General features: G+C 47.8%; 7 protein-coding genes and 1 pseudogene across 8 annotated transcripts in view; 7 read left to right on the forward strand and 1 right to left on the reverse strand.

The window, feature by feature from the left end:
* Positions 1-8,487: 8,487 nt before the first annotated feature.
* On the forward strand, positions 8,488-13,738 carry LOC147371547 (keratin, type II cytoskeletal 6A-like). The gene is made up of 9 exons (XM_086403838.1): positions 8,488-9,097; positions 9,982-10,196; positions 10,538-10,598; positions 10,739-10,834; positions 10,961-11,125; positions 11,556-11,681; positions 12,497-12,717; positions 12,935-12,969; positions 13,081-13,738. The coding sequence occupies exons 1-9, from the start codon at positions 8,558-8,560 to the stop codon at positions 13,335-13,337; spliced, it is 1,716 nt and encodes a 571-aa protein (XP_086259964.1). The 5' UTR covers positions 8,488-8,557; the 3' UTR covers positions 13,338-13,738.
* An 8,880-nt stretch (positions 13,739-22,618) lies between these two features.
* On the forward strand, positions 22,619-26,019 carry LOC147371548 (keratin, type II cytoskeletal 6A pseudogene; annotated as a pseudogene).
* Positions 26,020-44,544: 18,525 nt separating this feature from the next.
* Positions 44,545-54,978, forward strand: LOC147371549 (keratin, type II cytoskeletal 75). The gene is made up of 9 exons (XM_086403836.1): positions 44,545-45,279; positions 45,813-46,027; positions 46,946-47,006; positions 47,358-47,453; positions 48,253-48,417; positions 50,355-50,480; positions 50,622-50,842; positions 52,391-52,425; positions 54,303-54,978. Exons 1-9 carry the CDS (start codon positions 44,545-44,547, stop codon positions 54,527-54,529), a joined length of 1,881 nt encoding a protein of 626 aa, XP_086259962.1. The 3' UTR covers positions 54,530-54,978.
* A 1,659-nt stretch (positions 54,979-56,637) lies between these two features.
* On the forward strand, positions 56,638-69,716 carry LOC147371550 (keratin, type II cytoskeletal 75-like). The gene is made up of 9 exons (XM_086403839.1): positions 56,638-57,132; positions 59,475-59,683; positions 62,297-62,357; positions 63,188-63,283; positions 65,498-65,662; positions 66,439-66,564; positions 67,011-67,231; positions 67,834-67,868; positions 69,050-69,716. The coding sequence occupies exons 1-9, from the start codon at positions 56,653-56,655 to the stop codon at positions 69,250-69,252; spliced, it is 1,596 nt and encodes a 531-aa protein (XP_086259965.1). The 5' UTR covers positions 56,638-56,652; the 3' UTR covers positions 69,253-69,716.
* A 4,115-nt stretch (positions 69,717-73,831) lies between these two features.
* On the forward strand, positions 73,832-88,769 carry KRT82 (keratin 82). Its single transcript, XM_086403831.1, has 9 exons — positions 73,832-74,236; positions 75,882-76,090; positions 78,653-78,713; positions 79,281-79,376; positions 79,744-79,908; positions 82,417-82,542; positions 84,304-84,524; positions 84,734-84,765; positions 85,731-88,769. Exons 1-9 carry the CDS (start codon positions 73,832-73,834, stop codon positions 85,958-85,960), a joined length of 1,545 nt encoding a protein of 514 aa, XP_086259957.1. The 3' UTR covers positions 85,961-88,769.
* Positions 88,770-93,688: 4,919 nt separating this feature from the next.
* Positions 93,689-102,433, forward strand: KRT84 (keratin 84). 2 transcript variants are annotated; one of them, XM_086403833.1, is made up of 10 exons: positions 93,689-93,867; positions 94,856-95,357; positions 96,563-96,771; positions 97,375-97,435; positions 97,902-97,997; positions 98,923-99,087; positions 99,205-99,330; positions 99,829-100,049; positions 100,478-100,509; positions 101,293-102,433. In XM_086403833.1, the coding sequence occupies exons 1-10, from the start codon at positions 93,689-93,691 to the stop codon at positions 101,637-101,639; spliced, it is 1,938 nt and encodes a 645-aa protein (XP_086259959.1). In that variant the 3' UTR covers positions 101,640-102,433. The 2 variants fall into 2 exon arrangements, with proteins under 2 accessions (XP_086259959.1, XP_086259958.1); XM_086403832.1 differs by lacking the exon at positions 93,689-93,867 and having other exon boundaries at positions 94,821-95,357.
* A 10,711-nt stretch (positions 102,434-113,144) lies between these two features.
* LOC147371553 (keratin, type II microfibrillar, component 5) lies at positions 113,145-120,706 on the forward strand. Its single transcript, XM_086403834.1, has 9 exons — positions 113,145-113,639; positions 115,357-115,565; positions 116,139-116,199; positions 116,343-116,438; positions 117,096-117,260; positions 117,523-117,648; positions 118,040-118,260; positions 118,989-119,020; positions 119,709-120,706. Exons 1-9 carry the CDS (start codon positions 113,220-113,222, stop codon positions 119,900-119,902), a joined length of 1,524 nt encoding a protein of 507 aa, XP_086259960.1. The 5' UTR covers positions 113,145-113,219; the 3' UTR covers positions 119,903-120,706.
* Positions 120,707-126,205: 5,499 nt separating this feature from the next.
* The window catches only part of LOC147371554 (keratin, type II cuticular Hb5-like), an 18,055-nt gene continuing 3,417 nt past the window's right edge, over positions 126,206-140,843 (reverse strand). Inside the window, exons 3-9 of the mRNA XM_086403835.1 lie at positions 138,650-138,710; positions 137,635-137,730; positions 136,555-136,719; positions 136,195-136,320; positions 130,138-130,358; positions 127,067-127,098; positions 126,206-126,357 (exon numbers count right to left, since the gene is read on the reverse strand). Coding sequence (XP_086259961.1) covers positions 126,206-126,357; positions 127,067-127,098; positions 130,138-130,358; positions 136,195-136,320; positions 136,555-136,719; positions 137,635-137,730; positions 138,650-138,710 — 853 coding nt within the window. The remainder of the gene's footprint in view (positions 126,358-127,066; positions 127,099-130,137; positions 130,359-136,194; positions 136,321-136,554; positions 136,720-137,634; positions 137,731-138,649; positions 138,711-140,843) is intronic.

The raw sequence follows: 140,843 nt of genomic DNA on the forward strand, positions 1-140,843 counted from the left end.
GCTTCAGCATCAGCCCTTCCAATGAACCCCAGGACTGATCTCCTTTAGGATGGACTGGTTGGATCTCCTTGCAGTCCAAGGGACTCTCAAGAGTCTTCTCCAACACCACAGTTCAAAAGCATCAATTCTTCAGCGCTCAGCTTTCTTCACAGTCTAACTCACATCCATACATGACCACTGGAAAAGCCATAGCTTTGACTAGACAGACCTTTGTTGGCAAAGTAATATCTCTGCTTTTGAATATGCTATCTAGGTTGGTCATAACTTTCCTTCCAAGGAGTAAGCGTCTTTTAATTTCATGGCTGAAATCACCATCTGCAGTGATTTTGGAGCCCAGAAAAATAAAGTCTGACACTGTTTCCACTGTTTTTCCATCTATCTGCCATGAAGTGATGGGACCAGATGCCATGATCTTAGTTTTCTGAAAGTTGAGATTTAAGGAATTTTTTCACTTTCCTCTTTCACTTTCATCAAGAGGCTTTTTAGTTCCTCTTCACTTTCTGCCATAAGGGTGGTGTCATCTACATATCTGAGGTTATTGATATTTCTTCCAGCAATCTTGAGTCCAGCTTGTGCTTCTTCCAGTCCAGTGTTTCTCATGATGTACTCTGCATAGAAGTTAAATAAGCAGGGTGACAATATACAGCCTTGACATACTCCTTTTCCTATTTGGAACCAGTCTGTTGTTCCATGTCCAGTTCTAACTGTTGCTTCCTGACCTGCATACAGGTTTCTCAAGAGGCAGGTCAGGTGGTCTGGTATTCCCATCTCTTTCAGAATTTTCCACAGTTTATTGTGATCCACACAGTCAAAGGCTTTGGCATAGTAAATAAAGCAGAAATAGATGTTTTTATGGAACTCTCTTGCTTTTTTGATGATCCAGCAGATGTTGGCAATTTGATCTCTGGTTCCTCTGCCTTTCCTAAAACCAGCTTGAACATCTGGAAGTTTGCGGTTCACATACTGCTGAAGCCTGGCTTGGAGAATTTTGAGCATTACTTTACTAGCGTGTGAGATGAGTGCAATTGTGTGGTAGTTTGAGCATTCTTTGGCATTGCCTTTCTTTGGGACTGGAATGAAAGCTGACCTTTTCCAGTCCTGTGGCCACTGCTGAGTTTTCCAAATTTGCTGGCATATTGAGTGCAGCACTTTCACAGCATCTTTCCGGATTTGAAATAGCTCAACTGGGATTCCATCCCCTCCACTAGCTTTGTTCGTAGTGATGCTTTCTAAGGCCCACTTGACTTCAAATTCCAGGATGTCTGGCTCTAGGTGAGTGATCACACCATCGTCATTATCTGGGTCATGAAGATCTTTTTTTGTACAGTTCTGTGTATTCTTGCCACCTTTTCTTAATATCTTCTGCTTCTGTTAGGTCCATACCATTCCTGTCCTTTATCGAGCCCATCTTTGCATGAAATGTTCCCTTGGGATCTCTAATTTTCCTGAAGAGATCTCTAGTCTTTCCCATTCTGTTGTTTTCCTCTATTTCTTTGCATTGATTGCTGAGGAAGGCTTTCTTATCTCTCCTTGCTATTCTTTGGAACTCTGCATTCAGATGTTTATATCTTTCCTTTTCTCCTTTGCTTTTTGCTTCTTCTTTTCACAGCTATTTGTAAGGCCTCCTCAGACAGCCATTTTGATTTTTTGTATTTCTTTTCCATGGGGATGGTCTTGATCCCTGTCTCCTGTACAATGTCGTGAACCTCCATTCATAGTTCATCAGGCACTCTGTCTATCAGATCTAGTCCCTTAAATCTATTTCTCACTTCCACTGTATAATCATAAGGGATTTGATTTAGGTCAAACCTGAATGGTCTAGTGGTTTTCCCCACTTTCTTCAATTTTAGTCTGAATTTGGCAATAAGGAGTTCATGATCTGAGCCACAGTCAGCTCCAGGTCTTGTTTTTGCTGACTGTATAGAGCTTCTCCATCTTTGACTGCAAAGAATGTAATCAATCTGATTTTGATGTTGACCATCTGGTGATGTCCATGTGTAGAGTCTTCTCTTGTGTTGTTGGAAGAGGGTGTTTGCTATGACCAGTGCGTTCTCTTGGCAAAACTCTATTAGCCTTTGTCCTGCTTCATTCCGTACTCCAAGGCCAAATTTGCCTGTTACTCCAGGTGTTTCTTGACTTCCTACTTTTGCATTCCAGTCCCCTGTAATGAAAAGGACATCTTTTTTGGGTGTTAGTTCTAAAAGGTCTTGTAGGTCTTCATAGAACAGTTCAACTTTAGCTTCTTCAGCGTTACTGGTCGGGGCATAGGCTTGGATTACCGTGATATTGAATGGTTTGCCTTGAAAACAAACAGAGATAATTCTGTCGTTTTTGAGATTGCATCCAAGTACTGCATTTCAGACTCTTTTGTTGACCATAATGGCTACTCCATTTCTTCCATTTCTTCCAAGGGATTCCTGCCCACTATATCTATATAGTAGATATAATGGTCATCTGAATTAAATTCACCCATTCCAGTCCATTTTAGTTCGCTGATTCCTAGAATGTCAACATTCACTCTTGCCATCTCCTGTTTGACCACTTTCAATTTGCCTTGACTCATGGACCTGACATTCCAGGTTCCTATGCAATACTGCTCTTTACAGCATTGGACCTTGCTTCTATCACCAGTCCCATCCACAACTGGGTATTGTTTTTGCTTTGGCTCCATCCCTTCGTTCTTTCTGGAGTTATTTCTCTACTGATCTCCAGTAGCATATTGGGCACCTAGCGAGCCGGGGAGTTCCCCTTTCAGTATCCTATCATTTTGCCTTTTCATATTGTTCATGGGGTTCTCAAGACAAGAATACTGAAGCGGTTTTCCATTCCCTTCTCCAGCGGACCACATTCTGTCAGACCTCTCCACCATGACCTGCCCATCTCGGGTGGCCCCACGGGCATGGCTTAGTTTCATTGAGTTAGACAAGGCTGTGGTCCGTGTGATCAGATTAGCTAGTTTTCTGTGATTATGGTCTCAGTGTGTCTGCCATCTGATGCCCTCTCACAACACCTACCGTCTTACTTGGGTTTTTCTTACCTTGGACATGGGGTATCTCTTCACGGCTGCTCCAGCAAAGTGCAGCCGCTGCTTCTTACCTTGCATGAGAGTTATCTCCTCACAGCCACCCCTCCTGACCTTGGACATGGGGTTGCTCCTCTCGGCCGCCTCCCCTGACCTCAAATGTGGGGTAGCTCTTCTTGGCTGCCGCCCCTGACTTCAGACATGGGGTAGCTCCTCTCAGCTGCTCCTGTGCCGATACAGCAGAAAGGAAGTAGCAGTGGGAAATCATCCTCTTTTGTCTTACAGGCAGGTCCACTCAAATGTGCCATTTTCTCCAATACTCTTATTGTCCCCAGTCTTCTCATGTAACGGTAGCAACCCCTTTTTGAAGTGCATTGCCATCCATATCTGTACTTCCTCACTTAAGAAACTTCTCTCCAACCAATGTAATCATGGAAAATCTGTTTTTCCTGCTTCTATTTGGAACCACAAGGCTAGAGTTAATCTGGAATCTCATATTGTTGTGAAAGGGAAAGATACTCAGCTGTGTCCAACTCTTTGCAACCCCATGGACTACACAGTCCATGGAATTCTCCATTCTGGAATACTGGAGTGAGTAGCCTTTCCCTTCTCCAGGGGAATCTTCCCAACCCAGGGATAGAACCCAGGTCTCCTACATTGCAGGCAGATTCTTCACCAGTTGAGCCACAAGGGAAGCCCAAGAATACTGGCGTGGGTACCCTATCCTTTTTCCAGTGGATCTTCCTGACCCAAGAATCAAAATGGGTCTCCTGCACTGCAGGCCAATTCTTTACCAACTGAGCTATCAGGGAAGCCCAGATATCAGGTTTGTTGTATGATAGAGCGAATAAGGAATATGCCATTCAGAGCTAAGCTTTTCAGATATAGTAAAAAGAAATATAGTTATAAAATCATCCTATATTCTCCCATTTGAATTTGAAATATATCTAAAAACTTCTGATTTAAGTATTTTCTAATATGTTTTCACATATTTCTAGATCTGTATTTTGAAAAGACTTCAAACCTAGAAGAACCCAGTAACAATGAACATCCATAACATACAAATTCTAGCTTATAAATATCATTTCCCAATAAAAGGCACCTTAGCTACTCACAGAAATGACTGATTCCATGTCTGCTGCAAGGTAAGTACAAGGTAACTTGAGACTTCTCGTCCTTATCAACAAAGAAGCTTTCAGAACCCAATGGGGCCCTGTCAAAAGGACCCAGAAGAAAATCTGAACTGAAGTGGCATAAAATGGGACAGTTTAAGTACCCCAAAGGTTTAATGGCTGCATTGGACAGAAACATATTGAATATATTTTTTGAACTATGGATTTACAACCATACAAAACCAAAATAACATTATATTTGGAAATTATGGTGGTCCCAATTCACTGTTATGAAAATTACAAAATTATAAGAAAGAAGCACTTATTCTGCCTTTCCTGTCTGAATAAAATACATATTACTATCTAAAAAATAAACAATAAAGATTTCTTCTTTATAGATGACTCCCAACTGATAAATGAGGAGGAGAGATGTTAAATTCAAAATTACAAATTTGCAACCTCTAATGAATAATCAATGTGGGACTTGACCAATGAATGGTAAAATATTAGATGACAAATTTATTTGGCACTTTTTAATGGAGGGATAAGGATGGACCTACTACAGCTCTACTACAGATCAGTCTTAACATCACTAAACTGGACAGCTAGTATTATGTTCCTCACAAACTGAGGCAATATGGGCTCACAGGACCAACTGGGACATAATCTTACCTGAAACAATGGGAAAAGTCTAATTAACTCATGTAACTACTATATATGGAGAAGGCAATGGCACCCCACTCCAGTACTCTTGCCTGGAAAATCCCATGGACGGAGAAGCCTGGTGGGCTGCAGTCCACGGGGTCACAAAGAGTTGGACACGACTGAGCAACTTCACCTTCACTTTTCACTTTCATGCATTGGAGAAGGAAATGGCAACCCACTCCACTGTTCTTGCTTGGAGAATCCCAGGGACAGGGGAGCCTGGTGGGCTACCGTCTATGGGGTCGCACAGAGTCGGACATGACTGAAGCGACTTAGCAGTAGCAGCAGCAGCAGCAACTACTATATAGGAAAAACTGGGGTTAGAAGTTATGTGGCACCAACAGGAAACAACGAACCAAATCAAGTGTAGACATACTAGAGAAAAAAACAATTTTTCTACAAATCAGTGGTGTTAAAAAGGGATCTATTACAGTATGAAAGAATCTTAAGAGACCCAAGAATCTAGTTAGGATGTTGCTTCTAGTAAACCAGCATAAAAAGACATCTTGAAATAATCAGAGAAGTGTGGACATAAATGGACATTCAGTTTCATTATGAAGCAACTGTTGCTACAGATACAAAACTGTTATACAGTTAGATTAAAAAGTCATCCTTTCTTAGGCATGCTTGCAAATACTGACAACTGAAATGACTTAATGTCTTAATTTTCTTGACAATACATCAACAAAAAGGTAGAAGATTTCAATAAGAGAAGTAGGGGGATTAGATGAGACAATACTGAGAAATATGGATAAGTGTTTAACCTGGGAGATTGGTGCATGGCTGTTTACATACTATTCTCTCTCATTGTATCCACTGGACTTTCAATGATACAAATTTTGATTAAGTAGTAAAGGAGGTTGTTTCACTGAGAAGAACACTAATATATTTGGGAATGAAATTTCTGATGATGGTAAATCTGATGTATCATAGACAACTTTCAGGTGACCCCATCAGGCTCAGGAGGGGGGCCCTGAGCAATGATGTCTTCATTGAACCCAATAGTTTCCATGCAGTGCAAGAAAGGAAAAGTAATATTTCTAGCAGCAATTATTACTTAATATTTTAAATGCTATGTGTTTTAAATATAAATATATGAATGGGAAACTTCTGAATATAGCTGAAATGGAGGCATCTTTCTTTCTTAGAAATTGCCTTAAACCAAACAAGGAGAACAAGAATCATAAAAGTAATCTCCACCCTCAGCCACCAAAAGGAAAACATCTTAAATTCCTTCAATTAAAAAAAAAAGAATACAAAATCCTTCCTACAGAAAAAGAGAAAACAATCACAGATGTTGGGAAAATTCAGAGAGAAGACGTCTTCAATGCACATCTCAGAAAATCCAGTGAAGAACACTCTCGAAAACAGACGGATCAAAACTAAACAATGTGGGAAACATAGAAGAACAGTACACAAAGCTAACCCTGAGGTCTCCCGTTGCCAGGCACCTATGACTCATGCAACTCCTACTGCGTGAATGTGAAGAACACGTCCTCAGGTGCATATCCAAGAATTGAAGAATCAGTCTTTGCAACAGTCAGAAGTGGGTGTGTGGGCTATAGGCAGAGCCTATTTGCGCTGAAGTTTCAAGACACAGGGAAGGCAGGGTTGGGTAAGGAATCAGAGGCAATGCCTATTGGCAGCTTGTTGTTGGAGAAGCAAAGAAAACAGACTGAACTGTGAGCCACTCTGCAGACATCTTCCTTGGCTTGGAAGAATTAAAATTAAAAGAACTATTTATACAGCCTGTGTCCTACTGAGAATTCCTGTTATTCTGGTTGTGGCCTGGCCTCTCCTCCCAGAAGACTGTCTGTAAAGGCAAGTCCAGAAGGATCTCAAATCATTCAGAGATGAGCCCTCATTAGGAAGGAACCATTCCAGGACCCACAAAGGACACTTCACATGAAAGCAAACAAATAAACAAGCAAACAAAAAACACAAGGAAAAGGAAAAGCAAGAGGCACTCAGAAAACATTCAATAGCAAGAAGTCACGGTAAAATATTTCCTAAGAGGCAATGAAACAAACATAATGAAATAATAAAGCCAAGGGGCAATAGAGTGAGAAATAGAAGATTAAAATATTAGCTGGCAAACTGCAGATAAGTAGTAGAGAAAAAATAAAGGCATTGTGGAAATGAAGGCCAGGCTGAAAACAGCACAAGACCTTGCTGATGCACAACGATGGATCACAGATAAAAGTGAAGAAAACAACCCATAGGAAATAGTACTCAGAGAATGTTGCATGAGAACCGAGAGAGAACAGAGATGTGGGAGACAAAGTGCATATACCATAACTGTAAAAGAGTATATATATATATCTCATATATATGTGTATATTCAATATATATTCTCACGTGCTTCACACATGCCCTAGGAGAAGCACAGAAATATTTAAGTGAGGTGACTACAAGGATACACAGGGAATGGTAACATCTTTACCTGTCTTACTATATAGGGCTGGGAATGGCCTTGAGCATGTAAGTCGTGTATTACTTATTTGATATTTTAAAATGAATAAGTCGATGTGTAAATATCAATATTATGTATATAAATAGGCATTCTGACATTTATAACTGTAATGTTTAAAGAGATAGCATATTAAGCTTCTAGTTTGAACTGTCAGTTATAGGATACAAGAAAGACTTGAGACCACCTTAAAGAAGATGACATGATGATGCAAATTAACACTCCCACATTGGACAACAGGAAAACATAAATAAAACCATTTCTCTCTTTTTTTTTTTTTCACAAATAAACTGCAAGTGGAAAGATGGAGGCAGATTTAATGACCTTCAATATTATAAAAATATAATACATTAAATACATCACCCAAACACAAGATTTATGGAACTTGTTAGAATCCTGATTTGGAAAAGCAAGACACAAAATATAAATAACAAAAACAGAGTTTTCCAAGATTAAATAAATACTTCTGGATGTTAATGAACATCTAAGTATTAAGGATATATAAAGGGTGTGTGCAAAAGAGCAACTCATTTACAGATAAATATTGAATTGTATTCTAAAGATGAAAGAAGATATTTGGGAACTGCTTTTCAGTATATTAGAGTTGATAGGGAATTCCATGAGAGTGTAGAGGATATAAAACTGATCATGAGAAATTAATTTTTATAAAATCCAATGATAGGCATACAGAGACCCATTTATATTGCAAATCTACATACCTACCTGTGGGAAATTTTGAGGAAAGCAAAAAAAAAGTCATGTTTAGCTTCTGTAATTAATGACAAACATAATAATTATTATTATAAGAAAAGCTAGGCTATTTTGCTCTCCAGGATTTCTGGCTGGTGGGTAAAACACCAGGGCAAATGAGCCTCAGTACATTTCACACACGAGCATTACATGGAGAACCTTTGTGTGAGTTGCTGACTAACTCCCAGCTCAGTGAGTTGAGACTAGTCTTACTGTACTCAGAGCTGTCAAAGCTGGAAGGCAGGAGAAATTTTCCCTGACTAAAGGAAACCAAATATGCAATCTTCACATTTCATAACTTTTCTAATAAACCAGATGTGATCTCACTCTTTGTAAAGCCTGGCCCTTCCCAACCTGCAGGCTCACCTTCCAGGACTGAGCCCAGCCCATTTTCTCCATATATAAGCTGCTGCTGGGAAGCTCCTCTTACAGACCTGCTCCTCTCAGCTCTGCACTGCACCCCTCGCTCCTTCCTCAGTCTCTGCTTCTTCAGGAACCATGTCTTGCAAATCCACAGTGAAGACCCAAAGCATCAGCCGCAGGGGCTTCAGTGCCGGCTCAGCCAGAGTCCCTGGGGTGTGCCGCTCTGGCTTCAGCAGCGTGTCCCTGTCCCGCTCCAGGGGCAGTGGTGGCCTCGCTGGAGTGTGTGGAGGAGCTGGCTTTGGCAGCCGCAGCCTCTATGGCCTGGGGGGCTCCAAGAGGATCTCCATCGCAGGGGGCAGCTGTGTCATTGGTGGTGGCTATGGCGGCAGAATTGGAGTTGGCTATGGCTTCGGGGGTGGAGCCGGGAGTGGATTTGGTTTTGGTGCTGGGGCTGGTAGTGGCTTTGGGCTTGGTGGTGGAGCTGGCTTCGGAGGTGGCTTCGGTGGTCCTGGCTTCCCTGTGTGCCCCCCTGGAGGCATCCAAGAGGTCACCGTCAACCAGAGTCTCCTGACTCCCCTCAACCTGCAAATCGACCCCACCATCCAGCGGGTGAGGACTGAGGAGCGGGAGCAGATCAAGACCCTCAACAACAAGTTTGCCTCCTTCATCGACAAGGTGAGCTGGGAGCATCTGCCCTAGTGGGGATTGCAGAGTGCCCAAGAGAGCCAACTAAGACACCTGTTCTACCGGAGGGGAGACTCGGGGGAGAGGAGGGTGGGACTCAGGCGAGCTCTCCACTGGGATACAGGACAGGTTACATGTGGACCCCATGTAGAAGGTGATGGAAATCATTTATAATTACTCATGGCCCCATTCCTGCCAAAGAAATAGTCACAGTTCTTGATAATCCTGAAGGAAAGAACAGGAAATGAGAGAATGCAATGAGATGGCTTGATCTTCTGGATGGTCTAAGAAGTTAAAAGGGTATTGCAGTGGAAACTGCATTTGAGTCATAGATGGATGCTGGATGGAGGAAAGAAAGCAAAAAACAAAAGGGAGTTTGAGGAAAAACAACTCAAGTATATATCCATAGAAATACTCACCTGTAGAACCAGAAAATGAGCCTTAAGGGGCTTTGTATCAGCCGGATTCATGCACTATATGGGAAACAAGATTAAATTCAATCATTATAGAATTGGAATCTAATCATTAGATTATAAACATCTGATATCCCTTTAACTGAGGCATGTGCTTTGTAAAAGCTCTGTGCAATAGGAGAAAAATGCTATGATAAAGTACATTTGTGCTTGTTCTTGTCACGAGGAAGACAGGAAGGGTTGAAAGTCACTGACTGACAGTCTCCATAAGTGAGAGGGAGGGAACATCTGACAGCTCCCTGGGGAAACTTGGCCATGAGATCTGTGTGGTGTGAAGCTAAAGCGTCAGGGGAGCAGAACTGTCAGCCTCTGTACAGGCTCTGGAGCAGCCCAGCACCACCAGACCACCAGATCGGCCTGGGGACTTGTCAACTCACAGATAACCATCTTGTTTCCCTGCAGGTCCGATTCCTAGAGCAGCAGAACAAGGTCCTGGACACCAAGTGGACCTTGCTGCAGGAGCAGGGCACCAGGACTGTGAGGCAGAACCTGGAGCCTTTGTTCGAGCAGTACATCAACAACCTCAGGAGACAGCTGGATAGTATCCTTGGGGAGAGAGGCCGCCTGGACTCGGAGCTCAGGGGGATGCAGGACACGGTGGAGGACTTCAAGAACAAGTGAGTGACAGGAGAGAAAACACCTTAGATTCCTGAAGCCCACACTTCAGTCTGTTAGATGACCAGGTCCAAATGAGGGCATGATTCTTAATAAAACATGTCAGTAGACATGACATTACAGTTGTTACTAAACACAAACCCTGAAGAACAAAAGGGCCATAAAAGTTGAATGGGAAGAGTAATGGAGTAAAGAAATTAGAAACCACAAATTACAACCTTCAGGCTTATTGACAGAAGTCTCATTTGTATATATCCATTCTGGGAAGCGGAGATCCCAGGCTGCTTTTTCTTGTATCATCTTCACCCCTGACTCAATTGGATTTTATTCCTTTTAATTCCAGATACGAAGATGAAATCAACAAACGCACAGCAGCAGAGAATGAGTTTGTGAAACTGAAGAAGGTGAGATTGAGTCAGATCAGGGGTTCATGGCCCTTTCCTGAAGGAGAGGGTTCTGAGAAAAGAATCACTGAGGAGACTAAAACAGGAGCAGACTGTGTAGGGGGGCTCATCTGATCCCAGGCTGTTTGCTTCTTCCCCAGGATGTGGATATTGCCTACATGAACAAGGTTGAACTACAAACCAAGGTAGACGCTCTCACAGATGAGATAAACTTCCTAAGAACCTTCTATGATGCTGTAAGTATCTCTCCACATTCTGTTTTATTGCCTTTAAAGAGATTTGTGAAGAGTGGAATATCTTTGCTCTAGGTACCTCTCTAAACATCATGACCAAAGATGATCGGATGATCTCTTGTTCTGCAGGAACTGGCTCAGATGCAAACCCACATCTCAGACACTTCTGTGGTCCTCTCCATGGACAACAACCGCAACCTGGACCTGGACAGCATCATCGCTGAAGTCAAAGCCCAATATGAGGAGATCGCTCAGAGGAGCCGGGCTGAGGCTGAGTCCTGGTACCAGTCCAAGGTGAGTGGTGAGGAATTCCTGTGCCTCCTCTGTGATCATCAGGGAGGCTGTAGTCTTCAGTGGGGAAACTACAACTAAGAAGTGGGGGCCTCTCAGGGTAGACCTTTTGGGTAATTATGCCCAAGTCTCATAGGTCAAAGAACCCAAGTTAAGATGAAAGCTAATGTAGATCAAGGTGAATGACTTTTGTTTTAGCTTTATTTCAATGTTGACTCTCAGCAAGAGTACAGAATATTGCTTGTCCTGAAGAGAACCAGTCAGTCAGTAGTCTCACCAAGGATGGTGTGTGATGGGTGAAGAGCGTCAATGACCTAGTAACACTAGTTTTCTTTAAATGTCTTATGGAAAACCATTAGATTCTATTTTGAAAACCTTGATTAGTGTCCTGTGAAGCCCATGGACAGCCCCCTTGTCTCCCTCTGGTTCACAGTACGAGGAGCTGCGGGTGACGGCGGGCAGACACGGGGATGACCTGCGCAACACCAAGCAGGAGATCTCTGAGATCAACCGCGTGATCCAGAGGCTGAGATCTGAGATTGACCACGTCAAGAAGCAGGTACAGTGGGGACCATGGAAGAGAAAAGCATTCTTTCCTTTCTAGACCATCAGGTATCATCAACCATCATGTGGGAAATTCTTGGGCACTGAGGAAAAAGCAGAGGGAGGAGGACATGTCATGGTTGAGTTTCCCCAGGTTAGAGAGATGGAGCCCAACTCAAGAGCAGGAAACAAACTCAGGATAGGACAAATCTCAGCTGGTCAGCGGTTCATACACAGAGTCTAGAGGCATCGAAATGAGATTCCATAAGGAGAATGATTGAGTTGGGGATGCAAGACACACGTTGGCAAAGAAAAGCTCAGGCTAGAAAGTGTGGGGGAAGAATGCTGAAAATATGCTCATACTCAATGTGAAAAAGAATCTGAGAAAAGACACAGGACAAATGAGGTTGTTCAAAAAAATCTGTGAAGTGAAACGAAGGTGAGGTCTCAAGAGTTTGAGATAAAATTCTTTCAGGGAGGATGTTTGTGGTTTTGTAGAAGTTATTGTACATCCATGTGAACTTATCCAAAGTTCAACATTCAAAACTAGGCAGTAGGTCTATATCTTCCCATGTCCCCTGGTCTTCAGTCTTCTGTGGTATCTTCCAGCCCCATCATCATTAGGGTGGTTAACACAGAAGGGAATAAATTTTCTTAAAGGACTCCAAGACTAGTTAAGGTTTGTAGAAAGGAGAAAAACTGGACAAAACGAATCAAACCTCCTTTTCCACGAGATCTGGGCTCTAGAGCTCTTCCTCACTGGGAAAGTAGAACTATGTTTCCTCTCCCCTGGAGTCCAGATTCAGGTTCCTCTGCCCTCCTCTCCTCTAGTGTGCCAGCCTGCAATCTGCCATCGCCGACGCCGAGCAGCGTGGGGAGCTGGCCCTCAAGGATGCCAGGAACAAGCTGGCTGACCTGGAGGACGCCCTGCAGAAGGCCAAGCAGGACATGGCCCGGCTGCTGAAGGAGTACCAGGAGCTCATGAATGTCAAGCTGGCCCTGGACGTGGAGATTGCCACCTACAGAAAGCTGCTGGAAGGCGAGGAGTGCAGGTGAGTAACTCACACAGCCTCCACAATCATCTGGCTCCATCTCCAAGAAGTCCTGCCAATGAGCCCAAGTGGAAGGCGCTCTAGCGGTGGTCATAGTGCTACTCCCAGGAGAGCACTGAGAAGGCAGGGTCCAGGGGACTCCCCTCACACGGAGGTTTCCCATGCGGGGCCAGCTGTGGCTCTGGGTCTCATTGTGGCTGTGTCTTCTCTCTCCTAGGCTGAGTGGGGAAGGCGTTGGACAAGTCAACATCTGTAAGTACCTTCACCTGCCCCCATCCCTTGCCCCTGTGTCCCTCTGACTGGACTCTGTGTGGCAGAGTGAGCTCACCATCTTGTCCTGACCTTGTCCCTTTGCCTCCACAGCCGTGGTGCAGTCCACTGTCTCTGGTGGCTATGGTGGTGCTGGTGGCTATGGTGGTGCCAGTGGTCTCGGCAGTGGCTTAGGCGTGAGTGGAGGAAGTGGCTACTCCTACAGCAGCGGTCACAGCCTTGGAGGTGGCTTCAGTTCTGGCAGCGGCAGAGCCATAGGGTGTGGCTTCGGCTCCTCTGGGGGCAGCAGTTCCACCATCAAATACACCACCACCACCTCCTCCTCCAGCAGGAAGGGCTACAAGCACTGAAGTCCTGTCATGGGCTCAAGCTCCCACAATGTCTCAGGCTCCCTCTGTTGCTTTGCACTCTCCTCCAGTTGCTTTATCTTTCCTGCTTCCTTTTCTTACTTCTTGAATTAAAACTGAAGTTGCTGAGTGTCCTCATCTCCTCTCTCCCAAAACCTGTTGCAACTGAGCTTCCACTGTTCACCATTGGAAGGTCGTTACTTGGGTCCTAGTCCAGACAGGGTAATCCCACTTACTTTCTACTGGCCCAGGAGATCCCATCTCAGAGATGTTGTGTTCCTCCCTTGCAGTGATTGTGAAAGCACAAGTGACTAGTTCTATGATGTACAGGATTTGTATCCCTGTGTTCCTTCCTCTGCTCTTTGCTCACTTGTATTGCTAAATAAAGCAGATTTATCATATAATGTGTGGTTTCACATAGCCTTTCTTTGTCACAAATGGTTCCTGAGGTTTTCACGTGACAGATGAAGCATACTTCTCAGGCATGAAGCACACTCCCCACCCCCATATGCCTCACTCGCTTCCTGTAGAGAACTTCAACAAACAGCAGCTTCGGATACTGATAATCAGCTTTCTCTCACAGATACAATTTAATCCAAATGTTTGGCAAGTGTAATGGGAGGACTCTGGTCCAGCATCACGTATACTCTGCTTTTTATTGTTGGGGCCAAGTGTAATCTTAGTCTCTCCTCCTAGGACCACTCAACCCACACTCAAGGGGTCAAGTCTTAATGTTCATTACAGGAATCATGTTTCTGGCCCATCAGAGCAGAACAACATTTAGCAATTAAATAGGATATTTGATTTTTACTTAGAGTTAACTTCCTAACAACAAACTTGCCTGAGAAAGTATATCAAGGATAATTAAAGTGTATGTACTTTTGAACCAAAATTCTATTTCTGTACATGTATCCTGAAGAAATAGTACAAACACAGGAAGAAGTATATACATGGATGTGAATTCCAACCATCTTCCCAGCATGGAAAAACTGAAAGTGGGAGAGTTGATCACATTCAGCAGAAAACTCAGATGCTGGTTTCTCAAAGTGTGAAGGCAAAATAAGAATGGTACTTTCCACCTTCTCACACCTTAACACTCTCTAGGAGGTGGATGAAGCTGAGTCTTTCCTCTCTCCGGTGTGATCTGGCTGCTGTGACTGCTCTGAATGGGGATAATTTAAACTCAGGATATGGTGCAAGGCTCCTCACTCACTGGTGCTGTCTTTTGGCCATGCCAGCCCCTATTTCCTCATGAGTGACCATTATCTCCTTTGCCCCCAGGCTCTTACATCACGAGAGAAAGTTCCTTGGTTTCAATAGCATGGAGAGGGTGCCTCAGGATCCCCTTATCAGTACACTGCTGTGTTCATCTATAACCATTCCCCCAGCGAGGTGGGCAGCCTCTCACACTGGTATCTTCTCACTCTCCCCAGAATTCCCCAACAGCAGGTATGTGCTGACTGGGTTCCAAAATCCATGCCCACTTAGTGTCTGTATTATTATGTACCTATCAGAAGTAATGGAAAGAAAATACTGACTAGGAAAAATACATAGAATACAATAATTAATAATAAGCAGATTGCAAAATAATATGTAGACATAGATTTGTCTAATGAAAATCTTAGGGTGCAGATGTTGATAGCAAAATAGCAGACTGGAAAGCCCCAAACTCTCCTTTTGCTAAAGAAACATTGAAAAAACAACCAGAAGCTGTCTGAACATTGTAGGGGCTCTGGAAAACACTCAAAATTTGCAATAGCCAAGCAAATGCCCTCTCAAGAAAATCCATCTTCCATATTACAGCAAAATGTCATGACAATGTTCCTAGCGCTTTCCCTCCCCTATATGCGGTGCAGTTGTGGCCTTGAGCAGACAGCAACCTTGTTCGTCAACTTTTTTTCCAATCCCCCTCCCACACTCCAGTTGCCCCTCAAACCCATTTGCTCCTCTTGGTCACCCTTCACCCACCAGCACATGCATCTTGAATCGAAGATGCAGATGCAGACTATTTGAAAATGATTGTGCAAATCTCTTCAAACACATCTGGGGGGCATTCCTGAAGAAATGTTGCAAGGGTCCCATCTTCGTTTCCCATAAATTCAGATGCAGGCAAGAAAAGTAGCAGGAAGACTCAGTAAAAACTACAGGGCAAACTACAAAGACATCGACACCTGGGGCAAAAGATTACGGGAGAAGACACACAATAGACCCTCTGCCCATCCAAGGTCCACAGGCTAAGCTGCAGCGAGACCCTGGGAAATGAGGCAGCTGTGCACAGGAGAACATTTAGAAAACTGTGTCTAGGTCCAGGCAAAACACACGTACAGAAATGTCTTGAGTAGTCTTAAGCATTCATCTGGGACTGCTCTCTAGGTTCAGAGCAAGCCCTGTTATGTGGTGAAGGAGCGTCCCATCACAGGGAGAAGTGGTTGTTCTCAGTCTGCTGTTTTGGCTTTTTTATTGTTGTTGTTTTTCAGCTCCTGGTATACAAAAACATCTTCATCAAAAACAGTAGCTGAACACAAGCTATAGGAGCAGCCTGATGTTGAGGTGTTCAGCATGCCAGGCGCGGTTGACTCATTTAACACTACTAGTCAATGTGAAGCATAGGTCCTCAGGCACAAACCCAAGAATCTCTTGTGTGCAAAAGTCACGGGGTGCATGCATGACCTGAGGCAGGACCCTGTTAGTCATGAACTTTCTAGAAACTGGGAAGTAGAATTGGATAAAAAATCAGAGACATTTGATTGCCTCTTGGCAGCATTTTGTTAAACAAGAGGGAAAAAAAGCAGAGACTGTGAATTGTAAGTTATTCTGCAATGATTCATTGGGCAAGGTTTTTAAGGAATAATAGAATTATTCACATAGCCTGTTAGCCTAAATATGCCCCCAGCTCACTCCCCATAATATTTTCTGCCAACAACTCATCTAGACGGAGTTCACATCTTTCAAAGATGAGCACTAGTCAGAAGGGAACCATTCCAGGACCAACAAGAGATACACATTCAAAAATGAAATGAATAGGAAAATAAAAAGGCAGATAACGAGCACTCATCAGAACAAAGTCATCATAAAATATTGCCAAAATAAAATAAATCCTCTATAAAATTCAAGGAAAAAAAGCATATAATGAGAGAGTAAGATAGAAAACATTACTTAGAGAAGTCAGATATGAGGCAGAGAGAAAAATAAAACTAGCAGGGAGATGAAGGTCAAGTTGATGTCAGTACAAAGGGCAATACACACGTTGAATGCACAGCAAAGAGCATATGGGATAATATTGAGGAAAGAGAATCAGGGTCTTCAGTTCAGTTCAGTTCAGTCGCTCAGTCGTGTCCGACTCTTTGTGACCCCATGAATCACAGCACGCCAGGCCTCCCTGTCCATCACCAACTCCCGGAGTTCACCCAGACTCACGTCCATCAAGTCAGTGATGCCATCCAGCCATCTCATCCTCTGGCGTCCCCTTCTCCTCCTGCCCCCAATCCCTCCCAGCATCAGAGTCTTTTCCAATGAGTCAACTCTTCGCATGAGGTGGCCGAAGTACTGGAGTTTCAGCTTTAGCATCATTCCTTCCAAAGAAATCCCAGGGCTGATCTCCTTCAGAATGGACTGGTTGGATCTCCTTACAGTCCAAGGGACTCTCAAGAGTCTTCTCCAACACCACAGTTCAAAACCATCAATTCTTCGGCACTCAGCCTTCTTCACAGTCCAACTCTCACATCCATACATGACCACAGGAAAAACCATAGCCTTGACTAGACAAACCTTTGTTGGCAAAGTAATGTCTCTGCTTTTGAATATGCTATCTAGGTTGGTCATAACTTTCCTTCCAAGGAGTAAGCATCTTTTAATTTCATGGCTGCAGTCACCATCTGTAGTGATTTTGCAGGGGTCTTAGTGGGAGTTAATAAGAGGTTAAAGAAAGGTCAAGAGGCTATAGGATAGACAAAGAATACAAAGGAGATTCAACACAAGCGTAATTTGAACAACTAACAGAAAAGAATGTACACACACACACACAACCTCACACATACAAATGGTCCCTCCCAAAGCACAGAAACATCTTCAATTAGGTGATTAGGGATTTGTGCTGAGATTCATTTTGACAAATAAATATAGGCAAATGTGTGTAATTTAGTCATTTTAAAATATGTAAAACCTAGACAGCATATTAAAAAGCAAAGACATCATTTTGCTAACAAAAATCCATCTAGTTAAATGGTTTTTCCAGTAGTCATGTACAGATGTGATAGTTGGACCATAAGGAAAGCTGAGCACCGAAGAACTGATGTTTTCAAATTGTGGTGTTGGAGAAGACTCCTTACGGTCCCTTGGACTGCAAGGAGATCAAACCAGTCAATCCTAAAGGAAATCAATCCTGAATAGTCATTGGAAAGACTGATGCTGAAACTCTAATATTTTGACTAGCTGATGCAAAAAGCCAACTCATTAGAAAAGACCCTGATGCTTGGAAAGATTGAGGGCAGGAGGAGAAGGGGAAGACAGAGGATGAGATGGTTGGATGGTGTCACTGACTCAATGGACATGAGCTTGAGCAAACTTCGGGTGAGAGTGAAGGACAGGCAAGCCTGGCGTGCTGCAGTCCATGGAGTTGCAAAGAGTTGGACATGACTTAGTAACTGAACAACAACAACAAATATCATATATGGGTATAAAGAGTGAAGTCTTGCAGCTTGTGACAACATGGATGGATCTCTAGGGCTTTACCTTAAGTGACATAAGTCAGAGAAAAACAAGTATTGCAAATCTCTCATATGTGAAATCCAAAAAGCATATGCATTTTCAAAAATTTAAAAACTAAACTCATAGATGTAGAGACCAGACTGGTGGTTACCAGAGGTGGGGAGAGGCGGGAGAGGTGAGAGAAATGGGTGAAATGATTTTGCAGGTTTTAAGTTTAAATAAATTAAATTTTTTAAAAAACCCCACAGAGATACAATCATATATTCTTGGAATGTGATGGCTAACATCACAATAATTGAGGATACCAAGGCAACAATATGGAGCAACTGGAGCACTCATACACTTCTGTGGAAACACAAAATGATGCAAGTATTCTGCAAATATATATACATATAAATTTATACATTTGCCTATACCTATATATCTATATAGGGCTTTTTTGGTGGCTCAGGTGATAGAGAATCTGCCTGCATGGAGAAGGAAATGGCAATCCACTCCAGTACTATTGCCTGGAAAATCCCATGGACAGAGGAGCCTGGTAGGCTACGGTCCATGGGGTCACAAAGAGTTGGGCATGACTGAGTGACTTCACTTTCACTTTCTTTGGGACAGGAGTGAAAACTGACCTCTTCCAGTCCTGTGGCCACTGCTGCATTTTCCAAATTTGCTGGCATATTGAGTGCAGCACTTTCACAGCATCATCTTTTAGGATTTGAAATAGCTCATCTGGAATTTCATCACCTCCACTAGCTTTGTTCATAGTGATGCTTCCTAAGGCCCAATTGACTTTACATTCCAGGAACAAAAAGAATTAAATATCTTTAATTCTCAAAACACCATTGCAACAACAAAAAAAATTAAATATCTAGGAATAGACATACCTAACTAAGATAAAGCTGAAATTCCAGTACTTCACCCACCTCGTGTGAAGAGTTGACTCACTGGAAAAGACTGATGCTGGGAGGGATTAGGGGTGGGAGGAGAAGGGGACGACAGAGGATGAGATGGCTGGATGGCATCACTGACTCAATGGACGTGAGTCTGAGTGAACTCTGGGAGTTGGTGACAGACAGGGAGGCCTGGCGTGCTGTGATTCATGGGGTCACAAAGAGTCGGACATGACTGAGCAACTGAACTGAACTGAACTAAGATCATGGCATCTGGTCCCATCACTTCATGGGAAATAGATGGGGAAACAATGGAAACAGTGTCAGCCTTTATTTTGGGGTGCTCCAAAATCACTGCAGATGGTGATTGCAGCCATGAAATTAAAAGATGCTTACTCCTTGGAGGGAAAGTTACGACCAACCTAGATTGCATATTGAAAAGCAGAGATATTACTTTCTCAACAAAGGTCCATCTAGTCAAGGCTATGGTTTTTCCAATGGTCATGTATGGATGTGAGTTGCACTATGAAGAAAGCTGAGTGCCGAAGAATTGATGGTTTTGAACTGTGGTGTTGGAGAAGACTCTTGAGAGTCCCTTGGACTGCAAGGAGATCCAACCAATCCATTCTAAAGGAGATTAATCCTGGGATTTCTTTGGAAGGACTGATGCTAAAGCTGAAACTCCAATACTTTGGCCACCTCATGTGAAAAGTTGACTGATTGGAAAAGACTCTGATGCTGGGAGGGGTTGGGAGCAGGAGGAGAAGGGGATGACAGAGGATAAGATGGCTGGATGGCATCACTGACTCAATGGACAAGAGTTTGGGTGAACTCTGGGAGTTGGTGATGGACAAGGAGGCCTGGCGTGCTGCAATTCACGGGATCTCAAAGAGTCGGACACGACTGAGTGACTGAACTGAACTGAAGGAGACAAAAGAACCGTACACAGAAAATTATAAGACAGTGATGAAAGAAATCAAAGATGACATAAACAGATGGAGAGATGTTCCATGTTCCTGGGTAGGAAGAATCAATATTGTGAAAATGACTATACTACCAAATGCAATCTACAGATTCAATGCAACCCCTATTAAATTACCAACAGCATTTTTCACAGAACTAGAACAAAAAATTTCACAATTCATATGGAAACACAAAAGACCCCAAATAGCCAAAGCAGCCTTGAGAAAGAATACTGGAGCTGGAGAAATCAACCTTCCTGACTTCAGATTATACTACAAAGCTACAGTCATCAAGACAGTATGCTACTGGCACAAAAAACAGAAATATAGACCAATGGAACAGATAGAAAGCCCAGAAATAAACCTTTGCACCTCTGGTTACCTTATTTTTGACAAAGGAGGCAAGAATATACAATGGGGCAAAGACAGCCTCTTCAATAAATGGTGCTGGGAAAACTGGACAGCTACATGTAAAAGAATGAAATTAGAACACTTCCTAACACCATACTCAGAGATAAACTCAAAATGGATTAAAGATCTAAATGTAAGACCAGAAAGTATAAAACTCTTAGAGGATAACATAGGCAGAACACTCGATGACATAAATCAAAACAAGATCCTCTGTGACCCACCTCCTAGAGTAAGGGAAATAAAAACAAAAGTATACAAGTGGGACCTGATTAAACTTAAAAGCTTTTGCACAGCAAAGGAAACTATAAGCAAGGTGAAAAGACAACCCTCAGAATGGGAGAAAATAATAGCAAGTGAAAAAATTGACAACGGATTAATTTCCAAAATATACAAGCATCTCATACAACTCAATACCAGAAAAGCAAACAACCAATCAAAAAGTGGGGAAAAGACGTAAACAGGCATTTCTCCAAAGAAGACATACAGATGGCTAACACACACATGAAAAGATGCACAACATCACTCAGTATATTACAGAAATGGAAATCAAAACCACAATGAGATATCACCTCACACCAGTCAGAATGGCCATCATCAAAAAGTCTACAAACAATACATGCTGGAGAGGGTGTGGAGAAAAGGGAATGCTATTTATTGCATTGTTGGTGGGAATGTAAATTGATACAGCTACTATGGAAGACGGTATGCAGATTCCTTAAAAAACTAGTAATAAAACCATCATATGACACAGCAATCCCACTCCTAGGCATATACCACAAGGAAACCAAAATTGAAAAAGTCACATGTCCCATCATTTATTGCATCACTATTTACAATAGCTAGAACATGGAAGCAACCTAGATGTCCATCAACAGATGAATATATAAAGAAATTGTGGTACATATACACAATGGAATATTACTCAGCCATAAAAAGGAATGCATTTGAGTCAATTCTGATGAGGTGGATGAATCTAGAATCTGTTATGCAGGGTGAAGTGAGTCAGAAAGAGAAAGATAAATATCATTCTAATGCACATATACAGAAATTAGAAAAATTGCACTGAAGAGTTTATTTACAGGGAAGCAGTAGAGAAACAGACATAGAGAATAGACTTATGGACATGGGGAGAGGGGAGGAGAAGGTGAGATGTATGGAAAGAGTAACGTGGAAACTTACATTACCGTGTGTAAATTAGATAGCCAATAGGAATTTGGTGTATGGCTCAGGAAACTCAAACAGGGGCTCTGTATCAACCTAGAGGAATGGGATGGGGAGGGAAATGGGAGGGAGGTTCAAAAGGGAGGGGACATATGTATACCTATGGCTGATTTATATTGAGGTTTGACAAAAAACAACAAAATTCTGTAAAGCAATTATCCTTCAATAAAAAAAAATTAATTAAAAAAAAAAAAAAAGAATTTGCCTGCAGTGCAGGAGACCTGGGTTCATATGGAATGATATCAGAGAAGGCAATCACAAAAGCCAAAGAGTGGAAAACTCTATAGGATAGGTTGTTGTTGTTGCTTGGTCACTAAGTTATGTCTGACTCTTTGTAACCCCATGGACTTAAGCATGCCAGGCTTCCCTGTCCTTCACTCTCTCCTAGAGTTTTCTCAATCATGTCCATTGACTTGGTCATGCTATCTAACCACCTCATCATCTGTTGTGCTCTTCTCCTTCTGCCTTCAATCTTTCCCAGCATCAGGGTCTTTTCTAATGAGTCAGCTCCTCACATCAGGTGGCCAAAGTACTGGAGTTTCAGCTTCAGCATCAGTCCTTCCAATGAATATTCAGGGTTGATTTCCTTTAGGATTGACTTGTTTGATCTCCTTGCTGTTGAAGGGACTCTCTAGAGTCTTCTCCAGCACCACAATTTGAAGGCATCAGTTCTTTGGCACTCAGCTTTCCTTATGGTCCAACTCTCACATCCATATGTGACTATTGGAAAAACCATAGGTTTGACTGTATGGACCTTTGTAAATAGGCAACCTAGTTTATTTAATAAATAAATGGCCAAAAAATTAAGATCAAAATGATATAAAGGATGTATTATTTAAAGGATATATCACCCAAATATACATGCATGGACATTATTTAGACCCTGAGTTGAACAAATTATGAAAATAAATAAGAATGAAGGGAAATTTGAATGTTCACTAAACTTCTTGATGTTAAAGAATTATTGTTAAATTTTTAAGGTATAAAAATAGCATTTTGGTCATTTTCTAAAAAGTCTATCATTTAGACATAAACACTGAATTGAATATGAAACTCTATGACCTTCCTTCTGGAATTTCCTTTCAAATAATTTAAGATGGATGAAGAAAGTGGGTGGAGTTAAGGATGAAATAAAGTTGACCTTGAGATAATAATCACAAAATCTGGATAATGGGCACCCATCCATGATAGATCAATAAGAACCTATTATGTTGTTCTTATACTTTTCTATCTGTTAATTTTTACATAATGGGAAGAGCAAGTCAAATTTAATGTATTTATAATCATTGGGAAAATGGTAATCTTTCTGTTAGAGCATAAACAATAGACTGCTCTTAGATTTCCAAGTTCTCAGCTATTACAAAAGATCAGATTGGAATTACGGATGAAGCAAAGCTAGCCTTGACATGATAATTGCAAAATCAAGGTAATGGGCATGTACATTCTGATACTAAAGCATATTCAATGCATAAATTCATAAAATCCATAAAATCCATAATTCAATGCATATTAAACCTTTGTTTGAGACAAAGTCTAACTCCTCAGTTCAGTTCAGTCACTCAGTTGTGTCCGACCCTTTGCGACCCCATGAATCGCAGCACGCCAGGCCTCCCTGTCCATCACAAACTCCCGGAGTTCACTCAGACTCAAGTCCATCAAGTCAGTGATGCCATCCAGCCATCTCATCCTCTGGCGTCCCCTTCTCCTCCTGCCCTCAATCCCTCCCAGCATCAGAGTCTTTTCCAATGAGTCAGCTCTTCGCATGAGGTGGCCAAAGTACTGGAGTTTCAGCTTCAGCATCATTCCTTCCAAAGAAATCCCAGGGCTGATCTCCATCAGAATGGACTGGTTGGATCTCCTTGCAGTCCAAGGGACTCTCAAGAGTCTTCTCCAACACCACAGTTTAAAAGCATCAATTCTTCGGCACTCAGCTTTCTTCACAGTCCAACTCACATCCATACATGACCACAGGAAAAACCATAGCCTTGACTAGATGGACCTTTGTTGGCAAAGTAATATCTCTGCTTTTGAATATGCTATCTAGGTTGGTCATAACTTTCCTTCCAAGGAGTAAGTGTCTTTTAATTTCATGGCTGCAGTCACCATCTGCAGTGATTTTGGAGCCCAAAAAAATAAAGTCTGACACTGGTTCCACTGTTTCCCCATCTATTTCCCATGAAGTGATGGGACCAGATGCCATGATCTTCGTTTTCTGAATGTTGAGCTTTAAGCCAACTTTTTCACTCTCCTCTTTCACTTTCATCAAGAGGCTTTTTAGTTCCTCTTCACTTTCTGCCATAAGGGTGGTGTCATCTGCATATCTGAGGTTATTGATATTTCTCCCAGCAATCTTGATTCCAGCTTGTGTTTCTTCCAGTCCAGTGTTTCTCATGATGTACTCTGCATATAAGTTAAATAAGCAGGGTGACAATACACAGCCTTGATGTACTCCTTTTCCTACTTGGAACCAGTCTGTTGTTCCATGTCCAGTTCTAACTGTTGCTTCCTGACCTGCATTCAGATTTCTCAAGAGGCAGGTCAGGTGGTCTGGTATTCCCATCTCTTTCAGAATTTTCCACAGTTTATTGTGATCCACACAGTCAAAGGCTTTGGCATAGTCAATAAAGCAGAAATAGATGTTTTTCTAACTCCTAGCCTCAGTTAATTGAGGAGAGTCTCGTACTGATATCAAAGGTCAAATGCAGGAGAATTTTTTCCTTTGTTAAAGGAAGCCAAGAAGCAGCCTTCTTATTTCTTATCCTTTCTAATAACCAAAGTATCATCTCATTGTTTATAAAGCCCAGTCCTTCCCAGTCTCAGGCTCACCTTCCAGGGCTGAGCCCAGCCCATTCTTCCTTTCACTCTAGCTACTGGAAGCCCATCTCATACTTTTCCTTTCATGCCCTTCTTAACCTCTTCTTCCTCAGGAACCAAATCCACCGTGAAGACCCAAAGCAGCAGCTGCAGGGGCTTCAGTGCCAGCTCAGCCAGAGTCCCTGGGGTCTGCCACTCTGGCTTCAGCAGCGTGTCCCTGTCCCACTCCAAGGGCAGTGGTGGCCTCGCTGGAGTGTGTGGAGGAGCTGGCTTTGGCAGCCACAACCTCTATAACCTGGGAGGCTCCAAGAGGATCTCCATCACAGGGGGCAGCTGTGTCATCGGTGGTGGCTATGGCGGCAGAATTGGAGTTGGCTATGGCTTCAGGGGTGGAGCCGGAAGTGGATTTGGTTTTGGTACTAGGGCTGGTAGCGGCTTTGGGCTCGGTGGGGAAGCTGACTTTGGAGGTGGCTATGGAGGCTCTGGCTTCCCTGTGTTTCCCCCTGGAGGCATCCAAGAGGTCACCGTCAACCAGAGTCTCCTGACTCCCGTCAACCTGCAAATCGACCCCACCATCCAGCGGGTGAGGACTGAGGAGCGGGAGCAGATCAAGGCCCTTAACAACAAGTTTGCCTCCTTCATCGACAAGGTGAGCTGGGAGTATCTGCCCCAATGGGGATTGCAGAGCGCCCAAGAGAGCCAACTAATGTCCTATCCGGGGAGACTTGGGGAAAAGAGAGGAGGGGACTCAGAGGGGCTCTCTACAGGCATGCAGGACAGGTTCCATGTGTATCACAGGCAGGAGATGATGGAAATTATTTAGATCCTGCAAATTTCTCTCATCCCTGCCTAGGAAACATTGTCAACTCTTGATAACCCTGAAGCAGAGAAAAAGAAAGGAAAGAATGAAATAGATTAACACTTACCACTAATAGGTCTACAATGGGATACAAAGAAAAGGCCAGTCACCACCTACTCTGAGGTTCTGGCCCACCTTTCTAGTAGGAAGGGAAAAAAAAGAGAAGAAAAGTAAAAAAAAAAAAAATTCCATACAGATGAGAAGAAGAAATGTTTGAGATGTGTAAATATTTATAATTTGCTTTTAAAAAGAAGCTATTCTAGAAACAGAGCATGGCCACCTATAACAATGCTTTAGAAGAGATACAAGCACTAAATGTGAGTTTAGATTAGTAGTTAATCATTAGACAACATTTAACATCCCTTTGACTGAAATCCACTAGAAAATAAAAGCTTTGTATATTATATAGGATAGAAACCATTTTAAACTGAAATTTTGATTCTGCTTGCCAAAATAAAGAGAGGAAGTGATGAAAATTCACTGATATAGGCACACTTACTTATAGGGCAGGAACAGCTCAAAAATCCATGGGGGAATTTCATCAGCGAGATCTGTCAGTTTAGAAGGAAGAAGATTAGGGGAGCATACCTCCCAATCTGAGTCTCTGTATTCTCTTAATAGCCCAGCACCATGGACACCACTGCAGCCTTCTTGGAAACCTAGTAATACGGACGCTTGTTGCTCTCTATCTCCAAGAAATGGCTCTCTTGCCTTCCTCCAGATGTAGTTCCTGGAGAAACAAGCGCCTGGACACCAAGAGGACCCTGCCTCAGGAGCAGGGACCCAAGCCCGTGAGGCTGACCCTAGTGACTATGTTTGAGTAGTACATCAGCAACCTCAGGGAGTGGAAGGATTATCTTCTCTTTTTTTAGTGACTGCCCAGATTCAGAGCTCATGCAGGATCTGGTGGAGAACTTCAGGAACAAGTAGATTACAGGAAATACTTAAGCTTTCTGAAATCCACACTTAGTCTACTGAGTGACTAGGTTCAGTTGTGGCCATGATGGCTTAAAAAAATATCCAGTGGAAATGAAAATTGTAAATTGTTGTCTAAACAGGAACAGACTCACAGACTTAGAGAAAGAAATTTTGGTTCCTGGGGTTGGGGGGGAAGATGGCGGAAGGGACAGCAAGAAAGTACGGGAAGGTCGTATTGTAATACTGCTATATTTAAAATGGATAACTGACAAGGACCTACTGCATAGCACATGTAACTCTGCTCAATGTTATGTGGCAACCTGGATGGGAGGGGAGTTTGGGGGAGAATGGATATATGTATATGTATGGCTAAGTCCCTTCACTGCTCACCTGAAATTATCACAGCATTGTCAATCAGCTATACTCCAATACAAAATAAAAAGTTTTTTAAAAAATAGATAACTAATGAAAGCCTACAGTGCAGCACAGGGAACTCTACTCAGTGCTCTGTGGTAACCTAAATGGGAAAGAAATCCAGAAAAGAGGGGATATATGTATACATATAACTGATTCACTTGGCAGTAGTAGAAACTAACACAACATTGTAAAGCAACTTTATTCCAATAAAAATTAATTAAAAATAAATACATTGCCTAAGAAAAATACGAATGAACAAAATGGGCAATAGACTTCATTATCAAGTACATATCCCCAATACTAGGGGAAAAGATGAGAGAATAGTCACTTCTTAGGCTCCTTGGACTGATAGTTCCACTCAACAATTATCCATTTTAATGAAAAAATGTTGGGTCAGAACAGGTTTTTTCAAAATCCTTTATGAATTGGCTCAAGCATCTCTCCTCATCCTCTCTTTCTGGAAATGAAGAAATAAATAAGCACCGAATCAATTTGTAACACTGAAGAAACTGAGCTTAGCAAGGTTAGGTGTCCCCAACCTTTTGTTGAAGGCTAGAAGAGCCCACATCTGGGAAGAGAAGATGTTGGGTGGGCTGGGAGTGGGGGTCAGCTGAGTCTGAGTTGTTTCTCCTCTCCCAGGAGGTAGACGCTGCATGAATGAGGCTGAAGTGCACACCAAGATAAGTACCTTTATCGATCAAGTTGTTCTCTTACATTCCTACTTTGAGATGGTGAGCTCCTCACCCTGTTTGTTTTTCTACTTAAGGGTCTGAGTGCATGGAATGCTGGGGGGTGGATCTCATAGATGTATCACTGGGAGCAGAGGTACTGACAATCCATATCTCGTAGGAGTTCCCTCAGATGCAATCTCAGAACTTAGACCTTTTCATAGTCCTCTTCATGGACAACCAGCATAATCTGGACCCAGATAGCATCATCTCTGAGGGCGAAAGCCTATAGGGAAGATTGCTCAAATGAGGCCAAGTCCTTATACCAAAAAGAGTGAGCAGTTTCCAGCAATGGGAGAGGAATTCTGTGCCCCTCACTCCCTGCTCACAGTTGGTTACACTCAGCTGCACCAGCTTAACTGCAGTTTTTTGTGTGGAGTCTGAAATACAAAGACACTGGGTGATCTCATAGGGTGTCTGTCATTGCTCCATTCAAGTAGACAATTAAAGAATTTGCAATAAGGCCTATTGAACAAAAAGAAAAAAGTTTAATGACATTGCCCTACTGAGTTTTGCTTTCAACCTCTTTCTGATTATGAAATCCCTTAGATATCACAAAGAACATCACAGGTAATTGAAAAACTGGATGCTCGGTGATCAAACAGAACTATTCAATTGTGAAGCAGCAAACACTCTTGTACCACCTATTTTTTTCTAGAAAAGAAGTCACATCATTTGGTATGAGTTTATTAGAGGGCTGGGGATCGAAAGCCACTGTTGGCACATGAAAGGCCAGAAACACTGCATCTCCCCCTGTGCACACGGCTTCTCTGTCCTTCTGGATACAGTATAAGTCGCTGCAGGTCAAGATAGACACACAAAGGGATGAACTGCACGAAATCAAGCAGGAGACTGCTGAGCTTAACCCACATAATCCGGAGACCGATCTGAGACAGACAACGGCCACGTGCACTTCACCGTCTCCAGTGGCTATGGCAGTGTCAATGGTGTCAGCAGCGGCTGAGGCCTGCGCAGTGGCAGTGGCAAGCCTTACAGCAGCACTCACAGTCTTGGAAGTGGCTTCAGTTCTGGCAGTGGCAGAGCCATAGGGGGCTGGTTTCAGCTCCTCTGGGGGCAGCAGTTCCACCATCAAATATACCACCACCACCGTCTCCTCCAGCAGGAAGATCTAAAAGCGCCGAAGTCATCCTATTGGTATTTGGTCCCACATTGTCTCAGGTCCCCTGTCCAGCTGCATTGCTCATTCCTTAGGATGCCGCCTCTCTCCTGCCTCCGACTTCTCTTGGCCTATGAGTTAGAGCTGAAATCGCAAAGTTCTCATTTCCTCTCTCTATACCAACTTCATCTGAGCTTCCCTTATTCACCATCAGAAGGTCAACAGTCAGTGTCGTGGAGATATGTAGACATCCTATTGATGTTCCCATCTTATCATCATTTTCGTCAGTCTACCATGATTCTGGGAAGAAAATGACTTATGCCCGCCTTGAAAACTGAAACTCAATCTACATCGTGCTATCAGAGCAGGGACTCTTCCCTTTAATTTTAATTATCCTATCCATTCTAACAAGACTCAAGAGTTCCTCACAAGAATGAATAAGTTATTTTCTTCTGCAGTGTCTCTACATGGTATTGACGCCACCCTCTCAGATATCCCTGCGATGCTTTGCTCTCTTTGCTTTCTTTTGTTGTGTTGAAGAAAGCAGATTTATAATAAAAAGATTCTGTGTTAGACTGTATTTATGCTCATGTACTGGTCCTGAAATTTTCTTATCCCACTCAGAGATCCTCATCTTTGTAGAACCACCTCTTAGCCCCACTGATGACTTAACCTGTCTCATACCCAGCTCTGTTGGTTAACATCATGTGATACTCAGTCCTGTGGGTGGATGAGTATCCACCCACAGGGTATTTGGCTCTCTGCCAAATATTTGGCTCTCTGCCATTCAGCTTTTTCTCAAAATGGAGTTTTTGAAGCAGTCTCTTCAGCAAGTGGTGTTGACAAAGTTGGACACCTATGTGTAAATCAATGAATTTAGAACATGCCCTCTCACCATACACAAAAATACACTCAAAATAGCTTGAAGACTGAAACACAGGACATGACATCATAAAGCCCCTAAAAGAGAACACAGGCAAAACATCCTCTGACATAAATAGTACTAATATTTTCTTGGGTCAGTCTCCCAAGGCAATAGAAACAAAAACAAAAGGAACCTAATCAGACTTATAAGCTTTTGTACAGCAAAGGAAGCCATAAACAAAATATAAAGAAAATCTACCAAATGAGAGAAAATATTTGCAAATGCTGTGTCTGACAAGGGCTTAGTTTTCAAAATATACAAACAGCTCATACAAAAAAAACAACAAAAACAGTCCAATCGGAAAATGAGAGAAGACCCAAAGAAACATTTCTCCAAGGAAGAAATAGAGATGGCCCATAGGCAAATGAAAAGATCAGCATCACTAATAGTTAGAGAAATGCGAATCAAAGTTATCAGTACAATGAGGTACCACCTCAGAATGGTCCAAATGGTCATCATTAAAAAGTCTACAAATAACAAATGCTGGAGAGGGAGTGGAAAAAGGGAACCCTCCCTACACTGTTGGTGGTTCAACCACCATGGAAAACAGTATGGAGGTTCCTCAGAAAACTAAAAATAGAATTACCATATGACCCAGCAATCCAACTCCCAGGCATATATCCAGACAAAACTATACTTAAAAAAGATATGTACATCCCTACATTCATAGTGGCACTATTCACAATAGCCAAAACATGGAAGCAATCTCAATGTCCAACAACAAATGAATGGATAAAGAAGATGTGGTACATATACATAATGGAATACCACTCAGTCATAAAAAATAATAAAATAATGCCATTTGCAGCAACATGCATGCAACTAGAGATTATCATACTGAGTGAAATAAGTCAGAAAGACAAAGCCAAACCCCATATGATGTCACTTGTATGTGGAATCTAAAATATGACTAAATATTTTAGAAATATTAATATCTAAAATATGAATCTAAAAAATGAACTTATCTTTGAAACAGAAGCAAAATCAGGGACATACAGAATAGACTGGTGGTTGCCAAGAGGGTGGGTGGGTGGTGGCAGAGGGTAGGAGTGGGAGTTTGGGATTAGTAAATGCAAACTTCATGGCAAATAGATGGGGAAACAATGGAAACAATGACAGACTTTATTTTCTTAGGCTCCAAAATCACTGCAGATGGTGACTGCAGCCATGAAATTAAAAAACGCTTGTTCCTTGGAAGAAAAGCTATGACAAACCTAGACAGCAATCCTAAAAAGCAGAGACATTACTTAGCCAACAAAGGCCCATATAGTCAAAGCTATGGTTTTGCCAGTAGTCACATATAGATGTGAGAGTTGGACCATGAAGAAGCCTGAGCACCAAATAATTGATGCTTTTGAACTGTGGTGTTGAAGAAGACTCTTGAAAATCCCTTGGACTGTAAGAAGATCAAACCAGTCAATCCTAAAGAAAATCAACCCTGAATATTCATTGGAAGGACTGATGCTGAAGCTGAAGCTCCAATACTTTGGCCACCTGATACAAAGAGCTGACTGATTAGAAAATACCCAGATGCTGGGAAAGATTGAAGACAGGAGGAGAAGGGAATGACAGAGGACAAGATGCTTGGATGGCATCACTGACTCAATGAACATGAGTTTGAGCAAGCTCTGGGAGATGGTGAAGGACAGGGAGGCCTGGCGTGCTGCAGTCCATGGGGTCACAAAGAGCCGGACACGACTGAGTGACTGAACAACAACAACAATAACAAGGGTCTACTGTGTAGCACAGGGAAGTATATTCAATATCCTGTGATAAGCCATAATGGAGAAGAATATGCAAAAGAATGTATACGTATGCATACAAAGCCAAATCAGTGCTGTGTAGCAGTAATTAACAGAACTTGTAATTTAACTATATTTCAGTAAAAAATAAGTTTTAAAATGAAGTCTTTGAAAATACATTAGCTGGGTTCCTGCAAACTGGATCAGCATGATCTGCTAACTGAGATGTTTGTTTTTCCATCTCCACTTGGTCCCCATCTGATCTCTGAGACTTTCTCAGAGATACCCTTCACAGCCCCCACCCATCACTGGAAAATCTCTGCACTGATCCAGTGGAACAGAGGATAGTTGGTAGGAAGGTGAAATGTTTGATCCCTCTCTGTGATAATACCAATTTTTGCCATAAAGCTATCACTTTGTTACAACATCTAATATGCATCAGTCAAGCTGATGGGTACAGAAAAGGAATATTCCAGATCTTGGTGGATGGGCTTAAAACCATGTGGTGCTTAATGAGTTGGAATGGATTTCCTTTCACCCAAAGATATTTGGTATCAACTGAAGAACTTTCAACAAATGCTGGTTAAAATTCATAAAACTGTACCCTGAGGGGTACAGTGAATTTGACTGTCTGTAAATTATATCTCCATAATGTTGAAATAAAATGATGCTATCAAAAAAATCAATGAAATAAATTAATAAAACCTCTGAACAGTGTTGTTTAGAGACTTTGCTTTGAAATGCTATTGGCGAAAAAAAGAAAAAAGAGATTGAAAAACGGTCCAAGTTGACAGATGACATCAGATTAGCATGAAGGTGGTTCTGGTTGGGAACATTTTCCTTTTGTGACAGGATATCCAAAAACCATTTTCACCGTAAAATTCTTTACAAGCAAGATCAGTGTTAGAGGTTTATTCAGATCTTCCCATATATCTGTGTCAAGGTTATGATTTTTTTTTTGAAAAGTTAATTTAACGTTTTCTTTTTTTTTAATTTTATTTTATTTTTAAACTTTACAATATTGTATTAGTTTTGCCAAATATCGAAATGAATCCACCACAGGTATACCTGTGTTCCCCATCCTGAACCCTCCTCCCTCCTCCCTCCCCATACCCTCCCTCTGGATCGTCCCAGTGCACCAGCCCCAAGCATCCAGTATCGTGCATCAAACCTGGACTGGCGACTCGTTTCATACATGATATTATACATGTTTCAATGCCATTCTCCCAAATCTCCCCACCCTCTCCTTCTCCAACAGAGTCCATAAGACTGTTCTATACATCAGTGTCTCTTTTGCTGTCTCGTACACAGGGTTATTGTTACCATCTTTCTAAATTCCATATATATGCGTTAGTATACTGTATTGGTGTTTTTCTTTCTGGCTTACTTCACTCTGTATAATAGGCTCCAGTTTCATCCACCTCATTAGAACTGATTCAAATGTATTCTTTTTAATGGCTGAGTAATACTCCATTGTGTATATGTACCACAGCTTTCTTATCCATTCATCTGCTGATGGACATCTAGGTTGCTTCCATGTCCTGGCTATTATAAACAGTGCTGCGATGAACATTGGGGTACACGTGTCTCTTTCCCTTCTGGTTTCCTCAGTGTGTATGCCCAGCAGTGGGATTGCTGGATCATAAGGCAGTTCTATTTCCAGTTTTTTAAGGAATCTCCACACTGTTCTCCATAGTGGCTGTACTAGTTTGCATTCCCACCAACAGTGTAAGAGGGTTCCCTTTTCTCCACACCCTCTCCAGGATTTATTGCTTGTAGACTTTTGGATCGCAGCCATTCTGACTGGTGTGAAATGGTACCTCATAGTGGTTTTGATTTGCATTTCTCTGATAATGAGTGATGTTGAGCATCTTTTCATGTGTTTGTTAGCCATCTGTATGTCTTCTTTGGAGGTTATGATTTTTTACTTTTAAACAGAAACAGCCAAGTTTACACAAGCTTATTCTAGAATTTGGCTAGTCAGGCTTTTCAACCAGGTCCTATCTATATGCAAAAGAATAAAAAATAAAGGAAAATTCCCTAAGAACAACAAGAGCCAATTCTGTTACAATAATTTGCTACTTTGAAGCCACGGCAGGAACCCTCTGCCCTGGGTCATGGATCAAGTGGCAATCTAGCCTTGTTCTGTGGTTGTCTACAGGTGGGCAAGGGTCTTTCAGCTGAGCAGGTCACTAGGCAGAAACTTTGGAGCTAGGGGGGACTTCTTGTCAACTGCAAATTGGCACTTGCCATGGGCACTTGCCATCTACCTCTACAAGGGTTAAGTCGTGTGCTGCTGACCTTCAACACTCCCTGAAAGGAGTTTAGGGTGGAGAGCAGAAACAAGGCACCCTGTGCTTGGGGAGAAACTGGCAGGGCAGGTCATCAGGGAGTTAAATATTTTCAGGAGCTGATTTTATGCGCCCAATTACTGTATCTCCTCATATCTAGAAAAGCACTAAAATCCTTCACAGTGATGACTGTTTCTCATGATGAGCAGAAAGCTTCATGAGACTAGAGAAACCTTCTGGAAAAATATGTGTTTGATTGCACATATTATTCCCCCTTGACCAAAATCACATATATACTGGCCTTCCACCCTGCTTCTTTGGAACAGTTTCTCAGCTGAGGTGCTGTCTCCTGGGCTATAGTCCTCATTTTGCCCCCAAATAAAACTTAACTCACAGCTCACGTTGTGCAATTTTATTTTTTTATTTTTTGTGTGTGTGGAATTTTTTTAAATTAACACTTCTGAGGATTAGTGACCTCTTTACCCTGCCAAAATGCAGCTGTAGGGTTTGAGTCAAGGGATGGAAGTAGAGGTTAGGAACTTCCAAGCAGCATAAAATCCCAAAAGCTGGTGGGGAAACTTACTAATGAGCCAGGCACAGACTCTGCTTCCCCTCCCCACGTGAAGCTCTCCGTGACAGCAGTTAACTTACAGGCCTTCCTCACCACCCTGGAATGAGGGTCAGGTATGTCCCCAGTTCTGGGGAAGCCAACTACATACCAGCAGCTTGCCACTGGGGGTAGCATCACTATCCCTGTCAGCTGTGAATAGGGCCACCAGACAAAACAGAGGCTGCCTGGTGAAACCTGAATTTCATACAAACAACAAAAACATTTTAGCATAAGTTTGTCCGCAGTGGGGCTTCCCAGATGGCTCTAGTGGTAAAGAACCTGCCTGCCAATGCAGGAGACATAAGAGACAGGTTCAATCCCTAGGTCGGGGAGATCCCCTGGAGGAGAGTATGGCAATCCGCTCCAGTATTCTTGCCTGGAGAATCCCATAGACAGAGAAGACTGGCAGGCTACGGTCCATGGGGTCGCAGAGTCATACATGACTGAAGCAGCTTAGCACACATGCACACATGTCCTCAATATTGTACAGAACTTACCTATACTAAAAAAATAATTTGCTGTTTCTCTGAACTTAAAATTGAACTGCGTATCTTTTATTTTTATTTATTAAATAGGGCAATCCTACCTGTGAACTACAGACATATTGAACCACAGACAAGGACACAGGTGGTTGAGCTGCTGCTCCAAATTCCCACTGGGAAGAGACAGACAATAGGTAAAGACCAAACTCCCACACAGATCAGTTCAAACAGCCTTGGGCTTTCCTGGGTTTCTCACGGTTATGTGTCACCATTGGTGATCCCTAGCATCAGGACTTCCATTTGTTTCTGTAATTGCTTAGACTTGATCCTGGAGGAGGGAAACAGCCAGCTGTTTGGCCATTTTAGCCAGAACTGTAGCCATAGATTTTTCTAAAGGATGTTGTGCTTATTTACTATGTATGTGATTTATTAAATGATGTTAATGAGGATAAAGGGTGAAGGCAAACATAAGTCAAAATATTGATAGTGATAGATTCCAATGAGTAGAAATTTGAGTAAATGTTCTTTTCCTTTTTGAACTTTCTTGCTACATTATTATATATATGTGTGTATATATATATGCTCCTTTACTACACTGAAATACTACTTTTATTACATGTTGAATTCATACTTTTTCTGTAGTGTCCCATTTACCTCTTTGTGCAATCACACCATTGTCGTTACTAAGGCTTTCTATTCCACGATGGCTTTTGATACACTGATTTCTACTCATTGCTTGCTTTCACTGTTCTTTTTGTAATTATTATGTGTTTTGTTTCGTGGTTGCTGTTGCTAATAAGTTTCCCTAGGGATTTTACAGTTTCTAACAACACACTTATGTGCGTGCGTGCTTGAGTCCAAGCACATATTGGATTCAACTGAATTATGTGCCTTCTCTTGGAAAAAAAAAACCTTTTCACCTGGCAGAGCCAGAACTACACCCATAAACACACACACACACACACACACACACACACACACACTCACACAACATAGGAATTAAAAGGCAAAGGTTGTGCATACAAAGTATGAATGTACATGAACAATGGCAGGTCCAACTTCAGAGAGGCTGCGCGAGCGTCAGTTCCTTTCACAGTTGTGAATTAGAACCTCTTCTTTTCCGTCATGTTTTCTAATCACTGGAAGGTAGTGAATGAGAGTTACTAATTCCTGTACCCGACCACCTTGCTAAACTTTTCCCCAGTTCTAATGATGACGTGCAAGAAAGAGACAGAGCCAGGATCCAAGAACTGACCTGTCCCTTGGCATAAACTGTGCTCTTCCCCAGTGCTAGGGTGGTGCAGTCTTGCCCACGGACTCTGGCTCCATCAGTGCCCCCTCTGGCTGTGGGGAGAGGTGCAGGTGTGGACTAGGAGGGACTTCCTTCCCACGGCTCCAGCCCCTCCTGACTTTGCTTGCTGCCATTGCTTAGTTGGGGTGCTAAGAGCAGACCCGGGAGTGGGCTCCTCACCTCAATGCGATGTCTGCTGGCTCATGACATCAGCTGGTGACATACCCCACCCCGACAGCAAAAACCAAGCTGGATTGCCCTTGAGCCTGAGACTGCCAGCCCACACTGGCAAGATGAGGAATGACTGCTTTTGCCCAAGCTGGCACAATGCCCTGCTCGCTCCTCCCCTGGATATGAACTTCATCCAAGCTTTATTTTGTCTTTCCTCCTCCTGAGAGCCTTAGCAGTTTCTGCAGCCTATTTTCTCCACTTTGACTTCTCACTTATTCTTCAGTGATGGGGCAGTGATGACTGCAGTGTGACTATCTTTAGCCTGTATTACCCTTATCTCAAAACATGTTTTTGAAACCTCATTATTTTCTCATAAATGCTCTGTGTCACTCAGCAACCCAGCAAAGTCGCTCAGCAGTACAGTGTAAGGTTACCTGTGGTTGAGCTAGCTTCTGGACGCTATAGATAATTTAAAGGCAGGGAAGCGCATTGTTAGACTTCCCTAGTGGCTCAGTGGTAAAGAATTCACCTGCAATGCAAGAGCCCCAGGAGACATGGGCTAGATCCCTGGGTTGGGAAGATCCCCTGAAGGAGGGCGTGGCAAGCCCCTCCTATATTCTTGCCTGGAGAATCCCACGGACAGAGAAGCCTGGTAAGCTACAGTTCATGAGGTCATGAAGAGTGGGACACATCTGAAGTGACTTAGCACACACATGCAAGTTCATTATTAAATATATGTTGGATTCAACTGAATTATGTGCCTACTCTTGAAAAAAAAACCCTCTCATCTGGCAGAGCCAGAACTATACCCATAAACACACACATATACTATACAACATGAGAACTAAAAGGCAAAAGTGGTGAATGCAAAATATGAAGGTACATGAACAATGGCGGGTCCAGCTTCTGAGAGGCTGCATGAGTGTCAATTCCTTCGAGTGAAGGGCAAGTTTTTAAAAATAATGATAGGCTACATTTTAGAACTAAATCCATAAAATGCCACAATATCTAAACAACCTTATCAAGGTGAAGCATATAGGTACTGATGTCAAAGAGACTAATGTCCAGAAAAACAAAACAAGCAAACAAAAAGAACTCCATTTATTATAGAATCACACCCTCTCAATCATTCCTGAAACAATCTCCGGAAATCGCACGATTTCTCTGGAGAGAGGATGTCTGTGTTTACCATTAGATCATAGAAGCCCTTTGATTCTGAGTTGAATTCGTCCTGTTGAGTTGAAGTGTATTCCCTGGTGGCTCTAACAGAGTCCAAGAAGCAGACGGCCTCCTCACATCCTGCCTTTTCCCTCTCCTCACAACTCCTATTTCCCAACACTTTCATCATGTGCGTTGGTCTCTGGGCTCACTCCAGGTTGGCCAACTCTTGCTTAACAAACCAGTGCCTGGGGCAAATGGAAAGCACTTTGAAGCCTTCCTTTAAAAGGAATGAGTGTCTCTCATTGGCCTGATGGGAGCATATTCAGAATATCCCCCAGGGAGAATCACAGAGGGTGCTGGGGCATCTGCCAGTGGGGTCACACACCATTTTAGCCCTTTTCCAGGGAGGGAGGTGAGAGCGATGTTCTGGGCACTCAGTGAAACTTGTATCACAAATATGGTGCTGGTATGTTCTGTGGAAACTATTTCATCCCATCATATTCCAGAAAAACATGGGGTTTTGCAGTGGGCTTTTTCCTAGAAGCCCTCCTGGGTGGTTGTGTATCAACCAATCACACTTTGGGTGTACACGGGGAGAGCCGACCAGCTGGCGGTGTCTTCTGCTGAGTCCTTCAAAAAGAAAACTTGTTTTGCAGTAACAAATCACAGGTCCTATATTTCATCCCTTTGTGTCTGGGTTTTCGGAAATTTACTATCTTTAGGCAGAGCACGGAGAGCTACCTGTTCCCCTGTTACCTGGAGGCAGTCGCTCCTAGTTTAATGGCTCTTGGTTTCCCAATGCCATCCTCATCATCAGGGTGTACTCACTCAGTGCCAGCAAGTCAGTTGGGTATCAGAGAGTTCAGAATGAGGCAGAGACTCCAAGGCCCAGTCTGGATGTCCACGTACCCAGCCCTCCAGGGGATGGTGAATACACAGCCCCACATCCAGAAGCTCCTGCTCATGGCAATATCCAGGTAAATAATGGGACACCGAGATGTCTCAGACAGGAACACAGCTTTACAGACCAGGTGGGTATGCGTTCAGCAGATCGTTGCAATCCCATCTCGAGGATCCATGGATGGATTCACTCTACAATTTCTTTGTGAGAAATGTTAAGTCAAGGCAGCTCCCCCAGCCTCCCCTCGAGTGCTCAGGAGGCTCCTCTGCATCCCTCAGCATCCAGCCTGCCTTCAGCCATGCTGCTCAGAATTGCATCTTTTTAAATTCTATGTGCCACTTTGTATGACTTTTATTGTTTCATATGCATACACCAATTTTATCTTCCTCACAGCCCAGTAAGCACCTGGGGGTAGGAATCATGCAGAACTTCTTATCCAGCTTGGGTTAGGGTGGCAGGGGCACAAACCCTATGCTAAGGGACAGGGGACAAGAGTGCCAGCTCCAGATTTACTCTCAGCTTCCAATGGGATGTTGGCCCCACTCCCCTCATCCATAAAATAGGGACCTCTGTAACCATACCTTGTGAAGTTTTCTGGGTCCCAGGCAAACATCAGGGGCCTGGGGTCTATACCCCAGGGACGTGACTTGGCCTCCTAGACACCTGGCAGGTCTGTCAGAGCTCCCCAGACATGTCCTGTGCCTTCTCCTGTCCATACAGTGACACTATCATAGTGGTCTGTCCCCTGGATGCAGTGTGAGTGATGGGACCCTCTTCACTCTCATATCCCAGTGCTGAGTACATTGTAAGTTCCACAAATATTTGTTGAATGAATAAATAAATGAACAACTACACCTTGTCTGATGGCTCACTTCAGAATAACTGGGGCTGAGAGGATGAGGCTAGAAAGCAGGAAGGAGGAGAGTGTTTCTGTGATGTTCAAGTTCACAAGACACTGAGGTGGTAGCGAACTCAGTGCGGGGGTAAGGCTGACACTTTTGGCTATCACTTCCCAGCTGGTGACACACACACCCACCCTCGACAGCAAGCCCCAAGCCCCGTAATGAGGCAAAGGGATGGTGTAAAGAGTCTCCCTTGGTGCTCAAGTATCACCCAGCCCACCCAGCTTGTGCCCACAGGCCATGGCAACGAGCCATGATTCCCTCGCCAAAGTGCCGTCCTACGTAGTATGTTTCTCTCTTCACAGAGAGCCCAGGAAAAGCTACAGGGGCTCTCCCCCACCACTTTCCTCTCACAACAGGGCCCTTGTTTGGCAGCTCCTCCTCAGCACCAACCAGAGAGACTTGGTGAAGGGCCCCCTCCTGGGGACAAGGGCGGCCATTAGTGTGGTCGGGGCAGATGGCCAAGACACATGGGAATCCTTCCAGAGGCTTCCTATAGGCTTGCACTGCAACAGCCCTTGAGACACTGGTGTCATACCACCCCCTTCCTCCAGGAAGAACCCCCGCTCTGTGGCCCAGGCAACAGGGAGCTTTTCTCACAGGCACTGTGATATGAAGGAGGCTCAGGCCAAATGTGGCATCAGAAGGGAGCAGGAGCTCTGGCTGGTCTACCAGATGGCTGTGTGGCCTTTGATGGTTCCTGCCCTTGGTTTCCTCCTCCCTAAGTCTTCTGCAGCTCTAAACATTGCCTCTGTTCCTTTGCTTCACCTCTTGATCCTGACACACTCAGTATACACTACATCATGTGTAGATCATTGTTTTGTGGATGTTCTTAGGACGTGAGTATCTTTGTGTCCATCTGTGCCTTGTACAGGCACATCTGTTGGGTGTGTCTGAAGCACTTGATCAAAGAGGGAAGGGACTGCTCCATCTTGCCTCTGTTAAGCACAAGTTTGAATGGGAAAACACCTTAATTTGTGCTAAAAATTGGTGAAGGGACCTTGAGGGCCACCTGCTTACTTACACTAGACTCTACCTGCCCATCAAATCTGGGCCCAAGTGAAAGCCTGGTTATGTGGGCAGTGGAGGGGAACAGATCAGGTGAGGTCTGGCTGTGCACAAGTACATGTTTCAAGCCCTGAATCTTGGTAGTTTCTTGAAGTCAACTGGCAAGTTTCATCCTTGCATTGTTTCCACAGAATGTGAGAGCAAAGGTGCCATGCACTGGAGGGTTTGACACCTGTAAAGGGAAGCTGGGTGGTGCCAGAGGCGGAGGAAGTCAGCTGCACAGGCAAGAACAGTCAAGGTTGAAGAGTGTTTCCATTGGGATATCTCAGGTACCATCCAACAGAATTATCTTCCCTACTCTCAGTCCCAGGAGACACTGTGCCCAAGGACCCTGGGCTCTAAGCACCAGGCAGCCTGCTCTAGAGAATGGCCCAATCCCCTCTGCCCCCTCCAGCCTGCCCTCCTCTGGCTCTGGCCTGGATGGAAGCCCAAGCTCCTTGCTGTGTTCTATACTCCCATAGCATTGGGAGTCATGCCTCCATGCCTTCCTCCCCTGCTCCACCAGCCTCAAGCCCTGTTGCCACTACAGGTCAGTCTCCTTGAAATCTACCACAGCCAAGAGTGACAGCATCCCTCTGAGGATAGGAGAGACCACCCTGAGCAGAGGTGCAGGAACCAGGGAGTAGAGGAGTTTGTCGCCCCCAGCCTCAGGCACCAGAGCCCATACCATATCTTTTGAATCCACCCCTCCCCAAACCTCAAGAGAACTCCTCCCAGACAAACCCAACAACACAGGGTTGGAGAGATTCAGGAGTTTCAGGGAACAGAAAGGAATGTGTTCCTTAAAGCTCTTTTTTAAAACTAGATAACCGGGCGGCGGCTCCTTGTCGCCCGAACCGGAGCGCGCAGGCCCGTCCCGGTGGTCGGGGGCGGGCGGGATAAAAAAAAAAAAAAAAAAAAAAACTAGATAACCTACCTCAAGTGAACTGCAGTCACAATTCCCTGTAGGGGGCTAGGAGACAGGGCAAGGGAAGGGGACACACCCCACCCCTCCAGAGACCACCAGGAAGCCAAAGCAAGCGAAAAACATGCCAATGTGCAAGCCAAGCACAAGCACAGGCCTGCTCTGGGAACAGGTGTGAAGGGGCAGTCCTTGGGCGCAGTTTACTAGGAAGTCTTCTCGGGGGAAGGTTCAAAGCAGAATTATAAAGGAGGTTAAAAACCAAAACAAAAAAAACTCATTGGCAGGAAGGAAAGCAGAGGTGTTAGTAGTCTCTAAGTTCTGAAGTTTGCACAGGCTGTTGTGGGGCCAGGGTGTCCTACGCATTCATATAGACATTGTCCATCAGAGTTAAGGTCACAGTGGAGGTCAATGGTTACAGGAGAGGGAATGAGGAGGAAGAGGGGTAAGTCTCATCTATTTCCATTTTCTTCACCAAAGTCAGCACCTAAGACAAACTAGCTTTGGAAACAATGGTCCAGGTGGGAGAATTAGAGAGAGAAAGGAGGGAAGGAAGGAAGTGGGCAACCCCAGACAAGAGGTGATGGCCAAGGGAAACAAGATTGGAAATGGGATGAATAGCAACACCTGGAATAGGCTCCCAGGAGAGGGTTTGGCCAGTAAAGGCATGACCCAGGAGGCAGGCAGCCTGGAGCAGCTTCCAGATGGAAAGCTCAATGGGCAAGGGCTGTGGTGACCCCATTCTCATGGATGGGTCAGTGAAAGCCCTTCCAGCCTTGACCCTTTACCAGCTTTTATTCCATGGAAAGCTCTGAAGAGCTTACTCAGCATGGGTCAGTGAAAGCCCTTCCAGCCTTGACCCTTTACCAGCTTTTATTCCATGGAAAGCTCTGAAGAGCTTACTCAGCATGGCTCAGAAAACAAGTATCCTTTCTTTTGGGAGAAAGATTATCATGCCATGAGTACAGAAAACAAAGACATTTTTTTTCTTTCTTCCACAGACACATGCACCACCCCAGCTGGGACCTGGACACTTTGGCAACCAAGCGAGAAAACTCCTGCACTCCTCCTGGCCTGTATCAACAAAAGCTATGATTCACCGGTTCCCCGTGGAAACTGAGACTCTCAAACACTCTCTCAATAGAGGAGAGGCCCACTCCCTGGCCTCAGCCCCAATAAGGAAATAGTACAGAGAACAGAGAACCACTGCTCCGAGTGCCAAGTTGCCATTTCAGGCTGGGGAGAATCTGCCAAGCCACAGGCTGCACCTCTGAAAGGACCCCTGCATGGAGAGACCACAGAATGTGGCTCTGCTTCTCTCTAGCTAGACAATGCTGATCTCTTTCATTTACCACATGGGGACTTGGCTTCTCATGCACAAAACACAAACAGAATACATTTCAGCTCCTCTCTCCCTCTCCCATCCTTTAAAGCCACTGCAAGAGGCAAGAAGTCAGCAAGACAAAAGAAGATCTAACAATTTTTGTCTGACTTCACCTCCACCCTCCATGGGGAGATGAGATGCAGAAGAAAGGGAACCAGGAGCTTTCTTATCAATTGAAATTTATGGAGGTTGGAGACACAGTCAACAAGACCAGCGGGGATGCTATAAACTGCCCCCTTATAACTGCTTTTGCAGTTACAAAACTGAATCACTTTGCTATACATCTGAAACACTGTAAATCAACTCTACTGCAATTTTTAAAGCATGTAAAAAAACTACTTTTACTGCATCCCAAAGGGTTTGAATCAGCTTATTTTCATTTTCATTCAACTCTAGGAATTTTTTGATTTCCTCTTTAATTTTTTCCATGATCCATTGATTGCTTTTTGTTTAGTAACATATTGTTTAGGCTCCACATGTTTATGCTCATAGCACTATCTCCAAATGCCAAGATATGAAAGCAATCTAAGTGTACATCAACAGATTAATGAATAAAGAAGATGTGGAAGATAAAGAATGTATATATATACACAATGGAATACTACTCAGCCATAAAGAAGAACAGAATTCTGCCATTTGCAGCAATACTTATGGACTTGGAGGACACTATGCTGAACTGAAATAAGTCAGACAGAGAAAGACAAATACCATACGATACCACTTATATGTGGAATATAAAAAACTCAACAAACTAGTGGCTATGAAAAAAAAAAAAGAAACTGACTCACACATACAGAAAACAAACCAGTGACCACCAGTGGGAAGAGGCAATATAGCTGTTGGGAAGTGGGAGGTACAAACTATTGCGTGTAAGATAGGCTACAAGGATGTGTTGTACAACGTGAGGAATATAGCCAATATTTTGTCATAAGTGCAAATGCAAAGCAACCTTTTAAAATTGTATAAAAGTTTTCAATTTAAAAAAATGTTAAGACTAACGGGGGAAAATAAACAAGCCCTCTATTCAGTGTAGCCATGGGACTTTCTGATGAAGGATTAAAGAATCAGGATCCTTGGCCATCAACAGGAGGAGTGGCTGGTCAAGGAGACTTCTGGGATGCTGCTGCTGCTGCTGCTAAGTCGCTTCAGTCATGTCCGACTCTGTGCGACCCTATAGACGGCAGCCCACCAGGCTCCCCCGTCCCTGGGATTCTCCAGGCAAGAACACTGGAGTGGGTTGCCATTTCCTTCTCCAACACATGAAAGTGAAAAGTGAAAGTGAAGTCGCTCAGTCGTGTCCAACTCTTCACTACCCCCTGGGCTGCAGACTCCCAGGCTCCTCCGTCCATGGGATTTTCCAGGCAAAAGTACTGGAGTGGGTTGCCATTGCCTTCTCCACTTCAGGGATGAGGCGGCTTCAAACAGAGACAAGAGTCAGTGTTTTATGGAGCATCACCGTTTTATAAGTTCCTCAATGTGTCTCAATTTAGTCTTCCCAACAGGACCATAAGCCTGTTAATAAAGAAAAAAGAATGTGTATTGTGCTGCTTTCAAATACTGAGTACTTGTCTCAGGATGGGCACCTTGCTGGCATTTCCTTCACAAACATGTGATTATATCAGGAGAGAAGACTCTGTTGAGTTGGCTCAGCATCTGCATGTCCTTGGCATTACAAAATCCATTTTCCCATGAATAGTCATCACAAACCCCACTTTACAGACACTCAAATTGAGGCCTGGAGATGTTTCATGACTGGGCCCATGTCTCACCTTTAGGCAGTGGCAGGGCTGGGATTCAAACCCATCTTCCTATTCTTGCAGCTTCTCTCCACATAGGCAGAGGACCTGACCTTAAGGGTCACGTTACACTGGAGTGGACAGGACATATGTGCTCACACGAACACACACTCACACCCCAGAATGTCAGTGTGACCCGCACAATACAGATGGCAGCTTTAGAGTAAAGCAAAGGGGCCATGAAAATGGGGTGGATTCCTGAGAAAGATGGGTGGAGAGCAGGATTTTCAAGATCTGGAGGGACTGCTTGGGCCAGGGTTGGGGTTGGGAGAGGGGGCTCTGAGAGTTAATAGCCTAGAAAGAGTTCAGGAGTAAGACGCACACCTAAGGGTAAGAAGGAACAGGGAACAGTGAACCACCATCACTGGGGCTGACACAAGATGTTTGCACAGGAGGGAGTTGGTCCCAGGCCCAAGAGAGCGGTTTGGAAATGAGGCAGTGTTTTCTGAGTCCATTTTAAAATGCATGATTAGGACATGACTGAAGGCAATTAATGTGCTTCTCATTCGTCTGCTGATCAAGTTGCAACTGGAAAGGAGTTTCCATGTGGGGGAGGGATGCCAGGGAACAAGCGCGTGGCTTTTACACCTTTTTCGGAGGGGAGCCGAGTGTGGGCTCAGGGTTGGTGGATGCCGAGAAAATGCCATCAGAGGCCTGCAGGAGCGTGCCCCGCCCCCCTCCCGGAGCCCATAAAAGCCCAGGGGGCCGGGGCACCCCAGACGCCCTGTCTTCTCCATCCCCCTCCACACGTACCCACAGCAGGAGCGCTCCTCACCGGCCTCTCCCAGACACCATGTCCAGACAGTCCACTATCACCTTCCAGACCAGCAGCCGCAGGGGTTTCAGCACAGCCTCAGCCACCACCCCAGCCACCAGCCGCTCTCGCTTCAGCTCCGCGTCCGTGACCCACTCCCCGGTGGGCAGTGGAGGACTGGGAAGGATCAGCGGCTTCGGCAGCCGTAGCCTCTACAACCTGGGGGGAACCAAGCGGGTCTCCATCAGTGGGTGTGGCAGCAACTTCCGAAGTGGCTTTGGTGGAAGGGCCAGCAGCGGGTTTGGGGTCAGCGGTGGATTCAGCTATGGGGGTGGAATTGGAGGGGGCCACGGGGGTTGCGGCTTCTCCGTCTGTCCCCCTGGAGGCATCCAAGAGGTCACCGTCAACCAGAGTCTCCTGACTCCCCTCAACCTGCAAATCGACCCCAACATCCAACGGGTGCGGAAAGAGGAGCGGGAGCAGATCAAGACCCTCAACAACAAGTTCGCCTCCTTCATCGACAAGGTGAGTTGGGAGCTGCCTCTGGTCCACGGGGTTGGGTGCCAGGAACTCTTGGGGAGGCCCCAGTCCAGAGAGCAGCCATGGCCCAACAGCTTCTCTGCGGGAAAGCACATTCACTCAGCAAGCACCCCTCAGGGGCAGAAGTATTTGCAGGTGGGGCCAGCTTGCCCCACAGGACTTGTGGGTATTTCCCTTCATTCTCCTTGGGAGCCATGCTGGCTGGTTCAGTCAACACAGAGGGAAATGTGAAGTTCTTAAGTTCCCTGAGAAAACCAACCTAACCCAGAGCAGGGCTGGTAGAGACACCCTAAGAATGGCGGCTCCCCATCAAGGAGCCACTACACTAGTTCTCTGGAGCCCCAGAGAATGTCAGGGTAACTTGATGGGCTTTTCCATTTCGACAGGGGTTGTCAGTTATATCATTGGCAGACGGGTATCAGGTGGAAAGTACTTTTCCTCTCCTATATTCATTGGGGTGGTGTCTGGCTCTGCCTCCCCAGTTTCTCCAGAATTTCTTCTCTTCTTCTCCCATCCAGGTGCGGTTCTTGGAGCAGCAGAACAAGGTCCTGGAGACCAAATGGAGCCTCCTGCAGGAGCAGGGCACCAGGACTGTGAGGCAGAGCCTGGAGCCCTTCTTCGAAGCCTACATCACCGACCTCCGGCGGCAGTTGGACAGCATCACCACCGAGCGAGGCAGGCTGGATGCTGAACTGAGAACCATGCAGGATGTCGTGGAGGATTTCAAAGTCAGGTGAGAGTGAGAGACCCTTCTGATCACATGCAGTCATCCCAAAACTCCTCTTGATGAGGGCCAGAGGAGAACAAAGGAGCAGATGCCCGTGTCAGAGAGGTTTGGACCTGTGGTCATCATCTCATGAGAAGAAGAGAGCAAGGTATAGAGTAACAAAGGGACTCTCATCTCATGCATCACTACCAACAAGAAGCTGACTCTTATATGTGTCCATGGCTGCAAAGGGACATCTGTGTCATCTAACAAAACATTATAGTTCTGAAAGCAATATACTATTTTACAGTTTATTATTTAATTACACTGGACATGGGCTCTATTATTGAGATGCCTGCATTGCCAAGGTGTACCCTAGAGTATGAACCAGGCAATCTGATCCTCCTGAGGGAGTCAATTTTGACTTGCCATCACCCGGGCTGCAACAGGTGAGGTATCCAACAGAAAAGATGGTCCTCGCCAACCCCTTAGGTGGCTCACCCTTGGTTTCTATTTTAAAGCAACACCTACTTACTAAGAAAAACACACTATTTAAATGGCTACCCTGAGGTTCAGTGGAAATACATCAAAATCAACCGAAGCAGTGTCCTGAACAAAGTTTATCCCACAGTTCCAGCAGGCACTTAAGACAGCAAAAAGTTTTTCAAGATTGAAATTGTGCATCTCTACGAGGATGGAGTTGCATAAATATGTTTTACTATCCCTGTCAGCTCCATGCCCACTTTCCAGTCTTACAAAAGCAAAAAAAGGAAAAAGAAACTGGCAGAAGAAATTATTCTCCTTTTATAGGGGGAGAAATAGAGGTTAAGTGAATCACCTGAAGTCACACAGAGGTCTCTTGCTACACAAGTAGTCCACCCCAGCCTGAGAAGAGTTCAATCAAACCCTCACTCACCGCTCGCCCCCTCTCCTCTGTACTTACAGGTATGAGGATGAAATTAACAAGCGCACAGCTGCTGAGAATGAGTTTGTGGCTCTAAAGAAGGTGAGTGGAAATGTCTCTCAGGGGAGAAGATTCAAAACCAAATCTGGGAGTGTGGGGTGACAGACCCTTGGGCCACCCAAGAAAAGTGACTTCAGCCCTTGGGATATCTAGAGAGCTCAAACCTGCCAAAATTCTCCCTCCATGTTTATGGCTCCAATGACCTTGCTGGTTTTCTGTTAGCCCAGGAGATTCAAGCCACAGTTCCCAGCAATTACCCATCCCCAGCCCCAAACCCCAGATACAGAGTTTGCTAAAATCCAAACTAGAAGGGTCAGGGAGTCTACCCAGCTTCTTCTGGGCTTGTTGCCTGGGGCCAGGGTCTCAGAGGAGCATCTTGTGCTGTCCTTTCAGGATGTGGATGCTGCCTACTTGAACAAGGTGGACCTGGAGGCCAAGGCCAACTCTCTGACCGATGAGATCAACTTCCTCCAGATGCTCTTTGAGGCAGTAAGATCATGCATGTGTGTTTGTCCCCCGCTATGTCTAAAGCCTGACAGAGAAGGATGTTGCAGAGTGTTATCCATATAGTGTCTCTCCCTGGGATGGAGGGTTGGAGAGGTCATGGAGATTGGGAAGAATTGCTTGAAATCCTGCCACACTTAACCCTACCCCAGCTCTGAGTATTCTCCCTGCAATCCCATGGCCGAGCAAGGAGCAAGTGTTGATTCCTAAACTCGCATGTCACTGGGTAACATCCCCAAGGAATCAAGACCCATCTCTCTCTTCCCCGTCTCAGAGAAATTCAGAAAGCAAGCTGCCTCTCAGCCCATTGGTCAGGGTGCTTCCTGGCCCCTGAAGATGCCTCTTTCTGGGCATCTCCACTCTGATGGCAGACACCTGGGCCTGTGGAAGGGGACAGAGAGGTAGAGAGCAATGAAGTCACACTGTGTGGCGGGGAGGGGTCCTAAAAATCACCCCATCCTGAAGAAACCTTTAATGCTGGCATATGAATCACATATGTCATATTCAACGTGATCTAATTTGGATTCAGAGAACACTTGCTAATCCTTCATATTCAGAGAAAAAGCACAGAGGGGAGCTTTGAGAATGGATACTGAGGACACACTCCCATTCCACTGATCTATGACCCAGAAACTCCTCAGGGGTCGGCTGGCATAGCAAGAGCTGGGCACTCCCTGCTGGGGATGCCAAAGAAGGATTCCTGACTTAGATGGGTGGTCAATTGCATAATTTCGAGACTCCTTCTTTTTTTGTGGCGGTGACGCTGAGTTAACTGGCTCTGCAGGAATTGTGTCAGATGCAGACGCGGGTCAGCGACACGTCCGTGGTCCTGTCCATGGACAACAACCGCAGCCTGGACCTGGATAGTATCATTGCTGAGGTCAAAGCTCAGTACGAGGAGATCGCCAACCGCAGCCGGGCGGAGGCTGAGTCCTGGTACCAGACCAAGGTGAGCATGGGCACCTCCGTGATAGGCTGTGGGTCTAGTGTTCTCTGAAGCCTTAGATCATTGTTTAACTACTAGCCACAAGCCTCAGGAGCCATGTGAGCATTCCCGTTTCTTTCAACTTGGCAGAAGTGTCTTGGAGGCTATGAAAACTTAGCTTGAAATGGATGTGGAAATCCCAATACACCCATATGCTGATAAGCGGTCAGGCAATGCTGGATGCTCAGAAGGACAGCCACAGTACCCCCACCACTTACCAACTGACAGGGAGCTGGATGAGACTCAAACAAACAAGAAATGCTCATAAAACTGTTTCCAAAGGGCTTGTTTATTTACAGAACTCCTACTGTATGCCAAGCAAGATTACAAAGTTATAAATGAACAAAATACAAAAGGAATCCAAGGTCTGGGGAGGGCATGAGATGAGTGAACAGTCATAGAAGGGGAAAAGCATTAATAAAACACTTCCAAGAAGAGGTGGGCTTTAGTCTGTTTTGGAAGTGGTGGGAAACAAAAGATTGCCAAGGAGCAGGGAGGGCCTGAAAGGCTGAGCAAGCAGTCCTGGGGGGTTGGGGGGCAGAAATGAGCACTTTGCTGAACAAGAGAGCTTGCCCTGGGAAGAGGGGGGTTGGCATGACTGCAGAGAACTATTGTCCAAAGGTGCAGATGGACAGAAGGTTTGGGTTTGGAGGGGTGTAGCAGCTTGAATGGTCCAACCCATGAGATCAGTTATCGGCCAAATGCAGATGCTTTTCCAGGGCAGCTGCTCACCTACAAGCTGGCTCTCATTCCTTGCCTTGGTCTTTGCACTGCATTAGTCGCTGCCACTGCAAGTGGTAGAAAAGAAGCAGGTGTCAGGTGCCAGGGGTACAAGAGTGGAGGTAGCTCCTTGGTAGTGAGTGGAGGTGGGATGCACTTAACTCCAAGTCGGGTGGTTGCAATGTGTAGAGTTGGCGAAGACTGTTGTTGCCTTTAACCATGTGTGTCCAGAAACGAAGAAGCCGAACCATTCAGCACTTTCTAAATTGGACAGATCTTCGCTCAGGCATGGGCTCTTCCACTGGGCAAGGTGTGAGTTTCCTCCAGTCTGCTGGAGGACACAGGGTGCGTTTGTTTCTCCTAAATGATGGTGTCCTAGACCCACACCATTAGACAGAGAGCCACCTGAGATGGAGGATTCTGTTACAAAGTCTTCAGAACGGGGTCCTCTATAGCCTGAGCTCCTTCCAATGGTGTTTCTCTGCAGTGCCTCCATTTCCCCAGCATTGGCATCAGGAGGGCCACCAAACTTCATGGTCACAGTTGGTCTTTGACGTATGCCCCATAACCAAGAACTCCCCAAGGACAGTGCCAAATCATCTCTCCCTCCTCATGCTCTGCATGCTCTGGGGGCTTCATGTACAGGTTGTTTCCCTTGTCTGGAATATTCTCCCCTGAGCCAGTCAATCCTTCCCAGCCTTCAGTGCCCAGTGTCAATATCTCCATCTCTAGAGGGACATCCCTGTCCATTCCCTACCCCATCCCTCACTTCCATATCTAAGTCAGATTCCTTTATCACAGCCCCATAGGACTCAGTTTATTTCCTAAGGGACACTCATCTCAATTTGAAGCTATAAATTCAATAATATGCAGGCTGGTAAGGAAAGGAGTAAACCATGAGTCTTACTGATAACTGCTGGTATCAAATGCCAGCCTGGTTCAATTATTTTCCATCTCAAAACAAAAAAATTGTAGGCAGGAGTCTGATTGTTCTCTTCATGATATTCCCAGAGCCCAGGACATGCCTGGTGAGTAGATGTGGTCAAGTAACAAGCAAGGGGATGGGTGAATGATGAGTGCATGGATGGGCTTGCTCAGAGCACCGAGGGCCAGGCTGGGCATGCAGGTAGTGCCCAGGCCAGGGTTTGATGGGGTGACTGACTCTGCTCTGGTTCTGTCAGTATGAGGAGCTGCAGGTCACAGCCGGCCGGCACGGTGATGATCTCCGCAACACCAAACAAGAGATCTCCGAGACAAATCGGATGATCCAGAGGCTGAGAGCTGAGATAGACAACGTCAAGAAGCAGGTACATTCTGGCAGGACCCAGAGCTCCCCACACACTTATGTCTTCCAGGTCATTCTGCCTCACTTACAGGACTCCTACCCAAGAAGCACCAGATTTCCAGGGGTTATCAGTAAGGTTCATGGCTTCCTCCTTTCCTTACAGTGTGCCAGCCTGCAAACAGCCATCGCCGATGCAGAACAGCACGGGGAGCTGGCCCTCAAGGATGCACGGGCCAAGCTGGTGGACCTGGAGGAGGCCCTGCAAAAGTCCAAGCAGGACATGGCCCGGCTGCTGCGCGAGTACCAAGAGCTCATGAACATCAAACTGGCCCTGGATGTGGAGATTGCCACCTACAGGAAGCTGCTAGAGGGCGAGGAGTGCAGGTGAGGGCAGATCACCCATCCCACCAACCTGGGCATTCCTAGGGGCTCAGGTTGGACATGACTGAAGGGACTTAGCATGCATGCATGCACGCAGGTTGATACAGGCCCTTCCTTGCCTGGAAAAGGGAGCAAAATGCTGGTAGAACTGGACTCTGACAAAGAATACAGGTGCAGTTTCTTTCCAGGGAAATCATAATCAACAATCCCAAATTTGAGGTGCAACTGCTTTTAGCACCCTATAGAAATCTAGAAGCTGATTGGATCTAGGTAAAATCAAATCAAAGGAGAAATTTGGTCACACAATGGGTCTGGATATGTAATATGAATGACTCTGAATTGAGAATAAATTGTCCTAGGATTTGGGCCAACAGGTCTACCACTAATAGCTACATGCTGCTGCTGCTGCTGCTAAGTTGCTTCAGTCATGTCCGACTCTGTGCGACCCCATAGACAGCAGCCCACCAGTTTCTGCACTCCCTGGGATTCTCCAGGCAAGAGTACTGGAGTGGCTTGCCATTGCCTTCTCCAAACTAGCTACATAAGCTTAGGAAATTCAGCATCTTCCTCCCACCAATGCTCCCCACTCCCGCTTTCTATGTCTTTAGTGATGGAATAAAGAGGCCAGGTCACATGATCCCCAAAGCACAGTGGGGGCTTTGTACTCCAGTACCACTTGTGTGACCAGCTGTGTGATTTCTCCAGTCCTCATCTGTAAAATGGGACAGCCAGAGTTTCTATCTTCTATGTTATTAAGAGGGCTAAAGTGAGGGGCTACCAGTGAAGTTCTCAGAACAATGGATGGGACACGGCAAATGATTAGCTCCCCCTGATTTTAATGGCCAAAGATGTGAGCTTTGGAGTCAAATTAATTTGGCCTCAAATCCAGCTTTGTGATCATGAGCAAGTTAGTTAACCTCTCTGATCTTCAATTTCCCCATCTGTAAAACCGAGATTGTAATACCTACTTAGGGGTTGTTGAGAGAATTAAGTGGCATAATGTGGGTAATAGGTAGGTAGCCCTTTTCAAGGGCTAGGTCTGCATTTATGATGAATGCCACTTCTGTCCTCAAAATGCTAAAGCAAAACTACTCTAGTTGTTACAACAAGGCTAGGCCGATGATTGCTATTGTTACATTTATGACTCAGACTCCTCTCCACACCTGTAATAACCTCCGTACCTGACAATAGGCCATTGTTGAAAGAGCGATCTTATTGTTCTATGACAGCCCTGCCTTTCCAGCTGACTCTAACATATGATTCGCTTTAATTTTAATTTTCTTAAGGTGTTTATCTCGTTTACACTAAAAATTCTGAGATTACAGATTTGACTCCTATGAACCCCAACTCTGCATTATTTCATTCATTAGATTATTATTATTTTTTTAATACTACTGGTATTTAAATAATTTCAACCTCCATTACTTCTGCAATAAAAATAATTGAAGGCTTTCTCAGTGAATTTAAAACAATTGCACAAATGTCATTTCAAATGACCACAAGCTGCTGGACACCACAGTAACCTTCCTTCTCCCCCCTCCTCCCCATCAGGCTGAGTGGAGAGGGCGTTTCTCCAGTTAATATCTGTGAGTATGACATCCTTTCATGTCATCTGGAATGTATGTGGCTGGGGACTGGGGAGATGGTGGGCATGTCAGAGGGTGCCAGGGATGTATGGGGCATTGGAGGGGATCCTACCTATGGGAGGTTCATTTTGAGAAGGTTTGAGATTCTGAGTTTCTATTAGGAGAGACCTTACAGTCATCGACTTTACCTCTTTGCAAGTGAGAGGGCACCACGAAGGGAGTAACGGGAAGTTTGTGCTCATCCTTCTACATGGGTTGCAGGATCCTCAGGCCACACCTTCCCCTGCCCAGACTGGATCACACTAGAGAGATACTGTCTGCTCTCAAGCATTAGAGAGAGCCTTCATGCTGGGCACTAGGGCATTGCCAGTTAGGCAGCCTCTTCCAGAACAGTCTTGGAGAAGCCCCACTGCTCGGCTTAACTCTATGGAGTGTAACACAGAAAGCTACCAAGGGGTTTCAAGGCAGTGAGAGTTCTAAGAGGCCTGGCAGTTGGGCGCCACTTCCCAGAAGCAGGAGAGGCATTCGTTAGCAAGCTTGCACAGCCCGCACTGGTAAGCACAGAAGTCACCGTTTACAGAGCTCAGTGCTGGCATCGTGAGGCCAAGAGACGATTCTTACAACTTACACTCTGCAAGTGAGTTCAGTTTTCTTGACGTGACAGTCACCTTAGCGATTGATGATATTAACCAATGACTCAATGAGGCAGATCCCTCTGAACCACCCAGAGGTCCTCCTTCCCTAAGGTCCTTGTCCAGTGGCTCCAGAGACCCTCAAAGCTAATTTGGGGACTGGCTGGCATGACGTCTAAAGTTTCCTTTCTTGAAAGCACCTAAAGTCTGTGCTTATTTCCTAAGGTTACCATAACATAGTACCACAGACTGGGTGGTGAGAAACAACAGAAATATACTGTCTCGTGGTTCTGGAGGCTAGAGATTACAAACAGAGGTGTCAGCAGGGCCGTGTGTCCCTAAACCTGTAGGGAGGACCTTCCTTGCCTCTTCCTGGCTTCTGGTGGTAGCTGTCCAGCCTTGGTGTTGCTTGCCTCACTCCAGCCTCTGTCTCTATGATCATGTGGCCATTTCGGTGTGTCTGTCTTCACTTGGACATCTTGCCTCGTCTTAAAAGGACACTAATCATAATGGACCAGGGCCCACCTTAATGATTTTATCCTAACCTGATTACAACTACAAGGTCCTATTTCCAAGTAAAGACACTTTACAGGTATTCAACACATTTTGGGGAGCATACAGTTCATCCAATAACAGAGTCTATATTTTATTTCAGCTTTCCTTCAGAAGGGCCCGAAGTAAGGTACTAGATGTTTAAGATGATGGGTGGTTTGAAAGTTAGGGAGAGAGCAGTTCGGGAGGAGAAAAGGGACAGAGTTAGCCAGCCAGGGGGTCATCTGTCACTTGGTCTATCAAGAGTATTCCAGCCCTGCCTTGGGATTCAGAGAGCGTGGACTGGAGGGCACAAAGGGAAATGTACCCACAACCAGCTGTGAGCTTCCAGAAGGAAGGGAGACACCAAGACCAGGGGGAGGTGGCGACAAAACAGCAGGGGAATCAAAGGGAAGGCAGGCGGGTAAAAGAGCTTCCCAGAGGACGGGCATCCCAGTAAGTTCTGGAAGGAGAAGAGAGGCACCAAGTAGCAGGGGAGAGGCAGGAAGCCATTCGGACTGGGAGGACACCTGGTGCTGTGGGGCAGCTGAAACTAGACTGAGCCACGGGACAGTGAGCTCACGAAGTGGGCAGGAAACTGGAAAGAGGCAAACCACCCGTCCCCACCCCGTGGATTTTGGGGAGCTGTCCATGATGCCCCAGGTGTCTTCTCTCCTGCCCTTGGTTCTGACCACATCTCCTCTCTTCCGGCAGCTGTGGTCACCTCCACCGTCTCCAGTGGCTACGGAGGTGGCAGCAGTATTGGCAGTGGAAGCCTGGGCCTCAGTGGGGGCAGCGGCTGCTCCTTCACGACCAGTGGTGGGCACAGCCTGGGCGGCTCCAGCTTCAGCAACAGCAGCAGCCGGGGCCTCGGGGGCAGTGGCTCCAGCTTCAAGTTTGTCTCCACCACGTCCTCCAGCCGGAAGAGCTATAAGCACTAAACACAGTCACCCTGCTCCCTCACCCCTACCCTGAAGCCAGCTCCGCCCGCTCACCTGGCCTGTCTGCACTCATCCCTGCTCACCTAGGTGCTTTTCCTTGTCTCATGTCCTCGAGGTCCACCTGTGCTGCCAGGAAGCCTGGCATCCTGTCTAAATCCCATTCCCCAGCCTAAGCCAGCCTCTGCCCTCCCTCAGTCCCCAGACTGCTCCTAGAACCCACTCTGTGCCAAACCCACTGTCTTTCAAAATTCACTGTCAGATTGTCTTTCAGAGACTCCCCATCAGCTCTGCCTCCCTCCTCCCTTCCTCCAAATGCAGTCTGTATCTCCCAGACCATCTCAGTGTCAGCCCACCTGTCTCACGATGCTTACGAGCTGCCTGCTGGATGAGAGTGAAGCCTCTCTCTCTTTCCTCCCAGGACCGTGTCTATTAAATGCATGTATAATGTGTCTGGTGTCCAGCCCTCTATTTGGAATGGTGATGGAGCACAGAGTGATCCTTCTCCCCATCCAAACCTCCTCTCAGCATGGGGTCCTGGCACAGGGAGGGCTCAGCGCATCTGACCTCCCTCCCTTTCCCTCAGAGCTAAGAAGACTGGGCTGAGAAGATGGGAGGGGCAGGAGGGCCAAGCACTGGCCAGATTCCCTCCCTCCCTCCTTCTGCCCACCTACCCCCTCCTCCCGTCAGGATGCCTTCTTTGAGAAGCCCAAGCCCCTGGGCGGAAGCTCTGCTCAGACTCCCCAATCTGTATGTCATGCAGGGCAATGCCCTCCCCTCCCCGAACCAGACTGAGTTCCAAGGACACTGACGTAGGGTGGGCAGCCCAGCCCTCTGCCAGCAAAGGGCTGATTGTTTCCTGACAGCTTCCAACTTGCAGATGTGAGCAGGAAAATAACAGGCCAGGAGAGGAGTTAGAAGTCAGCCCTGGGGGCAGTGCTTTCACCCAACAGAAGGGCCATTTAGGCCCATAATTGCAGGCAGCTCCCACATTCCTGAGTGTACAGCCTCTGGAAACCTCCCATCAGACCTCAGCCCCTGGCATCACCCAGAATTGAGGCAGCCCGAGTGGGCTTGGAGGGATGGGGTCAGTGCTCAGGACCACATTGGTGGGCTCTTGGAACCAGGGATCTCAAACACAGCTGTCCAGGGTGAAAGAGCAAGAAGTTAAATGGAAGGGAAGGAAGGGGCCATGAACTAGGATGAGAAAAGATGAATGTAAAACCAGGGGCTAAAATTTGGAAGGTTTGGAGGGAGAGGACGGAAGGAAGGAGAGAAATGACACTGAGAATATGTCCCTGGTCCTCGGGGTGACCACGGGATGAGACGCTGGGATGAGGGGTAGAGGGCACAGGAATTCGGAGTGAAATCCTGAATTTGCTCCTTCCCTCGAACAAGCCAGCTCGCCATCGGTACGAGAATAGTGATGCAGAGCTGGTGACCTGCAGTCAGACTGCTGGTCCTAAGTCTCGGAACTACTCTACACCTCAACTGCTTCATGTGTGAAGCAAGAATAATAAGAGTTACCCCTTCCTGCTGTGTGAAGTTCAAGTGAGAAACAGGTGTAAAGCACTACTTATAATTGCTGCTCCATAAATATTGGCAATTATTATTCTTGTTGTCCAACCTCACAATGAGAATCAAATAACAATGCTTATAACTGACCTGCCTGTGGTCTGGCACAGATGAAATCCTCAATAAAAAAATTTTTCCCTCATAAGTGACCATGATGGGAAGACCGTAATCAAGTGTATGGTTTCAGAGTCCAAGACTCAAGAAAAGGGGAGGAGAAGAAAAGCCATGGGAATATCTGCAGCATATGGCTGAGAACGTGGGATGATTGGGGGTGGGGGGGCTTGGGACCAGGCCTGCCCCAGGTCCCAATTCCCAGGCCTGGTCCTGCCCTGGGTGGGGTGTTCCCTGTGATGATGAGCAGTGCAGGAAGATGGGTCATGGCCAGACATACCATTGAGATGAACTCAACAGAGTGGTCTTTGATCTTCTCTGGCCAAACCCAGTTCTCAAAAGGGATAAAAGTCAAGGAGAGTTGTACAGAGCTAGACTTGGAAGGCTGTTCATCCCTGTGACGGTTTCACTCCTCTGACCCGCTGACACCGGCTCCCACCATGACCCAACGATCCTCTATCACCATCAAGTCAGGGGGTTCTCGGAACTTCAGTGCTTCCTCAGCCAACCTCCTCCCAGGCTGCAGGCCCAGCTTCAGTTCCATCTCCATGATCCAGAGTGGGAAGAGCTTCGGGGGTGGCTTTGGAGGTGGATTTGGAACCAGGAGCCTCCACAGCTTTGGGGGTAACAAGAGAATCTCCATCAGCAGTGGCTACCGCTCCAACCGGACCGGCTTTGGGGGTGCTGGCTATGGGTTGGGTCTTGGGGGCATAGGGTACAGAGTGGGAGGAGTTGGCAGTGGCTGTGGATTTGGAGGTGGGATGATGTCTGGCGCTGGAGGTATCCATGAGGTCACCGTCAACCAGAGCCTCCTCACCCCCCTTCACCTGGAGATCGATCCATCCCTCCAGCGGGTACGGAAGGAGGAGAAGGAGCAGATCAAGACCCTTAACAACAAGTTCGCCTCCTTCATCGACAAGGTGAGAGGGCGATGGGGTTCCCGCCAGGAAAGCATGTGGCACCCAGGAGTATCTCAGCTTTCTGTTCTTCTCTGAGGTCCTGGGGGCCAGGGGTGTGGAGGAAGCGGTTTCCTACCTTGTTGAGATGAGAAAAATGTCCATTTTGGGGCACCAGAGCTGTCTGACCCACTGCGAGAATATTACTCTCTCTTTTTTTTTTTACACTCATATTATTTTTTTAATATGATATTATACATGTTTTAATGCCATTCTCCCAAATCATCCCCCCACTCCCTCTCCCACAGAGTCCAAAAGACTGTTCTATACATCTGTGTCTCTTTTGCTGTTTCACATACAGGGTTATCGTTACCATCTTTCTAAATTCCATATATATGCATTAGTATACTGTATTGGTGTTTTTCTTTCTGGCTTACTTCACTCTGTATAATAGGCTCCAGTTTCATCCACCTCATTAGAACTGATTCAAATGTATTCTTTTTAATGGCTGAGTAATACTCCATTGTGTATATGTACCACAGCTTTCTTATCCATTCATCTGCTGATGGACATCTAGGTTGCTTCCATGTCCTGGCTATTATAAACAGTGCTGCGATGAACATTGGGGTACACGTGTCTCTTTCAATTCTGGTTTCCTCAGTGTGTATGCCCAGCAGTGGGATTGCTGGGTCATAAGGCAGTTCTATTTCCAGTTTTTTAAGGACTCTCCACACTGTTCTCCATAGTGGCTGTACTAGTTTGCATTCCCACCAACAGTGTATTGTATTGCTCTCTTGATGGATAGCCATGAACATGGCTTAAAATTAGACAGCAGAAGGGATTGGTTCAGAGAGCAGAGGATCAAGAAATGGAAGGTTACAAGTTCAGCTCACAGGCTGAGGTCACTTTTCCCTGCCAGTCAACAGGGGCAAGTCCTGTGGCAGCCTCACTATTGATTTGATTGGCAAGGGAGGCACTCAGGGTTTCAGACTTTCCTTTTGGTGAGAGTAAAGCTGTGACTTCAGCCCTGAGTCTCCCCTGCTGTTGGCCTGGAACCCTAGGGGTTTCCCCAGTTCTGGTGTGCACTACTGCCAGTTCACACTGGAGCTAATTGCTTTCATCTGGGAAGAACCAGCTCAAGAATCTAGATCATTCAGGCTCCAATCCTGGATTCTGAAAGATAGAGTGCTAAACTGAGGGGCAACCAGCTCCTACCGTCAGCTCTCCTGCTGGGAGAATCCCCAACTTCTTAGGTCTCAGTTGGGTTGAACAGATGGACTCCAAGGTCCTCTTGCAGGTCTAACAGGCTATGAAATGCCTCATCATATGGACTCAGACCTTTGAATGGATAAACCTAACCACAGGGACTGCTGAAGCTTTTATCACTCATGTCCTCCACTTGATGTGATGTTTGTTCCAACAGATGGGAGATTTCCAGAAACCCCATTCTGAGGGGAAGGATGTGGGCCCTGCTTTTCCACAATTCATCTGGAGGGGTCTTGGGGAATGAGGGCATGTGTCTAGGGAGGACTTGGAGCCAGGAGGAGGGAAGAGAAAGCAGGAGTGGGACGCATTTGTTAAAGACCCTCTGTAGGCACACTGCCAATTCCAAAGCCTTGGAGTCTCTGTTCCTTCATTCTCTGAGGCTGTGTGTCACTCCAGCTGCTCCCAACAGAAGGACTGGTTTAGAGAAAAAGGTTTTACATGTTCCCGAGGCTGTCTCCCAGCCTGAGGAGCAGCTGAGTGCAATTCAGGAAAACCAGATTAGTAGCACAGGACCACAGGAACCTGAGGTCTGAGAGAATAGAGACAAGAAGAGGCTTGTGCAAGGCCACACGGCTCATGAGGGACATGGCTGAAACTGTATCCAGGTCCCCCTAAGGTGACTCCAGAGTGATCTACTCCAGCATTCCTGGATTGTGGTGGCAACTGAGTCCAGATTCTAGATCTAGAGAAATCATGTTGAAAGCAAATGGGTGAATTTTCTGCCAGGAACCTCTTGCCCATTTACTGGGAACCAAAGATCTCACTCAGTAACATGGTAGAGTGTTCTTTTCTTCAGTTATCACACGTCAGCATGGTGTGATGTATTCAGATGGTTTCCTGGCCCTCTGGCCCTCCTGCCTACTCTCACCTCCAAACCCAGCCACTAGCCAGTCTCCCAGCCCCATCGCACCAACATGGGCTTGGCTAAATACATCCCAGGCTCCTGCCAGCCTGAGAACAAGGAGGAGGAGCCTGCCACCTGGACTCTGAGATCTTGCAGGGCTCCCCGCTACACTGTCGGGGGTCCTGTATCCCAGAGCCCTCTGCGAGGCAATGGCTATAAAGACATGCTCATGGGTTCTCACCTCTGGTGGCGGCAGGTGCGGTTCCTGGAGCAGCAGAACAAGGTCCTGGAGACCAAATGGAGCCTCCTGCAGGAGCATAAAGCAACCAGAGCCAACCTCGAGCCCATGTTTGAAGGCTACATCAACAACCTGAGGCGGCAGCTGGACAGCCTGGGGGGAGAGCGCTCGAGGCTGGAGGTGGAGCTGAAGAGCATGCAGGATGTGGTGGAGGACTTCAAGAACAAGTGAGTGGTAGCTCAGCCCTGAGGCTCCAGGGGAGGCCCTGGGCTCTCCTGAAGTGCCCAAGCCAATGGGGAATAGGGCACACACTCAGGACACAGAGGTGGACCCAGGAAAAGAACTGGGACTCTTAGGGACTTCCCTACGGGTCCAGTGGTTAAGACTGTTGCTGCTGCCAAGTCACTTCAGTCGTGTCCCACTCTGTGTACATGCTCCCAATGCAGGGGGCAGGGGTTCGATCCCTGATTGGGAAACTAAGATCTTGCATGCCACACATGCATGCAAAAAAAAAGAATGTTGAGGTTTGGGGGAGGATCTGGGCTTAGAAATGATAACTCATATGGGCACACAGAGCATGATTCATATAACCCTGCAAACTCTGGAAATGAGGAAAGTGAGGCTCAGAGATAGCAACTGACCCATCCAAGGTTACCGAAGTAGCAACGCATTAGTGAGGAGCTGAACCCATAGAACCTCATGCTCACATTTGTTCACCTCAATCTGATTGCTGACTTACACAACGTTCATGTATCCACCCCAGCCCTGGCCAAGGCTGGGGTGTGAAGAACAAGGAGGTGTGACAACTGCCTTTTCCCTGGAACCACACACACACTCTGCTAAACATAATGGTATGCTCACATCTAAAGATACAAATAATTTCTTATTTCTACGGTTTTAATTTGGTTTTAATGTTTGTTCTTGGGCCAAACAAATCAGTTTTTGTTACCATTTGTATAAGGTCATGAGAGCCCAGATTTTAGTGTTGCTCTAACATGTTAACCACAAGCCACATGAGACAATTTAAATTAAAATTAAATTCAATTTAAAATTCAGGCCCTCGAGGACACTAGCCACATTTCAAATGCTCAGTCACCACAAATGACTAATGGGTCCCATAATACAGGCAAGTATAGAGCATTTCTATCGAGGCGAAAGTTCTGCTAAACAGTGCTAGAGAACCTAGTCAGGTTGACAATCAGTTTTCTTTAAGATTTTTAAAAATATTTATTTATTTGGCTACATCAGGTCTTAGTTGAGGCATGTGGGATCTAGTTCCCCAGCCAGGGATTGAACCCGGATCCCTCCACACTGGGAGTGTAGAATCTTAGCCACCAGACCACTAGCAAAATCCTCAGATTTACAATCTTGGCTTAATCATTTACTGACTCAATATCTAAAGAAAGCGAAACTCTCTAAGTCCTAGTTCTTTTGTCTGTTAAAGGGGATATTAATAGTACCCACCTCACAGGGAGACTGAGAATATTAAAGCAACACTTGCTTGTAAAGTACTCAATAGGGTATCTAGTGCCTGGTACATAGTAAGCTGTTAACATGTGTTAGCTATTTTTATTATATTGACGACTAAGTACAATGTATGTAGTGATGCAAACATAGACAAGAGAAGCAAGTGCTGACAGATAATTTATAATATCATGCAAATATGGGATAACAGTATTTCAATCCAAGAAGGCTTCCAGGAGGAAGAGACAAAAAACTCAAGGGTGCGAAGAGAAGATGCACACTGGAGGGATATGGGGGATCTGCTGGAGAGTGTGCTGCTGGTTAGAGGACAGCAGCGTTCCTGTGGTAGGTGTCTAAGAGGCCTGTGCAGGACCACCTGAGGCTTGCCCTCTGGCCAGAGGGACCGTGAGCTGGGAAACAGAGAAAGACAATTGCGTGGAGTTGGGTGAAGCAAAGATGACCATGTTTAATGAAAAGACAGTTTTGGGAAACAACAAGGAAAATCAGATTCATTTTCCCAGAGAACTTGGAAGAAGGCACAGGACTGAAGATTCTGTAGACAAAAGGTGCAATAGAAAAGTGGGGGAGAGTCTGGTGGTATCCGTCCTGTGGGTTTGTATAGAGCTAACAACAAGCTGACTCGTGGATGGGAAAGAGCCTCTGAGATGTTAAGGGACCTGCCCTGGGTTATTCAGCCAGTAGGGAGAAGGGATGAAGCCCCTTCCACAGCCCAGCCATCCCAAGCCTCTGAGAAGGTGGGATTGGCTGATGCTTAAGAGGTAGGGTGGGGAATGTTACCTAGAGCAGACTTGAGACTTCCTTCCCAGAGATCAGTGGCGGGGGGCGGGGCTAGGGAGAGTGGGGTTGCTACTCAGGGGCAAATTGAATATGAGAAAACTTGGTGGAGGGGATAAAAGGGAGGTCTCTTATTAGCCTAAAGACTCTGCTTCCCAGGCAGCAGGTCAGCAGCTGAGAATGGAACGGTGAGGCAACATGAGGGCACCATGGGGTGCAGGCGCCGGCCTGGCCCAGACTGCCCCCCCCTACCGATCTCTGTCCCTCCTCTTGGCTTAGGCGAGACCATGGGGTAAAAGGAAGCATCGCGCCCCTTCATGGGACCTCTGAGAATACAGCTATGAGAAAGACCTCAGAAAGAATGAGGGGCAGTTCTGTTTTGTGTTGTTTTAAGTGTGGGTTTTGTTTGGACAGGGCTGGTTGTGCGATGGATTGGGGGTTGGGTAACATGTGTAATAGGAGAGCAACACTTCAGCAGCATGCTTTCCAAGTCTGCTCTGATTTCCCACCTACATCCCCACGCTGGACCTCACTCCTAGAAGCCCCGCTCTGAACATCCACCCACTTCCCTCTCCCCACAGGTACGAAGAGGAAATCAACAGGCGCACAGCAGCTGAGAACGAGTTTGTGGTGCTCAAGAAGGTGAGGAGACAGGGGTGCTCTGATCTGACTCCGGGCCCAGGGAACCCCTCCCAGGAGTGACGGCTGCCACATAAGTCTGCGGCCCTGTATATGAGGCTTTATTTAATTTGCATAACCAATCCTGGAAGCACGTTTTACTTTAGAAGTGAGAAAAGTCAGGTGCATGGAGGTTAAATAAGTTGCCCCAGGTTACCCAGATAATCAGAAGCGAGTCAGGATCCAGGACACCCAAGTCCGAGCTATAAATCTTAACACCAGTCCCCTCTCCAACATGGATCTTATGCAGGCAAAGGAGAAGCAAAACGGGCCCTGTGCTGAGCTGAGTCTGTGAGACCTCAAGTCAGGCTCAAAAATGGGCATAGGATGGGGACCAGCTCCAAAAACTGTGAACCTTTCTGCTCAGTGTGGATGGGCAGAAGGAGGGGGAGATCCAGCCCTGAAGCTAATCCGGAGAGGGAGGAAGAGCGGGAGCAGCAATGTGGGAAGGGGAGGCAGGGACAGAGTGCAGAGAGGAAGGAAGCCTCAGGGAGAAGGTGAGGCCACAGGCAGCAGAGGCCCAAGGGCCCAGGATGATTCAGGCTGTCCTCACTGCATGGAGGTGACATGAGAGGTTTCTCCACGTAGCACCAGCTGATGAGCAGATGGGCGATCCCCAGGAACCTGGTCCACATGCAATTTGGATCCCCCTGTAAGTTCCACTCTATCCATAGCCTGGGAGAGAGAAATGCTCTTGTCCCCAGGAGCTGAAGGCCTCCAACCTAACTCACAGACAGAGGGGCTGGCTAACCCAAGAAGGGTGGGACTAGAGTGACTGCATGTTCTGTGCCCAGGACGTGGATGCTGCCTACATGAACAAAGTGGAACTGGAGGCCAAGGTGGAAGCCTTAATGGACGAGATTAACTTCCTGAGGTCTTTCTATGAAGCGGTAAGCATGGCCGGGGGCTCCCCTCCAAAGGGCTGGAGGCTGGGGGTGGCGGCTGAGCACAGAGGCTGCTGGCCCCTTCCCTGGTCACCCCTCTGCTCCTCACCCCATGCCTGAGTTGGAATTGATGGAGTAGATGTTGCTTCCCCTACCAAGGGAGAATGTGAGTTTTCCCAGGGCAGCTGGTGATCAGATAAGGTGAGAAATTCAAGAATGTTCTGTTGGTCAGACAAAAGAGCTGCCTGTCAGCAAATTACTTGCAGTTTCCATAGAATGATCTGAGCAACCCAGCTCACCCAGCCCAGTTCAGATTTACCTGTTACTTTTCCTATGGCAACTGCAGGATGATGTAATTATGCAGATCAAGTGGCAACTAGTGAACCCTCAGGTGCTTCTAGAAGCACACAAAATATTGAACTGGCTCCCCTGAAGAGGCGTTTTGCTGGGTGCTTCTATAAGCCCAACACAGAGCTCAAGGCTGCAAGATACAGCGCTGGGCAAACGCAATCAAGGCCCTAAGTTCTTGGAGCTTCCAGGAGATGGGTAGCATGGAGAGAAGCAAATAACTACCCCATTTCAGGGGTGATGGAGAAATAGACAACAGGGAGCAGGGGCAGGCAGATGGTGGGTGATAACCTGAAGGAACTGAGGATCCAGAAAAGCCAGAAGGAGGCCCATGTGAGCAGTGTAGAATGAATGAGTGGGGAGCAGCTGAGATGAGGTTAGTGATGTGGAGGTAGGGATGCAGGGTGCAGTGTGCATCGCAGGTAGGCCTGGTAACAACAGGTAATCCACTCATGGGATTGCATGTGTGTGATGCCCAACACAATCTGGTCATGTTCCAGGAGCAGGAACATGGGCTCTGGGTCTTCAGGTGACTTCAATGACCACCCACTTGGGGGCAAAAAAAGACCCCATCATTTTCTTTGCTTATTCACTTCAATGCTGAAAACCAGGGTGATGTTGGCCCCCAGTGCTGAACAGCAATCCTGTGGGCTGAGACTCCCCTAGCTAGGTCAGCTATCAGGAAAAACGATTTTGGAAACGCAAATTACAACCTAACAGCAACAAAAGAATAACTTCTTGAATCAGGAAATGCATGAACCAATTGTTAATAAAGAAAGGAATTAACAATTAATTAACAATTGATATTGTTCTTAAAGATTTGGGCTTTGGATCAGTGATGCTTAAATTTTACAGCTCATTAGAATCTCCTAAAAATCTTGTGAGAACACCAATTCTGATTCAGTAGGTGATACTGTTAGTCTGAGGATCACATTTTGGGACCCACTGTTTTAGATGATTCTGTAAAGTCATCATTAACAAATTACTTGTGGATTTTCTGCTTCAAAACCCATCTTATACAAGTGTTAGTTGTTCTGTCGTGTCTGACTCTTTGCGACTCCATAGCCATAGCCCACCAGGCTCCTCTGTCCATGGAATTCTCCAGGCAAGAATACTGGAGTGGGTAGCCATTCCCTTCTTCAGAGGATGTTCCCGACCCAGGGATCGAACCCAGGTCTCCTGCCTTTCAGGAGGATTCTTTACCATCCGCGTCACCAGGGAAGCCCCATACAAACAAACATGAATGCATTTAACGCTCACAGAAATCATAGGAGGCAGTAGTCTCTCTGAGGCTCAGAGGTGCCACCTAACCTGCTTGGCAGATCCTAGGCTTGAATTTTTCAGGTCTTTCTGCTGTTTCCAGGTGGTTTCCGTTTCCCTTCCCCGGGGAGCAGGGAGGAGCAAGGTTAGGAAATGGGGCTGGGACAGCCCAGCTTTCCGGCTCTTTCTGACTCAGCTTTCTTTCCCAAGATAATTACTTTATTTGGAATGAAAGGTTGCATTTTCTCAGAACATGAGACATCGCAGAACTGACAGGTTATAACAAGGTGCATGCCCTTGACAGTGGGAGTGACTTCTGGAGAATCTTGGCTACAGCTACCTGAGCTACTGCTCCTTCTGTGCAGATAGGGAACAGGTGTTATCCCAGTGACCGGCCTACTGTCCCCCCAGCCCTTTCAGTCTTCAATAGACTGTTCTGTCCTGTGGTGCAAGGGAGGCCCTCAGTGCCAGGGTCTGTTCTGGGGTGCTGGGCACAGTTTCACAGCACACACGCACAAGTGCACACATGCACACCCAGCACACATGCAGGTACACACACACAAGCAGGCAAACACACCCAGCTTCAGCTTTCCCATGTGGACCTCCTTGCAGGAGCTGGCTCAGCTTCACGCCCAGATCTCTGAGACTTCCGTGGTCTTGTCCATGGACAACAACCGCAAGCTAGACCTGGACAGCATCATCTCTGAGGTCAAGGCCCAATACGAGGACATCGCCAACCGCAGCCGGGCCGAGGCTGAGTCCTGGTACCAGATCAAGGTGAGGTGTCAAGGTCAATTTCATGAAACAGTCTCAGAGAACTGAGATTTCAAAGGCAGATTTGATAAAAGCCTTGTCCTACCAGTCTGATGGACTTGGAGAGATCTGAATTCACCTTGGGGCTCACTCTGTCAGAGCACTCCTCAGGATGCATCGTCAGGACCTGGGGGAACAGCCAGACAGAGGCAAAAGGTGGTCAGTCCTGCCCCGAGGAGGATGAACACCCCTCTGATGCCTTGTAGAGGAGAGGCAAGGGACAGCTGGACAGTACCCGCCACTAGTCCCAGTAGGCACAAGAGAGGGAGGGTGGAGCAAGAGGTAGGTTTAGCTTCCTGCATCCGGAGATGAGAGGTAGAAATAGCTGGGGCTGAGAGGCTGAGCAAAGGCTGGTTAGGGCTTACCCAATGACATTTTCCAGATTAGAGCTGAGGAGTCCCTGGGAACACAAGACCTGGTGCCAGGAAAAACAAATATGAGTGAGCTTTAAAATTAGAAAGTGACAAGCACCCCCGAATGATGCTGAGTTTGTGGAGGTGAGGCACCTGAATATGAAGACGAAGGACCAAAGCTGGGGTATAGGAAGGTCCACCTGTGGAGTGGAGACTTTGGGTATGGAGAGTGAGGGGCAGGGCCAAGAGACAGTGCGATGGATTTGATGGAGACAGCTCGTGCAAAGGGAGGTGCCTCTAAGCGTCGCCTCAGAGGCCCTGTTGGGCCCTGGGAAGCCACCACCTTCTGGCCTCACCACCCCTTCTCCTCCTTCTCCTGACCCCTAGTACGAGGAGCTGCAGCGGTCTGCCGGCCAGCACGGGGAAGACCTCCGCTCCACCAGGATGGAGATCTCTGAGTTGAACCGAGTGATACAGAGGCTGCGCTCTGAGATTGAAAACGTGAAGAAGCAGGTAGGGCTGAGCAACCATTGGCCATCTCATCCATTCCCCTGCCTCAGCCCATGCAGAGAGTTCTCCCCAGATGAATGATTGTCCAGTAATATAAACTTGTAATCTTCTGCCCCTACCAGGGAGGCCAGGACCTTCTTTCTGAGATCTGTCCAACATCAGTTCCTCTTGGAAAGATGCTGTCTTCTGGAGGCATACATGGCAAAACTGATTCACTTTTTACTTATTCAGAGAAGTTCATATTGAACAGGACCCTGAAAACCATTTCTCCATTCTAAGTCACAAAGTATCCAAGGAGAACACAGATTAATCTTATTTTTAAAGATGATACTCCAACCTCCTTTGCATGAAATCCATTTCAGGAAATTCTTCCACATTTTTAACCTAAAGCCCATATCTTCCATCCTTCCTTGCGGACAATTTCATAAACTCCTGTGTCCTCCTGGCAGTGTGCCACGCTCCAGGCTGCCATCGCCGATGCTGAGCAGCGTGGGGAGCTGGCCCTCAAGGATGCCAAGCACAAGCTGGCCGAGCTGGAGGATGCCCTGCAGAAGGCCAAGCAGGACATGGCGCGGCAGTTGCGTGAATACCAGGAGCTGATGAACGTCAAGCTGGCCCTGGACATCGAGATTGCCACCTACAGGAAGCTGCTGGAGGGCGAGGAGTGCAGGTGGGCAAGCTCCTCCTCCTGCCGTGGTTCAGATAGATGCCACCAGAGCACTGTAGCTATGCTACAGCGGCCAAGATCCCCACGGTGTCAGGCCCCAAATAGAAATGCTCAGAATAGAAACAGACGTAAAACTCGGATGATCTCCCGAGGCATCCTGAAGTCATTCCCAGAGCTCCGATGGGACCCAGAGCAGGGGCCAGGATAGAAGGTGTCAGGAGGAGGTGGTCCATGACTACCTGGAAGGCCAGCGGCAGGGTCGTTTCTCCCCAGGCCCTGTGATCAAGGAGGCCACACTCAGGACAAAGCGAGGCCCAGGGGCTCTGTTTGCCCAGAGAGGCCTCCCATCTGACTGTCCCTCCCAACATAGTGAGCACCAGTCTGTCTCCCCATTTTGCCATATATTTGGATTTGATCTCTCTTCTAATGTCCCCCCCCAGAGTCGCATCAGCTTCCTACAGCTAACAGGATGATTCAAAGGCTTGTTCAGCACAGTGCCGAGAGCACAGCCAGCCCTCTGTGCTGATAGCTTTAAATACATAGAACTCAGGGTTCTCTAACTTCTCAGCAAATGAAACATGTCTTTCTCTCCCCTCCTGCAACAGACTCACCGGAGAAGGTGTCGGGCCCGTGAATATCTGTGAGTAAATGTCTTGGGACGACAGAAAAGTGGGAGACAAAACAGAAGCTAACAGCATCATTTTTGGTGAACAGATAGTGAATGAGCAGGGGCAGGGATATCATTAAGATTCTCTGAGAGGCTCTGTGGAGACCCCTTTCTTCTTTGGCCCTTCCTCCCAGTGGGGTCAAGAGAGGTTCATGGTGGAGTCATAAATCCACTCCACCCAAATCCCTGAGGACCTCAGTTATGGGACAGGACTACTCACAAAGCAATGGGTCCCTCATCCAAACACCTGATTTCTCAGCTATTTCTGGCAGAAATTCAAACAAGAGGCTATTAAAAAGCTAAAGACCTGTGTTGAAAATTGAAGCAAATTAACTGAACCAGAAAGCAGAGAGGTTTGCCCTCAGGTCCCAGGAAGGAAGCCAGGGGGATTCATTCTGCAGAAGGACTCAGCAGGCTCCAGCGGCGTGCATAGAGTGTGGAGTCCTGGGCATGGGATGTAGAGTTCCCTGGGGCCCCCTTGGGTCCGGCCCTGCGGGGGAGGCTGGAAAACGAGGATGAGAGAGAGCTAGAAACTAGTGAGTTAAAGGAACAGAGATGCCTTGCCTGGAGAATCAGACACTGTGAGGGGAGGTTGAAGAGGCATCTTCAAACATTCAGCAAGCTGTGGGGAGCTGTACTCCAAGACAGTGAGCTTCCCATTGCAGAAAGGATTTGAGCAGAAACAAAAGGATCGCCTCTCAGGGAGGCAGTAGAGGGGATTCCAGTCTGGAGGAGGTTCACCTGGATAGCCTTCGGGCCCACCCATCTGGGAACCTGTGATGCCTGCACAATATCTGGGGCCTCTTGTCTCACCCAGTGGGAAAGCCCCGGGTAGAGAGGAGGGACCAACGTGGCTCAGGGACCCAAGCCCTGCTTTCCGGCAGGTGTGACCTTGGGCCTGCCACTTGGTGTCTTTGCACCTGTTTCTTCCACTGAAAAGTAGGGGTATCATAGTAAAGGCATCCTCTCAGGCCTGTCGAAGAGACATCTGTGGTCACAGCTGGGCAAGCTATAAAAATTGCCATGTCCTGTGTTCGTTGAGGCAGCAGGTGATGGGGACCATGAGGCTCCCCGGGGAGCCTGTGGGAGGGAGGCGCCTGGGCACAAGACCCAGGGACAAGACTGCCAGTGTGCCCTGTGCCTTCTCTCCACAGCCGTGGTCTCCTCCTCTGGGGGCTCGGGCTACAGCGGGGGCGGCGGCCTCTGCATGACCGGGGGCGGCTATGGCTTTGGCAGCAGCGGCTTCAGCAACAGCGGCGGTAGCTTCAGCTCCACCAGCGGCCGTGGCATGAGTGGCACCAGCTCCAGCATGCGCATCATCTCCAAGACCTCGTCCAGCAAGAGTTACAGGAGCTAAAGGGCCCCCTGCCCCTCTGCCTCCCCTCTAAGGCCCCCAGCCCCCAGGCCTAAGACCCGCCGCTTTGCTGACCCCCATGCACTGAATCACAAGAGGCACCGGGAGCAGGGAAGTAGCCTGTGAGTCCCCAGCTCGCCTGTTCATCCCTCTGACTCCAAACAGGTTCCCGCAAAGGTACCCCACTTGCTTCTCATCCCAGAGCACTCCAGGGCCCATAGGCATCCATTCCAGCTGCCATATGCCAAGATCTGGGCTGGGGCATTCCTTCAGAAGCTTCCTCCTGTCTGACCCAGATCCCCGGCAGCCACAGTCCTTTTTTGGGGTTGCTTAGAGCTGATCTTGGTGCCCCCAGAGACGCTGAGTACAGTCCAGGCCTGCGTTTCCCACCATAGACAGAACACTTCTCCTGCTTCCGGTGCCTGCCTATCCCCTCAAATTGCTTCAATAAAAATGTCACCGAGCTCTCTAGGTCTTGACTGAGTCTGTGTCCTATCCCACACTCAGAGGACGACCTCGGAAATGGAGTTCTCTGGGAGCAGGTTCTATCCACCTGCAGGGCTTACTCCAGGGCAGAATGAGAATCCCCTCCCCCGGACATCCTGCAACCTCCACCCGCCTCTGCCTCTTGCCATTTCCCAGAGTCTCTCATTATACCCCTTACCTCCCCAAGCCCCAGTTTTCCCTCGCCAGCGCTCCAGGACCCAAGCCAAGACAATGCAAAAGGTGCCAGTGTGAAGTGTCACAGTTAGACTAAGAAATGCCAAGCACAAGAATGTTTGAGTTCAGTCTCCTAATCCAGAGGTGAGGAAGCCAAGAAACAGAGAGGATAGAATGCATATTGACAGTAGATCCCTGAGTCCTAACCCAGGCTCCTCCCCACCAGAGCAGTAGAGCGCAGTGACATCAGAAATGCTGGGACTGGATCCCCGCCCATCCCAGCCTGTCTGTGTGTCTCGGGAGTTTTACTCCACCACTCTGCTCCTCGCTTTCCTTGTCCATAAAATAGAAACTATATCATGGTTATCATAAGAATTCAATGGGATAATGGACGTAGAGCTCAGTTTGGTTCCAACACACAGTAGGCACCCAGTAAATGTTACTATTATTGTTGTTGACTTGATTTTAACCTAGAAAAAGGTCACAGTGTGGAAGGGAAAGACAAGGTGGCTACAGTGGCTTCACTGATGGGACTGATGGAAAGAAGGCATTTCAGGCATCAGCAAAGAGCTGTGTCCTAGGTGCTGGGGAGAAAGCCTGTAACCTGCTTCCACCTGAACAATTCCTGAGGGCAACGACCCTTCCCAGAAATGTCCTCAGGTCAGAGCATCCATCCTTGGGAGGCTCAGGATGGGGAGGGCAGAGACAGGGAAAGGATCCCTGACCTAATGACTGACATCAGTACATACTTGGGGGGCCTGTTGGGGGATGGAGGGAACAAAACATGCCCACCTAACTGAGAAGGTATCTTGAAGCCAAAAAAACAAGGCAAGCAGCTCCACATCATCAATGGATCCGTTTATTACAGGGTAACTTACTCACACGGTAAGATCTGGCCGACAATACGGAAGCTTTCACAACTGCACTCTACACCACCAAGTGGCCACAGGGATAATGTTAGATTTAACTTGGGGTTCAGGAGTAGGTGCTTGAAACAGGACATGCAATACTAAGGTTTATGAATGGGTAACTAGTCTTGTGGGCCCCAGAATATTTCAGGGAAGGTTGTCATCACTGCTTGAGGATCAACAGAGCATAGGGCCACCTGGCCTTAATGATTATTAAGCAATATCTATTAACCACAAAGCCCCTGATGGCAAAGAGTGATTTACCACACAGTACTGTCCTAGGTCAGGTCAGGGAAAGGACAGGAGGAACTGTAAGCGTCAAGATGCCGTCAGTTATGCTAACAGCCATCTGGGGCTCAAAGAGTCTTAGGGAGGCCATTCCTCTCCCCTCCTCAAGCACAAGGCACCCCCTCTTGAGTCCCCTGAAGCCTCCTTTGGAGTAACCAGGCCCCTGGAGACAAGAGTCTGTGTCTGGAGCCTTCTATCTCAGGAGCCCTAGAGGGATGAGGGGTGGGTAGCTGATTCAGAGTCAGGACCCTACCCGGCCTGAGAAGGCCAGGGCCCAGCCTGCTTAGGGAGGCTTCTCTCATGCCCAAAGCCTCCCTCCCTCTTCTAGGGAGCTTCTAGGACCACTTGGGAGCCCATGGGGGTACTTGGGTCTGAAGCATCTGCAGAAAAACATGGAAACCACTTTGGGGAAATAGAGGATCCTCAAGTACATCTAATTTGGCCTCTAATCCCAGAGCAGTGAAAGTGAAAGTGGCTCAGTCATGTCTGACTCTTTGTGACCCAGGCCAGAACACTGAAGTGGGTAGCCTTTCCCTTCTTCAGGGGATCTTCCCAACCCAGGGATTGAACCCAGGTCTCCCACATTGAAGGCAGCTGAGCCACCAGGGAAGCCCAAGAATACTGGAGTGGGTAGCCTATCCCTTCTCCTGCAGATTTTCCCGACCCAGGAATCAAATCGAAGTCTCCTGCGTTGCAGGCAGATTCTTTACCAACTGAGCTATCAGGAAAGCCCATCCCAGAGCTGCTGCTGCTGCTGCTAAGTCACTTCAGTCGTGTCCCACTCTGTGCGACCCCATAGACAGCAGCCCACCAGGCTCCCCTGTCCCTGGGATTCTCCAGGCAAGAACACTGGAGTGGGTGCCATTTCCTTCTCCAATGCATGAAAGTGAAAAGTGAAAGTGAAGTTGCTCAGTCATGTCTGACTCTTCGAAACCCCATGGACTGCGGCCCACCAGGCTCCTCTGTCCATGGGATTTTCCAGGCAAGAGTACTGGAGTGGGATGCCATTGCCTTCTCCGCATCCCAGAGCAGCCAGGTAGATAATTCATACCCTTTGCCCCACCCCGACAAAAGGGCCTAAAGTCCCAACTCTAACTTTCCTTGAGGCCAAGCAACTGAATAAACCAACATATAGGGCTGGCCAAAAAGTTCCTTTGGTTTTTAAGTAAAAATATTAATAAAGAACACATTTTCTGTTTTCACCAAGAACTTTACTGAACAGCATATTCACCGTTTTGTTCCATTACCTTCTCCAATTTTTCAGGCAACATCATAATTCCATCTTCCCAAAATTTTTTATCTTTTTAAGCAAAGAACTGTTCCAGATGTCTTTTTCATTCTTCCAGGGAATTGACATTTTTTTCCATTAAGAGAATTCTGTAAAGATTGACGTAAATGGAAATCTGAAGGTGTAATGGCTGGTGAATGCAACAGGTGAATCAGAACTTCCTGTCCAAGCTGTAACAGTCTTTGCCTGGTCATCAAGAAACCTACGGTCTTGCACTACCCTGATGAAAGATTTTGTGTTTTCTCTGGACTGACCCTGGACGCTCTTCACTGAGTGCTGCCTTCAGCTGGTCTAACTGGGAGCAGTATGTGTCGGAATTAATTATTTGGTTTTCCAGAGGGAGCTCATAACAGAGGACTCCCGTCCAATCCCACCATATATACATCATTATCTTCTTTGATGAAGACTAGCCTTCAGCGTGGTTGGTGGTGGTTCGTTTCTCTTGGCCCACGATCTCTTCCATTTTACATTACCGTGCAGTGTCCACTTTTCATCACCCATCACAATTTTCTTTAAAAAGGAACATTTCATTACATTTCAGTAGAGAAACACATGCAGAAATATGGTCAAAAAGGTTTTTTCACGTAACTTATACGGAACCCAAACATCAAAGCAACAAACATAACCAAGCCAGTACAAATGATTTTCAACACTTGATCTGTTATTTTGAGTATGTGAACTATCTCCTGCATGATGTAATGTTGATTTTTCTCAATTAATGTCTCAATTTGATCACTATCAACTTCAACTGGTCTACCTGGCCATGGAGCAACACTCAGTGAGAAGTCTCCAGAACGAAACTTCACAAACCACTTTTGACCACTTTTGACATGTTCAGTCAGTCACAGCCCCTTCTCCATAAACTACACAAGTCTTTTCGTGCATTTCAGTTGCGAATTTACCTTTCTTGAAATAATAAAGGGTAATTTGCCGAAAATGCTGCTTTTTCCTTCCATCTTCAATATTAAAACAGCTACACAAAAATTCACTGGTTTTGGTAAGTTTTTTTTAACGCATGCTGATATGACAGCTGTCACAATACAATTGAACAAAATGGTTTCAAATGAAGTTAAAGACAACTAAGTGCTACCAGAGCCATCTTATAGAAAAAAACCAAGCAAACTTTTTAGCCGACCCAACATCTGTCTGGTTGTCCCCTTTCATCACCAAGGAAGAGGACAAGTAGGATTTTTATGGGTCCAACCTGCATGGACAATTGGCTCCTACCCTTTGCTCTCTGCTACCCTAATTATCCACCTCGGTACTTAGCAGCTGCCAATATGCCAAGCTCATAAACCTGATTTCATGGTGATTTGGGGTTCGGCCCAGCTCGGCCCTCCATCCTTGACCAGATAAAAGGGTGGAGGCTGAGCTCACCTGATAACTCTCACCTCTGTCCTCCCGCCAGGGCGCAGTCTCTCCACCTCTCACAGCCACCATGTCGTGCCGCTCCTTCCAGCAGGGCTTCAGATGTGGCGGCCAGAGCTTCAGCTCCTGCTCAGCTGTCCTCCCCCGTGTGGTCACTCACTATGCAGTGAGCCAGGGGCCATGCCGGACTGGGGGCAGTGGGAGCTTCCGTGCCCTGGGCTGCCTCGGCTCCCGGAGCCTGTGCAACGTGGGCTTCGGGCGGCCCCGGGTGGCCTCCAGGTGTGGCCTGCCTGGCTTTGGGTATCGAGCAGGCACCACTTGCGGGTCTTCAGCCTGCATCGCCCCTGTAACCATCAATGAGAGCCTGCTGGTCCCACTCGAGCTGGAGGTCGATCCGACTGTCCAGAGGGTGAAGAGGGACGAGAAGGAGCAGATCAAGTGCCTCAATAACCGCTTTGCATCCTTCATCAACAAGGTAGGACGTGGGTGCCGGGGTGCAGGGCCATGGGAGACAGACAGCACTTTGTGGCTGTCCCAGGAGCCACAACCTGGGGCTGCTGGTGTGGCTGCTCCATGACCCCTAGTCGCTGAAAGCTGGTTAGATCAGGCTCAGCAGTGGACATTTCTGCTTGTCTGTCTTTTTTTATAATATGTTATCTTTCTCTCTGGGTATTATCTGATAAACTCATCAAGAGGCCCTGAGGTCAGACTATAAGAGGAACTCCCAAAGCCATGATAGATACTGAATGGGGCAATCAGAGGCAGAGACCTGCCCTTTCTGATGAGGCTTTAATGAAAGACCTTCCTTCCAATGACATGAACTGGGGTGAGACCCTTGGCACTGTGACCCTGGAATTTGCCATCAACTTAGGTCTATGATGAAGAGAAGGTGGAGCAGTCAGAGCTAGGGACACAAAGTGGCCATGACCAAGTCTCACATCTTTCAACCCCCAAGTCATGGCTCTGAAAGCCTTGAGAGAAGGGTGATGTGCTGCCTTTGGAAGACGCTGAACTGGCCTGTCACCTTGGCTGCTTCTGGGCCTGTCCCTATATTCCAGGGAAGCTCTTGGGATCAGGATACACACCGAGGACTAAGCTGGTGTTCCTGGTGATCCCAAGTTTAGGTCAGAGTCCTGGGCTGGCAGTCATGAGACCTGGACCCTGACTCCCAGCCCCAGGAAAGCGGGCAGAGATGGAGGGAGAATTAAAGAAGGTAATACTCACAAAAGTGCTCCCAAAAGGAACTTGTTTTAATAAATGGAAAATGTTAAACTTACAGTTTTATTTTGAAAGCTCATTAAGCACCGCTTGTAAACTCATTCCAACACTGTGAGCCCTGATCGTCAGCTGCATCACATCTCCATCTGGGAGGCTGGGGGCCTTCTGCTGAGCAAGCCTTTGACCAGAAGGAAGATGATGTGACTTCCTCTATCGTTTTCTTGAGAGACAGCACACAAGGTGCAAAATCCCAGGGTGAGGACTGGAGACAGTGTGTGCCCAGCCAGTGACTAGCTTAGCTGGGTGACCACGGCCAACTCACTCAGTGTCTCTTAACCTCCATCTCCAAGCCACGGAAACGAAGAGTAGGCCAGGAGCTCTCCGCGTTACCGTGGCAGGGACATGGTTTGGACTTGGCCATGTAGGATGGAGATGGGGCAGAGTAGCAATGAGTGCCAGGACCGAACTTTGAGCTTTATTCCCTGAGCACCCCTGGGCTGTAATTAAAGAAACCCCAATTTCCAGTAGCCTCATCAGCTTCCATTAGCATGAAGATGTACAAAGCTCTCCCTATGCAATCCTAAGTATGAGTTTGAGGCAGCAAAACAAGCTTGAGGGGCTGAGTGGCTTGGCCCAGGTTACAAGGCTGGTGGCAGGCAGGCAGGGCTGGAAGGAGGAAACACCCCAGGCCTCTTGGGGCAGCCCTGTTTCCACTACAACACAACCCCTGGTGGAAGCTGGGGGTCCCCTAAGCCGCCCCAGGCAGGAGAGACAGAGACACAGCAGCAATGTGATGGAGGTCGGAGCACAGACGGATTCCACTGCCTGCACCAGCACTTACTCTCGCAAGCTGTAGTCCCCAGGGTCCCTGCCACCCCATGATATCCTATTCTTGGCTGCAGGTCCGGTTCCTGGAACAGAAAAACAAGCTTCTGGAGACCAAGTGGAACTTCATGCAGCAGCAGAAGTGCTGCTCGAGCAACATTGAGCCCATTTTCGAGGGCTACATCTCCACCCTTCGGAGGCAGCTGGACTTCTTGACCGGGGACCGAGACCGGCTGGAGTCAGAGTTCCACTGCCTCCATGACACGCTGGAGGGCTACAAGAAAAAGTGAGTCTGCCCCACTGCTACCCAGCCGGGAGCCTGAGGCAAGTGACATAAACAATCTGGGCACTGGGTTTCCCCATCTATAAAATGGGAAGTTGAAAATGTAGACCTTTGCGGGGGGGGTCCCACAGTCACGTGGGATAATGTAGGCAGAGCATCCTTACTACCCATTAGGCACATCGTACAAGCTCTGAGATTTTAGATGTGTATTAATCCCCCTTCCCACCACGCTCGACTTCTCTTCATGTAAAACAAGTTTTCTCCTGCTGTTCCCAGTGCTCCAGGGCTCTGCCCTCATACCTGTTGTGCGTCATCGTCCATAAGTCCCTTGACAGATCTTGAACACTTCTTAGCCTCCAAACAGATTCCCAAGCCCTCCTTCCTCCCAGCTTGGACTCCTGCTGTTCCTTCTTCCTGATAAGTCCCACCTCGGCATTTCTTTGTAACATCCGGGCTAATATATTCTACCCCGCATCTTCCTGGTCCAACTCGAAATCATCATCTGCAAGAATTCACAGATTCAGTGATTCTTTCAAGAAGCTGAGGCCCAGATAAACTGCCTCGTGGTCCTGGGTGAGCCTCTCATGTTGGTGGGAGAGGGCCGAGAGAAACACGTCTCCAAGGACAGTGTGAATACACTAAGAACGAGGGTTCATTAGAGTGGAGCCATGTTGGGGACACAGGCTGCAGGTGTCACGCATGTGTCTAGTCCAAGTCAGATGCTGTGCTGGGCAGTTTGGGTTTGATAAAGTTGGGAAAATCTGGCTCTTTCCCTCTAGATGTCCTGGTAGAGTCAGCAAGATACCCCGGTATGCACACCAACAGCTACAGCATGGTACAAGGCAGGAGGGAAGAGGAAGCCCAAGAGAGTGAGAGAGCAGAAGCAGCCCAGGAAGGCTTCCCAGGGGAGGTGTCAGTTTGCTCAAGGCCTTGAAGGATTTGTTTCATTCCAGTTGCTTCTTCTAAAAGAGAAGTTCAGAGTTAGACCACAGAAAAGGAGATGAGACAGAAGCAGGTGACAAGGAAGGACCAGAGTGTGCAAGTGGGAGGGGACGACTCAAGCAGACTGGTAGGTGAGATGTGGCAAGGTTGTGGGTGTGGCGAGATCAGCCCTTTCAGCAGGAGCGATGCCTTTCTTCATGGATACAAGGTGATCAGGAGACATATTTCGCAGCTCAAGATTAGGACTTTGAATTTTAAAAGTGGGGTTGTTGGAGAAGGATGAGGCCAAGTGGTATTTTAACACCAATAGCAAGCACACCGTACCCTGTTCCAGGTACTGACCTGGTGTCCTGCAGACATTAACTTGTGTGATGTTTGTAATTGTGAGACAGGACCAGTGATATTCTCATTCTACAGATGAAACTGAGGCCAAGAAAGGCCAAGCCACCCACCCAAAGTCACATGACAAGTGCAGGAGAGTGGGATTGAAACCCAGGCAGCAGGCTCAGCATCCAGCACCTGTGCAGCGGCTGAGTTCTGCAGGAAAACGGAAGCTCGGGCGTCAGGAAGCACAGAGAAGCTTTTAATGGATTGATGTCGCTCATCAAACTGAGTCATTCTGACCAGACTAAACCCTTGACCCTGATTCCGTTGCCTTGGGGTGCAGTGAGTGGGCGAAGAGCTCCCTGGAGCCTAGAGGAAATAGGCCGCTCTCTCTGAGGATCTGGTAAAGTGGGTAATTGCTACCTCTGCGAGTGAGCTGCAGGTAGAGGCCAGGCTCAGCGCTCTCCTGGCGAGGAGGGGCACGGGTCAGCTGGGCTTGCAGTGACCGCAGCCAACTCTCAGAACAACTCAGAAAAGACAGTTGTGGGACTTCCCTGGTGGCCCAGTGGCTAGGACGCCATGCTCCCAGTGCAGGGGACCTGGGTTCAATCCCTGGTCGGGAAACTAGATTCCGCATGCTGTGACTGAAAGATACCACATGCTGCCACTGAGACCTGGCGCAGCCAAATAAATAAACAGATATTTTTTCAAAAAGAAAAGACAGGTGTGCCAGCAACAGGCAGCCAACTCTTCACCATTTTCCCAGAGGAAATGACTGGATGAAGTAAGCTTCCTCAGCAGCAAGATAGAATAAAGGTAGCTTTAAGAAGGACTTCCCAGGGACTTCCCTGGTGATCCAGTGGCTAAGACTCCATGTCCCAATGCAGGGGGCTTGGGTTTGACCCCTGGTTAGGGAACTAAATCCCCATATGATGTAACTAAGGACCCACATTTCGCAATTAAGACCCAGCACAGCCAGTAAATAATTTTTTTAATTGAAAAAAAAGAACGTCTTCCCAGAGAATGATTCATTACAGGAAAAGGCTACCAGGCATTGGAGTGGAACATAAACTTACAAAGTGGCTAATAAGAGGCTATGATAAAAAAAAAAAAAAAAAAATCTGTGTTGAGTGGCTGAAGGGGCCAGAGGTGACCAGAGACAGGGCCAGACCTGGTGCCTCCATAGGGCATTCAATCTGTGACTTGTCCCCAGAGGCTCCTACTCTCAGACCCCATGCCCACACCCTTCCAAATCTCACCAGCGTGACTAAAACATTTTCCCCCTGCCCCTTCCACCAGATATGAAGAGGAGCTCTCCCTGCGACCCACTGCTGAGAATGAGTTTGTTGCCTTGAAGAAGGTGAGGGAGGGTGGCCCATGGAGGGAGAAGGCGCTCTGAGCTGGCCTAGTGGGCCTGGGGACACTCAACCCCTGGACCGGGCCTGCAGCCAGCCCACCTTGCTGACCCCGATACCAGCCCCACTGACCCCAAGGGAGAGAAAGGCCCAGCCTCCTGCTCCAGAAGGGCAGTGACTGAGCCTCCACTGCCCAACTCGTGTTAAGTGTTGTATTTACATCTGTCCAAGAAGCTGGAGATGTGGCAAATGCCAAATCAAAAGACAAAAGCTCTGACTCAAATCCCCAGAGATAAAAACCATCCTGACAACCCCTCACATAGACAGCTATGTGTTCTGTTGCCCAGGGTCCATAGCAGCTCTGAGGAATGGACTCCCATCTCCTTTAATCCCATTCCCTTCAGATCCTTCCCCAGTGGGATGCCAGGCCCAGGCATGAGGTCCTTGGCTTTGTCACCCCCTTCACTTCCACGTGGGTCCCACACCTGTCACCTGCTACCAGCTTGCCTGGGAGGTGGCCCAGCTAGCAGAGGGGTGGCCCCAGGTTATGACTGTCACTTTCCTGGCTGCAGGATGTGGACACAGCCTTCCTGATAAATTCTGACCTGGAGATCAATGTGGAAGCTCTGATCCACGAGATCAACTTCCTGAAAACCCTGTATACCGAGGTACCTGCAGCCATGCTGCCCAGAGGTGGTTGGCCAGGGGCCAGTTCTGGAGGGATGGTGGGCAGGGAAAGCTCCTGCCCTGTGGGTACTTTTGTGGCTTAAAAGTGGGCAAGTGAAGAAGTCATTGTGGAACAGCTGGGTGTCAGGCAGAGAGACTCCCAGAAGTCAGAGGGCCCACACCTTGGGTCTTCGGTCTCAGTGCAACTGGAGGGTGGGGGCTGGAGCAGGTCGGTGACTGAAGGCTGGGATGGCCAGGCAAATCTGCCATAGGAATGTCAGGGCTGGGTCTCCTCATTTCTTCCCCTCTCCCTCACCAACTTTATCCTCAAAGAGCTCACCCATTCTCACCCGGGGCCCCCACCCCCAGGAGACGAACCTGCTCCAGTCTCAGATCTCGGACACCTCAGTCACTGTGAAGATGGACAATAGCCGGGAGCTGGACACCGATGGAATCATTGCCCAGATCAAGGCCCAGTATGACGAAATTGCCAACCGCAGCAAAGCTGAAGCAGAGGCCTGGTACCAGAGCCGGGTGAGTCTTGGGCAGGGCCTGGGAGACCCCAGAACCACTCTCCTCCAGGAATCAGGAGAGAAAATGTACGCCATGCCACTCCAGCCTCTGTTGTTTTGACCAAGCCTCAGGACAGGTCCCCATGAGTGTGGGAGAGACCCCGCAGACAGCCCAGACCTGTTCATCAGAGCTCCCCAGCTTTATACACTCATAGACTCCCAGGAAGTGTTTCCCTAAGTAGCATTCAAGGAATACTAATTGGCAGTGATGGCAAATTGGCTCAGAGTTTCCGGGTGTGGGAGGAGGCTAATGGCATGGAATGGTTACTAATGGTGGAGCAGAAACTGTGATTAAGGTGGCCCCAGACTTAGGTAATTAGGGGCTTGCTGGGAGGGCAGTTGTCCCCCAAGGGCAATCTGACTTAACAGATACTATCATCTCAGTCTCACCTACCCCATCTATGAAAGGTACCATTCATTCATTCACTCACTCATTTATTCATTCATTTATTGCACATTCATCATGTGCCAAGCAGCATTCTAGATGCTTGAGATCCAACAGGAATCAGAACAATAATAGCTGCCTCTATGTCACTTTCATTTTCCAGAGGCAGGGGCAGGACAGCCAAACAGGACATACAAGTACAGCGGATGTACAGTAGATGGACACGTGCTATGGAAAAAAATAAATTAGGGTGAAGCACAGGGAGTGCGGCGGGAATTCGGTTTTTAAATGGTTGGCCAGGGAAGGAGGGCCTTACTGGGTTGTATGGAACCATGAGGATACTAAGAGTCAGACCATCCCCATCCTCAAAGAAGTCACAGTCCGTGGGAGAGAGAGAGGTATAAACAGCCAGAAGGATACGAGGTGGCATGACGTGGCCACCAAAGTCTAGCCATAGGCCCGGGTACAGCATGATGATGCGGAAGTGACAGATTGTGTCTGGAAAGACAGGAGCACTGGCCTTTGATCTGGGTCTTGGAAGCCAAGTATGGTTTCCATAAGCAGAGCATGGTAAGGGTGTCTGGCTGAGAGCCAGCAGGAGCAGTCCAAGAAGCATGAAGGGGAGGTGTCCCCAGTGTGAAGCACCATGAAGGATATGGGGCTGGAGACACAGCTAGATCACAGCAATCGGCAGAGCTTCCCTGAAGGCTCTAGACATTTTTCTGAAGGCCAATTTTCAGAAAGTGTCCCAAGAAATGTTCTGTCCTTTTTCTTCAGATCCATGGTAATCAAGGTATCAAACCCTAACCTGGGGTCAGCTCCCTGTAAGTCAGTCTGTGGCCCATCCATGGCCAGGTCTCATTCCGGCGAGCTCCTCCTCTGATTGCTCTCCTGGGCCACCCATCAGGCCTTAAGGAAAACAATCTTAATTACCCATCCTTCTAAGTTAGAACCAGAACGATAATTCTATTATTTATCAATTGTACTTGGCTGTGAAGATCCAAAATTTTAAGTAATAATGGTTAAAACAAATTTTATTTTTTATTTTTTTCTCAAATAACTTGAAGTACAGAAATACACTGCCTAGACGAACCCAAGTTACCATCAGAAACACAGGCTCCTTCGAGCTTGCTATTCTGCCATTCTGTTAAGAACCTTAATCCTCGTGGTACCCTCATGCCCTAAGATGGCTGCAATACCACCAGTATCCCATGTCCACTCCAAGCAGAAGGAAGAGAGGGCAAAAGGAACATGCCAGGTGAATCATCCCTGACTTGAAACAGCTTTCCTAGAAGCCCTACCCTGCAAGAGTCTACACCTCACTGTAGAGAAAGCTGAGAAACATTCTTTTATCTGGGGTTCTGTCTGAGGAAAAGAAGTATGGATAGTGATTAGGCAACTACCAGTTTATTTCACAATAACCAAAGAGAGTGACTTATGCTTATCTTGTTTTGCATAGGAAATGCATTATATGCAGAAAACATACAGTTGGCTCATTTTATATGCAGAAAACATATAGTTGGCTAATTTTTAAAAATCTATTGATGTCATCTATAATTCACTATTAAGAAATTAGATTTTATGTGCAGAGGTTTAAAAAAAAGTGTTAAACCGAGATAGTAACATTGAATTTTGTTTTCAATTGTTTTGAGGGAGAACATGCAAATCTACCCTGAGGTAGATCTACCCTGAGAACTGCGTTCTCAGTTCTTGGTCTGTTAGGTACCCCAGCGTGAGGGCAGAAATCCCCTCCAAGTTCCAGAGCACAGACGGAGCAAAAGGGAGGGAAATTCCAGGGCATAGAGAAAAGGATGAGACACAGAACCCATGAAAAAGAGGAAGGGAGCTTGGAGCTTAGGGGAGAATTTAATAAGCTTGAAGGTTCGGGGCTGGGAGGTGAAAAGGGAATGAGAAGCAGCCCAGAAAAGGACCAGAAGTGGAAAAGGGCTGGGGAAGCATAACAAGTATAAGAATCCAGAGTACCCAGTGCAGGAGGTCAGGAGAGCAGAGCCTGGGGACAGTGGGAATGAGGGCTGAGAGGCACCACGGTGTGGGTGCCCAGGTTCTGACCTCCCTGTCTGGCAGTATGAGGAGCTTCAGCTGACGGCCGGGAATCACTGTGACAACCTCCGCGACCGCAAGAATGAGATCCTGGAAATAAACAAGTTGATCCAGCGGCTGCAGCAAGACATTGAGAATGTCAAAGCCCAGGTGAGCCCATCACAGGCTGACCCACCATCTGGTCCTGGTTGTACAGGGCAGGCTCATCCTCCCTGGGGGACCTGAGGGGGAGGGAGTAAACTTGCACTGTTTCCCACAAGAGGGAGCGAGCCCTTTGTTCAGAAAAGCTGATCCACAGCAGGATAAGCAGGGTCAGGCAATAGTGAGGCCCCCAACAGAGACTAGGCAGCCCATATTCATCAAGATGAAATAGCAAGAATACTTCACGAGATGGGGGTATAGAAAAGATGTCCTCCACACCCCCTTCCAACCAAAGACTCTAATTCTATGATCCTGAAATTCAAGGTGACGCTGTAGAGTCCATAAAATCAGACCCACCCTTTCCTCCTGGGCTAGTGAAGACCAGGCAGATGCTCAAAATGTATTAACCACAAAGTAATTGCTTGGCATAAGAGGAAACTCTCAGATCTCCTTGAAGTGTCACAGACAGGAGCACTGGCCTCCATCCCCTGGGGGAACCAGACGTCACAATTCTAGGCTGAAACCCACAGCAGACATGAACCTGGCACATAACCATGACTGTAGGAAGAACTCATTCTTCCTTCTGTGTCCCTCCTTCATTCTCACACAGTCACACTCACAACACTTCTGACACCAGATAGTGGGGAAGAGTGTTTCCACACCAACCAGCTCTGCAACACCAGCTGGGTGTTCCACAATTGAACTCACTTCTGACACTACCTACCTGGAGATAGCATCAGATCCCATAGGTTAGGGGCTGCCCCCCAAGTCCCACAAGACTGCCCCCAGTTCAGATGCCAATCACACGTCCAGGCTGTGCTCCTGACCAGGTGGTTGTACATTGGAGGGCTCCATGACCATCCTCCTTGGATTCAATTAATTTGCTGGAGTGGCTCACAAAACTCAGGAAAATAGTTTACTTTTTTGGTTTATTATGGGCTTCCCAGTCGGCACAGTAGTAAAGAATCCATCTGCCAAGGCAGGAGATGCAGGAGATGTGGGTTCAATCCCTGAGTCTTGAAGATACCTTGAAGGAGGAAACGGCAACCCACTCCAGTATTCTTGCCTAGAAAATCCCCATGGATAGAGGAGCCTGGAAGGATACAGTCCATGGGGTCACAAAGAGTCAGATATGACTGAGCACCCATGCACACACTGGTTTATTATAAAAGAATATGATAAGAAATATAAATGAATACCCAGGTGGAAGGGATGCATAAAGTAAAGTGTGTGGGACGGGCACGAAGCTCTCATGCCCACTCCAGGTATGCCATTCTCCCCGTACCTCCACGTGTTCAACAACCTGAAGGCTCTCTGAAGCCTCTACTATTGAGATTTTATGGAGGCTTCCTCACATCGGCATCATCATTTATCACCTCCATTCCCAGCTGCTCTCCCCTCTTAGGAGAATGGTGGGGTGGGCTGAAAATTCCCAGCTTCTAATCAAGGCTTAGTTTTTCTGGTGACCAGCCCCCACCCAGGAGCCCACCTAGAATCACCTTATTTAAACAAAAGACATTGTCAATACTCAGGAAATTCTAAGGGGTTTTGGGACTCTGTATCAGACACAGGGTCAAAGACCAAAGGTTAGGACAAAGGATGCTCTGGTGTGCTCATCACTTAAACTACAAGTTCCTGTGCCAGGAACTGGGGGAAGAGACCAATATATGTTATTTTCAATTATCCCACAATGACCTTGCTCTCTGTTCTTCTGAAAATCAGCCCAGGGTCCCGGGGCCCCTGTAATACTTTTCTGTGCTTCTCCCCCAGCGCTGCAAGCTGGAGGCTGCAGTGACCCAGGCGGAGCAGCAGGGCGAGGCAGCCCTCAGTGATGCCAAGTGCAAGCTGGCCGGGCTGGAGGAGGCCCTGCAGAAGGCCAAGCAGGACATGGCCTGCCTGCTCAAGGAGTACCAGGAGGTGATGAACTCCAAGCTGGGCCTGGACATCGAGATCGCCACCTACAGGCGCCTGCTGGAGGGCGAGGAGCAGAGGTGGGTCAGGGATGTCTGTTCTCCTGCCCTCTGATTGCTGCTACAGCCACTGCCCACCTCTCAGCCCATCCACAGGAAATCTGAGACAGCATGCAGTCTGCAGCCCCTCCTCACTGGCAGGTCCATGGTGCGGGCAGGGGCAGGGGGTGCTGTGTTCTTCTCGTTCTCTGATGCAGGTCTCTCGTGTCTCCTTTCCCTCTCACCTCCAGGCTATGTGAAGGTGTTGGACCCGTGAATATCTGTGAGTACTGAGGACTCTGCAGGGGCTCTGGGATCTTGGGAACGGATCCACCCAAACATAGACCACACTGCCCCTGCCCAAACCTTAGCCTGCCTCCCTCACCCTAAAGGAAAGAGCTCCTGGTGGATGGAGAGTTTCTCCCTCAGGGCTGCCCAGGTCTATGGGAGTCAGAAGCAGGAGCATACACCCAGCGTGGTCTGCCAGGCACCATCTCGACAAGAGGATGTTTTCCTGGAGAAACAAGACTTGAAGCAGACAAATAGGGAGCTTCCCAGGTGGTGATAGGGATAAAGAACCCGCCTGCCAGGTCAGGAGACGCCTGAGACAGAGTTTTGATCCCTGGGTCAGGAAGATCCCCTCGGGGAGGGCATGGCAACCTACTCCAGTATTCTTGCCTGGAGAATTCCATGGGCAGAGGAGCCTGGTGGGCTACAGTCCACCGGGGCACAAAGAGTCAGACATGACTGAAGCAACTTAGCATGCATGCATACATGCGGACAAATAGAAAGAGAGGGTAAAGCAGAAGACAGGGCTCTGGGGCAAGAAGAAGGACACGCGGGGACTGACGCATTTCATGTGACTGGAATGGGAGACTTGGGCCTTCCCGGTGGCTCAGTGCTAAAGTATCTGCCTGCCAATGCAGGAGACACAAGTGACTCCTCACACAAGGCTCGACCACTGGGTCAGGAAGATCCCCTGGAGAAGGAAATGGCAACCCACTCCAGTACTCTTGCCTGGAAAACCCCATGGACAGGGGAGCCTAGCAGGCTATAGTCAAGGGGTCACAGAAGAGTTGGACACGACTGAGCAACTAAACAACAATAGGAGACTTGGAAGTTGGTAACTGGGATGGGGGTGTCCTTAGACATGACGACAGCAGGTGCGGGGCCAGTGAGGGTGCGGGGCCAGTGGGGGCACAGGGCTTGGCCTGGCAGGGCCCTCAACATCCCTTCCTGTCCCCACAGCTGTGAGCAGCTCCAAAGGTGCCATCCTCTACGAGCCATGTGTGGTCAGCACACCCGTGTACTGTCCAGGGAGCACCGGTGTCCTCAAGAGCAGTGGGGGCTGCGGCATCGTGGGCACTAGTGAAATCTACATCCCCTGTGAGCCCCAGGGGCTCCTCGTCTGTGGGAGCAGGCGGAGCTCCGGTGTGAAGCTAGGGGCTGGGGGCAGCGCCTCCTGCCACAAGTGTTAGTACAGCCCCAGAGGCTAGTAGCCCAGGGGACAGGGCACAAGCTCCAGGTTGGGATGTTGTCCCCCACAACCAGAGTTCAAGACAAGGCTGTTCCACGATCCCACCTTTCTCTACTGATCAAAGATTCCCCTTGGGTTTTCACTGGGAGCTGCCCCTCAGGTATCTTCAAGAGTCTCTTTTCACTTAGCTGCGTGCAGACCCTGAGCGAGGCCCTCGGGTGAGGGTAAGGTACAAAGGAAGAAAACACATGTCCCGTCTCCCTGGACTGCTGACAGTCAGGCTCTAGTGTGACCAGGAAAATGGCAATGGCCCCCTAACACTTCTCTCCCCCAGGAGGTCAAAGGGGCACATCACAGTTCTGCTTTGTGGATCACCCCATGGAACTTGCCGCATGAGAAAAGTTAACTCCTTCTAGCTCCCACCTAATACATGCATTATTGCAAATATCAAAAGGAGACACCCCAAAATCCCATCCCAAATTCCCAAGCCAAATGCCAGGATTTCAGAGTCACTGGGAATATGTCAACGCTGCTCTCAGCACACAGAATCAGGAGATGGTCTTTGGGCAATAGATTTACCAGCTCAGCTGTGTTGAACTGGCACTATAAAAATACATCTCTTTCCTGAGCTGATATTGGCAGCTGATGGCAAAGAAATGCCTAAAACAAAGGGACAATCAAGAGTTGACATTATTCGTTCCAGGGAATCAGTCATGCCCGCACCTCTTGTACATAGCCACCCCCTGCCAGCTCCCTCTCCCTTGAGTTCCTCTTGCTTTGGGTCTGATGTGAGCATGTTTTCCTGGCTACAGTGCTAAGGCGCTGCCTCAGCAGGTTTGGAGGCTCTGCCTCAGGGGCTGTGAGGGAGGAGAAGGTGCTGAACTGGCCTCACCTCCCCAGATCACACCCCCTCCCAGTAGTGCTGCCTCCTGCCCACCCAGGGATCCACGTTTCTTCCATGAGCCTCTGGGCTTGTCTATTCCCAATAAACTGTTCCCAGGCTACAGGAATCAGGACTGTTCACCCTGCTCTGAGGACAATGAGGTTGAAATGAAACCAATGAACAGCTTTGGGGGCCTGGGGGCCAGTTGGGAGCATTGGGAGTGGAAACAGAGGTTATTATACAAACGGGAAAACTACATGTGAATGATTGGCAAGTGGCCTGTGGAGTAAGTGTGGAGCCATACAAATTACACTTAAAGCCTGTGCATCATACCACAAGAGTTTAGAAGTCACTTGCCATGTTAAAAACCATGGTCTGATTCCCCACAGGCCTCCTCACCACATGGTCCCCTGCATACGTCCTAGAGAAAGCCCATGGGGCCCCTTATATCATGTCTGTACTCAGCAGCCTCCAGGGCTGGACTCTGCCTCCGCAGCCTAGACTACGTGTACCACATCCACCTTCGATGCAGGACAGAGTCAGGCCTGGGGCTGACAGGGAAGCTGGGTAGCAGCCTGGCCAGGGAGGGGCATCCTCGAGGAGCCTCTCCCTCTCCACAGCCCCAAGGCCTGGAGCTGAGACTTGGTGGCAGCAGTTCCTCCCTCAGAGGGGCCCTGATACCCTCCATGTTGCTTCCCTGTAACAATCCCCCCACCATAGATGCCCCCCTGTGCTCCCGTGTCCTGAGCACTCCCTTACCGCACAGCCCTGCCCCACAGGGCAGCTCTTCTGCGCCAAGCCCTGCATTAGGAGCTGGTGAAAGAGAGGTGACTACACACCCTCGGAACCCTGGAGGGACTCGGCCTCAGAGAGGAGTCATAAGTAGTGACAGCCAGAGAGGATGGAAGTGACAAGAAAAAGCAACTGATGATTATGCTGGGCAGGGGTGTCAGAGAGAGGTTCACAGAGAAGACTGCAAGGACAGGGTTTGAAGAGACAAGGGTTACTGATTTATGGGCATCTTATTCCAAAGGACCCATCCACTCAGTTTTCATTCACTCAATGTATTTATCAAGCACCTGCTGTGGGTCAGGCCACCCAGCAACTGGTGTCATAGTGGTGAACCAGGCAGCCCCATTAGGGACAGAAGATGTGGCACCTACCTGTAGGGGCAGAAGACATGGTACCTAGAGCCCACAGTAGGGACTGTAAACTATGGAAAACAGTCTGGCGATTCCTCAAAATGTTAAACGTTAGAGTAACCACGTGACCCAGCAATTCCACGCCTAGGTAGATACCCAAGAGAAATGAAAACACATACAGGACAAATGTATGGACACTAAGGGAGGAGAGGGGAGGCAGCATGAACTGGGAGACTGGGACTGACATCACACGCTACTGATATTATGTATAAAACGGATAACTAAGGAGAACCTGCTGTATACAAGGAACTCTAGTCAATGCTCTGTGGTCACCTAAATGAGAACAAAATTTTAAAAAGAGGAGATATATGTACACATTAGCTGATTTCTTTGTTGTACAGTAGAAACTAACACGACATTGCAAAGCAACTATACGCCAATAAAAATTTAAAAACAGGATGTGAGGGCGATCTGGTTGCAACATCTGTCACCCCATTGATCGCCAGTGTTGATTCGGCTGATCTGGCTGGCTAGGCCGGTGTCCCCTTCCTCCCTCACTGCTCCATGTGCGTCCCTCCCAAAGCTGCGCGCTCGGTCGAAGAGGACGACCATCCCCGCTAGAGGAGGACCGGTCTTCGGTCAAGGGTATACGAGTAGCTGCGCTCCCCTGCTAGAACCTCCAAACAAGCTCTCAAGGTCCATTTGTAGGAGAACGTAGGGTAGTCAAGCTTCCAAGACTCCAGACACATCCAAATGAGGCGCTGCACGTGGCAGTCTGCCTTTCTTTAAAGAAAAAGAAAAAAAGAAAAAAAAAAATTTAAAAACAAAAAAACATGTCCACATAAAAACTCATCCACGAATGTTCCACGGCAGCCCTATTCACAATCCCCAAGAGGTGAAACAACCTGAATGCCCAGCAATGGACTAATGGGTGATCAAAATTTGATCTATCCATACAATGGAATATTATTTGGCCATAAAAAGGAGTGAAGTACTAATGTGTGCTACAACATGGATGAACCTCGGAAACATAAGGTAGATAAAGAAATCAGACACAGAAACCGGATAGTCTGATTCCGTTCATAGGAAATTCCAGATTAGGAAAACCTATAGAGACAGAAGGCAGATTAGTGGTTGCCTAGGCCTGGAGGAAGGAGAGGATGGGGTAAGGGTGATGAAAATATTCTAAAGGTTTCTTTGGAGGTGATGAAAATATTCTAAAGTGGACTATAGTGTTGGTTGCACTTATCTGGGAATATACTAAAACCATTGACGTGTACATTTTAAATGAGTGAATTATATGATCCATGAATTACATCTTTAAAAAACTGTCTTTCAAAAATGGGGCCCTGGCTCCAATCCAGGCCTCTGGGGCTTACAGCCTACCTGAGGATACAGACTTAGACATGAAATTATAGATGTCAGGCTTGTTGTGAAAGAGGACAGAACTGAGGCTCCCACCCTAGTCACAGGCCTCGGGTAGGTCGCATGAGGAGGGGCAGCTAAGCTGGACCCCAAAAGCCAGCAAGACTGAGAGGAGGCAAGGAAGCCCATGGCGGCAGGGTCGGGGGGTGAGGTTCAAGGCTGAGGGATCAGCAACCCTGAGTCAGGGCACACGCAGAGTCAGACAGGCGAGAGCCGGGGACTTCAGGGACGCACATCCACACCCAGGGAAAGAGAAGATGGGACAACAAGGGCCTTACGGCTTCCATTTCCACTTGAAGCCCTGCCACCCTGGACCTGCCCTAGAGCCAGTAAGCTGCTTGCTGATTAAAAACCCAAAGCTCTGAAAACTACAGAGACAATCCAGCCTGGAGTCAGCAAAAACAGAGATGACAACAGGCCACCTCTGTCCCGCAGATGACTATCCAGGGCCCAGGAAACACCCCAGTGGGGTAAAGGAGAAAGGAAGATCCCTCCACCTTCACAGAGAGGTGGGCTCCGGCCCGGTGACCATCCCTGCGGGAATTCCCATCCCAGGGTGGCCCTGTCCTGGATGTAAGCTAGAGGCGCCAGCATGCCCCTTCAGAGCATCCCCCAGGACAGCCCCCTCAGCGCTGCGCAGTTGCGCCCTCACTCTCCTCTTCTCCCCAGAAAGGAGGTGACGCCAGGCAGGCGGGATGAAAGTGCCTCCTGCTGGTGCTCCAGAATTTCATTCCATCAGCTGGGCAAACACCTCCCGAGCTTCTCCCAGGACCCGCCCTGCGCCAGGTGCAGGGATACAGGGAGGATTAGGCCCCCGCCCTACCCCCCGGAGGAAGGGAGAGATGTCTGCTGAAACCAGAGCCTCCCTGCATTCCACTCCGTCTCCGGAGTTCAAATCGCAGCCCTTCCCAGAGCGCCCCCGCAAGGACAGGTGGCGAACAGCCCAAAGAGGCCTGGGTGGAGGTTCTGGAATGAGGTTCCTTGTTTTTGTTTCTGTCTCCCCAGAATGTCTCCCATTTTCTTGTTCCTCTTACCCGCGGGAGACCCTTCCTTGCCCCACTGCCCTCTCCCTCAGTTGTGCTCTGCCCCACACTCTGGGTCCCCTGGGACCCCTTCCTCATCCTGGTCCCATCAGGGGTTCCAGGGAGACTCACTACTGCCACTCTCCTCCTGGGGCTTGAATTGGGGGAAATGGCCACAGAAATGGAGCTGTAAGTGGAGGAGGGGACCTAGGATCACTGTGTCTGGTAGAAGGAAGAGGGTTGCACCCAGCTGGCTGGCATCCCCACACCTAGCTCGATGCCAGGCTCACATCAGCACCCAGTGAAGGTTTTTGATGTGAACTGACTTGCATGCCTATGAAGAGCATCATTTCACCCTGAAACTGTGTGGGCAAGTGAGGAATTTGGGCTAAACCTGAAAAAAAGAGAAAAGCCATGCTGCTTGAAAGGGTGGGGATGGGCTCAAGTAAGAGGGGTGCTTTGTCTCTCCTGAGAGGTGTTTAGATTCTATCTCAGCATCATTAACCTGACAGGACAGAGGGCTAGAGGGCCTCGGCTCCTTCCCATCACCCCCTCCTTCTGCAGGGAGATTCCTGAGTCTCCCTTCCCACTGGGGCAGGTCTCAGCATGAACACATCCCAGTGAGTGCCTCTCTCCAGTGCAGACTTGTCCCCAGGCAGAATGGAAACACTCTGAAGGAGGCGGTGGCTTTAGAAAGTCGTCTCATCCTCTGGGATTTCCCTGTCACCCTCCTCCCCACCCACAGGCATGCACACACACACAGAGCAGCCAAGGTTCCCAGGCTCTGCCCAGCCAACCAGCATGGCCCCCTCCCTCATCAGCAGTTCCCCTTCCTCCCAGGGCAATTAGCATCAAGATGAGCCAGCAATCTATCTACACTAGCTCAGCCAGCAGATCTCAGGATTACATCCAGACCAACTCTCAACAGGAAGAAGAAACTGTCAGAGCAGCAAAAGCCCCAGCCCAGAGTTTCCAGGGCTACTCCTCCCCTCTCCCCACCTGCTACCCTTTAAAAATGGCTGAGGACTGTATTTTGCATCGTCTGGTGAAATAATACCTCAGAACTATAAACTACTAATGGTGACAGCTCATCTCACAACAGGGGTCAAGCATGACTGGTCTCAATTACCCCCATCCCGCCCCAGCTGTTAGGGTTGAAGGAAGCTGAGACACGGGTCAGCCCCAGTAATGACTGGTGGGGTAATGATGCCATAACCACTGGAGCAGGAATGAGATGGGGTTCTGGACCACACCAGGAATGACAGCTTACAGGTGAAGGGAGGCAAAAAAGGGGGAAAGAGGCAGAGATGAAAAGAAGGGGATGAAGAGAGGAGAGAAATGGATAACCACACGAGGCTCCACACAACGTACACCCCGCCCAAACATTTCCACATGTGTCCTTCACATACTATGCAGTAGGTATAATTCCATGTTACAGATGAGGAAACTGAGGCTAGAGAGGTTAGAAAATTTCCCCAGGTCATTTATGTACCAAGGAGGGCGAGTGTTTGCACAGTGATAATAAAATTTTACCCCCTGTCCTGTCTCCCTTTTCCTCCTGCTTTTAATCTTTCCAGTGTCTCCATTCATTCAGCAAAAACACACATCCTGCCTACCACCTGCCTCCACTCTCCTAAGGAGGGATGAAGAGGAGAAACACACACACACACACACACACACACACGGGTGCCTGCCTCCTGGAGCTTACATTACAGCCTGGGATGATGATGTTAAACAGCAAACCCATGCAGGCAAGGACCTCAGATGGTGAGAACTCCTAAGGAGAGGAGGAAGCAGGGAGAGGAGGAAGCAGGGAGAGGAGATGGAGAGTACGTGGAGGAGGGGAATTTAAAGAGAAGGGACCTATGAGCAAAGACCTGGAAGAGTTGAGGGACCCAGCCATGCGGCCATTTGAGGAAAAAAGATTTCCCAGCACAAATGAAAAACAGTAAATGCGAAAAGTGTCTGAGCAGGAGCTTTCCTACCTGTCTGATGGACATACAGGCAGACAGAGTGGCTGGAGCAGAGTGAGCAAAGGACAGACAGATGGAAGGGAGGTCAATGAAAGAGGAGGGCAGACTATGTAGAATCCTGTATGGCATTTACTCTGGATGTTTGAACTTAGAAATGGCATGATCTGACATGTTTTGTTTCTAAAGGACCACTCTGAGCAGGGTATTAAGGAAAGACAGAGAGGGCAGAGGAGGAAGCAGGATGACTAGCTGGAAGGATACTTCAATAGACCCTGTGAGGAGTGGTGAACTTGGACCAATATGGGAGCAATGGTGTGGTGAGCAGCAGTAAGGCTCCAGGTATATTTTGAAGGTAGGACTTGTCAATGGGCTGAATGTGGGATATGGAAAAAGTTGATGAACAAAGGATGGCCCCCAAGTTTTTTGCCTGAGCCAGTACAGAGATAGCAAGCCTGGCAAGTAGAATGAATTTCACAGGAACAAGCAATCGGGAGAACAGTTTTGGACAGATTAAATTTGAGATACATAGTTGATAACCAAATAGAGATGTTGATCCAAATACATGCATGGGGGCACAGAAGGGACATTCAAAGGGATGTTCAGGATAGAGATACACCTTGGCAGCCATCAGCAGACAGATAGTATTTAAAGTCATGAGGCTGTATGATGTCACATAGGGGACAAGTGTAAAGACATGAACAGGTACAAGAGCTGAGCCCAAGGATGCTGTGATGTGTGCAGATCAGGGATATGAGGCTAAACTGGTCAAGAAAAATGAAAAGAAGCAGTCAATAATATGTAAAGAAAATCAAGAGAATGGGTGTCTGGAAACCAAAAAAGGAAATTATTTCAAGGAAAAGAGAATGATCAACTATGTCAAATTCTGCTAAATTAAATAATAGCCGAGAATGGACCACTGAATTTAGCAACATGGAGGTTGCTGGCTATCTTCACAAGAACTACTGTGTTATTATTATTTTCTACTTCTCCCTTTGAGACATGCACCTGATACCTGGATCTATGGAGTACAGTGGTAATCTAGAAACAGACGGAAACATCTTCAACTTGATAAAAAATTTATATATGCAGAAAACCTACAACTAACATTGTACTTAACTGTGAGAAACTTGAAGCTTTTCCACCAAAAATCAGGAATAAGGCAAAGATGCCCTCTCTCACCACTGCTTTTCAACATCATACTGGGTATCCTAGCTAATACAGTAAGACAAGAAAAAGAAATAAAAGGTATAGAGACCAGAAGGAAGGAAATAGTGAAGACCTGAGATGGATGCCTCTAGTCAAAAGCTCATATTCCCTTCCAAAGTATGGATAGAATCCCGAGTAAGCATCCAAGCAAGCACAAGTTCCCCCAGACCCAGACAAGCAGGACAAATCATGCCACTTTCTAGAACAGAAAAGGTCAACATTTGTCTCTCCATCTATAATGCAAGGAATCCACATAGGTACTACTGCAGATATCCCTAATGTGTATTTTAGGGGTTCAAAATCATGTGGTTAACTTTCCACACAGATACATGGCCAAATCATTGGCATGTTTTGGCCTCAAATTATGTCACAAAACTATTGGTTGGTGGAAGTCTTCAAGATAATCTCCCCACACCAGCAGGAATACAGAAACCATCTTTTTTATCTCTATACCTCCACACCAAGCACATTACCTGAGATAGAGTATTTGGTAATTGCTGAATGAATGAATGAATGTCCTTTGAGAGTCTCAAATCAGACATGTATTACATTAACCCAGATGAGCTTCACTGATGATTCAATTCTTATGTAAACAGTCAAATCAGATTACAGAAGATAGATGAAACACTGCAAAAGGGTTTTGGACTGCTTAATCCATCTACAGGGATGCAGTAAACTGTATTCTCACATATCATTTCTTACTCGGAGCTATGAAGACCCTGCCTCTCTTCTATACACTCCTCATCTATTTAGGGGTTATCTGTGTAGCTGCATTCCTTGCAAGCCTCTTGCTGGAGTTGTTACCAGTCTAACTTTCTGGTGGTTAGCCGCACTTGCAATGGAAAGTCTATTGGATTTAAGACCAAAGAAAATTAATGTCCCCATAATGGCAATTATGGTGGACCTGCGGGAAAAATAGGACAATAATGTTTATGTGTTTATGTGTTTTTAATGTTTATAGGTTTGACGTTATGGCTCTGATTCTGAGGGGAATAGGTGTGTCTGAGATTAGTTCACTGTGAAGGAGGTTACAGGCATAGAGAGTTTCTGCTAACTACCCAAGCTCATAAATGCTTCCAAATGGCTTTTTTCACTTTTATGGGACCAATCCTCAGATCCCCACACACATAAAAGGGGTGAGAGGGATCCACTAGCCCCAGAGGACTCTCAGCTCCAGCTCTCCCCGCTCTGCAGTTGCTGCTCTGCTCTTGCCCAGGGCACCATCATGTCTTGCCGCTCCTACAGAGTCAGCTCTGGTCGCTCTGTGGGCAACTTCAGCTCTTGCTCAGCAGTGACACCTCAGAACCTGAACCGCTTCCGGGCCAGCTCTGTCTCCTGCAGGAGTGGGCCCAGCTTCCGGGGTCTTAGCAGCTTTGGCAGTCGGAGCGTCATCAGCTTTGGATCATGCTCACCCCGGATAGCAGCTGTGTGCCCTCGACCCACCTGCTATGGAGTTGGCTTCGGTGATGGGAGTGGTGCTGGTCTAGGGTTTGGGGTCGGCAGTTGTGTTGGCCTGGGGTTTGGAGCCAGAAGTGGTCTTGGCTATGGCTTCTGCAACCCTGGCTTTGGCTACCGAGTTGGAGGAATTGGAGGGCCAGCAGCCCCATCCATCACAGCAGTGACTGTTAACCAGAGCCTCCTGACCCCACTCAACCTGGAGATTGACCCCAATGCCCAGAGAGTGAAGAGGGATGAGAAGGAGCAAATCAAGACCCTCAACAACAAATTTGCCTCCTTCATCGACAAGGTACTTGAGACAGCTCAGCCTCTGGGTCTGGGATGATGAGAGCTAAATGCACTGGGGTTACTTTCCCTCAGGAAGAACTGCTCTAGACCCAGGACACAGATCTTGACCCCACATCCTTTGGGATCAACCAAAGGTATGCAGTACGATTTCTGGGTCACTCTGCTGCAGAGCAAGGATGAGCCTGAGGAAGCACTACATGGAGGGAGAGATTGACAGTGGTGGTGGAACATCCAGCCACTGACTAGATGCCTAAAGGGATCTGAACAACCTAGTCATTTAGAAATATCTTCCAAACAGGTTAGAAACACGAACACCTCCGCCAGGTGTTGGCTGGGACAGGTTTAAAAGATTTTGTCCTTTGATATCCTCATGCTCTCTTTGAAGTTTTCATGGTTTCTGAGGATGAGTGGTCACACCTGTTCAGGCTTAAAGAAATGGAGAATGGAGTTGAGTAATTTGTACAAAATTTATACAAAACAAGGAATTCATACCCCTCCCCCCAAGAGGGATATCCAGATTCAGCCAAGTCGCCTAGATTGAGTAGGGAATGATCACTAGTGGTCACTGATCTTCAGGTTGATGAGAGGAACAAAGAGGTGGAACTGACATCCCAGAAGCGGGGATTTATGTCTCCATGAAGTGGGGATTCTCTGATTGTGTCTGAGATTGTAAACTTACCTCTGTGAGCTTCATTTCATGTGAAATGAGGGGTTGGAGTAAATGGTCTCTGCATTCTCCTCCAGCTCTGTAAGTCTCAGCTGATGGAATATTTAGGGTGATGGGTATGACCTACGACCTGAGAGTTCCCACCTCCTAAAGCCACATCCCAGCCCAAATATACTTTACTCTGTTCTTCATTCCCTGCCAGAGATAACTGACATTGGTTTTCAGATGTAGGCCAACTCGGCTCAGGTAGAATCGATTTCTGAATTCCCAGTGAGCTGGCCCTCCCCTCTCTGAGTGTTAAAGGGGAAATGGTTGAAGATTTTGGTTTCAAAGCTTCTGTTTGTAGCTCAGCCTGGTGTGAGGAGGAGTCCCAGACCTGCTCTGCCAGATTCTTCTGAGTTTGAAGGACTGAAAGTCAAACAAAAAAGGGAACAATGGTCACCACGAGGTTGTCACCTCTGACCATCTGAGCAACTAGTCCATACATAGGTGATCATATTGAGCACTCAATTGCCATGTCCTTGCCTCTGTGGATTTAGGTGCGGTTCCTGGAACAGCAGAATAAGCTCCTAGAGACAAAGTGGAACTTCCTCCAAGAGCAGAAATGTGCCAAGAGCAACCTGGAGCCCCTCTTCGAGAACTACATCACCAACCTACGCAGGCAGCTGGATGTAGTGAACAGTGATCAGGCCCGGTTGGAGGCTGAGAGGAACCACATGCAGGATGTCCTTGAGGGTTTCAAGAAGAAGTGAGTGGCATCTGGACCATATGGACCAAAGACGGGCATAGGGCTGGTCCCCAGTGCAGCAGCCAAGCTCAGATTGGAGCCCCTGGAAGGATCAGAGTTGAATGCTGGTTTCAGTTCCCAGCCTGGAGACAGGAGCAGGGCAGTGATATGTACGGGAGGGTGAGGCCCCTTCGGGTCCTGAGGAATAAAGAGACCTGGGATTGGGCACAGTCTGTCCCTAATCCTGCCTGTGCACATGGGTGAGTTGACCCCAGAAAAAGGAAACCTCTGGTTCTGTAAACAGTGCCCAGGTCCAGCCACAAGCAGGATGCTACTTCCTCTAAGGTCAAGTGCAGTGACCCTAAGGCATTTCCAGCAGAGAACCACAGCCAAGGATCAGATTTTCAGATCCCACACCCAATTTGAGAAAGTAAAAGGGATTTGGAGAAACCAAAGTCTAAAAGGTCTTAAAGATGGGGCAGAGTGGAGAACATGAGGATGGAAACAGGGAGCCAGGCTCCTGGCTGGGGCAAGAGAGGTCATAAAAGGTGATAACTGGGGAGCTGGGAGTAATCAGCTCTGGGTTCAGGGGGAGAACGCACCCTCTTCATCTTTACCACTCAGGTATGAAGAGGAAGTGGGTCTTCGGGCCAGTGCTGAGAATGAGTTCGTGGCTCTGAAGAAGGTAAGGAGAATAACAGGTACAGGCAGACTTTCCCTCCAGACAGACAAATGTTTTCCACATCCCAGGATGCTGCCCGGGCAGCCCTGTGACTACTCACACACAGTGGACCCCCGAAGGCCACAACTGCTTCCCTTCGAAGTTCTGATTTGGTCTCCAATGACTTAAGGTCTTCATGAGAAGAGAGGTTTGAAGAGATGACATTTTAGGAGTCTTGGATTATCCAGATTCTTCTTGCCTCTAAATAAGCATCGAGAAAGGTCCAGCATCCCTGGGGGTTTGACGTTGCCCAAGGGAGAACAAGAGTCATTAAGCTGTATTTCCACCCCATGACTCTCCCACCTCTCCCACTTGGCCTGCCCCTGTGGAGATTAGTCTGATCTTCCCAGCCATCTCCAGACCCTGCCAAGGTGGGGAGGTTAAACAGTACACAGATAATGAGCATTTTATTCTTCTCTCTTTGATGCAGGATGTGGATACAGCGTTCTTAAGCAAGGCTGATCTAGAGGCCAATGTGGATACCCTAATTCAGGAAATCGACTTCCTGAAAACCCTATATGAGGCGGTAAGGGCTCATCCCCTCTGAGCCATCCAAGGAGATCATTGTGTGGCCTGGACTCCCTGGGGGATTCATTGGACTAGTGTATTTTCTAATATTTGGTATCATACATCTTTCTTCCCATCAAATCTATATTCTGTAAATGCTGATAAATATACAAGTGGAGAAGGTAAGGGGAGCCTGACTCAGGTCTATGAATCAACTCCTTCTTGGCCAATCTACTGATGGCCAGGAAAGGTTTGGGTCTAGGAATGTCACTTCTATCTTCTGATGAGAAGACTCTGGAAAACTGACTTGCTGGGACATGTAAGATGTGTTACCTAATTAGTCAAATGAACTAGCTATCTTTTGTTTCATAAGGTCTTTTTGGTCTGGGATAGACCTAATTTCAGAACTGAATGTCTGGCTCTGAGTAGAAAGGCTGAAGAAATCTCCCTTGCAGGCCATTGCCTTGCAGACCAGTTCTCAGCCCTTTCCCATCCCCACTGCCAAGTCTCTTAAGGACCTGGGATACAGGAACTCCTGGATCATCATGTTCTAAAACGTCGTCAGCTCTCAATGATCCACGACTGGCACAGTCACTGTGTGGCTAAACCAAAGAAACGTTTAAGCTTTATCATGGTTCTTACTCCCCTCCACAAATCCTTAGCGCCCCCCGCCCAGTTTTACTAGTCACCTAAACAAGTTAGGGTGTTGAAGGGATGTCTCCTAGTATACAACAAGGGTTTAAAGTCAAGCTGAAATGGTTTGGGGTCACCTCCTCTTCTTTGCCCTCAGTTTGCACGATCTGCTCTGTTGCTTTGCCCTGAAGAAATAAGCAATGCTCTGTCTCCTGACTCTAAGTTCTGGGGACCCTGTGACAAAGCCCCGGCCATTGCTGGGACCCATTGATGGGAGTCAGTCCATCTGTCTCACTTATCTTCCAACACAGGAAATCCAGTTACTACAGTCACACATCTCAGAGACATCAGTCATTGTGAAGATGGACAACAGCCGGGACTTGAATGTTGACGGGATCATCGCCGATATCAAAGCCCAGTATGAAGAGATCGCCAGACGCAGTCGAGCTGATGCGGAGGCCTGGTACCAGACCAAGGTGGGCAGGAGGGTGATGGGGAAGGGGTGCAGGCAGCCCTGGGATGACAAAGATGACAAAGTGGGTTGTGATCTTGACCCAATCTTCGAATCATCCCTTTCTCCCACCAACCCCTAGTACGAGGAGATGCGAGTGACAGCTGGCCAGCACTGTGACAACCTGCGCAACACTCGGGATGAGATCAATGAGCTGAACCGGCTGATCCAGAGGCTGAAGGCAGAGATCGAGCATGCCAAGGCTCAGGTGGGCAAAGGAAAAAGAAAGCCCCATAAGGAAGACAGGCAGAGCCCCAAGCTTTGGGGAGCCCAAGGTGGATGACGTGGGGGAGGCAACTGGGACCCAGAAACAGAGGGATGGGAAGAATTAGTCCCGGAAGACTTCCTGGAGAAGGAAAATGTGGAAGGAAAGGAGAGACTCTTAATCTCCGAAAATGTACAAGGAAAGTTCTTGGGCTCACTTAAAGGGGCAGGCAAGCAAAAAGAATGGCTTTATTCTCTGGACCCCCTGGGTCTTAAGAGCAACAGAAATCAGTAAGTGCAAAATCAGTGAGGATGAAAATGGCAGAAAAGCAATGTTCCACTCCCTGGCGACATCAAACTACAGGATGACAAGCCCCTCCATGGGCTCCGTTCCTGGCTTGGCACCAGGCTGTGTTCCCACAGACAGGGGCAGTGTTTCTAGCCCAACCTGAGGATCCCCTAGTTCCTGCCAGAGCCCATCTTCAAACTGCCCTCCCCACAGCGCTGCAAGCTGGAGGCCGCCGTGGCTGAGGCTGAGCAGCAGGGAGAAGCTGCCCTCAATGATGCCAAATGCAAGCTGGCAGAACTGGAGGGTGCGCTGCAGCAAGCCAAGCAGGATATGGCACGGCAGCTGAAGGAGTACCAGGAGCTCATGAATGTCAAGCTGGCCCTGGACATCGAGATCGCTACCTACAGGCGCCTGCTGGAAGGCGAGGAGATCCGGTGAGTGCTCTCAGTGCAGCAACTGGAGTGAGGTCAGACTTCTAGCTTCTAGAAAGTCTAAGTGGGGGAAGGAACCAGGAACAATTTTTCCTACAAACCTCATTGGATTGCCCTTGGCAGGGGTTTAGAAGATGCCTCTAGTTCTTGTGCCTCTAAGTGCAAGCTTGTAGACAGACTGCATCAAATCATAGAGAGTTCTGCTTGATTGGTTAGCTTGTTTAAAAAAAGAAAAAGAAGACATTCTCTCAAATATTTTGCTTCAATAGTTTCGGAGGGTTTAGGGACATGTGAGTTTTAAAAACTCCCCAGATGCTTATGCAGACATGGGTGAGAACCACTGTCCACACAGCCAAAAAAGCCCTCTCATAGCAGGGAGGTTTTCAGAGAACAACATGGTTGTGAACTGACTTGCTTCTTTCTCTTTTCAGGATCTGTGAAGGTGTTGGACCAGTAGACATAGGTAAGACCCTTCAGTCTCTTCTTCTTCACACATGTCTCTCCTAGAACCCTTCAAATTTCCTTTAAACTCAAGCCCACATTGTGGTCAGGAGCCCATGGCTGGACTGGCCATGACAGCCAGAGGAGCAGGGATCATCTGGCCCTTGGACTGAGAACATCCTTAGCTGACTTAGGTCTTAAGACATCCCCAGAGCCTGCCTCCCCAGAGCTAAGCAATCAATCACCAATTGGGGTTGATCTAAGTAAAGCTTAATCAGACTAGAGACCTGGGTCATGGAGGTGTGTCCAGTGGAGACTAGAGGGCTAGAGAGCACAGCCATTTAGTGAGTCAGGAGGAACTGAAAACGGGCCCTCTTTAGGGGTGGGCAATGTGGGGATTTCCAAGGGGCAAGATGTAACTGGAAGAAGCCCTGTGGCTTTATTACGGAGGCTACTGGATAATTCAGCTCACCAGCACCCTCACACAACCCAACCAGACTCTGGCCATATACAAATCACAGTGGACCTACCGCTGTATGCCAACACCTGGGGGACTGGCTGCACTCTTCCGTTTTAGTCCAAATGTTCCATTTTAGTCAGTGACTCCACTAAAGTCAAAGTCCATTTGGACTTTAGTGAAGTCACAACTTTTGAGTCACCCAGGCAAAAGGACAGAAAAGTGGGTATTGACTACATAGATAGTAGGAACCCCTGGGACCCAGGCCACTTCTGCCTGTCCTCTCTGCTCCCGCAAAGGGAGCGTGAAGGGTGAGGCAGCCTCGCTGAGGGTTTCTTCCTCCTGCAGCGGTGAGTAGCTCCCGGGGCGGCCTGGTGTGCGGGCCCGAGTCCCTGTACAGCAGCTCCAGCCTCTGCCGTGGCGGGGTCATCTCCGGAAGCAGCAGCAGCAGCAACATCCGGTCCAGCGGCTTCTGCAGCTCCAGCGTGGGCGGGGCCCGGGTCGTGGGTGGTGGGGACCTGCTGGGCGCTGGCTCCCGAGGGGGCTCGGTGCTGGTGGGCGAAGTCTGCGCTCCCAGCGTCCCCTGCCCACTGCCCACCGAGGGCGGCTTCAGCAGCTGCAGTGGCGGCCGTAGCAGCCGCAGTTCCACCGTCCGCTTCGTGTCCACCACCACCTCCCACCGGACCAAGCACTGAGAGCAAGCGCTGGCCAGCCACCGCTCTCAGAAGAACCATCTCCACGCCTTCTGCTTCTGTCCCCAGGGTGCCCTGAGTCAGGCTGGAGGGTGCTCTAGGTACCCCTCCTGCGGGGAAGCCACGGGCTGCTCTGCCTGGTCTCTGTCCTTTGGGGGGATTTTTTACACCCCTTAGATGCTCCATCCACAGGCCCCAAAGGACTGGCTTTCTCCCTGACTCCCAGTTTCCTAACTTTGGGTCACTCCTCACCACCCAGCCCAACAGCCTAAAGAAAGTACAAAAACCAGTATGTTGGGGGAGAAATGGACCAGTTCAATGCCAGAAAGAATGTGCCTGGGCACCATCACCATCCTAACTTTGGATTAACTTCAAGAATGGAGAGCTGGCTGTCCACAGACCAGGGGTCCTCAGCCCACCAGCCTCTGCTTCCCTCTCCTAACTTTCCCTGGCAGAAGGTTCTTTTCTCCTCTTCCTGACCCAGAAGGAGCCACAATCTTCAGTGGCCCAAGGGATCCCTGAGTCCCCAGAGATGGTTCTTCTCCAAGTGGCATCGGTCCTGACTGCTGCTCTTCCTGGGGTGTTGGTTTAACTCCAGCATGCGAGTCCACGAGGTGGATGGGTACTGGTGGAGAGGCGGGCCCTGCAACACTCCATGCCCCTGCTGGTGTTGTGAGGGAAGTCCAGCCTTCCACTGCAAGAGGGTTTATGTCTGCAAGCTCCAAGGAGGCCTGGGCTGGGGTGGGTGCCTGTTTGTACTACTCTTTGTGTTGCTGGAATTTCAATAAACTTGCAAGCTAACATGTCTAGGACTCTGGCCTCTCTTTACCAGTCATGCTGGGGGTGGGGGATCTTGCCTCTTAGATTCCACTAGCTCAATCCCTTGGGGACTTGCTAAGGGCAGAGGCTGGTGTCCTGGGACAGAGGATGTACTAAGAAAAGAGCCCTCAGGCCCCTCCCTGGAGGGGCACATAGTTCAGCAAGGGAGATGAGACATACAGCAAAAGCTCTGAAAAAGAATGCCAAGCAGCCCACTTCTCTCCATGTGTTGCCCTCCACCCTCCTTCCACCAAGGCAAACCCTTCCATTTGTTTCCCAGGTCCCACCCACCCCCAGTTCCTCTGGGATCATTGTAGGGGCCAAGAGACCCAGCCATGTGATTAGAGGGTTGAAACTTTCAATCCACCCTCCCTGACCTCCAGGAAGGGGAGCGGGGTTGGAGGTTGAATCAATCAATCATGATTTATGTCATGAAGCCTCCATAAAAACTCCAAAAGGACTAGGGGTTCCAAGAGTTTCCAGGTTGGTGAATATGTGGAGATATGGAGGGGGGGTGTGCCTGGTGAGACCATGGAAGCCCCCAGCCCCTTTCCCCACACTTTGCCCTATACATCTCTCCCATCTGACCTTGAGTTTTATCTTTCCGTAATAAACTGGCAATCTATTACGTAAAATGTTTCTCTGAGCTCTGTGAGCCACTCTAGCAAAGTAATCAAACCCAAGGAGAGGTTTTGAAACTTTCAATCTATAACCAGTTGATCAGAAGTCTGGATGATAACCTGGGTTTGCAACTAGCATCTAAAGCAGAGTTGGGGTGGGCAGTCTTGTAGGACTGAACCCTTGACCTGTGGAATCTGATGCTGTCTCCAGGTTGACAGTGTCAGAATTGAGTTGAATTGTAGGACACCCAGCTGCTCACTGGTACAAGAAACCCCATGTGCCTGTGTGTGTGTGCACACACACACGCACACACATTGGAACTGTGACCAGAACTCTTAGTGTGTGTCTTGTGCAACAGCAGAGGATCCCACACCATAGTAAGTCCCCACACTAGGCTTAATGACTATTCTCATCATCATTAAATTCTTAATAGTTTTAACAAGGGGTTCTGCATTTTTATTTTACATTAAGCCCCATAAACTGTAGAGCCAGTCCTACCTGAATAGCTATATTTCTACTAAGGGAATTGAATGTGCGGTTTAAAATCTTCCTACAAAGAAAACTTCAGGCCCAAATACCTTCACTGGTGCATTTTGCCAAACATTTAAGGAAAAATTCAGAGTCTTCCAGAAAACATAAGAGGAGGGAAATTTTCCCAACTCCTTTCATGAGACCAGCATTACCTTAATACCAAAACCAGCCAAAGACGTAATAAGAAAAAAAAAAACCTACAAATCAATACATGTTATGAAACTTAATGTAAAAAATAAAATATTAGTAAATTGAATACAGCAACAAAGAAAAGGATAACGCATCATGACAAGTAGAGTTTATCCTAGGAATGCAAGGCAGGTTCAACTTTCAAAAACCTAATGTAATTAATGTAATTTATGATATCAACAGACTGAAAAGGGGGGCTTCCCTGGTGCTCTAGTGATTAGGGATCCATCTGCCAGTGCAGGGGACGCGGCTTCAATCCTTGGCCCAGGAACCAGGACCCCACATGCCACAGGGCAGCTAAGCCCGTGAGCTGCAACTCCTGAAGCCTGCACACTAGAGATCATGCTCCGCAACGAGAAGCCACCGAAACGAGAAGCCCACACTCCGCTACCAGACAGCAGCCACGCTCGCCACAACTAGAGAAAGCCCACACGGCAACAAAGATCCAGTGCAGCAAGAAAAAAAACCCACACAGACTGAAAAGGAAGAATCATGATTACCTAACAGACACACAAAAGGATGTGACAAAATTCAACATCTGGTCGCAATTAAAAAAAAAAAAAACTCACAGCAAACTAGGAATAGATGAGAACTTCAGTAATTTAAATAGCACTACTAAATTCATCAACAAAGTAACATCCCATAGCTAACAACCTACTTAATGGTGAAAGTCTGAATGATGTCTTCCCTAAGACTGGGAAAAGATAAGGGTATCTGCTCACATCATGTTTAGTCAGTATGACACAAGCTGGCCTAGTCGATGAACTAAGGCAAGAAGAAGAAATAAAAGTCATATAAAAAAAAGGCGGGGGAGTCAAATGGGTTGGGTAGGAAGAAATAAAACTCTTTCTATTTTTGGAAGACATTATTTTCTGCGTAGAGAATCCCAAGGAATTTCTCTTTTTAAAAAACCTGCTAGAACTAATAAGTGAGTTTAGTAAGATTAAGGGATGTGAGGTCAATATACAAAAACTAATTGCATTTCTATATTCTAGCAAAAACAGTTAGAAATTAAACATTTTAAGTATCACTTATAATAGCACCCAAACAGAGAAATACCTAAGCATAAAGCTTTAAAAATGATCAATATGCTAAAAAACTACAAAACAATAATGAAAGAAATCAGAGAAGACAAGTAAATGGAGATATATACTATGTTCCTGAATCATAAGACTCAATATTGTTAAGACATTGATTCTCCCACAAAGATGACACACGGTTCAATGAAACTTGTGAACTCTGGTTTGTGCAAACCCCAGTTCAGATCCCAGGTTTTCTACTTAATAGCTGTGTGGCCAAAAGTAATAACAGGCAAGAATGATACTTAATACAGATTGAATTGAGCAGGGTTTCTAGTGTGTTTTGTGTTTTAACTTACTTGATTCTTTCAACAATCCTATGCAGTAGTCACCTTAATAACTGCACTTTAGACAAATGACAAAATCAAGGCCCAGTGGTCAAAGCAAAGGCATTCTGAGTGCAGAACCCACACTCATCACCACCACGCTGTTCGATCTGTCATTTATTCTGTCTCTTGCCTCATCTATAAAATAGGAAAATAGCTTCTATATCAAAAAGTTGTTGTGGAGATTACACACAATGGCATAACTACAGTGCTTAGCCATAGCCTGGTACACAGTGGTGCACAATAAACGGTTGCTATTGTTTTGATGGTGATGGTGGTGGCAGGTCTACTTCTACTGCTAATGGAGAAGAGCTGTGTTCAGCAGCTCAGTCACCCCATTACCAAACACGGGTGGATGCCCAAGGGTCAGCAGGCTGTTGCCAGTGTTTGCACGCAAAGCCCTCAGCCCTGAACTGCAGGCAGGCAGGCAGGCAGCTCCCCAGCCTTTCCTGCTCCTGCAACCTGGACTGGGCCTCTGCCTGGCTACCTGTGGGGCGTTGCTGCCCTCTGCTGGCCACCAACTTCCCCGGGGCCTTTTCAAAGCATTTCCAGGGCAGGGTATTATGGAGAGAGAGAAGGAAGTCTTTTTTTTTCTCCTTTTGTTATTAATTTCCTTACGCTTATTTTTTAAATTAAAGTATGGTTGGTTTGCAAAATCGTCTTGGTTTCAGATATGCTGCTGCTGCTGCTGCTAAGTCACTTCAGTCGTGTCCGACTCTGTGAGACCACATAGCAGCCCACAAGGCTCCTCTGTCCCTGGGATTCTCCAGGCAAGAATACTGGAGTGGGTTGCCATTTCCTTCTCCAGTGGTTTCAGGTATACAGCACAGCAACTTGTTTATGTGTGTGTGTGTGTGTGTGTGTATACACACACACACACACACATATATATATATATATGCATATATATGGCTTCCCCAGTAGCTCAGTTGGTAAAGAATCTGCCTGCAATACAGGAGACCCAGATTCAATTCCTGGGTCAGGAAAATCCTCTGGAGAAGGGAATGGAAACCCACTCCAGTATTCTTGCCTGAAGAATTCCACAGACAGAAGAGCCTGGTAGGCTACAAGTCTATGGGGTTGCAGAGTCAGACAAACTAAGCGCGCATGCGCACGCGTGCACACACACACACACACACACACACACCACACAATATAGAGAGATAGATAGATTCTTTTTCAGAGTCTTTTCCCTTAGCAATTCAGTTCAGTTCAGTCAGTCAGTCATGTCTAACTCTTTGCAACCCCATGGGCTGAAGCACATCAGGCTTCCCTGTCCATCACCAACTCCCAGAGCTTGCTCAAATTCATGCCCATCAAGTCAGTGATGCCATCTATCTCATCCTCTGTCATCCTCTTCTCCTCCTGCCTTCAATCCTTCCCAGCATCAGGGTCTTTTCCAATGAGTCAGTTTTTCACACCAGGTGGACAAAGTATTGGAGCTTCAGCTTTAGCATCAGTCCTTCCACTGGATATTCAGGATTGATTTCCTTTAGAACTGATTGGTTTGATCTCCTTGCAGTTCAAGGGACTCTCAAGAGTCTGTCTTCTCCAACACCAAAGTTCAAAAGCATCAATTCTTCAGCGCTCAGCTTTCTTTATAGTCCAACTCTCACATCCATACATGATTACTGGGAAAACCATAGCTTTGACTATACCAAACTTCATCAGCAAAGTAATGTCTCTGCTTTTTAATATGCTGTCTAGGTTGGTCATAGCTTTTCTTCCAAGGAGCAAGCGTCTTTTAACTTCATGGCTGCAGTCACCATCTGCAGTGATTTTGGAGCCCAAGAAAATAAAATCTGTCATTGTTTCCATTGTTTCCCCATCTAAATGTTGAGTGTAGTTCCCTGTGTTATCAGAGGGGAGTCTTTTAAAAACAAATTTTTTTCCTCCAAAATTGTGTTTAGGACACAAACACTGCAACTCTGAATGGCAACTTTAAGGAAAGGAACCCACCCCCCATTCACCAGCCCACCACAGCGTCGCTTTCACCATGCTGCGTCCCTGTCGGTCTTGGTTCTCAGAGATGCTCAGAAAACCACAACCCCGAAGCAGAAAAGAGCCATGGAGGCTTCTGAGTTCCATGCTTTTCATACCAACTATGTTCCTTGGGGCTCAAGGGCCAGCGCTTCCCGTCTGCGGCATTTTCTGCCAAGCACAAAATATTCAAAGTATCCAAAACATCTATTCATTTGCACATTCACTCAGCCCACAAATATTTATTGGGCACTTACTATATTCCCAACACTGTTCTACGTGCTTGGGAACCATCAATGAACAAAAAGACTGAAAATCCCTGCTTCCATAGAGTTTATTTTGGAGTGAGAGGAAACTGACAATAACCAAGAAATAGACTAAACAAGTCAATTACAGTATGTTACAAGGTGTTAAGTGCTACAGAAAAAAGAAATTAGAGCCAGATAAGCTGGGTGGAGAATGCTCTAGAGGGAAAGGCAGGCTGCCATTTTTAAAAGAAATGCCAGAGAAACCTCTTTGAGAGGCTGTATCTGAGCAAAGACCCGCAAGGCAGGTGGCAACAGGGCAAGCCATGTGGCAGAGGGAAGAGCATTCAGGGAAGAAGGGCCAGTCAAAGGCTCTGGGTCAGGAGTAGGCAGTGTGTGTGTCCGAGGAGCAGAGGGGGGCCAGAGTGGGTGCCCAGAACAAGGGGATGAGTTGAGAACTGTAAAAACAAGGACAGGCAGTGCAGCCTTAGACTTTTTCTTTTTCTTTTTACTTTGAGTGAGAATTATCTGGGCATTTGAGCAGAGGAGTGACACAGCTCAATGTCTTAAGGGGATCACTGAAGTAGAGGGGGCCAAAGCAAGCAAAGAGACCAGCATGTCCATCTTACCTGTTTTTATAACCGAATAGATAAATAGAGAGAGAGATTTATATAGGTGCTTTCCTCCTAAGATTTAGAGAAATGATTCTACTGCTGAAGAAGGAGAGGAGAAGGAGGACGAGGAAGAGAAGGAGAGGGGAAAGGGATGGGAGGAGGTAGAAGAGGACAAGGAGGAGGAGAGGAAGAAAACTTCAAAACCATTAATGTGGTCCAGCTTTGAAATTCGAGGCTCTGTGTTTACTGAGCATCTGCTCTGACCCAAAGTAGCCATCAGGAAACAGTAAAGCCACCAGAGAAAGCTGCCTGCAGGAAGGCATGTGGACAGGGTTTGGGAGAAAAGTCTAGAGTTCCTAGCAGGGAAGCCCATCAGAGGAAAGATGGGGAGGTGCAAAGAGCGGCTTTGCCAGCTGGATGAAGCGCCCAGCCCCGGATGCACTGGGGAAGGTCTGGCATTCATTCAATGCCTCCCTGTTGCTCTGGCCTCACTCCTCTCACAGAGGGTCTCTCAGTGACATCCAGGTCTTGCAAAAGCCAGAGAAACTGTCCTAGTGCCAAAAGACCGTCTCAGAACTGTGTCCCACCACCAGAAGGTGGCGTAGATCTGGACACATAATAAAAGTGTGGAGAAGACCAGCAGAGGTGATGGGCAATGCCCAAGGTGGATTATCTGAGTGGGAAACTATCGAGGCCTTGCTCATCACAGCCATCAGGATCAATCCCAGAGGATCCCACTATCCAAGGAGAACAGTGAGATGGTCTCTGAGAACCCCGGCAGTTACATATATGAAACTATAAGGGTCAACAGGCAGCTCTAGGACAGACAGGGTAGGATGAGAAGGTATCAGCACTCCTCTATCTTTGGATGAGTCCAGGAAGCCCTCCTAGCAGCAAGGGAATTGTAAGTACAAGAAAGAGAGCAGAAGGGAAGGGAGGTCATGACTCCTGGTATGGAGAACAGCACGTGTGTCCCCCAGCAAGCATCCAAGCTTGGATAACATGTGGGAGGAAGATGGAGCATCTGTGGCGGGTGTGAGTTTGAGCAGTGACGCCTCTGCAGAAAGCCTGGGAGATGGACTTCAAGAGTCGAGGAAGCTGCCAGGGACTCCAGGGTGGAGCAGAAAACCTCTCACCCAATTAGCTCTTGAAGACTTCCTGGAAGAAGTGGCCTCTCAGGAGCATGTTAAATTATGGGAGGGCCACGGGTTCTCAAATGGACATTCCTGATACTGGGTGTGGCCTTCACAAGGTGTGAGTGCGGGAGGGGACAGAACTGAAGGGCTGATGAAAGCCAGCACCCAGGACAAAAGGATGTGCAAGACAGTAACTGCAGCTACCTGGGGAGCCCCAGGAAGAGTACTGGTGCACTGCTGTGGAGACAGAGGAGAAGAAATCACAGTCTCCCTCTGAAGAGTCCCCAAAGGCTTCCTGGAGGAAGTGGCCAACTGTTCTGGGACATTTCAGGCAAAGGTGTGACAGGGAAGAAAGCTTGGAGATAGGGAAAGGGGTGTGGGAAAACTATAGGGCATATGTGGGCAGTAAGGCAGGAGAAGGCCAGTAAAAGGAGGTCTGGCTCCCATCCCAGCACCCAGATAAGGATCTGGTCTCACTAAGCCAACTGCTTCGGGGGACGGTAGAGATGGGTGTGGTTCTATGGATTCTCTGCCCGCCCTGGGATAGAATCAGATGGTAAAGGCCCAGGTCCGATCAGTTCAGTTCAGTTGCTCAGTCATGTCCGACTCTTTGCAACCCCATGGACTGTAGTACTCCAGGCCTCCTTGTCCATCACCAACTCCCAGAGTTACACAAACTCATCTCCATTGAGTTGGTGATACCATCCAGCCATCTCATCCTCTGTCGTCCCCTTCTCCTCCTGCCTTCAATTTTTCCCAGCATCAGGGTCTTTTCCAGTGAGTCAGCTCTTCGCATTAGGTGGCCAAAGTATTGGAGTTTCAGCTTCAACATCAGTCCTTCCAATGAACACCCAGGACTGATCTCCTTTAGGATGGATTTGTTGGATTTCCTTGCAGTCCAAGGGACTCTCAAGAGTCTTCTCCAATACCACAGTTCAAAAGCATCAATTCTTCGGCACTCAGGTTTCTTTATAGTCCAACTCTCACATCTATACATGACCACTGGAAAAACTATAGCCTTGACTAGGCGGACCTTTGTTGGCAAAGTAACGTCTCTGCTTTTTAATATGCTGTCTAGGTTGGTCATAGCTTTTCTTCCAAGGAGCAAGCGTCTATTAATTTCATGGCTGCAATCACCATCTGCAGTGACTTTGGAGCCCAAAACAATAAAGTCTGCCACTGTTTCCATTGTTTCCCCATGGGTCTACACAAACTCCCCAGGGTGTTGTGCCAGACTGACCTGATCTGTGAGTTTCTCACTTGCCTGGGATGACCCTGAAACAGTCCCATAAGGACTCAGCCTCCCCCTCCAGCCCAGTCCCTTCAATCTAAAGCACCATGTGGATGGACTTCCTGAGCAGACCCCACCAGCCCTGGGCTCTGCTGCCACCTGCAGTAATGCAAACTTCACCCAGCAGCCACAGGCACATCCCTGTACCTGGCAGGGCCTGCCCTCACTCCCAGCACACCTGCCCAGGGACTCTCACCCTTGTTCTGAGTGGTCCCGCTGGTCCTGGATGGGTCTCTTATTTCTGAAGGCAGTGTGGCATTCCCAGGTCTCCTGAGTCCCTGGTTCCCCTTTCCCATCCTCAGTGCCCAGGCCCAATTTGAGGTGGAGGGGTGTGTGTGTGTGTGTGTGTGTGTGTGTGTGTGTGTATGTGTGCACGCGCTAGGGGCATGGGGTACCACTGACACAGGCATCTCCCTCTGGACCAAAGCCTCCACTCCCTCCTGCTGCCAAGAGGCAGAAATGGGTCTTCCATCCTCTTCAATAAGCTGAGGAGAGCTGAGCTTACAGCAGGTGAGGTTTAATGGGCTGTCCAGGCTGACAGAGCAGAGGACCCACCCATCCTCCATCTCCCATGCTCGGCTCCGACCCTCCTCCCCTTCAAAGGGCCCAAAACCCTCTTGGCCCCACCCCGCCACTCCAGGTCTACACCACCATCTGGCCAAGGCACAAGAATACATCCCTGGGTCCAGGCCAGCAGGACCCCCGCTTAAGGGGTGGCAGCTGGGAAACCATCCCCTCCTTGATCCCCAGTATGGCCTCCTCTATCCACCCCAGACTCCACCTCAAATTTTTACACTAGTGAAATCAGGTTAAAGAAAACATTAAAAGCAGACTTGAAAGGATTATGAAATCATAAACATGCAGAAGAAGTGAAGCCGGTGGGTGGGGCAAGGAGCAGGCCCACTCTCTGCTGAGTGAGAGGGTGCGGAGCGGAGCAGCAGGGGTATTTCTGATAGGAAGCAAGAATCCCTTTCCCTTACACAAACCCTTTTGGTCCCCAAAGTACATTCTTGTGTATTATCCATTTAATCCCCCCAACAACCCTGGAAGATAAGAATGAATTCCACATTACAGCCAAGGAAACAGAAGCTCAGAGAGGTTAAGAACGTCCCCAGAGCCACACAGCTAGGAAGTGTCCAAGCTGGCACTTAAACCAGGTCTTCCGATTTGGACTCCCTTGCCCAGGTTGCTAAATACCTGCTGCTTCACCACGGGTGACTATGATCTGAAGATTACTTGGTGCCAGCTGAGGCCACCTGCTCCTCGCTTCCCCAAGGCCTCTGCCCTACTCGGAAGGACAGGTGTGGGATGTGGAGATAGAAACCAGCTAGCCTGGTGCTGGGCAAAGACCTGCAGTGGCTCTGGCTGTGAAGACAAGAGCAGACCCCGGATAGAACGTGGGGTGTCCAGGGAGGATCCAGGAACAGCAGCACAGGGACAGCATTTGGTTCTGGCAGGCTCCCTGGAGGAGTTGTCACCCTCAGAGGAAGTTCCTCTGCCCTTCTTCCTGAAGTTCCTAACCTCTCAGGGGCCTGGCGAGCCTCCCTGGGGGTACAGATGACATCCCCAGGTCTGTACTCAATGAGCATTAAAGAATAGCCATCATTATGTTAATAAGTGGCCCCAGGACATATAGGAAAGAGGGGACTTTGGAAAGAACCAAGAGTTCAGAACCTGTGGGAGCCAGAAATCACAGTGTCCTCGAATAAGAAAAGCCGCCTTCCTCCCCCGTCTCTGCGCAGAGCAGTCTCTGAATGTTCTTCCAGGAGTGACAATTCCAGGGCTGGCAAACAGGGTGAGCCCCTCCCCTGGCTGGTGGTCTTGGAAGGAACTGGGACTCACAGGACCTGTTTCTTCTTAAAGAGCCAAGAGATAGTGTCCAGAGTAAGTTCGAAGCATCAAGGCTTTCCCGGAACTGGGTTCTCCCATCCTTTCAGTCAAGTGGGAGAAAGTATCTAAAGGGAGTCTCCCCATTATCCACAAGAGGCCATTATTGTGGCCACTGAGAGGTAAGTGGTTTGTAGTTTTGTGGGTGAGAAATGAAGGCCCTGGAACAGAACCTTTCAAGCTGGAATCCAGAAGGTTCTAGGAGACCATGGGCTCAACCCTCTGCCCTGCAGGAAGCATGATCAAAACAGCCTCTGTGGACCTGAACCACCTCCAAGCCATGCTGCTTGAGTGGGTTTGGGCTCTCTTGATCTATCTGCCCCTGAAACACAACGATATACCTGAGAATGTATCCTGTATGGAGCCCCGAGGACAGAGGTGATGATCTCTGGTGGTCTCCCCCAACCTGGGGCCCTAGAGCTTCTTCCTGGAGATGGTGGCCCCAGTCCCTACCCCACACTCAGCCATTCCAGACTGTTGTGTTCAAACCCGTCTCCAGGTGTGGGTTGAGGCCATCTCACAAGGAGACTGCGGGAAAATTAATTACCCTAATGTATGTAAACGAGCTTTGAAGATGAAAAGTGCAAACGCACAGTGTCCCTAATAACATCTTCAATACTTTTACGGAGGCCGGGAGTCACTGCTGAGCTCACCTTTAAGACGAGTCCTTGGAGAGTTGTTGGCAAACTCCCCAAGCCAATAAACAACATAAAATGACTTTTCACTTCTTTCATGTAGCCAACCCCAGCTCTCTCCACCAATAAAAGGACCGAGGAGGATCAGAGGGTCCAGAAGCATCCTACGTAGCGCACCCGCCGCTCTCAACACTCCCTTGCTCAAACCTCCATCCACTCAGACCCACACCATGTCGTGCCGTTCCTACAGGATCAGTCCAGGATATTCCGTCACCAGGACCTTCAGCTCCTGCTCGGCTGTGGCCCCCAAAACGGGCAGCCGCTGCTGCATCACCGCCGCCCCTTACCGAGGCGTGTCCTGCTACCGGGGACTGACGGGCTTTGGCAGCCGCAGCGTCTCGGCCCTGGGCTCCTGTGGGCCCCGCATAGCGGTGGGTGGCTTCCGTGCTGGCTCCTGCAGCCGCAGCTTCGGGTACCGTTCCGGCGGCGTGGGCGGCCTCAGCCCTCCCTGCATCACCACCGTGTCAGTCAATGAGAGCCTCCTCACGCCTCTCAACTTGGAGATCGACCCCAATGCGCAGTGCGTGAAGCACGAGGAGAAGGAGCAGATCAAGAACCTCAACAGCAGGTTCGCTGCCTTCATCGACAAGGTCAGTGAGGCCTGGGATGGTCCAGAGATGGCCCCGGCCCTGCCTTCCCCTCAGGAAGGTCCCAGTCTTCAGGGGAGCCAGCGTATGGCTGCCAGCCACCGGAGGGAAATGCAGGCCAATCTTCACAGAAGGATTTATTTCTCTCGTGTAATTCCAGCAAAGTGTATCTATACCCGCAGCCCAGCATGGTCCAGAAATTGAGTCTGTGCTGTAAAGGGTTTGCACTTCCAGAGACAAGACAACATGGGAATATCCGAGCTGCCGTGAAACATTGGGCGCTGGGTGCTGGACGAGCAGAGGGGCAGTGGGGAGAAAAGAAGGCCTGTGGTGGGGCAGCTTGGGAAGCAGTTGGAGCTCTGCTCAGAGCCCTGCCACCTCCCCACCTCCCCGCCTCTGCTCACAGTGCGAATCTTCAGGCCTGTTGCTTGTCCCCTTGATAGAACCGGCTTCATATGTTTGCTTTGAAGATTAACTGGGCTCCTGTGCAATCAGTGCCGGCACATAGAAAGTGATAAATGTTAGCTGTTAGCATTCTTCCAAGGACAGTAGTGAGCGAGGAGATGTGATAGGCAACCAACCAGGCTTGCCAGGCTGCTTCATGGGTGCAGAGCTGGGAATGGAGGAGGGGAGGCCACTAGACTGGCGAGAAGAGACCCACCGGTGCAGAGGGTGAGAAATCCCCAGCTGCCCTCTGGCTGCCTCCCACAAAGGTCACAGCTGCACCTCCCTTCGTGTGGGCTCTGTCATGGGGCCTTACTCCAGCAGAGGAGACAGGACCAGACTCAGGTCTGGGACCCGGGGTGAAGGACAGTAAGGGGGACCTTCTTATTATCACTTTCTTTAGTGATCTCAGTTAATCCTTGAAATGAGTCACTGGAGTAGATATTACCATCTCTATTTTTTTAATAACAAATTGAAGCTGAGAGCTTAGGGAGCTGCTTAGACAGACTGTTCATAGGGTTCTCATGACTGAGCAACTGAACTGAACTAGATAAATCATGGTGACAGGCAGGTGAAGGAGGCTCAAGGAACGTAGGATCCTGACTCCTGACTAATTATGAGATGATAAGTTAGTCATTTCATACCTTGGGGTCTCCTGTTCCCCTCCTGTACTATAGGGGAAATAAGATCTCCCCCCATAAGGTTGTGAGAATTGAATAAAATTGATTGGTAGGTGCAGTCATAGATAAAGGTGTGTGTGTGTGTGTGTGTGTGTGTGTGTGTGTGTGTATCTTAGCACAAGCCCTGGGACCACACAGTAAGTATTCAATAAATGTTTGTTGCTTACATGAATAAATGAAGAACTTGTAATTAAAGTCATAGTTAAATTGGTTGAGCACTTCCTGTGTGTCAGAAACTCTTCTAAACACTTTACATGTAGCAACTTGTTCAATCTTTACAACTTTAAGGAAGGTACTATTATCATCTCTGTTTTGGAATGAGAAAACCAAGCACCCAGAGGTGAGACAGCTGCCATTACAGTGGCAGACCTGGGATGTGAATCTGACCTTTGGCCTCAAGCCCGGGTCACTCCCACCCACAGTGCCTCCCTGGGGGGCTGGGAGCAAGGCCCCCTGAGTCGCAGGGATTCCAGGGCTCAACCCCCGCCTGGCCCCGGCTGTTCAGCGGGCACCAGGGCAGGAGAAAAGAGAACTCTGGGGAACCAGACACCTCCCAGGGCTCCTCCTGAGTCTCTTTCTCCCACTCTGGGCGGCAGGTGCGCTTCCTGGAGCAGCAGAACAAGCTGCTGGAGACCAAGTGGCAGTTCTACCAGAACCAGCGCTGCTGCGAGAGCAACCTGGAGCCCCTGTTCAATGGCTACATCGAGACGCTGAGGCGGGAGGCTGAGCATGTGGAGGCCGACGGCGGGAGGCTGGCCTCAGAGCTCAACCACGTGCAGGAGGTGCTGGAGGGCTACAAGAAGAAGTGAGTGTGGCACCACCTGTGGTAACAGGGTTAAGGGGGAAGGCTCTGCCCACAACCCTCTTGAAGCAGCTTCATTAAGATTCCTGCCTGTCTGCCAAGAGGGGCTGCCCGCTACCCAAGAGTATGGGCAGTAGGAGCCTAGGTTTCTTCAGATTCTTTGGCTCCACCTCAACTCCTTGGAGGCCCATGGGTCTTAGAGATGGTTTCAGAGGAGTAAGGAAGCCCAGTGGGGTTCCATGGCTTTCTTGCTCCTCCTGCTCCCCTTCCTGACCCAGGCTCCACATCCTCTCTGCCCGTGGCACCAGCTCTCTTTGGATCTAGGATGGATGGAAAGATGATTGTAGACCTGGGCATGGAATGTGCATTCTCTGATCTCATCCCAGAGGCAGCAGGACTCAGGTGGAATGAGCCAGGCTGGGACAGGGCTAGCCCACAAACAATGCACAAATAGAATGGGGAGAGAACGGGATGACGTTTGCAGAGTTCACCCCATTTGACTCCCAGAAGAGCTTGCCCAGGATGGCTGCCAAACCCTGACTCCTCAGCTCCAGCCTCTGACTCTCTCACATGCAGGTATGAAGAGGAGGTGGCTTTGAGGGCCACAGCGGAGAATGAGTTCGTGGTTCTAAAGAAGGTAAAGGGGCTGGGCTCCGGGAGGGAGGGAGCGGCACCTCTGTGCGCACAACCTCCAGGGGGACGGGTCGCCACACCCACCCAGAGCACCTTCCCGGGGCCTCCTCCCACACGCTCGCCCCCTCCTCTCCACCCCACCACCAGGATGTGGACTGTGCCTACCTGCGAAAGTCAGACCTGGAGGCCAACGTGGAGGCCCTGGTGGAGGAGTCTAATTTCCTGAAGCGCCTCTATGACGAGGTGAGGGGGCCCCTGCCAACCAGCCTGGAAGAGGGGAGGGAAGGTGAGGGGACCCAGAGTGGAGACTGTGTGCACATTCACCCCCTGAGGGATGACAGCATGTAAGGAACACGCACACACATGCAAGTGGGCGTACTGTGAGGCTGTCACAGACACGTGCACGTGAGCACCGAGGACTGTGGAGCACGTGTGTGCTTGGGCTTCTCTGTGCTTGTGGTCTCTGGGTGTTGCCGTGTGTGTGCCTGTGGCTGGTCTGAGTGCGTATAGGTCTCTACATGGATATGAAAGTGTATACGTGGGGTGGAGAGTGCAGGGGGTGGGTAGGGTGGGTTTCCAGTGAGAGAGGGGTCTTAATTCCTGGACAGATCACTAGTCCTGGCATTCATACCCAAGCTTCCCTGCTGAATGACGTTGAGTCAGGCCTTTTTCATACACTGGGATTCAGTTTCCCCATTTGTTAAGTCTGTCCCCAGCTGATCTCTAGAGCCCCTTCCAGCTTCACTGATGATGTACCTGTGTGTGAACAAAGGCGAGTGGGAGTCATGAATCATGCATGGCCAGTGGGTCCCCCAGGGAGTGGACAGCCCCCAGGGGTAGAGCATGTGACCCAGACCAGACACCAGAACCAAATGCATTGGCTTTTGGCACCCACCCCAGGAGATCCAGATCCTCAACGCCCACATCTCAGACACCTCGGTCATTGTGAAGATGGACAACAGCCGAGACCTGAACATGGACTGTGTTGTCGCCGAGATCAAGGCTCAGTACGATGACATTGCCAGTCGCAGCCGGGCTGAGGCTGAGTCCTGGTACCGCAACAAGGTGAGTGGTCCAGAACACCTGCCTCCTGAACATGGCACTGGAAAGGATATGAAGTGTGGATTAGAAAAGGCTTCTTCTGCCTGGGGACTTTGATCTTTAGGGATGTCGAGAAAGAGACAGATCTCAATTTGGGTGTCAGAGCAAGGTGGCCATGTATAGTTGCACAGGCTGAATACTGTGCAACCTGCACAATTATCCAAGTTGTCCTGAGTGGATGAGCTGTCCCATTCTGAGCCTCAGGAGCCTGTCTGCTTCCTCCCAGTGTGAGGAGATGAAGGCCACGGTGATCCGGCATGGGGAGACCCTACGCCGCACCAAGGAGGAGATCAACGAGCTGAACCGCATTATCCAGAGGCTGACAGCTGAGATTGAAAATGCCAAGTGCCAGGTATGGGTTCTGGGAGGGCTTGAATACCCAGCACAGGAAAACTGTAGCACCAGGCCCTTTGCCCGCAGAAGAACAAAGGTCTAGCCCTAATCAGGCCTCAGAGTGTGCCCGTGAGGAAGCAGGGGCCCAGAGAGGGGGCTGGGGCCCTGGCACTTCACACAGCACAGGAGCTGAGATGAGCCAGATCACTGATATCCCCCTTCTGGCCACCCTGAAGCACCATCAAGAAGAAATGATGAAAAGTGTCCATCACCTCCCTTGTGTTCATAGTCCCATTAACTACCTGCTCATAGGAGGTTAACCTAACTTTTCTCTGGGATCCTTGCCCCAGCTCCCTTGGCTCAGATGAGCCTAGCTGCACCTTCCCATCCTCACATCTCTTTCCCCACAGCGGACAAAGCTGGAGGCCGCAGTGGCTGAGGCTGAGCAGCAGGGTGAGGCAGCCCTTAATGATGCCCGCTGCAAGCTGGCTGGGTTGGAGGAAGCCCTTCAGAAGGCCAAGCAGGACATGGCCTGCCTGCTCAAGGAGTACCAGGAGGTGATGAACTCCAAGTTGGGCCTTGACATCGAGATCGCCACCTACAGGCGCCTGCTGGAGGGCGAGGAGCAGAGGTGAGGCTGAGGAAACCTTGGGAGTCTAGAAGGAGGCGGCCCTGGTCCTCTGGGGGTGAACTTCCCTGAACCCAAGTGGGAACTGCATCTTTGCCCACTGCTAGTACAGCTCAGGCTTCAATAGAAATAATAATTTATGAACGCTTTATTAGGCCTGTGCTCCGTGCTCATTTTAATCCTCACAAACCAGGTATTGTTTTTCCCATCCAAAGATAAGGAAATAAGGCCCAGCGTTCAGCGACCTTTTCGGGGCTACACAGTTAATAAGCAGAAGAGCCAGGACCCTCATGCAAGACTTGTGGCTCTGAAATCCACTCTCTTCCAGTAGCTTCCTACAGGAGGCTGCCGCTTGGCCTGCCCTGGAAGCAGGTACATTATAAGGTCGATGCAGTCTATGCTATAGCTCTTCATTGGTACCAGGCCCTTTCACATGCTTTCTGTAAGCCTGATCGGCACTATCCAGGGTGGGCCAAGTCATTCCGATTGGAAGCAGCACGTGGATTTCATAGCTTCACTCACCTCTGCTGAAAAGCAGAAGGCCTTGTCTCTGTGGTCAGTGAATAGTTAAAGGAGTGTGAGCATTTAAGGCAAACTCTAGGGAGCACTTCCTGCCTCTGGGGAATTGGATCTGTACACAGCAGGGCCCTCTCTGTGCCTAAGCTTCAAGGAAGCTGCCTCAAGGAATCCAGCTCAGTGCTTGGAATTAATTAGACTTTTCTTTCCTGTAGGCTGTGCGAAGGAGTGGGCTCTGTGAATGTCTGTAAGTACCTGCTTGAAACCCCCCTAGAAAACTGGCTTTATTGATGGGCAGATTTGAGCCGGACAGCCTAACCTAAAGGACCTGGAAAGTTCCAGACCTGGGAGGGGGCCTTTCATGCCCCCTGCTCCCTCCCCCGCTACGCCCCGCCACCACCCCCTTACCTTCTCCCTGGAGGCACTAAGCAAAGGCATCTTTGGGCGCCCTCCACTGGTGAATGTGTGAACTGCATGCCCGGGAAATAAGAATGCAGCCTCTTCGCCCCTGGGCTGCCCTGGTGGCTCAGATGGCAAAGCGTCTGCCTCCAATGCGGGAGACCCGGGTTCAATCCCTGGGTTGGGAAGACCCCCCTGGAGAAGGAAATGACAACCCACTCCAGTACCCCCTTGCCTGGAAAATCCCATGGACAGAGGAGCCTGGCAGGCTAGAGCCCATGGGGTCACAAAGAGTCGTACACGACTGAGCGACTTCACTTCACTTCAGCTTTGCCACTGAATCTGGGGGTACTTGCTTCCTTCTCGCCTGGGTGCCCTAGAAGGCTGAGGTGCTGAGAACAGGATCTGAGTTATGAACCACTAAACTCATCGGGGAGGAGGACGCTCATGCATGCAGAAGCCCTTGGGGGCCTGTCCTGGGGTTGGTGACATCACTGCGGTCCATTCAGCCCTCCCTGTCCCCTCTCTTCCCACAGGTGTCAGCAGCTCACGCGGTGGAGTCACCTGTGGGGGCCTCACGTATAGCACCACCGCAGGCCGCCAGATCGCCTCGGGCCCCGTGGCCACCGGGGGCAGCATCACAGTGCTGGCGCCCGACTCCTGCGTCCCCTGTCAGCCCCGTGCCTCCAGCTTCAGCTGCGGGAGCAGCCGGTCTGTCCGTTTTGCGTAGAGTCAGAGGCCCCGCCTGCATCCCCCCAGCACGGAAGGGTGTGTGAATGGGAAAAAAAAAAAAATTGTGTGCTTGCTTCCAGAATCTTCCATGTGTTCCTACAAGGGAAGGACCCTCCGCCGCTCTCCGCACCACCTTCTCCTTTTAGGGAGTTGTTTTCCTGGTTCTCCAACAGGCTTCAGTTAGAGTCATTCCCAGCCCTTTCACTCAACTCCGATTTGAATGCTAAATTCCCGCGGCCAATTTGTGTTATTCACCAAGCTCTCTGGGACCCTCCCAATCACCCAGGGCAGCTGGGCATCATGAAAACTCAGTCTTCCTCTGGCACAAGGAATAAGCCGAACCATCCAGTCAGGTCTCCCTCAACCTTAGAATCAGAGAGGAAGCCGCCCCCACTCCAGCAGATCCCTTGTCCTGGCTGGGAAGTTCTCTGCAGGAATTGCCCCTTGGTCATTTGAGTTTGTATTTTGCTTGTCTCTCTAACTGATTGCCTTCTTCTGGGTTAACCTGTTCCAGCCAAACTCCTCCTGTGACGTCCCAGATGAGAGGCCTCTAGTGGGGGGAATTCTTTTGACTTTGGACAGGTCTTGCTATTCAATACACCTTAACAGATTTCAAAGAAAACGCCATGGTTGCTCCAGATCGCCCCCTGCCGGCGCAGGGGGAATCTGTCCAATCCAGAGCAGGTGGGCTGGAGAAGGGGAGGCCACTTTCTGGGTCTCCCTCTTATTATGACTGTCTGTGGGTGCCGTGCCTTCTGGGTTGTCTCATTCTGTGTTTCAATAAATGCTGCTGCGATGCAAAGACATGTGATCTTGTGAATGGCAATGTCTCCGACTGTTGCCCTAATGGCCTGGGAGTGAGCAACGAGAATGAAGACAGAACACAAAATCTGGTGCAATGGGTCAGGGGACCTGCAGCCTCTATTGGACTGAGGTGCAGAGTCCACTCTGAGTCCAGCTTTTATTTCTAATGGCAGACTACAAAACTTTCTTTGATCTTTCTTCCCCAAGACACTACTGTGACATAGTCCAGATCTCCTTGTTTTTACCCCAGGCCGTTCTCTTCTAGGATAGTCTCAGGACCAGTCAGCAAGTGCATAGGCAGTGTTCATACCTGACACTGACTTGGTGTTCCAAGGTCCATCTTTCATGATCCCAGTCATACTCCCTTCTGGGTCTGGCCTTGGGGTTTGTAACAAGGCTATTATTCTAAGAAAAACGTGAAGAAAAATCACAACACAGTTTTGTAACATTTGCTGTTTTTCCAAGTGCTACTTCTGTGAAATTTCTCAAGGTTGGGAAAGCACATTATTAGGAATTCCCACTACATCCAACTCTCCAACATGTCTGACGCTCAGCTCCCACTTGCTCCATCTCTAGCTGACCAGCCCTTTCCAGCCCCAGCCCCCCAGTGGTGCTGCCTCTTCCTCTCCACTTCCATAGCCTGATTCCAGCTCAGACCCCTCAGTCCTGGACCACAGCTCCAGATTCCCACATGACCACTTTCTCCTCATTCCTCACACACACCTCCCCCCAGCAGCCAGAATCCCAAACTCATAGCTCTTATCCCCTACCACCTGGTTCAAACAATTTCCCAGCATATGCACGTGCTCCCTAGGCCAGACACAGTCTCCTCCAGCTCGTCTTCCCACACTTGCTCCTCAGTCCTGTACAACCCCTCCACCTGGATGCTCAATTTCTCAGATTCAGGCTCTACTTTGTGGAAAGACTGCTCTCTGAGGCCTCCAGGGACCATCCCACCTGGACATATCGGCTACTCCACACCCTTCTTCCTATTTGCCTTTGCTCAGTGCTCCCTCTGCCCACCTTCCCTCCTGCTTCGTACATACACACACGTTTCCCTTTCCTGCCCGACAGTGTCTCAAACCCTGAGGACTTCTGACTCTTTCTTTGTGGCTCAGACCATGGCTATCACTGGGTGTGTCTGGACACTAGATCAAGCTGGAAGTTTCTGGAAGAAGTTCCAGGCAATTTCTCTTCCTGGCTTTGCCCCCAACTAAGCTCCAGATGGGATTCCAGAACATGTCAGGCCTGGGATGTTTGGGTGAACTCAGGCTGGTTGAGCAGAGGTGTAGACATCAGCCCTCTTGGACTCATCTCCATCTCTCCATTAGAGAACAGATTAGCCATCACTATTCCGCCTGCTGGCCTCCTCTGCTGCCCCATCCCCTAGCCTGTCCCTGGAAGGAAAGTTAAGGTCCCCTGCATTCTGATGAATCCTCACTTCAGGCCCAAAGGGCTGCAACTCCAGGGAGACTGCTGGCCCTTCCTGAGTGCCGAGGCGGCTGCTGTTTACGGTTTGCTGGCTGATACCAGACAGGACTCCTCCAAGTTTCTGGCCCCCTCCCCTTCTTTCTCCCACCTCTATGGGTCTCCAGGGCATGGTCGTAGTCACAGTAGGCCAACATTCAATTTAGGGCACGTCATCCATCTACAAGAAAGGTTAAGTCACCAGGGCTGAAACGTCAGGAGATCAAAATTTGAGCATCAGCTCTGCCATGTCTCAGTAATACGCTGTGCAAGAAGTGGCCTCCGTGCTCTGGGCATCAGCTTGGGGGTGGGTGAGATAAGCATTTTCCAGCCTTGCCACTTCCTGTGGTTCTGGGTCTCTGCAGTAGCCTGTGCTTTAGGAAAAATGCCTTGATGTTACCATGGGTCTGGCTCAAGTATAACTAAAAAGTTAAATCTGATAAATAAAAATATAACATCATGCATTGAAAAGTCAAACAACCAGAATCTGGGAGTTAGCAGCTATTTAATAAGTTTCCATGTTCTGTGCATAGCAGCCCGAGGTGCCATCAGCTTATGAAGATGAAACTTCCCCTCCCCCGCCCTTGCGTTCAACAGCAAAAATGCAGAGCCATCTCTTCTCTTTTCAAAGGAAAGGAGTTATTCCTTGCAGAAAGTCAAGGATACACTCCAAGAGTAACTGAGGATTAAAGTTTCATTACAAAAAAAAAAATTTAAGGAAAAGTCAAGTGATCTAAATCTCTTGATTAAGAAAAAGCCAGAAGAGCAAGGGGCCCAGACAATAAAGCAGGCCCATGTGGGTGGTTCCAGAGCTTTCCTGGAATCTCCCCCCGCCCCCCGCCACTTTTTCTTTAAACTCCACAAAAACTAAGAGCTCCATCAAGAGAAAATCAGACCTTCTGTCCATTTTCTACTCTTATTCAAACATTCAGTGCCCTTCCCTCAAATACAAAGGCTCTCCATCTGCTTAGACTTTGGGGTCTTCTCTGTCCCTTCTGGAGGCCACAAGCGCTCCTTCACCGAGTCGCAAATCCTCTCTGCTCTGGGCCATCCTCACAAACACCCACACCCAGGCCACTCCTCCCAGCCTCAATGTCACCAACTGCTCTCTGCCTCAGTCCTTGGGATCTTGGGAAACAGAAACTGAAGCCAAGCATGGTGAGAAAAGCAGATTAACCACATGACCAAGGAAATCACGAAGTCTAACCCTCTTTGGAATGGACATGGACATGAGAAATGACCATTTCTGGGAATCACCCCTTGTCTGGATGCCCCGCTGTTATTCCCTCAGTGGGCAGTGGACAGCAGTGGTGAGAGGTCAGTTGCCAGGGAAGGGAGCGGGTCAAGGCAGCACTCAGAGGTTGAGCTGTTGCATTGAAAATGAAGGAAACTCTGGAGACACAAATGTGCATATACACACCCTCCCCCATCACCATCAGAAAGGAAAGGCAGAGCTTCCCCCATTTCTGCCACCCCCCCACTCCCCTACCCCATTCTGGGGCAGAAGGGGCCTGGTACAACTCCTTTCCCTTCACAGAGGCGATCTAGTGGCTCCCTGAGCCCAATTTTCTCCCCTGCTCAGACTTGGTGGAATCTAGACCAAGGAAGTGCCCAAGATGAAGCCCCTGAAAGACCCTTTAAGCCCAGGAGGAGAGACCAGGGGGCCACCACACTAAAAAATATCTGGGTCCTCCCGGGTTTCCCAGGGACCAGTGAGTCTCATGGGGACACATTCTGAAAGGCATCAGGAGGGCAATGCCAGGGAGAACTACTCAAAGGTCTTTGTATTTTGAGATCAAATATGTATTCTTGGGGCAAGATATCTTCCACCCAATTGGGTCTTTTTTTAAATCTTTTTTAAAAAATCCCAAATAACACAAGGTGTCAGAAATAAGTGTTCTTCCTGTAAAACAAGTGAAAGAAAGTCATCCACCAAAACCCCTCTCTCCATCTCATCACATCCAGGGAGGACACCTTCGAATCTGAGGGGACTCTGAACCGACTTCCCTGGGGGCACTTCTTGGGGGTTGTCAGTGCAGGAATAGCGGGGGGAGAGAGTCCCAGGTGGCTCAGCAGTAAAGAATCACCTTGCCAATGCAGGAGACGTGGGTTCAATCCCCAGTTGGGAAGACCCCCTGGAGAAGGAAATGGCAACTCACTCCAGTGTTCTTGCCTGGAGAATCCCATGGACATAGGAGCCTGGCAGGCTACAGTCCATGAGGTCACAAAGAGTCAGACATGACTTGGTGACTAAACAGCAACACCAGAGGTCCCCACAGAGCCCACTGTCCCTGTCCAGGCCATCGGGGCAAATATCCTCTGACCAGAGGTCTGAGTTTTCATTCTGGATCCCCACGTAAGAGGCCTGTGCTAACTGCCCCATACTAAGGTCTGTCCAAGATTCTTAGAGAACAGAAGCTGTGAGGAGATGTTCCTACAAACACTTCCAGGAGGCTCATTAATGTCACCTTCCTTTTCTCTGGAGTGTCAGTAAGGTAGGATCAGTTAGAACGGCATGGGCCATGATTTTATTCTTCAGGAAAAACTGAGGCAAGGGAGCAGAAAGTATATGAGCATTGACATTCCCTACTGGGGCTTCTCTTGTGGCTCAGATGGTAAAGAATCTGCCTTTAATGCCAGAGACTCCAGTTGGATCCCTGGGTTTGGAAGATCTCCTGGAGAAGGGAATGGCAACTAATTCTGGTATTCTTGCTTAGAGAATTCCATGGACAGACGATGGGGTCGTGAAGAGTCTGGCACAGCAGAGTGACTAACATACATAGCCCTCAGTTTGGATACTGGACTAGCTGTATGAGAAGTTACTCAACTTCTCACGGCCTTAATTTCCATATCAGTATAATACTGTTGCTGTAAGCAATGAATGAAATACATATATGATGTTCCAGACATCTAACCAGTGCTAGTCAACACAGGCTCCCCTCTCCTCCTCTTTTTTACCTTTGCCCCCACCCCACCCACTGTGGGTGGCCAAGACTGGCTCTGATCTTTTAACAAAGTCAGAGGAGAAAGGCAAAGAGTTGAATCTGATCCTGTGAAAATCAGACGGAAAGTCACGTCCACGGCCAGAATGATCTGAGCCACCCACACAAACCAGTGTACTCTTGATCTTTAATTCTTATGGGAATCCCCTGGGAGCTTGCTTAAATTCAGATTCCTGGACTCATCTCCATAACTTTTGATTCAGTGGTTCTGGATGGAGCCCAGCATCTGCATATTTAACAATCCCTTCATCCCCCGCTCCTCAGGGACCCTGATGTAGATGGTGGTCCATGGTCCACACTTGGAGAACCACTGAAACAATTGGGGAAACAAGGAAGGGTACAGACATTGACTTGGTTACAGGAGAAAATGTTTACCACGACATTTAATCATGCACACCAAAAGAGAGAAGAAGCCATACAGGAATCACCCCAATACAATAAAATTACAAACCACCAATAATAAAAAGCTGGGAGGATTAGCCTCAGTCTTTCCATCCTGACCGCTACATGGCTGAGGGATGCTCTGGAAACATACAATCTCTCAGATCAAGTGAGGGGACTCCCAGAGCCCCAGCCCCACTCCCACTGCTGCCCCCTCAATGCTGATGGGCCACAAACAGTCCGTTGTCCAAGGGCAAAGCACAAGGGTGCATCCATGCCCTGCCACCTGCTACCTGGGCCCCTGCCCAGAGGGCCTGGCACATGGTCAGTTCTTAGTAAATGTCTACTAACCTGAAATTAGGGAAGAAAATGACTAAGCAGTTTATATCAAAGAGTCTTTACATCTTTTCTTGGACCACAGGGAGGGGGGAGAATCAATGGAGGCAGCAAGAATGCCAAACCCAGGGTTGAGACTCAAAGAGTAAACCATAACTCCAGTGAGGAGGAACCTGGAGAGTTAGTTCTGGCTCCCCAGTAAGGGACAATCACTAAACCGACATTTGGGCCTGAGACAGAAAAGCTTTCCCTGTTCCCCACTTTCTACCCTGGCCCCCTCAGACACCATCTGTCCAGAGTCCTAACCCCCACTATGCAAACCTCACAGATCTCACACTGGAACAGAATCCCCCTACAGAGGGGGAGCAAAGAGCACTGCTGCTGATGGCCGTGCCACCCAGGCCACGAGGGACGGTGGAATCAAGGTCGCCGCAGATCACGCCTCCCTGGGAACGGCTCACACCTGTAAGGAGATACCAACTCAGAATTCTCTCCATTTCAGACATGGCATGACCCAGAATTTTTCTAGAACCAGTGATTAACTCTTTACACACTGAGGGACTAGTGACATGAATCCTTTTAAACTACAGGAAAATCTAATCCCATTGCCATATTCCTGAAGGAATATGGTTAGCAAGTTGGACACCGAACTCTGCTTGACTACACTGCAATGTTGAAATCTTTAGGCAAAAACTGATTGAGCACAGAATCATCTAGAAATTATGTTGCTGGAAAGGTGAGGGGAACGGATGACATCTAGGCTAGGGGCGGCATACACGTCAAATTGTTTAAGACAGATTTAAGAGATGTTTTCAGTAGCCCCAGCTGATCCGAATATATAGCTCATGGTTTGTTTGTTTGTTTTCTCATAAAACATTGTACCACCTGAGGCGTATTCTGCGTGGCTGAAAGACTTGGGTGGCTTTTAAAGAACCAATTAGCAGGTCCAAATTTGCCACAGGCGTATGCTTAAGCTTCATGGATGCTCCAGACGGGTCCATATTTGGGTGGTGGTCAGCTATTTGGGGCTATCCATGTCTCTCAACTCCTATCCCTCTCACTCAGTGTACTGTGGACAGAGGCTCAGTCCCCTATCACAAGCAACCTATGAAGCAATCCATGAAGACCACAGATACCCAAAGAAGCACGCCCACCGACACCCTCAAACTCACAGATGTTGATGGAGCCCACACCTTCACACAACCTGTAGGGGAGAGGAGAGGAGGCAGTTAGAACCTGGTTGCTCTGCGCTTGCGGCATGCCTGCTCTCCATCCTGAAGGCAGGGAGGAGAGATGCAGGGCGGGGCCTTCTGCAGAGGCAGCCATGCTAGCACTGTTCCCTGGGATCCCGAAAGGACAGGGGGAGGTTAATTTGCAGGATCCAAAAGGCCACTTTATTCCGTTTGCTTCTAGGCTATGGAAACTTGGGATACTGAAAAGGAGGGGTGGGGTGACCCTTCTTATCCCTCTGCTAAAATTCCGGCAAAGCCAAAAAATAGGTGATGGGAGCAGCTACTGCCTAACTGGACACCTCTGGGTGGGAAAAAGCTTGCCTAGCATCCGGATGGATCCATTTTTATCTCGCATTCTTAAAAGCTACCCCAGACACACACCTGACTTGATAAACTCAGAGAGAGGCTGGAGGGTATGTAGTTAAGAGCCTGGACCCTAGAGCCGGCAGAACCAGTTACTAGCTGGATGACCTTGGGCAAGTCACCTCACCTTTCCAAGCCTCAGTTTCCTCAGCTCTAATAAGACTGTTATAAGTTCTGTGTGTAAAGCATCTGCAGACAGAGCCTGGCAGGCAGTAAACCTGATGTAAGGGTTTTCGGTACCCTTTGCTGAACACTCGTTACGATGTGTCATTATACCAGGACCTTGCATGCTTCATAAACACCTGTACTTTCTGTTCTGTGTCTCCTTCACTTTTTTTAAACTCCCAACTTCAAAACTTTTTCTCCAGGAATGTTCTACTCTGATTCATTCTGCCTGACTCAGAACCCTTCCCCACTCCTTGTCTTCTCAGGGGATATATGCTTCCAGCTCACCTTCCTGCTACGTGAACCTGGCTTTGCTACAGTCTCAGAATTGTGCCCTTTCAGAAGATTCTAGCCAATGCCCATCAGCAGCTCTCTCCAAATTGAGTAATTAGGCCTGCTTTTTTCTTATTTTCTGTGTTTTCTGCAATGAATGAGCATATAATCTAATTACATATGTTATATGTAAGAGGAAAGTGAAAGTGCCAGTCGCTCAGTCGTGTCTGACTCTTTGCAACGCCATGGACTGTAGCCCGCCAGGCCCCTGTGTCCTTGGAATTCTCCAGGCAAGAATACTGGAATGGGTTGCCATTCCCTTCTCCAGAGGATCTTTCCAACCCAGGGATCGAACCCAGGTCTCTCACATTGCAGGTGGATTCTTTACCATGTGCACTATCAAGGAAGCCCCATATGTAAGAGAAGAAAGTCTATCAAAAGGGCAATGGCCACCATATGCAAATACATTAAACAACCTTTTAAAAGCTCATGTGTAGGGAACAGTGCATCATTTATTATGACGGAGTTATCAACACGCTAATGATGGTTGATGATTACCATAATGAAAGGAAGTTTCACATTGCACACTGAGTGCTAGCAAGTGGCTTAGGGACTGCAAAGGAGGTGATAGCACAGTTGGCTTCACCCAAAGGCCTCAGAAATTGACAGGAAATTTACCAGCTTTGGTCAGGCATGGCCAGATGCCTTGGGTGCCACTCTTGTCAGATTTCTAACACTAACAGTGTTAATATGGAGTCTATCCATGGGTGCAGCCCTGTCGGGCCACCCCACCATACAGTTATTCTAATTCTGATAATAACTTCTTCCTGCACAAACTTACTGCGTTCCATTACCTGTTGAATCTTTGCGAGAGCCTGAAGCAGTGGATTTTATGAGTATCTGTTTTACAGGTTAGGACATTATTTTGAAGCTAGTACGTGTAGTGCTGGGATCCAAACCCGGGTGATCTGGCTCACAGCCTGTTATCGTAATCTCTACACTCTATTCCCCAGTCTGGCCTGCTCCCCACGATGGGACCCAGCGCAGAGGCAATGGTGACGTGGCCATCTCAAGGCTAGGGACCCTTGTACCACCTGAGAAGTAAACCTGCATTGCTCCCTCCCACGCTGACATCCCCTGGCCCCAATTCTTGGCTCAAACTGTCAGCACTGCCTGAGGTGACCTATCCCTTTCCCGCCCCACCTCGGCTCCTCTGCCTCCTCCCCTGAGAAGCCTCTGACAGTCTTCCTGGGACACTAAGCCCAATCACCTAGAGGATGGGTGGATGCATGCCTGCCCCTGTCTTCTCTGCTGGGCAAGGACGCAGTGCTGCTTCTATTCGCCGTTCTGAACACCAGACTCTCTGGGCTGAGAGAATTCCTTGCATTCTGTGCATCCAAAACTGAGTGGAATGGCCTTTAACAAAGCTTCTGAATGATTCCAGCTTTCACAACCCACTGAGATCTGACTTGGAGAAGGAAATGGCAACCCACTCCAGTATTCTTGCCTGGAGAATCCCAGGGACAGAGGAGCCTGGTGGACTGCCATCTATGGAGTCACACAGAGTCAGACACGACTGAAGCAACTTAGTAGAAGCAGCAGAAGAGATATGACTGCAAAAACATGCTTTCACCCAACAGATGAAAAGTTGCCTGGGAATGAGCTGTACTGGAGGGACAGCACAGGAAGGGAGAGAGATCACTGGAGGGCTAGCCAGGAGGCTGGTGTAGTTCTAGCTTAGCCATTAACTAGCTGCAATCTGATGCTAAAGCTGAAGCTCCAATACTTTGGGCACTTGATGCAAAAAGCCAAGTCATTAGAGAAAACCCTGATGCTGGGAAAGATTGAAGGCAGGAGGAGAAGGGGATTACAGAGGATGAGATGGTTGGATGATGTCACCGACTCAGTGGACATGAGTTTGAGCAAACTCCTGGAGATGGTAAAGGACAGGGAAGCCTGGCATACTGCAGTCCATGGGGTAGCAAAGAGTCAGACACGACTGAGCGACTCAACAACAACAAACTATGGTCTTGGACAAGCCTTTCTCCTCTCTGAGCTTCAGTTTCCCTATCTGGGAATAAGACAATGGCTAGTCTCTCTAGGTCTCTAGAGACTTGGCCAGTTTGAACGCTCTCTGCCTAGAGGTGAGTCAGTGAGACACTCTTCTAGCCCCATGTGGTGATGTGAAGTGGCCCTGGGCCCATCCTCACCGGCTCTCCTCTCCCTCCAGCAGTTTGCGATAAGTGGCGATTTCCACGTCCAGGCCCAGCTTGGAGTTCATCACCTCCTGGTACTCCTTGAGCAGGCAGGCCATGTCCTGCTTGGCCTTCTGCAGGGCCTCCTCCAGCCCGGCCAGCTTGCACTTGGCATCGTTAAGGGCCGCCTCACCCTGCTGCTCCGCCTCAGCCAGGGCGGTCTCCAGCTTGCAGCGCTGTGGGGAGGAAAAGAGCTTAAGAAGAGTGCAGGCTGTGGGGACTCTGGGTCTTTGTGGGGACTAAGATCTCCCATGGCCTTGGTCATCCTGCTGCTGCTGCTGCTGCTAAGTCGCTTCAGTTGTGTCCGACTCTGTGTGACCCCATAGACGGCAGCCCACCAGGCTCCCCCGTCCCTGGGATTCTCCAGGCAAGAACACTGGAGTGGGTTGCCATTTCCTTCTCCAATGCATGAAAGTGAAAAGTGAAAGTAAAGTCGCTCAGTCGTGTCTGACTCTCCTCGACCCCATGGACTGTTTACCTCAATTCAAAGTGGTCAATTTTTAAATTAACTAGGCAGGGAAATCACAGCCAATTGGAGCTTTCTCCCTTCATTTTTTAAAACTATCTTGTAAGACTCAAGTCCGTGGTGAGCTGTTAGGGGAAGGAAATGTTAGCAGAATCAGACTAATGCTAATATTAGATAATTATCTCACATTTTTATACTGCTGTTAGTTTACAAGTCACTTCCACAGATGGTATCTAATTTGACCTTGAAGTTACTCCTGAGCTTATCAGAACAGGTGTGGTTATTTCCATTATTCAGATGAAGACATTGAACCTCAGTCGGAGAGGCTGTGACTTGCTCCGAGCTACCCAGTTAGTGAGAGCCAAGCCCAGATTTTCCAGAGAAGGCAATGGCAACCCACTCCGGTACTCTTCCCTGGAAAATCCCATGGACATTGGAGTCTGGTAGGCTGCAGTCCATGGGGTCACTAGGAGTCGGACACGACTGAGCGACTTTACTTTCACTTTTCACTTTCATGCATTGGAGAAGGAAATGGCAACCCACTCCAGTGTTCTTGCCTGGAGAATCCCAGGGATGGTGGAGCCTCGTGGGCTGCCATCTTTGGGGTCGCACAGAGTCAGACACGATTGAAGCGACTTAGCAGCAGCAGCAGCAGCAGCCCAGATTTTCAGAGGCTTCTGTATGGGAATCTCATTTTTGGTCCCCTGAGATCAGCATGCTGGAAAAAGCTCCCATTCCAATGCTTTTGTCCACTAACTATAGCGCCTTCCTTTTGTCCAACTTAAGAAAGTATAAGGAACTTCTACAACTCAATAGCAGAAAACAAAAGTAACCCAATTTTTTAAATGGGCTAAGGACATAAAGAGACATCTCTCCAGACAAGACTAATAAATAACTAATAGATACATGAAAAAGACATTCAACATCACCCATCATCAAGGAAATGCAATCCAATCCACAGTGAGAATCACCTGATACCTGTCAGTTTGGCTATTATAAAATCAAGACAAGTGTTAAGGATGTGGAGAAATTGAACCTCTGGTATACTTTTGGTGGGAATGCAAAATAATGTAGCTGCTCTGGAAAACAGTTTAAAGGTTCCTCAAAAACTTAAAAAAATGGGATTATCATATGATCCAGCAATTGCGCTTCTGGGTATTTTATCCCAAAGAATCTAAAGCAGGATTTCGAAGAGATATTAGCTCTCCCATGTTTGTATTATTCACAATAGCCAAGAATGAAAACAGTGTAATGTCCATCAACAGGTGAATGGATAAAGAAATCATGGTATATACATACAATGGAATATTATTGAGCCTTTTAAAAAAAGGAAATTCTCCAATGTGTGACAATGTGGATGTACCCTGAGGACATTATGCTAAGTGTAATGAGTGCTGAAGAATTGATGCTTTTGAACTGTGGTGTTGGAGAAGACTCTTGAGAGCTCCTTGGACTGCAAGAAGATCCATCCGGTCCATCCTAAAGGAGATCAGTCCTGGGTGTTCATTGGAAGGACTGATGTTGAAGCTGAAATTCCAATACTTTGGCCACCTGATGTGAAGAACTGACTCATTTGAAAAGACCCTGATGCTGGGAAAGATTGAGGGCAGGAGAAGAAGGGGGCGATAGAGGATGAGATGGCTGGATGGCATCACCGACTCAATGGACATGAGTTTGGGTGGACTCTGGGAGTTGGTGATGGACAGGGAGGCCTGGTGTGCTGCGGTTCATGGGGTCACAAAGAGTCGGACATGACTGAGCGACTGAACTGAACTGAATAAGCCAGACACAGAAAGACAAACACTGCACAATTCAGCTTATATGACGTATCTAAAATAGTCAAATCATAGAATTAGAGTGGAGTGGGGATTTCCCTGGTGGTTTAGTGGTCAAGAATCCGCCTTCTCATGCAAGGGGAGCGAGTTCAATCCCTGGTTGGGGAACTAAGATTCCATATGTCTTGAGCAACTAAGCCTGCAAAACACACTAGAGAGTCCATGCAGCGCAAGACCCTGAATGAGGCAACGAAGATTCCACGTGCGGCAACTAAGACCTGAAGCAGTCAAATAAATACATATTAAAAAATAAATAAAGAGTGGAGTAATGGTTTCCAGGGGCTAGGAGGAGGAGGAAATAGGGAATCACAAATAAGTGGGCATAGAAGGCAATCACACCCCACTCCAGTACTCTTGCCTGGAAATTCCCATGGACGGAGGAGCCTGGAAGACTGAAGTCCATGGGGTTGCTGAGGGTCCGCCACGACTGAGCTACTTCACTTTCAATTTTCACTTTCATGCATTGGAGAAGGAAATGGCAACCCACTCCAGTGTTCTTGCCTGGAGAATCCCAGGGATGGGGGAGCCTAATGGGCTGCCGTCTATGGGGTCACACAGAGTCGGACACGACTGAAGTGACTTAGCAGTAGCAGGGCATAAAGCAGGACAAATAAGCTCTAGAGATCCATTATAAAACACTGTACCTAGAATCAACAATAATGTATTGTACACCTTAAAATTGTGTTAAGAGGATATATCTCATGTTAAGTGTTCTTGTTAGTCACTCGGCCATGTCCAATTCTTGTGACCCCATGGACTGTAGCCCACCAGGCTCCTCTGTCCATGGAACTCTCCAGGCAGGAATACTGGAGCGGGTGGCCATTCCCTTCTCCAGGGGATTTTCCCCACCCAGGAATCAAGATAGGGTCTCCTGCATATCAGGTGGATTCTTTACCATCTGAGCTTTCCAGAAACCTATAAATTTTTATTCTAACCACATTAAAATAAATATTTTTTAAAAGCATATCAGAATGCAAGTGAGGAAAACTTCTAACTTTCTCTAACTTCACTTCTGGAAAGTAAATCATTCTCATATTCCATTATTTGGCTACTAATAGTAACAAATTACTTCTGATACCTCTTACACAGTGGCTGAGAACAGCTAAACTGAGGGGAGAGGACAGAATTTAAACCAGGAATATGTGGGAACTCAGTATTATGATACAGGTGGTATCACAAACAAGTGAGTAAGAAATGGATTACAGAACACATTTTCTTACTATATGTAGAAAAATTTAATTAAAAACCTACTCCTTGTATATACCAAAAATAAAGGTCAGGTGGATTAAAGACCTAAATCTGAGAAGTAAAAGTATAAAATCAGTAGAAGACAAAATTGTAACAGGAGGCCTCTATGACCTCAAACCTTTTAAGTATTAACTGTTAAAGCAAAAAGTGATGGATTTGGCTACATCCAGTTTAAAGATTTCTATTCAGTGAAGGAAATCAGAGCAAAACAGACAAGTGACTGGTTGAGAGAAGATTAACTGGAAAATGTATAAATATAAAGGGTAACATCTACATAGAATGGGCAGGGAAATACTGGAGATCACTGAGAAGAAAAAAAAATCACAATAAAAAATGGGCAGATGATCTGAACAGGCAGCTCTCAGAAAGGAAAATGCAAATGAGTAGTAAGTGAATGAAGAGACAGTCATTCTAGTTAATGACAGAAATGAAAATTAACAGTTAGATGTCATTTACACATTATTAGATCTACAAGAGTTCCAAAGTCTGGTAACAGCAAATGCTGAAACAGAAGTCCTCGCTTGCCGATACTGGGAGCACACTCTGGCGCAGAACTCCGAGGGCACTTATGGAAAGTAAATTAGTGAATATCTTACAACTCAACAATTCCATTTCTTGCTTTATACCTTCAAAACGTCCCTAATGTGGTTACACATGGAAACCTGTAGAGATATGTATAAATGTTCATGATACAACTGATTGTAACAGCAAAGTCTTGGAGGCAAACTCAGCAAGCATCCATCAATAAGGGAATGGATAGGAAACCATGATTTATAAATAGGACAGAAATAATGAAACAGACAATTTATAGTGATGTGCATGGATTTCAAAAACTTCCAACTGGAAAGTGGCAGAATTTGAATGAGATTTATGGTATAATATCATTTGGTAAACTTAAAACGCTAAGAGGTTTAAATGAATCTAATATACATAGGAAATATATAGATGAAAGAGAGACTATAAAGAACTATATTAAATGCATGAGAATGAGTGCTGGGATGAAAGGGAATGGAACTGAAGATAAAGGATGGACAGTTTTAAATGAGAGATGCGCAGAGGGTGGTAGTGCTCCCTTTGAACAGAGTGGTGTGTCACTAGTTCAGGCCTGCGCACCCCAAGTCCGGCAAGAGAAGTGGGGGGAGAGAGAAAAAGCAGGAGGCAAGCACAGCACTAGACTGTGTTGTCTAAGGTGTGTTTAGAGGAGAGGAACTGTGAAGGGATATAGAGGACAATGAGAACAGAATTCAGAGAAGGGAGACCAAGCATCCTGTCTTTGAAGTCTTGGGCATTCTTGGTCATTCAGATGCAGGTTGTTAAAACACAAGCCTCTTCAAAAGGGAACACTCCTGCACTGTTGGTGGGAATGTAAGTTGGTGCAGCCATCATGGAAAACAGTATGGAAAGTGAAAGTTGCTCAGTTGTGTCCAGCTGTTTGCAACCCATGGACTAAACGGTCCATGGAATTCTCCTGGCCAAAATACTGGAGTGGGAAGCCATTCCCTTCTCCAGGGGATCTTTCCAACCCAGAGATCAAACCCAGGACTCCTGCATTGCAGGCAGATTCTTTACCATCAGGGAAGCCCAAAATAGTATGCAGACACCTTTAAAAGACAAAACATAGAGTTACCATGTGATCCAGCAATCCCGGTCCTGGGTATGTATCTGGAGAAAACCCTAATTTGAAAAGATACATGCATCCCAATGTTCATTGCAGCACTATTTACAATTGCCAAGACATGGAAGCAACCTCAATGTCTATCGACAGATGAGTGGATAAAGATGTGGCATACATACGGGGGGCGGGAGATTACTCAGCCATAAAAAAGGAGTAAAATAATACCTGTAGCAACATGAATGGACGTAGAGGCTATATACTGAGTGAAGTCAGTCAGACAAAAACAAATCCCATATGATATCACTTACATGTGGAATCAAAGATATGACACAAGTGAACTTATCTACAAAAGAGTCACAGACATAGAGAACAAACTCTGGTTACCAAAAAGGGAAGAGGATGGGGAAGGGGATAAGTTAGAAATTTGGGATTAGCAGATACAAACAACTGTGTATCAAATAGATAAACACCAAGGTCTTACTGTATAGTGCAGGAAGTTATACTCAATATCCTTTAATAAACCATAATGGAAATGAAATCTATATGCTTGTGCATGTGAGCTAAGTTGCTTCAGTTCAACTCTTTTGCGACCCTATGGACTATAGCCTGCCAGGCTCCTCTGTCCATGGGATTCTCCAGGCAAGGATACTGGAGTGGGTTTTCATGCCCTCCTCCAGAGGATCTTAACAACCCAGGGATCGAGGTCATATCTCTTACGTCTCCTGCTTTGGCAGGCGAGTTCTTTACCACTTGCGCCACCTGGAAAGCCTATATATAGGCTTTGCCCCTCCAAAATTAGCAGCAGCAGGAGGAAAGCAGAGAGCAGACCCCAGCAGCAGCCCACCGACCTGCTGCTTGGCGTTCTCCACCTCGGCCGTCAGCCTCTGGATCACACGGTTCAGCTCGTTGATCTCCTCCTTGGTTCTGCAGAGGTTCTCACCCTGCTGTGTTACTGTGACCTTCATCTCCTCGCACTGCAGGTTGGGAGACAGACAGGAGGAAAGCACCAATGACTGCAAGGTGGCTGCAGGTACTGAGATGTTGTCATGCAGAGTCAACCCACATTTCTTCTGGGATTGTCCCACCTCCTGCCCTGCTCTGCGTGGACCTCCACCACAGCCCCTCTGAGTGCATGGGTGCATTTTCCAGGGAAGCTCCAGCTCCAGTGGTCCTCTCTGCCCAGTGGGGAAGTCTGCCCTTCAGCTCACCTTGGTTTGATACCAGGACTCAACCTCGGCCCGGCTGCGGCTGGCGATGCCATCATACTGAGCCTTGATCTCAGCCACAACCGAGTCCATGTTGAGCTCCCGGCTGTTGTCCATCTTGACCACCACCGAGGTGTCAGAGATTTGCGACTGAAGGAGGTAAATTTCCTGTAGGAGACAACAACCATTGCCCTCATCTCCAAAGCCTTCACCGATTCTCCTCTCCACAGGTAATTCAAAACACAAACCCCAACTCTGAAATTTTATAAAATTAATTAGGAAACTTCTGACAAGTCAGGAAATTTTTTTTAAGTGCTGCTTTAAGAATAAAAGGCTAGAATTTGAATCATAATATCAAGGCAGTGAGTAAGGTGGAATTTCATTAATGCCTAGATCAACAGAGGTAGATTTCTGTGGATAAAGTCAAATTGGGTCACTCCACTTGGGGCCCCAACTACCCAGATCAGCTGTGACTGTCTGTATAAACCTAATCCACCAAATAACAGATAGGTTTGGAGTCCTGAATTTTCTAATTGGGCTTTCATACTATTTGAATTAATAAGATATGATTATTATATTCATATACCTAAACTTACAGTGTCAGATCTCCATGTCATGCTGTGTAGATAGGCAATGAATCAGTCTTTCAAATTATTTTTTGTTTCTTGTCTTTTTTAATTGCAGTATAGTTCATCTACAATGTTATGATCACTTCATATGTATAGCAAACTGATTCAGTTATACATACATATGTATCTTTTTTCAGATTTTTTTTTCTTATAGGTTATTACAAAATGTTGAGTTTAGTTTCCTGCGCTCTATGGTAGGTCTTTGTTGGTTATCTATTTTAGATATAGTAGTGTATATCTGTTCACTCCAAAAAGGTAGGGCATTACTCATTTCTATTTTGAAAGATCTGAGCAAGAGAAAAATCTCTTGTCATAAAAGGAAAGGATATTGAGGCCCTAGAAGAGTAAGGAATGCATAACTTTTCCTAGAACCAAGGAACCATGACAGAAAACCTAGAAAACCCTCCTCTGCCCTCTCCTTCCCTTGCCCTTCTGGAGATGGGAAGAGGCTCACCTCATCGTACAGCGACTGCAGGAAGCTCATCTCCTCCTTCAGGGCCTCCACGTTGGCTTCCAGGTCAGCCTTGCGCAGATAGGCACAGTCAATGTCCTGGTGGAGACACACGGGAGGGTGGGACAGGAGAGTGGGCCAGGGGAGCCGTCAGCCTCTGTGGAGGCCCTGAGGCCATCTCCCAGCCCACCCCTTTGCCATCACACAAACATCGGTGGGACCCCCTGGGATAGAAGTGGGGAGGAGTCAGACTCCTAGAGACTTCTTTCCACTTCCTCCGGAACTAGGGATCCCGCAGAAGCAGGTAGCCTAAGATGACAACCCAACATGTCAGGCTGCAGCCGCCAAGCCAAACTGGTCCATAGAGCATGGCCGTGTGGTGAGCACAGAGCCAGGGGTGGTCCTTGGCGCCCAGGTCAGGCACCACTCAACACCCAAGCAGCTGGCTCTCCCATCTGAAACCAAGGCCACACCTGTCCTGGCAGATTTTCTACCAGCCTTTCTCTCCATTCTGTGATTACTAACAAATGAGGTGTGTAAGGTAAGCACAGTATTTATGAAGAGCATTAGCATACACTTCAACTCACCAATTTGAAATCAAAGAGAAATCATTAATAGTTTTCTCCCCTGGTTTTTACACCGTCTCCACTTGCACTGAATAAGGACCACAGCTCCCATAGTCACTACCAAGCTGAGAACTAATACTTCCCAATCTGGGAAGCAAAGGCCATAGGAGAGTGAAACTGATTTGAAAGCGACCATTTCAGCTTTCGGGAAGTTTACAAAAAGCCAAACAGCAGCATGATGAGGTCTCTTTTTAAGAAGCTTCCATCAGCACAGGCTGGGTTCCTGCATGGCACCAAGATGGCTTTGGCAGCCTGACCCACCGACAAGCATCCGTTTGCTGAGGAACCTGGTCTGACCACAACTGGACTGACTCGAAATTAGCAAGATGCCCAGTGTCCAAGCATGCAGCATCCAATATTTAATTCCTTTCCACGTGCAACGAGTCACTCACCTTCTTCAGCACCACAAACTCATTCTCGGCCGTAGTCTTGAGAGCCACCTCTTCTTCATACCTGAGGAGAGACAGCACAGTTGGAGAGGCCCCACCCAAGGGGTAAGGGCCTCGGGCTAGCCAGCCGAGTCCTAGGTTATCAAAACTCCCTGGTCCTGCCCTGGACTTTCTGTGTGTCTTAGGAGAAGTGTCTGGGCCTCTCTATATTTCTGTTTCTCAGCCACAAAGAACCCACCAAAGGACACCGGATATGGAGTCTAGATACCTGATTTCTGGTCCAAGTTTGGGCTTTAGTCGCTGCAAAACCTCAGGCAAGTCACTGAATCTCTCTGGTCTTGGGATAAATTGCCCGATGTGTGATCAGGTACACAGTAATTATTTGTTCATTTCAAATGAATGAAAGATGCTCCAGGGGGCCTTTCAACTCTAAAACTGTAAAAAATGTAGCTACCGGGAGGCCATTCTCTCCCTCCTCCCCCACCATCCAAGACCTTGAAATCAGAGAAGTCATCTATGGTGCCCAGATTGCTGGGAGCATTTCCACAGCCTTCCTCTGCCAGCCTGGTCTAGTCTCTCTCTCTTGCCTGTGAGGTTTTATCCCTGGAGCAGTCTTGCCCCAACCTGACAAGGAGCACCAGAGTTCCCAGAACATGGTTTTCACAACTTTTTAATGACAGGGTAATTGGGACTGCTATAAACTCTGAGCTCTATAATTACCAGCCCTCACACCCCCAGAGTGGGAGACAGACCCTGACACCTGCAAACACAATTGTGTCTGCATTTGCATCCCCCCAGGCAAAGTTTAAAAACCCATTGCTGGATCCATCTGGATGGTAGAGCCTGATCTTCCAAGACCAGAATTTCAAGTACTTCCCGGTGAAATTACCAGCACCGGTTATGTCAAAATCACTCATCACTCTGTCCATATCTGCCATGTAAAGATGAGCAAGTGACCCAGTAAGTTTAAACAAGGTAATGGCCAGACTAAATAAATCGAATTAAAACAAAAGAAGCTCAACATTCAGAAAACGAAGATCATGGCATCCGGTCCCATCACTTCATGGGAAATAGATGGGGAAACAGTGGAAACAGTGTCAGACTTTATTTTTCTGGGCTCCAAAATCACTGCAGATGGTGACTGCAGCCATGAAATTAAAAGACGCTTACTCCTTGGAAGGAAAGTTATGACCAACCTAGATAGCATATTCAAAAGTAGAGACATTACTTTGCCAACAAAGGTTCGTCTAGTCAAGGCTATGGTTTTTCCCGTGGTCATATATGGATGTGAGAGTTGGACTGTGAAGAAGGCTGAGCGCCGAAGAATTGATGCTTTTGAACTGTGGTGTTGGAGAAGACTCTTGAGAGTCCCTTGGACTGCAAGGAGCTACAACCAGTCCATTCTGAAGGAGATCAGCCCTGGGATTTCTTTGGAAGGAATGATGCTAAAGCTGAAACTCCAATACTTTGGCCACCTCATGCGAAGAGTTGACTCACTGGAAAAGACTCTGATGCTGGGAGGGATTGGGGGCAAGAGGAGAAGGGTTCGACAGAGGATGAGATGGCTGGATGGCATCACTGACTCGATGGACGTGAGTCTGAATGAACTCCGGGCGTTGGTGATGGACAGGGAGGCCTGGCGTGCTGCGATTCATGGGGTAGCAAAGAGTCGGACACGACTGAGCGACTAATCTGATCTGATCTGGTCTGAAAACAAAAGATTTACATGGACCTTTGAATTGTGGAGCCTGGCAGAACAAGAGCTGATAACTTATCTGCAGAATAAATAGAAGAATGATCCAAGGTCATCAGACACTTGAATGGTATCTGCCAAATCATCTTCAAGGTAACTCCCCAGAGACCTCTCCTTTCCTCCCGTCCTAGCGCTGACTGCTCCCAAGTGTCTGTTCTCCATCCTCCTGCTTCCTTTGTTCCTCACTCTCCATCTCTCTTGGGCTTCCCTGGTGACTCAGATGGTAAGGAATCTGTCTGCAATGCAGAAAGCCGGGGTTCAATCCCTGGGTCAGGAAGATCCCCTGGAGAAAGGAATGGCTACCCAGTCCAGGATTCTTGCTTGAAGAATTCCATGGACAGAGAATCCTGGCAGGCTACAGCCCAGGGGTCACACAGAGTTGGACACGACTGAGTGACTAACACTTTCACTGTCACTTTCTCCATCTTTGGGTCAGTCTGTGCT

This window comes from Bos grunniens, chromosome 5, assembly GCF_055505025.1.
Source record: "Bos grunniens cultivar Pamir isolate PY7600 chromosome 5, Bosgru_T2T1.0, whole genome shotgun sequence".
Classification (NCBI taxonomy): domain Eukaryota; kingdom Metazoa; phylum Chordata; class Mammalia; order Artiodactyla; family Bovidae; genus Bos; species Bos grunniens.

Coding starts and splice junctions, on each gene's coding strand:
- LOC147371547 (XM_086403838.1), top strand. CDS start 8,558: ATGTCTTGCAAATCCACAGTGAAGACCCAAAGCATCAGCCGCAGGGGC. Junction 10,197..10,537: donor GTGGAGGACTTCAAGAACAA/GTGAGTGACAGG, acceptor TTTTAATTCCAG/ATACGAAGATGAAATCAACA. Junction 10,835..10,960: donor TAAGAACCTTCTATGATGCT/GTAAGTATCTCT, acceptor CTTGTTCTGCAG/GAACTGGCTCAGATGCAAAC.
- LOC147371549 (XM_086403836.1), top strand. CDS start 44,545: ATGTGGGGGAGGGATGCCAGGGAACAAGCGCGTGGCTTTTACACCTTT. Junction 48,418..50,354: donor AGTCCTGGTACCAGACCAAG/GTGAGCATGGGC, acceptor TGGTTCTGTCAG/TATGAGGAGCTGCAGGTCAC. Junction 52,426..54,302: donor CGTTTCTCCAGTTAATATCT/GTGAGTATGACA, acceptor CTCTTCCGGCAG/CTGTGGTCACCTCCACCGTC.
- LOC147371550 (XM_086403839.1), top strand. CDS start 56,653: ATGACCCAACGATCCTCTATCACCATCAAGTCAGGGGGTTCTCGGAAC. Junction 57,133..59,474: donor TCGCCTCCTTCATCGACAAG/GTGAGAGGGCGA, acceptor TGGTGGCGGCAG/GTGCGGTTCCTGGAGCAGCA. Junction 67,232..67,833: donor CTGGAGGGCGAGGAGTGCAG/GTGGGCAAGCTC, acceptor CTCCTGCAACAG/ACTCACCGGAGAAGGTGTCG.
- KRT82 (XM_086403831.1), top strand. CDS start 73,832: ATGTCGTGCCGCTCCTTCCAGCAGGGCTTCAGATGTGGCGGCCAGAGC. Junction 79,377..79,743: donor TGAAAACCCTGTATACCGAG/GTACCTGCAGCC, acceptor CCCCACCCCCAG/GAGACGAACCTGCTCCAGTC. Junction 79,909..82,416: donor AGGCCTGGTACCAGAGCCGG/GTGAGTCTTGGG, acceptor CCTGTCTGGCAG/TATGAGGAGCTTCAGCTGAC.
- KRT84 (XM_086403833.1), top strand. CDS start 93,689: ATGGATGCCTCTAGTCAAAAGCTCATATTCCCTTCCAAAGTATGGATA. Junction 99,331..99,828: donor TCGAGCATGCCAAGGCTCAG/GTGGGCAAAGGA, acceptor CCCTCCCCACAG/CGCTGCAAGCTGGAGGCCGC. Junction 100,050..100,477: donor CTGGAAGGCGAGGAGATCCG/GTGAGTGCTCTC, acceptor TTCTCTTTTCAG/GATCTGTGAAGGTGTTGGAC.
- LOC147371553 (XM_086403834.1), top strand. CDS start 113,220: ATGTCGTGCCGTTCCTACAGGATCAGTCCAGGATATTCCGTCACCAGG. Junction 118,261..118,988: donor CTGGAGGGCGAGGAGCAGAG/GTGAGGCTGAGG, acceptor TCTTTCCTGTAG/GCTGTGCGAAGGAGTGGGCT. Junction 119,021..119,708: donor AGTGGGCTCTGTGAATGTCT/GTAAGTACCTGC, acceptor CTCTTCCCACAG/GTGTCAGCAGCTCACGCGGT.